Here is a 144,179-nt window from a genome sequence, read left to right on the forward strand (position 1 = left end):
CGTGTCAGTGGCTGAGTTTATATTTTGTTTTGTAAGCCATTGGAAGCCACAGAAGGTTTTTGAGTAGATGAGTGATGTGAGATCAGAACATTAAGGAGATAATTTAAGTAGCATTTAGATTAATTGGAGAGAGTGGGATTGGAGGCTAAGCCACCAATTAGAAAGCTGTTACCATATTCCCAGTGAAAGACTTTGAAATGGGGTCTATACTGGGGTGGCTGCAGTGAGAGGAAGGGAGGGGAGAGATGTATTTAAAAAAATTATATGGAGGAAGAATCCAGAGGATTTGCTGACTGATTGTATGTGTGTGTGAGGGAGCAGGAAAAAGAAACCAAAGATAATTTTTGCTTGGATGCTGGAGAGGACTGTGGTGCATTCAAAAGAAAGAGTTGGGAGAATAGGCAGATTTGGGGAAGGAAGAGGATGATTTTAGTTTTTGATTTGTTGAATTTGATACCATTGGGAGGCAGAGGCAGTCATGAGGGACTATGGCTGGAATATATAGATTTGGGATCTGTTGAGATCACCAAGGGAAAGAGTATAGAGAGCAAAAAGGCTAAGGACAGAACCTTGGAAGAAGGTGAGCCAGTTCAAATTGGCTTAGGACAGCCAGTTGTTAAATTTTTGGAGTATATATTTATACCTCAGAAACTGGCAAATGCTACAAATTGGGTCTTATTGTTTGTCTAGACTTAAGAAAGTGATGGAGAAAATTCAAATTAAACTTAAAAATATGTCTTGCATATGTATTTTTTCAAAGCAAGTTGTTAAATATTTGCCAGCACATACCTGAGGTGATCCATGAATGCGCAGCATCATGTAAGCCAAGGGATAATGATGATGGTAATACCTCATATTTGTATAGCATTTTAATGTTTACAAAGCACTTTACCTTTCAACAGTCCTATGGAAGAGGTAATGGAAGGATTATCCCCATTTTACAAATGAGGAAACCTGAAATAGGAAGGGTTTTACTCAGGATCCCATAAGAGTTTGAGTCTGCTCTTCAAGCCTCGTTTCCTGACCCTTAGTCCAGTGTTTTTCCAAGCAACTAAGTAGTCCAGCTCCTTTATGCCTTCCTTCAGTTCACAGGATGATAGAGAGGCTCCCATATTTAGATCTGACAAGTCATCTACTCCAACTCCCTCTTTTACAGGTTAGAAACCTGAGGCCCACAGACCCATAGATGTTAAGTGAATCACTCAGGGTAGTAAGTAGCAGAGCCAGTGTTTGAAGTTAGGTCATATGATTTTCAAATCTAGCTCCCTTTCACATATCATCTGGGTCTCCTAAATTTTAAGTGCTAATTGCAGCCTTTAATTCATTTCAACAATGAAATGAGCTAGGTACTATACTAGGGATTGGGAATGAAAAAAAATTGAGATGATTTGGGGAGTTCCCTGATCAGCCTGATGAACTTATGAGATGATGAACCTTTATATGGGACTTGAATTTTCTCCCATGGATTGGGAATGAAGTGATTGAACTGTGTGAGTCAGAGCCATCCCTATGTGCAAGCCCTATAAAAAGGATCCTTCACTGGAGAGTTGGTATTTTCCTCCCTTTTTGGAGAGATTAGGAGAAAACCAAGAGCACATTTTGGTCTTAGAGACCCTCCATCTTTAGCCCTTGAGATGACACTCTTTCAACACAAGGGATGGCAGCAGCTGAGGTGATGTTAAGTTCCTAGAGAATTTGGGGAATCAGCCTTCAGGAATGAGAATAGAGGATTCTGGAACAGCACCAGCATGTTGTGGAGAGGATAGTGTACATTGGCCCTGTAACTGGGGGAGCAAGAAAGGATGGAACCATGACATAAGGAAGCAAAAGATCTGAACTTTATGCTCCATAACTCCTGTAAATTACCCATACAGCACAGGTCCTAGGCAAAGGACTTTTATTAGCAACCCTGGCTTTGTCTTCCTTCCCGGGGAGTCTAAGTCCTTAGGATAGTACCATAAAACTGGAAGTCAGTACACATGCAAGGGTGAGATTGGGACTTACCAGTTCGGGGGTTGCCTCTCTAGTAACATCAAGTTCCTCTTTCAAGGAGAATCCAGAACATTGGGTGGTGTTAAGAATCTAAGGGACTATATAGGGTCCAGGGCAGGTGGGGGCAGGGGAAGGCTGGTCTTAACAATGAGAATTATGTTGATTGTGGACTGCTATGAGCCCTATTCATGATATTCTTTATTACCTTGAGTGCTTGTTTAGGACCTGGAGATCCTTTTATACACATCTCTGGAGATCTAGACTTGAACTTTGTTTTTGTTGTACTTGGAGAGTTCTCAAAGGCTCTGGGTGGAGCAAAAAGAGCCAAAGAGAGTGATTTGGGGGAACACCCCCAATATTTTACCCAGTTCTTGGAAACATAGAGTTTAGAGTACCTGGGGCACTGGGCTACAGTTTGTGTAAACAGAAGAATAAAACATTCCCTGCCATTAAGGAGCTTATATTCTGCTGGGACATACAATATATACATAGATATGTAAATGGAAATCAATTTGAGAAAGGAGAGAACACTAGCAACTAAGCAGAACCTTGAAAAAATCTAGGGATTCTTGTAGAGGTCAAGAGAAAGTACAGTCCAGGCATGAGGGATACTATAGAAGTGTTGAGGCAGGAGACAGAATATTATGTTGAGGAACTAGTAAATACATTTAACTAGACTACAGATTATATATAGAGGAATAATATGAAATGTGTTTGGAAAGGTCAGTGGGAACCAGATTATAGAAGACTCTAAAAGTATTTTGTATTTTACTCTAGGCAGTAGGGAGCTACTGAAGGTTTCTGAGCAGAGGAGAAGCTGCTCAAATTGGGTCTTCAGGAACTTATTTTGGTAGTTTGGAGAGGGTGGGTTGGACTGAAGAGAGACTGGAATCAGGGAGGCCAGTTAGGAGGCTATTAAGTCCAAGGGAGCAGCAATGGGGGCCTGAACTAGGCTGGGAGCCCTAGGACTGAACAGGAGAGGGCAGATTACAAGGATATTGTAGAGGAAGAATTGATGACTTTGCAACTGATCAGTATGGATATGAGGGAGAGGAAAGAGTCAAGGAGGACTGCAAGGCTGGAAACTCGGTGACTGAAATAATTGGTATCCTCATAATAGAAACAGGGACATTTGGCAGAGGGGAAAGTAGGTGGGGGCACCGAGTTCCATTTGGACATACTTAGTTTGAGATACCAATGGGAGACTGAGGTAAAGATGTCCAGCGGCTGTTGTTGGCTTTGGCAGTCATTGTCTTTCTTTCTAATGTATGTATGCATGTATGTATATGTATGTATGGATGAATATGTATGTATATGTGTATGTATACATATATAGCACATGCATGCATGTGTATACACATATGCACATGCATGCATATATGGATATGTGTGTGTACATACACACATCCATATCTAGATTTTATTATTTGCTTTTAGCACATTTTTGAGGAAATTGGGGTTGCCTAGGGTCACATAGCTATTAAGTGTCTGAGACCAGATTTGAATTCAGGTCCTCCTAATGCCAGAGCTCCACTGTACTATCTAGCTGCCTCTTGGCAGTCATTTTCATAGAGGTGATGATTGAACCCTTGGAAACTGATGAGATCCACAAGGATTAGACAGTTACATGGAATACAGAATATGGTTACAAAATAGCATCACTTACGGAGTCCTGTTAGAACATGGAGTTGAGTAGAGTGAAATGTCTGCAAAGGTAGGTTGAAACCAGATGATAGAGGGCTTTGAATGCCGAGATAATGAGTGTGTTTTTAATCCTAAAAGTAATGCAGTTGTTAGAAATTTCTTCATGTTGAATCTGTCTGTCTGATCTCCTGAAACTTCCACCTATTGTCTCCAGTTCCACTTTCTTGGGCCAAGCAGAACAAATCTAATCCTCTTTTTCTACAGGACATTACTATAAATACTTGAAAAGAGATCTAACTTATCTTCTCCTTTCTCTCTCTTCCCTGTCCCCCACCCCAACTCCAAGTGTTCTTTTCCTTTCCCCTAAGGAACATCTCTAGTTCTTCAATTAATTCTCCTACATTATTATAATAATAATACTAAAATGATATCTAGCTTTACATAGCACTTTAATGTTTGCAAAGTGCTTTATAAATGATCTCATTTGATCCTCACAACATTTCTGTAAAGTAGGTGCTATTATTTACTGAGAAGGAAACTGAGGCTGAGAGGTTGTGATTTGCCCAGGACCACATAGTTAGGAGGTATCCTGAGACAGGATTTGAACTCAGATCTTCCTAAATAGAAGTTCAGAGCTCTAACCATTATGCCACCTCGCTTTTCTCCTCATCAGCTTGCATGACTTTCTCTGGATGTCCTTTGGTTTGATGATGTCCTTTCTAAAAGGGGACCCTAATTTCAGAAATTTCATAAAAACCTGGAAAGTGTTACATGAGCTGAGTGAAGTGAGCAGGACACTGTACCTAGTAACAGCAGCATTATGTGATGATCACCTATGAGACACTTAGCTCTTCTCAGCAATCCAAGAGAATTCCAAAAGACTTGTGATGGAAAATGCTATCAGCATTCAGAGGAAGGACTAGAGAGTCTGAATACAGATTAACACATGCTATTTTCACTTTTTTTATTTCATGGTTTTTCCTTTTTGTTCTGATTCTTCTTTCATAATGTTACTAATGTGGAAATATGTTTAACATGATTGTACATGTATAAGCTACATAAAATTGCTTGCTGTCATGGAGCGTAGGGAAGGGAGGGAAGGAAACAATTTGGAACTCAAAATCTTACAAAAGTGAATGTAAAAACTATCTTTATATGTAATCAGAAAAAAATAAAATACTATTAAATGCTAAATAAATAAAAGAAGCCCTATAGGAGCAGTTAGGTAGTGCAGTGGATAGAGCACTGTCCCTGGGGTCAGGAGGACCTGAGTTCAAATTTGGCCTCAGACACTTACCAGCTGTGTGACCCTGGGTAAGTCACTTAACCCTGATTGTTTCTAAAGAAACCTGAAAACAAAACAAAATGTGGCCCTATAATTTAACACAACACTTCAAAAGGGTCACCAGGGCCATGGCTAGAACTGGACATAATGATGGGATGGTGCTGGGAGCCTATAAACCTATAGGACTTCCCAGCCTGAGCCCAAGCCCTGGTCCCCAACTAAGCCATTAGCCTCATCACAAATATTCCCTCGATCACAAGAGGTCTCTTCTTTGCATTTGCATGAGGCTGAGAAGATTAAGTTGATCCTGTATAATTTTCTTATTCATCCTATTCTATTTATAATTAATTGGTTTTGTCTTGTAACTGTTTCAGTTATGGCCATTTATCTCTGAACTTGGTTTAGAGATTCAGCTGGCCTGTAATGAATTGAAAGGAGTAGATATTTGTTTGGCATTTCATATTCAATTGTTATTTCTGTTCTGTATTTTATATCTTATTCCACTCTGTAAGTGATGTTATTTTGTAACTGTGTTCTGTATTCCATGTAACAAGCCTAATCCTTTCTGTGTCTAAGTAAAATAGTTCCCAAGTTCAGACACTTAATTTCCCTCTCTGATGCTGGATGTATAAGCTCTAGATCTCTGATAAACACTGCTAATTAAAGAGAATTTCTCATGGGAAACATCTCAGATGCACCTGAAAATCATGCCTGCCAAGCGAAGTCTGTTGCCTCATGTAACTTCAGATTCTGGGAAGCTGAATGATATCCGTGCTGTCCTGAGAACCAGGTTAAAGTGACCTTGTCCCACACTAAGCCCACATCCTTATAAATTTCAGATGACTTTATCTTAAGCCCAGGTGCTTCTAAGACTAGTACTTCTGTCCAGTATCTCTGACTTTAAGATGCACCTGGACCCCATAAATTTATGAAAGTATTCCTGTGAGACAGAGAGAGGTGAGCCTGATTTCCCACATGTATTTGTGCCCTCTCCTTAATGCAATTAATCATAATTTCCTAAATCCATGATGTTATCAGTTCTATACCCAATGATGTGACTTACTTTACTCTGTTTTTTTGTTCTGGGCTTATGAAAGGGTAATACGCCTCCAACTTGGGGTCTTTTGGCTACTCGAGGGGCCAAGAGATTTGCTTTATTGGTTGGTAGCACCCTCACTAACAAAACATAACTGTGCTCAGAGAAAGCCTCTCTTAATTTACACTTTTATTAAATTCCAATTAAAATAAGACATTCCCTGAATCTGGAAAGTCTTTTTTATATCTACGTTTCAAATTACCTTTCTACTGGGTTCCACTTAGGTACTACATCCTTTGTGAAGCCTTCTCTTGACCATAACCATGTTTTCATGTGAGTCCTCTTTGCCCCCTCACTTCATATATTTATAGAACTCATTATTCAATCTTTCCTTTACTCCCTTGTCTTTCTACTTTGTGTGTGTGTATATATGTATGCACACACAATACACATATATGTATGTATATGTACATACACGTATGCATGTACAAACACATGCATGTATATATGTGTGTGGTATACACATATATGTGTATATATCCTATTACAGATACTTTCTCCACATAGAATGTGAAGTAGAATGCAAACTCAGTAGAATGTAAACTCAAGCTTTATTCTTTCTCTCTCTCTCTCTCTCTCTCTCTCTCTCTCTCTCTCTCTCTCTCTCTCTCTCTCATTCAATGATAATTTCCAAGCAGATGGCACATAGACGTATAGATTCAGTTCCAGTCTCTCTCCTGAGTCTCTCATCACCAATGGCCCATTGGACATTTCAGACATCTCAAACTAAAGCAGAGTTCATTCACATCTTTATCCCCAAACTCACCTTTCTATTGAACCTCCCTGTTTCTGTAGAAGATACCACCACACTAGCCACTATACTATCCTTAGCTCCTCACTCTCCCTAGTCCCAATCCGTTGCCAAATCTTGACCTTTCTATTCCCACAATATTTCCTTTATTGCTACTTATATAGCCACCATGTCAGCTTAGGTCCTCATCAGTTTTCATGCATCCTATTGCAAGTCTATGAGCCTCAAGTCTTTCCCCACTCCAATCTATTCTCCACTGAGTGGTCAGAGAGATTTCCTTTGATCATAGATCTTGCCATGTCACTTTTCTTTTCAATAAATCCAGTGACTCCCTATTATCTCTAGGATCAAATGCAAACTCCTGTTAGACTTTTAAAGTTCTTCACAAACTGGCCTCAACCTATCTTTCCACCCTTATTAAATTTTATTTCCCTTCCCACACTCTACAGTCTCTCTGTTCACCACAGCATCCCATCTGTGGCCATCTCCTATGTTTATAATGCACTTTCTTCTCATCTCTACTTTACAGAAGTTCTCACTTCAAGATAATACTGAAGCACCACCTCCTGTATAAAGATTTATCTCCCCCATCTGTGCCCGCCTTTCCTGACTACCTTGCATTTAACTGTCTTGTATTTATTTTGCATACATTTTCTGTATGTATATGTATGTGTGTGTACAGTTATATGTGTGTGTGTGTGCGTGTGCATATATACACTGAAGTCCTTGCTTGAACTGCCAAGTATTCAAACTATGCTTCAGAGAGCGCAACTGATGGGCTGGCCATTGTTGTAAAAATGCAAAATGTACGCTTGCCAAAAAGACTATTTTATGGAGAACTTGCATGGGGCAGGCGATCACATGGTAGCCAGAAGAACTGATACAAGGACACTCTCCAGGTCTCTCTCAAGAACTTTGGCTTTGACTGTGCAACATGGGAGACACTGGCACAGGACTGCTCAGCATGGTGTGCCCACATCAGAAAGGGTGCTGTGCTCTTTGAGCAAAGCAGAATTGAGACAGCACAAAGTAAATACAGGCTGCGCAAATTTGGGATATCCACCCGACATATTCACACAGACTATCTGTGCCCAACCTGTGGTAGAGCATTCCGAGCTCATATTGGTCTGATCAGCCACAGTCGGACACACTGAAATTTCACTTTATCATGGTGATGTCATTTTGGTCCTCTTTGAAGATGAAGGACAACAACCAACCGACCATATGTATATATAAATATATGTGGTGTCATGGGAACACAGGACCTCATTGGGCAGAATTGGGCATTATCATACAAGAAATCAGGATGTAATGGAGCACGAAGTATTAAAAACAACACAGAATTAAAGGAAGTCACAGGTTGCTAGAGGAGACAAAGGCATTAGGGGAGGGAGGCATAGTGGGTGAGAGGAGACATATGGCAGTAAGGGAGGCACAGGGTGTTAAAGGAGGTGCAGAACAGAAGGGAGGCATAGGGTATTTTGGCAAGAACATGGTGTTACAGGAGACAGAGGGTGTTAACTGAATTACAGGGTATTAGGAGATACTTAGGGTTTTTTTTTCTGGGACAAGGGCACTTCACAGGTGACTGGGAACTCACAGGGCCTTAGGGAGGACACGTATCACAGGCTTGTTGTGGAAACAGGAAGTTAGGAGTACACAGGGCATCATGAGGCACAGCCAAATTAGGGAAGTTACAGGACATTAGGGGAAACATTTGTGGATATACAGGGTTTTCTTGGGCTGGCATGAGGCATTTTGAGAAGTACAGGGCATCAGGAGTATAGAACATTTTGAGAGATAGAGTTCAAAGAGACAGATGACATCAGGGAGATCATGGATTGTTAGGAGATGTAAGGAATTAGGGAAGACAAGAATGTTAGAAGAGGCACAGAGTGTGAACAGGGCATGAGGGATGCCTCTGCCGTTGAAGAAAGCATAATGTGTTTGTCAAGACCAAGGGTGGGGATTCCCTTTGATGAAATCCTAACTTGAAAGGGCTACACTTGAGGATCTAGAGGGCCACATGTAGCCTCAAGGCTGCAGGTTCCCCTCCCCTGGCTGAGCCTTAGGTGAAGTACAAAGTGTTAGGGAAATAAGGCTTATTACAGGAGGAATACACAAAGCATGAGAGAAGATAGGAGAAATTATGAACAACATGGACATCTAGCAAAAGCAGGTCATTAGGGACATTAGTATGTAACATTAGGGAAGGTGTAGGGCATTATGGCAAACTTGAATTGCTAGAAGAAGCACAAGGAGGCATGGGAGCTATAGGGTATTAGTGGGGGAAAAATCAGATCCTAGATTTAGGACTAAAGTCATCTAGTCTACCCCCTTCATTTTTCAGTTAAAGAAACTAAAGTGGGCGGTAGTTAAGTGACTTGCCCAACATAGGAATTAAATGACAGGTTGAATTCACCTCTCTGCATCCAGTGCTCTTTCTTCAGTGTCACCCACATGGCACTAGGAAGGGTCTGGAGGGAGGCATAGGGCACTTGTGGAGACACAGGGCATTATGAGAGACAGTGTATTAGAGGAGCCCATTGGGTGTTAGAGGAGACAGAGTGTGAAGGGAAGCAGGAGGCTTTTCAGTAGAATGGAAGTTCCCCAAGAGCAGGGGCTCTAGGTATTTAACAAGTATTTGTTGAATACATGAATTAAGGGAGGCCTAAGGAATTTGAGGAGCCACAAGATGATAGGGAAGGCACCGGGTAACCAGGGAAGCAAAAGAATCAGGAACCATAATTCAATTTAATTCTACAAATATTTATTAAGCATTTATTATGGACAAGGGACTGTGCTAAATATTGAGGATATAAAGGCAAATTCAAAACAATCCCTGCCCTCAGGAAGCTTATATTCTACTGGGGAACACAACCTCTGCACAGATAAATAATTTGAGGAGGAAGAGAACACTGTTACTTAAGGGAAGGATGGCGTTCAGGGAAGGTTTTCTAGAGGAAGTGGGAGCTGAGCTGAATTGGATGGAATTCTTAGAGGCAAAGGTGAAGGTAGGAGGGAGAGGGAGGAGTACATTTCAGGCCTAGAAGAGTGCACAAAGTATGGAGGTGGAAGAAAATGTTTAGTCCTGGGTACAAGTAGACCAGTTTGATTGGAATTGATGGTATGTGATGGGGAAAGATGCCAAATGAACCAGAAAAAATAGGTTAGGAGCTTGATTGTGGGGGTGTTGTCTGAGCAATTCTTATTTTATTTTGAGGGCAATGAGGAACCATGGAAATTTTTTTTTCTTTTTTTAACAGGGAAGGGACATGGTGTTACATGTGCCTTAGGAAGATGATTTTGGCAGCTGTGTGGAGGATGGATTGGAGAGGGGGGAGATTCGAAGTCAGGAATTCAGTTGTATTAGACCAGGTGATGAAGGCCTGAAATGGGGTGGGCCTTTTAAATGGACACGGTTACTTTTTGCACATGGGGATCATGGAAGCAGGAATGATCAAGAATGACTCTGAAGGGGCAAACCTGGGTGATTGAGAGGACAGTACTGCCCTCAGCAGACATCAGGAAATTTGGGTCAGATGGGGACATGCTCAATTTGTGCTGGGGCACCTTGGAGATGCTGGCAAAGCTGAACTAGAATTCTAGACTGGAGGACAGTTTGGGACTAGACATAGCGACTTGGGAGTCACTTGCATAATTGATCACTGAATAGATAATTGAAGATAATTGAACCTGCTACAGCAGATGAGTTCACCAAGAGTTTAAAGGGACTAAAGATGACACAGGCAGAACACTTTTCTCACAGCCTTCTGCAATGACTTTTGCAAGTCTTTTGCCCATTTTACAGATAAAACTATGAAGCCCCATAGAGATTGAATGACTTGTACAAGGTCATGTGGATAATAAGTATCAGAGGCAGGCTTTGAACTCAAGTGTGTCCTGACTCTGGGTCTCACTCTTCCCACGAAACTGTACAAGGCATTATGGAAGACACCCAGCCTTCTGGGTGGGGTGAGGGGTGTCATGGGCAGCACAGGACATTGGTGGAGGCACAAGGTACTTGAGAAAGGCTGTTAGGAGGGCACATGGAAGTTTGGGGAGGCATCGTATCTTAAGGGTGGCATAAGACATCAGGGAGATAGTGTGTTACAAAGGGCAGAGTGTCAGGGGGAGGTAATAGGGTTTTGTAGGAAACACAGGTCAGCAGAAAAGAAAGAAAGGCTTAAGGGGGGCTTAGAATGTTGTGGGAGGTGGAATGCTAAAAAGTCTGCCATGGGAAGCAGAGAGGGCTATAGGACCACAAGGCATTCCAGGAAGCAGTCAATATTACAGGAGGCACAAGATGTTGGGCAGCAACACGTTAGAAAAGCACAATGTATTCTAGGAGGTACAAAGCATCTGTGGGCACATGAGACATCCCAAAGGGCATCAGATAGATGCCACAGGAAGCAAAGTATGGGTGGAAACACAGGTAGTTGTCACAAATAGTGTTCCTTAAGGCCTAGGGGAGCGTTGGGTCACAGACTGTGGAAGGGGCAGATTACAAGGATCATGGGGGACGTGGTAATGCCTTAGTGCCAGTACAGACCATCAGCAAAGCCACAAACAAGACTTTATTTAAACACAACATATTCAGGGGTAAAAAGAGGAGTTATGGGGTACACAGATTGTTCCATGCACATGAATGTGCAAACTTCATGACAAAGGGCCTATGCATACATAAAGCATGCAGTTCAAACCTGGGGTCAAGAGGACCTGGGGCTGGGCCATGAGGTCCAGCCCTTTGTGTCAGGCAGGCTCAGGGCACCCACAGGGTGGCCTCAAATAACTGCCAGGCCGAGCCAATGAGAAGGAAGGAGCCTTTCTAAAAATGGCTGGGCCGGACCCAGCAGCTGGAGCTCAGGCCTGTCACATGCAGGTCTAGAATTAGAATCACCCTCCTCTCTCCAGCAGGCCCATAGCCTATGTGAGAGTGAAGATGGTATTAAGGATGCACAGATCTGTCTCTGTAGGAAGTCCTGAGCCCAACAGAGAGATGGGAAATGTGAATAAAATTCTCAACTCCTACTATTTAACTACAGGTGTAACATGGAAGCCTCTTAACTTTGCTGGGTCTCAGTTTCCTCATCTGTAAGATGGGGGAGTATAAAACGCCACAGCCCAGATAGCTCATAGCCCTCTCAGGGAGTGCTGAATAGTAGAAAGAACCCTGGTCTTAAGAGTCAGGGACTTAGGTCTGGATGCTATTTCTGTAACTGTGTGACTTTAGGCAAATCACTTTCCCTCTCTGGGCCTCAGTTTGCTTATCTGTAGAATGAAACTAATATTCCCACTCCCTCCCTCAAAGGGTTGTAGTGAAGAAAGCACTTTGTAAGCTGCAAAGCACCACAGAAAAGGGAACTCTGACCCCTCACACCCAACCCCCTTGCTGTCTTTGGGTATTTATATCTCTTCCAAGATGATTTTGACTTGAATTTACTATGTGACCTAAGTCAAGGACATCCTATCTCTGGACCCAGGTTTCTTCATCCTCTTATTTCTCAGATCCTCTCTAGTTTCTAAGATTCTCTCTAGAAAAAGAGAACTTTTCTAATGTCTTCATAAACTTAGTGTCAGAACTGGAGAGGATCTTAAAAATAAGGATGAAGAGATGTTCCTGAAAGAGCCTAAAGTTTCCAGACTGGACCGGGGAGTTGACTGATACAGAGAACTCCTCTTCCCCTGAGTTTTAGGAAGCAAAAGGGATAGGAGTTGGTGCTGTGATTTACAGGACTGCTCTCTGTGTGAATGGGGAACTCCAGAGTGAGCGAAGTCCCTTCACCAGTGCAGGTCACCAATCAGTCTGCCGTTTTTATTCTTAGAGTTGCCTAGAGCACACCAAGAGGGCACTCACACACACCCAGGGTCACACAGCCTGGTCTTCCTCATTCCTAGATCAGCTGTCCATCGGCTTTGCCACAATGCATCTAGAGGCTACAGAACAAGACAAGGTTCTCCACAGACATGGAAACAGTCACATAGACACAGAGACAGAAAGGCACATCAACACCCAAAGGAAAAACAAACAGAAGCATGAATTTTAAAGTGGAAGAGGACAGACAACCAGATCCTTGTCTGTGCTTTCCAAAACACCCAGCCGGTCAGGCTAGACAGGCTGAACACACTTTGTTTGTTCTAAAGCTCTTAAACACAAACCAGTAAGGAATTGTGTATAGCTGCTAACTGTGGCCCCGGGGAAATTCACTTTTATTGGGGGTGGGGAGGAGCATCAGCATCAGTGCTCTGGACAGCCTGACCCATGCAGTGCAGTTGTTTGGGGGAAGAAACAGCTCAAGACTGTGGGGTAACCTGGGGCTCCATGGTGATGGCAGAACTAAGGGGTGGTACCACATGCCCTAGCCCCCAAATGCTGGTACCTTCCCCCGACTAGGGAGGCTTTTGCAGTGAAAAAACTTCCATGGGTGAGAAGGATCAGTCTCCAATATTCAGGGCAAGAGGAATCTGCCTGTTTCTACCACTGAGCCCCCCAGATATGGTCCTCAGGTACCCCCATTAAAGCAACAGGCATGCAAGAGACTTAGGCTTTTGGCTTTGAGGAAGAAAAAGTTTGTGGATGACTGGGAATTTTAAAGCTATCAGCCTCCATGGCCAAGGCCATGAGAAGACACTCCCTTGTCCCCACTACCTGTAGGTGTCCCCTGTACCAGAGGAGGATGGTATACTGCTAGGGAAGGGATGTGTCCAATGAGGCCAGGTGGACCAGCTTGCTTTGCCTTAATGAGATTTGACACTTGCTCCAGTGAATAAAGGAAGATGTAAAAATTTTATTTCTTTGAACAGTTTTGGAGGATTGTGTAGTCAGCCTGGTGGATGTCACAGATGGGGAACTCTAAGCATCAGACCACACTCTGACTCTATTTCACCTACCAACCTCTTTCCCAATCCAGCTGAAATCCCCATATGTACTGGATGGTGACTTTCCTGTGGTTGGCCTTTCATCAAATGCTTCCATCCACTAAGGCTTCCACAGCCATTTCTTTTGAGTTAAAAAATGAAGTTTGCTGCTCAGTCTCTCAACAATGCTGAAGAGGAGAAGCAAAAGTCTTGGTTCTAGGTTAGATGGACAGGGGTGTGGGAGACAGACATTCTGTTCTCTCTGATCCCCATCTTCTTGCCACTCCTGCCTCCCCACCCCATCCCACTGACTTTTCATAACAAAGTTAAAGAGGACGTTGGCTACCAGTCTTGGGTGGTATTCAGGTCAGTCAATGATCCAAGAAAGCAAGTGGATGGTAGGAAAAATCAAATCCCCATCAAAATCCACCTCTCATTTAGGACAGTCCTCAACAATTCAATTACTTTCTGAGCCTCAATTTCCTCACCTGCCAAATGGGAATAACACTTGCACTCTGCCCCTCACAAGGCTATTGTGGGAAGTGCTCTGTAAACCTTAATGCACTATAGACATGGGAGTTATATTATTTTTATTCCAAAGGAATGAATATTTACAAAGTGATACATGCCAGGGGGTAAAAGCTAGGATGGTTAACCAGGAAGGTCACAGGCATCTTGTGAAACTGGTAAATCTTTTAACTGCCCCATTGCCATTGCACATGGAAACTCATTAGAAGCTCATTGACATCAAATATCAACACTCAGCATCCCATCAATCATCAAAACCTTTGTCCCCCAGGGGTATTTATGAAAAAGAACTATTGGGAGCAGATGTGGAAGACACTGGGCTTTGGTTTGGGGGGGTGGGTAGGTTTGCTAGTTTAATTGAGTGATAGGTCTAGGATTGGGCCCCACTATCCAAACAAGGTGGATTCTAGAGCATTCGTCTCTAACTATCATTGAAATGGGAAAGAGGCTGCCAGGAGTCGTCCTGTGGATCCAAGGCAAGCTCTGTCCACTGCCTTCTGTCCTAAGTCTGGGGTGTCACTGTTTAGCAAGCTCAGCAGACACCATCCCTGGGTCCCATCAATGTAAGGCACTGAGTTCTAGAGTTTCTAGTCCCCAACCCAGAACTCCCAAGGAATAGGAGTATCTGTCCCTGAAACTCTCCATGTGTCCTCCCACCCCAGCCCCCTGTGGTGTAAATGTCCTCAGTCCCAGGATTACACTGCAGCAGAGGGCATGTATGAAGTCAGCCTCTGTCTCCAGTCTTCCTCATTTGGCTATGGTCTTGGGCCTGATACCTGTAGGGAAGGAAGAATAAATAATTTTGTTAAGAGGGACCCTCCTCTTTTTCCCATCCTCATCATGCCGTTGAGCTGTCCACATTCGACAAGGAGCACAGCGCAGACCTCAGTGGGGAAAGACCCCTTGTTAGTGGGAATGTCAGCCAAGGAGATGGGACACAAGGATGCTGCACCTCCGACTTTGCTTCAGCCTGAACAAATGGCTTCACGATTTTCCAGTAAAAATCTGAGTGTAATTTCATTTAGCCTTAGATCATTTTACTTCCCATTCTTAGGATGATAGGAAGGGATCTTAGAGATCACCCAGTCCTGCCCCCATATTTTACTGAGGAGAAAGAGGCTTGGGAAAGAAAAGAGACAGTATCAGACACAGCCAGTATCAGAGCTGATTCAAATCCAGATCTTTAGTGGAACAGACCATTGTGTTTAGATTTTAGAGGATCTGGTTTCAAATCTTAGCCTTGCTACTTACTGCTTCTGTGACCTTGAGCAATTCATGTCCTCCTGAGGCCTCAATTTCCTCCTAGTGAATCCATTCAGTAAAGCTTAGCAGTGATAGGCTAGCACACATAGAACTAGGCTATTGATGGACATGAAGCTGCATTTGCCTCGGTGCAGGAGAGAAAGAGTCAGCAAAAGCCAGAGCAGTGGTTACCTTAACATGGAAATGTTGGCATTTTAAGATAACCAGCAATCTTTCCTCTTCTGGGGCATCAGAGAGGGAAGAAGATAAGGAAGGAGGGAGATGGGGGGAAGAAGAGTCCAACCAGCTACCAGCAGCACACATTTGCCACCAGCTCCCAGGGGAGAAGCACCACATTAGCGGAGAGTTGTCGACACAGGACTGGGGAGGGCGCCGTCCCACCATCGCCACCCGGGTTAGTCGACAGGAAGAAGCGTCTCTGGCCATTTACCTACCTCACTGGACCACACAATGCCATTTTGTTTTATCATCTCCAGAATCAGAGTCAACCTCAGCTTTTGAATAAAACACACATGAGATACCTTGTCACATAGGGCCAAAACAAAATCAAACAAAACTGAAAAAGGGAATCTGTAGTTCTATCTGAGAAATCAGATTCCCCAAGGACAAGGAAACAAGGGAGACAAAATGGCACTCTACACCAGCGATGTCAAGGGCAAATAGAAGTGGGGCCACTAATCCATACATATGCTGGCCACAAATTGAATTAACTTTAACATGTAATGTCTGTTTTATTGTTTTTGAATTTATTTTATTACACATTTTATTTATTTTTATATGTATATTATATATTATTAATATATTTTATATTATATACATAATTATATATTTTAATATGATATAGAATTATAATATAATCAATATAAATTAATATATAAAATTTATTATTCATATTTATTATTTTATTACATATTTCCCAATTACGTTTTAATCTGGCTTGGGTGATGTTATGGGTACCTCCACTCTACACAGTTCAAAAATAATAATTCAATAAACACGTAATAAGCATGTTAATAAACTGTGTACAGAGTCTAATTCTTGGCCCAGTGGACAGCTCGAGTCCTTTTTTATGCTAGGTCTGGAGAGCCACAAGAACTTATAAGTACATTGGTTGGTGAGTGAGTACTGCTTATACCCCAAGATTGGTAAAGCACCTTATCTGTCATTTGAGCCTTATAATAATCCTGTAGGTGAAGCAGTGAATAAATTGCACTGTCATACCCATTTTATGGATGAGGGAACTGAGGCTGGGAAAGGTTTAGTGACCTCTCCCGGGATTAATAGACTTAGGTTAAGTGCCTGAGATGGGTTCGAATTCAAGGGCTTCCTGTCCCCACATCCATCCCTTCTATCTACTATGTGTCACTACCACACCGAAAAAGGATGATGGGGGTGTGTGTGTGTGTATGTGTATGCATGTGTATGTATATGTGTGTGTATATATGTGTATGTGTGTGCATATGTATGTGTATGTGTGTACATGCGTATATGTGTGTAGGTGTATGTGTGTATGTGTACAGTCTTTTGCCACCTGCAATGAGATAGGAGACAGTCTTAGCCATGAGTCCCTATCCAAAAGATATGGGGAAAGTAAATGAGACTGAGAATTAGTATTAGCCACGGTGTTGTCCTTCATGTATGCAAATGAAATGAATAACAAAATGAAAAGAATACTGCTTTAAGATTTGCCAAGCACTTTACAGAGGTTATCACATTTGATCATCACAACCACCCTGGGAAGTAGATGTTCTAATTAGTCCCATTTTGCAGATGAGAAAACTGAGGCTGAGAAAAGTTACATGAGTTATCCAGGGTCATGCTGCTAGTAAGTGTCTGAAATTGGATCTTACCTCAGGTCTTCCTGAACCCAAGTCTACCTGGGGAGGATGGGCTTTACTGAGCCATCCACACTCTCTTAAGCTTGGTCTCTCTTGTGACCAAAGATGTGTGTTTGTGAGACGGCTGGCTGGGGTCTGGGCTCAATGTAGAGGTAGAGTCAGGGCTTAACTGAGTTCTAACTGGTATCACCAGATACCCCAGGAAGACCAGGTACCATATGCCCATACAAGAAGAAACACCATCATCTGCTTTGACTTAGTGGAGAGGGCCTGGGAATGGATAAAAGAAATTACCTTCATGGCTCCTAGGATGCCGCTTCTTCCTCCGCTTCCCAGATCCCTTCTTGGTCCGCTCCTGGGATCGAGGGAGGGTCCCAGAGCCTGAGGAATCAGTAATAGCCCCTTCAGAGAAAGACCTGTCCAGAGATGTGTCTAGCACTGAGTCTGGTGCTGTATCTTCCTCCTCCTCCTCCTCCTCCACTTCTGGAGGAGCTGGCTCTGCATCCTCTGACCTCTGATGGCCATTCTCAGGTGCCTCGGCTGTTCTACCAGCCTCGTGCTCTGCAGCTTGATCCTCTGCTCTGGTGGCATCAACCTCACTGCCTATGTCCAGGCCCCAAGGGTGAGGGCCACTGGCAAACTTGATGGGCTTCAGAGACTTGGAATCATCAAGGGTAAGTACCATATGAGGGTCATCAGGAAAGCCAGGCATGGGTGTGGAAGCTTTGTTGCCCTCTGGGCTTGGCCAGCCATGGCTGCTGACTTCAGAGTGCCCTTTGAGGATTCCACCAACAGGCCCAGGACCATCTGGGTTGTCCTGGTCCCAAGTCTCTCCAACCACAGCAGCAGCAAGGTCAAGGCCCTGCCCGTGCTTGGAGGTGTTGTCAGCATCCTTTATGACTGCTGAGAATAAACAAGAAGGTTAGGTAAGGTGTAGCCACTCTGGAGGTAGGTATGGTGCTGAATCACCCTTTTACTTAGCTTTATTTTGGAAAGAAAGCTCAACATAGCCATGTCCGCCTCACCACATCAGGTAACTACTTGTACATAAGTCTTCAATCATGTCTTTCCTGTGTCCTGGATGTCTCTTGCCTCTTTTCCCATCACCTCCCAGGGCCCACCTTGAATGTCATTTTCTCTAGGAAACCCATCCTGACAACCTTTCACCCTCACTGAGCAATCTTTTCAGGGATCTCCTATTAGCCAGCCTGAGTCACACAGCCTTGGAGTGAGCTTATTTTATATGTGCCACGTTTGCCACCTAATCTTAGAGCTCCCCTACGTCAGGGAATGTTTGTCTTTGGACAGTAGCAAACGAGACTGCTCAGAGAATGTCATGAAAGAGTAGAACATTAGGAGGTATCTTGGTTCTCAACTCAGGGGTCCCCGCTTCACTTAGTTTCCATGACTTATAAAATCACTGGCAGCAGAATATCCTCTGGGGAATCATCTTCAAATATGTCTATATAGTAATCAGGAGAATCAAGAGGATCATAAATAGATCTTCAAGTGCATCCAGTTGAATCCCCCCATTTTACACCTGAGAAAACTGAGACCCAGAAAGACTGGATAATTTGCTCAAACTCAGAGAAGTAAGTTAGTGGCAGAGCCAGGATCTAAAGCCCAGTCCTCTGACTCCAAACTCATGATACTTTCCACTGTGCCAAGTGAACCACAGCTAATTTTCAGCATTTGCAGGAAACATACAAATCAACAATGTCATGTGCTAGTGATTTGCCCATTCGAATTTGATTGGTGCTGACCCTTGAAGGGCATTTCCCTACAATCTCCTGTCACCAACATTCTCAGGATTGTAGAAAGACATTGGACAGGGCGGGAGTGGGTAGGACCTTTTCTTCTTTTAAAGATTTTATTCTGAACTTAAGAAATAAAACAAGCACTTGTATAACATACTGGAATAGAAAAAAAAGATGACTGCACATGAAACTGCAAATCTATTATGTATTAACTCGCTATTCCTTTCAAATATACAACAAAAAATCATGTAAATTTATGTTTTCTTGCCCTAGAGATGGCTACCATTAGACACAAATATGTGTGTATGCACACACACACATACATACAGTGTATATATATATGTGTGTGTGTATACATATACTACATACGTGTATATATAAGCACATACATCTATGTACACATATATGTATATATACAATGTTCACAAATACATATATGTGTGTATGTGTAATATACATACTTCTATCAGTTCTTTCTCTGAATGTAGACAGCATCTTCCTTCACAAGTCCTTTGTACTTAATATGGGTAGGGCTTTAATAATGATGATGATAAAGATAACAGATGATATTTATGCAGCACTTTAAAGTTTATAAAGTGTTTTACATGTTACCTCACTTGGTCCTCATTTTTTACAGTTGAGAAAACTGAGGCAGGCAGAGGTTAAGTGATGTGCCCAGGGTCACATGGCTAGTTAATATCCAAGGTAGGATTTGTACCCAGGTCTTCCTAACTCCAAGGCCAGCACTTTCTCCACTCTGCCATCTAGCTGTCCATGTTAGTGGAGTAAAAAAACAGAACAGAATGAGGGTCAGGAAAGACCCTGGCTTTAGTGAAGAGCTATCAATGCATGGAAATGAGTTCAAGGTCAAGGCTAAAGTGACGAATATGTCAGTCTGGAGTTGTCTGCTGACAATTAATTATGTCACCTGGGGGTAATTATGGACATAATTTCAGCTACTTCATGTGCAGGCTGCTGACACCTGTGAGCTTGGCAGTGCTGTAAAAGGGAGGTCATTTGGATAGGGTCAAGGACCTGGGTTTGAGACCAAGTGGTGGCACTGGGTTCCATTCCCTTCTTGCTTTTCTGAGTGAACTGTCTGATTCCTTGAAGGTTCAGAATCCTACTGAGGTGAATCCTGTCTGGGCGTACCTCACAGGGAGCTGGGAGATTTTGGGGAGCCCCAATAAGGCTTGTCTACCTGACTGCAGGCTGGAAGAGAGCTAGGATTTTGTTCATCTCAGTTGGAGGGCTGCCTATGATGATACCCTGATCTCAGCTATGGCTTTGGAGTCATTACTTGCTAACTTTCCACTGAGATGTTTTCCTCTTTCCTGGTGAAGTTAGAATGATAGGAAATAAGAGATCAAGGTGGGTTTGGCTTCCTTCTGGCTTACTCTCTCTTTCTCTCTCTCTCTCTCTCTCTCTCTCTCTCTCTCTCTCTCTCTCTCTCTCTCTCTCTCTCTCTCTCCTCCCCTCCCATACCTTCCCTCCTAATGAAAGGGCAACCTCAGGGCTCAGAGAAGAATTTCTCATTAAAAGAGAAGGGAAGCAGAAAAGATGGCAGGACAGAGGTAATAAAAATTCAACCAACCAACCAAGACTTCCTGAGTCCTGCTGTGTGTCCAGTGCTGGGCTCAACCAGAGGAATAAAAAGAGGGACTAGACCAGATCTAAGCCCTACTTTTGGTGAATTTACAGGATGGGGAAGCCTCAGAGATTTCTTAACCTGGGGGAGACAGGGCTTCACAGACATATATAGTCAGAGAGCCTAAAAATCCTAACCACAAAACTGTAGGGTCTTGGAATTATATAGTGTTATAAAGACTTATGTAGACTGTGAAAGCTGGAAAGGAGGTTGGAAACCATCTCCTTCAAGTTCGTCATTTTACAGAGGGAGAAACTGAGGCAATGGGAGGCAAAATGTATTGCTCAAGGTCACACAATGAATTGGTGGCAAAAGACAGGATTAGAACCCAGGTCCTTTGACTCCTAATCCACTGCTCAGCTACTTTCCCCTTCTAGGCCTCCATTTCCCAATCTATAATATAGGAGTACAATTCATATACCTAAAACATACTCTTAAGTCCTATAAAAATTCAGAGAAGGAGGAGATGACTAAGATCTGGTATGAGCAGGGAAGGCTTCATGGAGGAGGTGAGATTTAAGCCCTGAAGGATGGGCAGATTTAGAAGAGGGGGGCCATCAGGAGGGTAAGGGAGTCACATCTTACCAGTCTCTTTTTCCTTGCAGGTTTCAGTAGGGGCCATTTTTAGGCCATTCTCCGAATCCCCTTTGCCCTTGGCGGTCTTCCTCAGCTGGAAACCTTTCCTGATATCAGCCAGGAGGGCATCGATGACACACACTTCCTCCTGTTTCACCATTCCCTTCCGAACTATAGAAATCCCCAAAGTCCCCCAGTCACCCCACATATAGAGCCTGCCTAGAAAGTCTGAAGGGGAGGAGGGAAATATGACCTCTGCTCTCCAGGAGCCCCCAAAGCAAGTAAAGGAATCTAAAAAGGATGTAGAAAGAAAATAAATAATTTCTGGGGACTAAGGTTGTACAGGTCTGAAGGGCTACTGGAATCTCAGGCAGAATTAATGAGGGAGGGCCTTCAATAGCAGGTGACCTTTGTAGGGAGTGGCTTGGGAAACCTTGATTCTTAGTCTTGGTTGGAAAAGCTGAGCTTGGGCTTGAAGAATAGTAGGAGGAGAGGATTTCTCCCCACCCTGTAGCCTACGCTGCTCACTTGGCCCAGTTACCCCATGGCTCAGGTCCCTCTGCTTACTGATCTTTCCATCTTCCCCCCGGGGCCTTTTGGCTTCTTCATCCTCCAGCTGCTTCTTCCTCTTCTGTGCCTTCACAGCCTGCTCCTTCCAGTCCTTGTTCTCCTAATAACAAGAGAGAAGGACTTCTGTCAGTCACTGAGTCTCCAGGCGCCTGGGGCTTTAGGCTTGTCACAGATATTTATAGCATCCTAGAATGTCAGAGATCTTAAAGACCATCTAGCTTAGCACTTTCATTTTCAGAAGAAGAGAATGAGGGCAAGAGAGGGGGAACCACCTGCCTAAGGTCACACAGCAAGTTAGTGAGTCTAGAATATGGGCCTCTTGACTCCCAGCCTTGCTCTTCTCTCAATCACTCTGCTAGGTTTCTCTTCGGTTGTCTTGGTGTCCCATATAAATATGCCTGTATGCTCCTCTGATAGGGTGCACTCCCTGAGGGCAAGAACTGTTTATGCAGAGTTCTCTTGTGTCAGTGTGGCTTAAAAAAATAATAAAATGCTTATTGACTTGAGATGGGGAGAGATCTTATTTGCATAGATTTATCTGTCAGATGGTGACCTCTCCAAGGGCAGGGCAGAGATCACAATGTTTATGTTCTTCTGTTTGTCTGTCTCTCCAAGATGGGAAGGGAACCTGTCTTCATAGGTCTGTCTGTCTGACTTAGTAAGATCCCTGAGGGCAAGGCTGTGGTTATGGTGACCTCTGTGTCTGAGATGAGCTGGCACCATGTCAGTGCAACTCTCTCCAGTGGTGCCCAGCTTGGCACCTCAGTCTTTAGCTAAGGCTCCCTGATGATGCTGTTATAAGTGCCCCAACTTCCTGGGTTCAGAAACGAGGCCCTGTGAGTAGGGTGATGCTATCTGATGCTGAGACAGTCCTTCGGGCAGAGAAAAAAGTTAGGTGCAAGTTGTTAGATTAAATAAAGAAATGGCTATGATCATGCAGGCCATTGATCTCATTATCACAATTACCCCAGGAATCCAGGGCTCCCCTGATGACAGCTTTGGAGTGGAATGGGAAAGATTTTATTGGTATAGACAATTCCAAGTGTGGGAACTTATCTGTAAGTTATAGCCTTGGAGGGTTGTCCGTAGATGCTGAGAGGTGAAGGAAGATTTGCATGATAGTACATGTCAGAGGAAGCATTTAAATCTAGGTCTTTTGGACTCTGGGACCAGCCTTCTATCTGCTTTGCCACCCTCTCAAATAATATTAGATCCCATTTCTATAATAAATGAACAACTATTCACATTTCCACAATGCTCTGTCGTTTATGAAATATTTTTTTCACATCTTTGTGAGGCAGGCTGTGGAAACATTATTTTCCCCATTTTATAGAAGAGTCTCGATGGGAAATGGTTTGCCCAAGGTCTTTAGGAAGTTACAAGTAGCCTGTAGATGTCAGGGATCATAAAAATACTGTGGCATGTCTTGCTTACTTGTTTTTGTATCACAGCACTTACCACAGTACCTGACACACTGATGTCATTATTGAGCTGTGTATGACTCTTCTTGACCCCATTTGGGGTTTTCATGTTAAAGATACTGGGGTGGTTTGTCAGTTTTTTCTCCAACTAATTTACAGATGAGGAAACTGGAACAAACATGGTTAAGTGACTTGCTGTGGTCACATAGCTACGAAGTGTCTGAGGCCAGATTTGAACTCAAGAAGATGAGTCTTCCTGACTTCAGGCCCGGCACTCTATTTGCCATGCCACCTAGCTGTCCCAAAGTCAGTGCACAATCAGTGCTTGTCTATTTATCCATATATCTTTATTGGAAAAAGAGGGGCTCAAAAGTGCCCAGTAAATATTTTTTGTACCCAGCAAGTACTAAATGGATATCTATGCAATTTGAATTGGTATTTATAGCACTGAGTGAAAGCTTTCTCTTATTCACAGGACACTCACCTTCATGGCTCTGATGAAAAGTTCTCGAAAAGTCTTCATGGTGCTGAAGGTGTCCTCCAGGGAGAGCTTGTGGGCGTCCTCACAGAGGTAGTCAGCCAGCTCCACTTTCTTCCTCTCAATGATCTTAAACTCTTCCTCCAGCTCCCTGGAGGCTGAGATGCTATCCTGGGGAGAGTCATTTATTCATAGTCCAGCTGTGTCTGAGGACCCCTCAGATACCCCACGCATGAATCACAGAACCTCTGCTAGGAGATCTGCTCCATCTGACTTTAGGACTATTTTCAGAGCTAGGGAAAGTTTTTTCACACTGAGCTGAAACTGACCTTTCTCTCATTTATGATCACATAGGTGTATCAGAGCTAACCTGAACTGGCTAGAGAGAGAGGTGATTATTAAATTTCCAGAGTGAGCATTTACACCTTGGAAACTGGTGATTCTACAAATCAGGTTCAATTTATTGTCTATAGATTTAATAAAGTGACAGACAAAATGCTAATAGTGCAGATTAAACTTAAAAGTGTGTTTTGTGTGCACTTTTTTCCCCTTTGGAGGGCTAGATGTTAAACATTTACCAGTATACCACTGGGCAGAATCTTCGAGTCAGACAAGATCTCAGAAGGCATCCAATATTCTCTCCTGCCCAACGTATGAATCTTCTTGATGGTATCCCCCAACAATTCAGTTGGAAGCCCACAAACTCCCAAGACTTCCTCCTTAGCTTCTGGATAGCTTTGAATGTAAAGGAAAATCTGCCTAATAGGATCTCTCTGTGACTACTGTCTCTCTATAACTTCTGTCTAGTGCCTGGTTCTTTCCTCTGGGATCAAGAAGAGAAAGGACTCAGATGCCATCACCGATGCTTATCCATGGAGCTGCTGCTATGAACAAATTCACTGTAAGTTCAAAAGAGTCCTTCCCTTGGATAGCAGCTGATGCTAAAGCCCATCCCTACTTGCTAGCCACACAGAACAAAAGTCACCAAGGTCTGGAAAGTCCAGAGAACTGGGGCTGGGAAAGGAGAACTCACTGGCCCTCAGCCCACTGCTAGGAACAACTTACTAATGGTCTGGTTGTTCGTCATCTTCAACCTGCTCAGTTTCAACTTTGAGGACCTTGGTTCTACCAAGGGCAGGCCCAGATCTGCTTTCTTTGTCCCTCCCACACTGTAAATTCCCGTAAGCAGGCCCAGGTCTGCTTCCTCTGCTGTTTGCCCAACAGTGGGGCTGAGGACTGACCTGGGCACACAGGGAGAATGGAAGCATTGGTGGATGGAGTTCAGGAAAGACTTACCAAAGTGCTTAGCACTCAGGGCACTAGACTTTCCCTTTCCTGTTTATGTTATTGTCCTTCTCTCTCTTTCTCTGTCTTTATGTTTATCTGTCTCCCCATCTCCTCCCTTCCCAGTTTCCATCCACCTCCGGTCCTCTCCAAAAGCTGCTCCCCCAATATAAGGCATACCTAAGGTATATGCCTCATTTTGACTGTGCCCAGCACACAAGAGTTTACATCTATCTCCCCCATTCAGCCTGAAGCTTCAGCTGGTGGTCACTTGCCTGGAGGGGCTTTGCATACTGCTCCTGAACTTCAGGAATCCCTGAGGATACCTTCCTCTCCATCTCCAGCAACTGCTTCAGGTTGGTGCTGGCTTCGGAGTGGATGGCATCAATATTGATCCTGAGAGTCAGTGAAGAGGGTGGAGTGAAAGAAGGACCTCATTGTGAGACCAAAGGTCAGAGATCAATTGATGTAAAAACTAGAAAGGCTTATTTCCTGTCTCCTGATATTCACTTTCCTCCCATATTACAGATGAAGAAATTGAGGACCAGAGGGAAAATAATCCTATTTTGAGAATCAAAGATAATAATGTGTGTATGAAAGTAGAAAGTGACAGCCTTAGAGTCACCGAATGTCAGCTAGGAATGATCTTAGGAAGACATTTAGTCTAACCCACTCAGTTTTAGGGGAGAAAACTGAGGCTTCTTCAAAACAAGGGACTTGCTTAATCAAAGCCATACAGTTGGTTATTGGTAGCAGCAGGATTAGAATTCAGGTCTGCTGACTCCCACTATAAGGATCTTTCTAATGGCTGTCTGTTCTCCCGGATGTGAAGGATTCTAATTCTATTAAAGCCATTTCCCAAGGGCTAATAGGGAATTTGTTTATTTACAATCCAAATGTAAGACCAGTAGGTAACTGAAAATGCTTTTCTTCTGGCTGATACCAAGTGGCCCAGGTGTAGCCATGCTCTCCTCCTCATGGGAGCCATAGCCATGGCCAGGGCAGTTTCTTACCCTGCTGCCCGAGAGATGTGCTCTAGGTCACTGGGGAGTTGCAGGAGATCAGGGTGATTTTTCTCCACTTCCTAGAAAAGAACAAGGACATTTCAGAATCAGTGAAGGTAAGGACAGTGTCTTCTCTACAGCAAAAATCTTCCCCAGTACCCAATATAGTGCTCTACATAGAACAGACACTTAATAAGTATTTTTTGAATTGAATTTCAGCCAAAGCATCTTTTCCCTTAATGCCTCCAAGGTCCAGGTCCTTTGAGGCCTCACTAGATTGACCACTAGAGTGAGAGCCACTATATTCCCTGAGCCTGTCTGATCTGGACACGAGCCATTTCTCACAGTTCTTAACCCCTTGCGTGAACTAGATATCCACTCATTTGTAGAAAAATTTTATTTTCAGCAACATTGCCTTGCACCATTTTTCTCACAATAGCCCCAGCTCCCTGCCCCTCCAAGTGACCTCCCCTTAGCTTATTTGTGGAGAGGGTCTACCTGGATATCTCTTAACTGTGGCTAGTCTGTCTACCTGATCTTCCCTGAGCACAGTCAGCTCAGCTTGTTCTGGTTTTGAGCTCCAGGAAGGGCAGAGACTGGTGCCGTGGAATTCAGGGGACACTCTTTATGGAGCATCTAACACAGTCAGCTTGGCCCTTGGCTCATGAATGTTAGGGCTGGAAGGGTCTGATGCTGGGGGACTGCTTAGTTCAACCCCCTTGCTGTACAAAAGGGAAAACAGGCCCCGAGGGGAAGGGAGCCTTTCTCAAGGGCAAAACTGGTTAAGTGCCAAGACACTGACTCACTGGGGACAAGTCTGGGCATCTCCAAAACAGGGATCCTGAAAAAACCAAACATTTTATTGATGCCTTTTGTCTGTGCATCACAGTTTTTTACCAACCCCCACTTGTGACATAAGGGAAAAAGAAAGCGTATGGTGACCATCTCTGTCAATGGCACAGCAGCCTGTCCTGCTCCAGAGGGCCTGTAAGGTCTCCTCCACCTCTAACATTCTACAATGATGGGAAGGGAGTATTCAGAAGCTGGGAACTGAGGACACTCTGGCCGGAAGAAGACAGCAAGGAGAATAGAGAAGCCTGGCAATGGAGACTTTGTGCCCATTTGCTTCAGCTTCTGCAGGAGAACAGTGTGGCCCTATGGATAGAGATCTGTCCTTGAAGTCTGGAGAACTGAAGTCAAGCCCTGCCTCTGACATGTGTACTGGCTATGTGACCTTGGGCAAGTCACTTAACTTCTCAGAATTCTAGGCAATTCTCTAAGACCATAGAAAGTGCCGGTCTACTTTGGCTGAGGAGTTAGTCCCTTCTCAGAAGCTCCCTACACTAATTAAATCACAAGCCTGATTGAAAAAATAAACAAACAACCTTCGTCTTGGGTAATAGTTGTGAATGTGGAGAATTAAGCTTCCACCAGGGAAAGTTTGGCAAAGGTCTCCAGCATCCCTACCTCCAGGATGTGATGTAGCAGGGTCACACGGCTCTGGTTAGCCTTGGTTTCTGTGAGTTTGAGCAGAGTACTGATCTTAAAACCATCAGCATCTCCTGTATGACTCCCCTGGAAGAGATCAGGAAAGCTATTACTAAGGCTGCCACAGGCAGGGAGGAGATAGAACAGTCCTTGTGGTCTGCAGAGGGCTGGTGGACTACTTACATAGTTGAGAAAGTTTCCAATTTTAAGAATCAGTTGGCAGAAAACTGGCAGACGTTGGCTGGTGAGGAGACCTGCAGAGCAAGGGATATTTTTAATGAGTCAGTTCTGTAGACAAATCTGGTTTCCAGGTGCCCAAAAAAGCCATCAAGAGTCTGCTCAGGATCTCTTCTGGGGCCCTGAAGGATGGGTTGAGGGATGGTATAGTGGTCCTCATGGTTCAGGGATGTTCCCAAACAGCTAATATCCTTTACTGGCCTCTTACTGATCTGTCACCAGGAATTCAACTAAACCATTCCAGAACTGGCTGATATTCCTTCATGAAACAGTTCATAGAACCACAGTACATAGAGTTGGGAGGGATTTTGAGATCAATTCATTTTATAGACCTCAGAAACTCAGGGATAGATGGCCTCAGTGACATGATAAGGGTTGTGGTAGGGAGTAGCATGCCTGAAATCAGGAAGATCTGAATTCAGAAACAGCCCTTACTAATTGTGTGACCCTGGGAAAGTCATTTAAGTTCTGTTTCCCTCAATCTGCTCAAGAGTTTACCTCAATTCCCCAGCTGTAAAATGGGGATACACTGGAGAAGGAAATGGCAAACTGCCCCAGTATCTTTGCCAAGAAAACCCCATGGACAAAAGGTCCCTAGGGTCACGGAGAGTTGGAAATGGCTGAACTGAGTTTTCCTTCCTTCTCCCCTTTCTTTCTTTTTTTCTTTCTTTCTCTCTTCCTTTCTTTTGTAAGAACTGAACAGAGGTTTTGTGAATCCAAAACCAGTGCTTTTTTCACTACTGAATCAAAAAAAGAAAGGAAGAAAGAAAAGAAAGCCTAAACTCTATCAGTGAGGGGTTAATGTGCTAGTTCATATCTTCTCCTGGGGTGGGCCTGTGTGTGAAATGCGATATTATGTTCTCTCACTTGCCCTCAAAATACTTATTTTAAACATTGACACTCCCTGTGTTATCTTGGGCAAATCCCTTAATCTCCCTGAGCCTCAGTTCTCTCATCTGTAAAATGAGGAGGTTGGATTAGAAGGTCTTTGAGGTTCCTTTCAGTTTTAAATCTATGGTCCTAAGGGAGAAGGACAACCAGGGAAGAGACTCTAGTTCTAGCTTCTGAGTTTTACTAAGCACGACTATATTGTATTTCTTGATCTATTCCCTTATAGATTTTATTTGTGTCCTCTCTCTGTTTCCATTTTTCAGACTGAAGAAGTGATAGCTTCTGAGCCTGTATCCATAGAGTTTTGGGGTCCACCCCTGAGTCCCACCCTTTGAGGCCCCTGTTGCTCCACTTACTCTCACAGGCCCTACGGATAACCTCAGCTTTGGGTCGGATCATGTCCAGCATGATGACTGTCTCTTCACAGAGCAGCATGCACTCAATCCGCAGCTGGTAGCTAAAATGGGGAATTAGTGGGGAAATAGGTCATAGGTTCCATCTGGAAATACGAGTAATAGAATATGTGGAATAAATAATATATGGAATAAATATGGAGATAGGTACTTGGTTGTAGGTACTTGGTTCCCCATAATGGGCTCAGCAACACTGGGAGTCACAGAATCTCAGAGCTGGAAAAGACCTGGGAGGTCATGTAGTTGGATCTGTACTTGAAAAACTACCACAACTTGCCTAATATGTGGTCACAGAGTTTCCTCTTAAAGCCCTCTAGTGATAGGGGAGCTCGCTATTTTCCAAAACAGATCATTCCACTTTTTGACATTTAAAAATTTTTTCTTTACATTGAACCAAAAATCATCCTTTCTACAACTCTTTCCCTCCTTTCTTCCCTTTCTATTGCATTGAGTTTGGCCATCTGGAGCCAAGAAAAACAATTCCTACCCTTTTTCCAAAAGATAGGCCTTTGAATATTATAAGATAGTGAGACTATCACTCCCAAATCATTTCTTTTCCTGTTTCTCCTTTCCCCATGAAATATACTCACCACCTACCAAGGCTGTATACTGATACTTACTATGTATCAAGTAGATTTCCAGTATTTTTGCATATGCTTTGTACTTCTTTGATAGGAGGAAGATATAAGTGAACTAAAGTATTTTGAAGTACTCACCTATTATTTCCCATAGCCCCTCCAGTATCATCAGAAGACATTCAGATTGGCTAAGAGTGAGGTCAGAATTAGGAGAATGGACCAATGAGCTCAGTCCAGACAATATATAATAAGTGAATGAATTTTATATTTATCTAGGGATGAGACCACTCCAGTCTAAGACCATGAAGGGAACAGATGGTTCCAGGCGAGGGGAGAATGTAGGCTGCTCTAGAAAACTTTATTTAACAATTAGGCTAGAAATCATAATGCCATTTAGTCTCAGGCTAGGGAATTTTCTTGTATATCTACATCTAATGACCTTTCTCTGGTGTTTTATTTCGGAATTTGCATATTATTTTGAACTTTGTGAACAATCTCTGGAAAAGGTGCTTGTGATGTCTAGAATATGTGGAATTGAGGAAGGAGGAAAAGGGAGAAGCAGGGGCTAGAAAGAGGCACCCAAAGGTGGTAGCAGTATATGAAAAGACAAGGTAACTAGAACTTGGATGCTACTAATTTCTGAGCTTATAAGACCAAGCTGCCTCAGGGATCAGGAAGGTCAAGGGGTTGGGCCCTTTGATGAAGGATCAAGGAAGGTTGAAAAAGTAGTGAAAGACTGTGGCTAAGGTCCTCCAGATCAGCTCTCAGAGGAGGAAATAGTACTCTAGGAAGCTGGCCATGGGATCAGCAAGTTCTAAGGCCAACCTAGACCCAAGCTTGTTTGGCTTTGATTAATTTGTTAATGGCTAGGTGTACTGCACATAATCATAGCATCTTAGAATGTCAGAGCTGATAACAAAGAACCTAGGATGTCAGAGTTGGAAGGGCCATTACAGATCATTATGGAGGAAGAAGCAGACTCACAAAGGAAGGGTATCTTAGTCAAAGTTCCAGAGCAAAGAAGCAAAGGAACTAAAATTTAGGTTTTTCTAGCTACCTGCCTGTCTAGGGTGCTATATAATGAATCATGAAGCAGGGGATGATGGGAAAGTCCAGAATCCCTCAGTATCAATGCCTGATGGCTAAACCTATACAAGTCTCAGGACTATAGATCTGCAGTTCTAAGGGACTTTAGAAATAACTCTAAGTTAATATAATAACAATGTTCTTGGAAGGAAAAGTACAAAATATTCTTTAAACAAATCAAATTTTAAACATTATTAGAGAGGTGTTATTTTTAAACCTGTGGCAAATTCTATTCCTTTATCTATCTGCTTTGTAAATGTGGATTTTTACACTGCTTTTTCCTAAATAAGTTCACCATGCATACAAGACCATTATTCAAGTTGTAATTAATGTCTTCTTGACCAGGGTCAGGAACCACATCCCTCTCCTTTCTGGGTTTTCATGTCACTCCTACCTCTCTGGCTGTTCTTTCTGATTCCTCTAAAGGATCATTATCTATGTCCCACTCTGGAACTGTGGGTGCCCTTCAAGGCTCTGTCCTGCACCCCCTTCTCTTCTTCTCTCTAAGGGATCTCTTCTGATTTGTTATTTATTATCTCTATGAAGATGACTCCCACTTCTGTAACTGCCTAGAAGACAAAACCTACCAGTTGGGCTGTGGATGCTTTAAAGGCAATATGTCCCACAGAGGATTCCTTATAATCTTTCCTCCTCAGCCCAGACCACCTTAGTCAGGCAGTCAATCAACCTTGATGTTTTGCCATCCCTCACCTTTCATGCAGAATCAGTGCTTGAACCTTTTTTGTTTTTAACCCCCTGACATTTCTCTCATACATGTGCTCATCCAACTACCACCCTACTTCAGGGCTAGCCTCTCGATTGGGCTTCCTGCCTTGAGTCCCTCCTCTCTCCAATCCAGCCTTCATACAGTTGCCAAAGTGATTCCTAAAGCACAGCTCTGACCACGTCACCTCCTTGCTCAGAAATTCTAGTACCTTCCAGTTACCCCTAGGATCAAATATGGTCAACTCAGTTTAGCATTTAAAGCCCTTCACCATCTGGCTCCAGCCCATTTTTCTAGGCTTATTCCACGTTGCTCTCTTTCCACACACTGTTTGTTTCAGCCAAATGGGAATTCTCTTATTTCCAGATCCTAGCATACAATATCCCATCTTTGCAGAGTCAGTCCTTTATGTTTGGACTGCATGCCCTCCTCACCTCTGACTCTTAGAATCTCTAGTTCTCTCCTAAGCTCCCAGTGAATGCCACCCTCCTGTGGGAGGGCCTTTGCTGATCATATTCACACACATACCCGGACATCTCTCAAGTTATTTGGGAGCCACCACATATATATTTTGTATGTATTTTTAGAATGTAGGGTGCCTGAGGGCAAGGATTCTTTTCTCTGTATCTTTCTCTTCCTGGCACCCCTGACATAGAATGGGTGCTTAATAAATGCTGGTTTGCCCCCATTCTAAATCTTCATCCTGGGGAGTCAGGACCCATGAAGCTTGCTGTTACTATGTTATTAGAGGGACAAGCCTATAGAAGGAAGGGAAATGGCTCAGCACCTTGGAGCACTTACCTGGGAACACTGAGTAGGAGGAGATAGAACTGGTCAGCACTGGCTAACTTGGTTTTCTCCTCTTGGAATGATTTCAGATTTTCAATCTGGTAAGGACAGAAACCACAAAGGGATGAGGGCTCCTCACCCTAGGAAGACCCAGGTCCTGGTAGCACAAACTACTGGCAGCAGCCCCTCGTCTGCCTCCCCACAGCATCCTTGGATTTCAAGCCCTGTGTGCTCCAGGGAGGGTTCCCTGACCCCTCCCCAGCCTTGCTCTGACTCCTATAGCTCTTCTGGCTAAATAGCACACCTCGGTTCTGGATCACATTTTGTCCCCTTTTAATTTAAATATCGTGTGTGTGTGTGTGTGTGTGTGTGTGTGTGTGTGTGTAACTCTTTTCCTCCTTAGATTATAAGCTCCCTGAGGGTAGGACTCCTTCTTTGTCTCCTCTAGACCATGCAGCCTCAGGTCTTGGCTAGGATCTCTTCTTTCTTTTCTGTCCCCATTGTGTGGGCAAGCATAAAACTGGGCACAGAGAGAGTTTAATAATGTTACTGGGTATCTTCTTATTGAAAAGATAAAGTCAAGAATCCTTTCCCCCAGCACAACTTACTTCATGCTTCTCAGGCAGCAGTTTGAGGAGCTGCTTCAACACTTCCACATCAAACCTGGTCCTGTCCCCTCTTCGGATCATGTCTGTGATCTCCTCATTGGGGCTATAGAAAGGGCAGTTAGGTGTGAGCTCAACATTCCACTCAATAAAGCCAGGATTGGCCCCGTATAGGCCTCACTACTAAGTAGGTAGTCAAGGACGGAGAATATCTCAGGCACACAGAGACAGTCATGGCCTCAAATTTGGAGATCTCAGAAGCCATCTGGGGCCAGAGCTGACTAGTTCAACCATGGATTGTCCTCTCCCCTTGAAAGCCTTGCCCCCTTGTCCTATTGCCCCTCAACCCTGACTACCAGATGAATTCCTGCATCATTGCCTCTACTGTTTCTGTTACCATATCATCATATGCTAACGTTCTGGAAAGTAATTTGGAATTGTGTTCCCAAACTTATTAACTTTGCATATCCTTTGATGCCACTATACTCCCAATTAGGCCTATACTCTGAAGAGATCAAAAAAAGTGGGAAAACACTTACAGGTACACAAATTTTTTATAGCATCAGATGTGTGTGTGTGTGTGTGTGTGTGTGTGTGTGTATGTGTGGTAGCAGCAAAGGAATGGAAACTAAGGATATTCCTATCTATTGGGGAATGACTCAATAAATTATGCCATGTATAATTGTGCTATAAGAAATGACAAAAGGAATGGTTTCACAGAAACTTGGGAAGCCTTAATGAATTGATACAGAATGAAGTGAGCTGAACCAGGACAAGTCATAGAATAACAAGACTTGGAAAGTCTTAAGAACACTAATCTCTACAGTAGCCAATCAGATTCCGGAGGATCCATGATGAAACATGCTGCCCATATCTTAAGAGAGAGGTGATAAACTCTGGGGGACAGATTGAGACATATATCTTGTGGACATGGACAAGGTGGGGATTTGTTTTGCTTGACTACATATATTTGTTGCAAGGATTTTGTTTTTCACTTTTCAAAGTGGGGGTTGTGAGGAGGGGGATGGGGAGAGAGAAGGATTTTTGTTCATTAGAAAAAATAAATTAAATTTTAAAAAACATTGTGTGCTAGTAGAGGAAGTTGCAAAACTGTGTCTCTTTCTTCTCAAAAGATATCCTTTCTTTCTGTTTAACTGAGAAAACTGAGGCCATCTACTACGTGCTCTTTCTCCCCTACTTTCCTCCTCAAAACTCATCAATGACACTCTCCCATTTTCTCTTCCTTAGATCTAGTCTTTAAGAAAGGCTCATAGGATCATAGATTTAGAGTTAGATATATCTTAGAGTTGGTTCAATCCAATGCTCGTCATTTTACAGTTGAAGAAATGGAGGCAGATAGAAGTTAAGTGTCTTGCTCAGTATCTGAGGCTGGTTTGAACTCAGCTCTAGTGTTCTATTCACTGAACCACCAGCCCTCCTATTTCCCTCCAGGAGAGGATCCTCCTTTTGAGTCCTTCAAATTCTCATTCATCTTCTCTTGCTCCTCTCTTTCTCCCTCATCTTATTCCTCCTCCCACTATTTTATCTACTTAGGTCTTTTCCCACTGGCTACAAACAAGCCTGTACCTGGAAAGGAGTCTCTTCTATCACAAACCCAAATATTCATCAGGGATTTTATGGGAGGGACTTCTATTCCAGAATTGTATTTTTAATAGGCATCTCTGGAAGACACACAGTTCTTCAAAGGAAAAGGAGATTGAAGGCTAACGGTGGCATTTGTGACATCACTCCCATGGGTCCTTTTTGGTGACAAAATTTGACCTGCCCTTCTGACTCTAACACTTACCATTTGAATTGCTTCAAAAAAATGTTCAAATTGAGACTTTTCTTGGCATCTAGAAATGTAATCTGGGAAAAGAAACAAAGTACAACCCCCAAAGGAGGGATAACATGAGAAGAAGTAGAAAAAGCCCTGGGACAATCATAGGCAAAGTCCCTTCCCTATTCTGAGCCTCAATTTTCTCATTTGTAAAATAGGAATAATAACCTTGCTCTACCTGCAGGGTTATTGAACAGAAAGCACTCTGTAAACACTGTAGTGCTTTCCAAATGGGAGCTGCCCCTCCCCACATAGTACATTTTTTACCAATGCCCCCAGCCAGGCTACCTCTTTGGGCTCCTTCTTGACTGGGGCTGCCTCCTTCTCCTTGGGCTTTGTGGTTGGGAAACAGAAGAGCTGTTCGATGCTGGTATAATCAGGCTCCATATCCTCACTGCTCATACTACTCACTGAGGCCCACATTGAATGACTGTCTGGAAGATAGGAGAGGAAGCAGAGTAGTGTGAGGAGACTGAGTATGAAACATACCTTCCACCCCTTGGTAGAAAGGTGATGGAATAGAGGTGCAGATCCATTCTCGGGCACGGTGAAGTGTGCTAATGTGTTTTGTATGACTATACTTATTTGTTACAAGGAAGCACTTCTACTTGTGGGGGACAAGAAGGGTGGCAGGATGGGTTAATGAGGAAAAAGAAAAAAGTTACATTCACAGAAATTAATTTAACTCTCAATCATCATTAAAAAATATAAGTGGTAGTTCTAGATACTCAATATTCAACCCATAAGTCAATCCATAAACATTTATTAAGCACTTTCTGTGTGACAGGTCCTGTGCTAAGTGCTGGAGATACAAAAAGAGACAAAAGATAGTCCCTGACCTCAAGAAGCTTACAGTCTAATTAATGGAGGAGACCGCTTGCAAACAATTCTACACTAAGCAAGCTATATACAGGACAAATAGAAAATAAAAAGGGAGCAAGCATTGGAAATAGGAGGGATTAAGGAAGGCTTTAAGTTTTGAATAAAATATTTGATGAAATGAAAGAGAAGCAGTCTTCATGATTCACCAATGGGAATACTATGTGGACCATAGAATTTCAGAGATAAAAGTAGCTATCTCATCCAACTCATACATTTAAAAGGACCCCAACAACATACCTAATAAGTGAGCATCCAGATTCTATCTGAAGACCTCTGCTAGTAAAAGGAAACCAATGCTATGCTGAAACCAGCTTGGAGAGCTATGAAATTTCCAATGAGCATTTATGACTTGGAAATTTCCAAGCTCTACAAATCACAGCTTGATTTATTGTTTTGTGGTCTGTTTAGACCAGAGGTTCCCAAAGTGAGTGATACCATCTCCAGGGGGAAGGGGAGTGTGCCAGAATGATGTGGGAGGAGGCAGTAGTAGCCTAAGGTGCAATTGTGTGTGGGGGTCTTGAATAAAACTTATTTTTGGGGCAGCGGAAGTATAAGGAAAGAACATAAAATTTTGAAATCATGTTTGAAACATGAAAAAATGTTGAATCATGCATCGGCAGGAATATGTGCGTGTAATAACTTGTTTACAATAAATACAATAGATATGTGGTTACAAGATGCAATATTGTGTTATCAAAATTTCAATGCAAATTTACAGTATGTTGTTAAATTTAAGATGTGTCATTTTAAAAAAATTTATATTTTTTTGAAATGATGCAAATTTCAAAAAAACTGTTGAAAGGGTTAAAGAAAGTAGATTTCCAGGGGGCACTGAGTAATTTTTTTTTTTTGAAAAAGGGGTGGTAGGCCAATTAAGTTTGGGAACTTCTGGTCTAGACTTAAGAAAGCGATGGAGAAAAAGTTACTAATACAGATTAAATTTCAAAGTGTGTCTTACATACCTCTCAGCCCCTCCTTGGAGAGTTGGTAATTAAACACTTACCAGCACACCCCTGGGAAGGAATGTTACTGTCTCATAAAGCAGCTGGTTTCCAGTGACTTTTCTTTGTTAATTAGTTGCTATTTATCCTGTACCTAGTTTTTTGTATATATTTGTTTGCCCGTTGTCTCCTCCATTAGACTGTATGCTCCTTCATGGCAGGGACTGTTTTTAGTTTCTTTTTGTATTCCTAATGCTTAGCACCATGCCAGACACTTAATAGGTACTTAATTTTTCCTCCCTTCCTCCATTAGCTCTAACAAAGCTCTAGTTCTGTGAGGTCCAAGGCTCCAGGCTGGATCCTTTACAGCAGTGATGTAGAAAGATGGGCCACTAACCAGTATATAAGGATCTCTGCATTCTGACTTAGTTTTAAAAAGCAATATTATCTGTTATATTCTATTTTTATTTATTTTGCTAAGTAGTTTCCAATTATATTTTAATCTGGTTTGGGCTATCCTCAGGGAGTGTTGTTGGCAGCACATTTGACAACTCTGTTTTACAGGGAAATCTATCAGGATGAGTTGGTTGCCCCAGGAAGCTGGCTCTGGAACCAGGTTGGGGGGTTGTAGGATTGGGATCCCTGAGCTCTATAACTCAATAATCTTGGACTCTTAGTTTGTTCTGTTTAATTGGGTCCCGTAAGCGCTGGGAAAAATCTCAGGTAAGTTAAGACAAAAAGAAAGGGATGTAGATGCTCAGACTAGGTACAGATTGTGGACATGCTTATCCTTGAAGCACAAAGAAAGGCCTGCAGAGATCCCTGAAAGTCTGGGTAGGAAAAGTTGAGTTAGCAAAGAGAGTCAGAAAGAAAACCCCAGGTAAGACTAGCGCTAGCTGTCCTTTCAGTCTAGGGTCTCATGTTCTCACATGTGGTCTTAGTCATGGAGTTAAAATTTCTTACCTGACTTACCAGGGAACCTATGACCAAGGGGAAGACCAGCTGACATCTATGCAATGGAGGGGAGATATACATGTTCCAAAGGGAATAGAACGGGGGTGGAGGGATGGAAGAGTAAGTTGTTTTGATCTAGAGGTGGAAGGGCCTAGGGTAGGGACTTCATGCAGGACAGCTAGTGAGAGCAATGCTCTGTCTATGAAGGTAATACAGAATAATGGAGATAATACTGGTTTTAGTCGACAGACTACTCTGATGCTCAATCACTGTGTGGCTATGAACAAGGCATTTTTTCTTCTCTGAGCTTGTTTCCTCTGTAAAGACCTGCACTACCTACCTTACTTTCCAATCAGGGGAGGGTGGTGGCCATGGGGAAGGTATCTGCTTCACCTACAACTCAGGACATTTCTGGTTGCTGGCTTGGGAAGTGTGGTTATGGGTACCTCCTAAAGAGGGTGAGAGGGAAGTGACGCTGATACAGAAAAAGCAAAGGCAGATAGGACTTTGGGGCAAGTTTGGGATGTGAGAAAACAGGGCACATCAAGCCAAATGGTCCAAATGGAAGGCCTGCTAGTCCTAAAAAGCTGCCTTTGCACGCATGTTAGTGATAAAGACAGAGATCTGGCCTAGGGAACTAGAAAAGTTGATCAATTTTAACTTGATAAAATAACTTGAGAAGTTTAGGACTAACCAGTCTGAACCTGGGTAGTTTTTTAAAATTCCCATCTCTAATGACATTCTTCTGGTGTATTATTGCAACATCTCTTTTGTCTTGTCAATAAACTGTAGAAAATACACAACTGTGGTTTGGTAATATGTAATAATGGGGTTTAAAGTGAAAGATGGAGAAACTGTTATTATGGAAGTGATGGGGGAAGGGGAAAAGGTTACTGGGGAATAGAACTAAATATCAATCAAGCAGGCGAAGGGGCCAAGAAAATCAGGGAGTTTGGGGCCTGTCTTGGAATGATGTTCAGAGAAAACTTTAACAAACAAACAAACTAACAATAGGTGGAAGGCAAAGGACCTCTAGATGAGTTCAAAGGAAAAGCAGGTGTCTCAGCAAGTTGATGTGAGCCACTGAGACCAGGAAACCATGGCAACCACGTGGGGAAGTCCTCTCAGTCAATCCAGTCTCAAAGAAAGGTTCAATACCTCTGAAGGAAAAAAACAACAACTAATCTAACCTGCGTGGGATAGGGTCTTAGGAAAAGATAGGCTGGCCTAAGTGGCACAGACCTAGGACATACTGCTCCTACCATAGATGTGATGTAACAGTTTCTACCAATTCTTTGCATGACCTACATTGATCACTAAGTACAGATTCCTAAGAATATCATCCTTCTATATAACCACTGAAGGCAATGATCTGCTCCCAAAATGCCATCATAAAGCCTTCCACTTCCACAAACAAATTCACATGATTCAGTCATCTGTCAATATATTGTTGGCTGAGTTCATGCAGGTGTCACTTATGGGGGCCTTTTGATCCCATTCTTGGATCTTAATAGTGTCACAGGCGCCATCTTGAAATAAACCACTTTCAGTTACATTCAATAAATTCAGGCGTAGGTTACTTATTATCAGCCTTTACTATTGTTTGGTCAAGTGATGCTTGTGGGTCCCAAAAGTATTTCTGAAGGCTTTTGACCTGGTTAGCATGTGCTCTAAGAATGCCTATCAGTCTTATTCCTCCTTTTTGGTGTGAAAATGTTAATCTTTCTATAGCTTCTTCAGAACAATGAGTTTTGAGTTCCATTAATCTTGTATGGGGTTTCTGGTTAATATACTTGCCAAATCCCTTGTGAACAATTTTACTGTGGATTGAGAACAGGATTTGGAGTCAGAAAATCTGGAAAATCTCATCCTTTCCAATTACTAGCTGTATGATGGGGGCCAATCACTTTCTCTTTCTTAAGTTTTTATTTCTTGATCTATGAGGACAATAAAACTTATCCCATGAGGCTTTTGTGAGGCTCTAATGAGATTGTTCACATCTCTGCAAACTTTTCCACCTTTGTACACCTTCAGGTGCTATGGAAATGTCAGCAAATAGTCACCCTAACAACAGTAATCATTTGTGTACAATTAATATTATAAAATTCCTCAGTGGAAGTTGGTAAAGTGATCCTTGGGCCATTGAGAAGCTTTTAATTATGACTTTTATCTGGTCCTCCTGCTTTCCAGTTTTACAGAGAATCAATAATCATCTTCCTCATTGTAACTGTTTTCTTGTTCATTAGATATAGGCTTGTCCATAGTCATACAACTGTAACTGCAGAGTGGGATCTGAACCCAGAATTTCTTGATTTCAAATCCAATATGTAATCCACCAGGCCCCCTTACCATTTCAGACTACTATGAATCACGTAGTTTGGTGACACCCTTTGTGACTATTGTCCAAGAACCAGCCATAGGGCAGAAAGGTCCATCCTCAAGGGTTGGCTTGAGAGGAGGAATTTGTTCAACCACAGTTAACTCATGAATCTACCTGCTAAGGCAAGGGTTCTTAACCTGGGGTCCATGAACCTTTTTTTTTAAAGTATTTTACTAACTATTATAATAATGAGTTTCCTTTGTAATCTTATATATTTATTTTATGTATTTAAAAATATTATTCTGGAAAGGAATGCCAAAGGAATAGAAAACAGAATAGAAAAAGTTAAGAATGCCACGACTAAAGAATGGTGAATTGGAGATCAGTGTTGGTAAAGGAGGACTCATACTAATGAAATGATGGATCCTTCAAGTGTTGAAGGCAGTGTTGTAAACCAAAAGGGCTCTTGGGTAAATTCTTCCTTGGGGTAGAGTGATGTAAACCAGGAATGCAATCTGGGGAAGCAGGTGCAGCCTTACAGAGATGTGACTGGGATGATGGCCTGATCTGCCTCCCAGCAGCTGGTGTGGGGACAACAGTGAAACTGAGACACCAGGGGAAAGAGAAAGAAGGGGTTTTTGATCCCCATCCCCAAATTCTGCAGCTGTGGGGGACCAGCTGAGGACAGATCAAATCACATGGAGGAAAAAGGGGAAAAACTGTAGATGAGATGGATCCTGGGTAGTATTCTTCCGGCTTCTCTGGCTAAGTCGTAGGTGCAGAGGACTCAAGAGTCAGAAGAGACCTAAAATAAGGAAACTGTGGCCCAGAGCTGAGAGAGGATTTGTCCAGGCCTTCTGACTCCAAATCCACTATTCTTTTCAATAGACCACAGTGCATCTTTGCAACAGTTTCTCTCGTGACTTGTTCTTTCATAAACTTCTCCCCAGCTGCCCAGGAAGAAACTGCATTAATGCTAGACATACCTCTTACCACATTGGAAGGGAGCTTCTGCCAGTTCAGCTTTTTCATCCTCAGAGTAGGAGGGTTCACTTTCCTGTGGTTTGGAACTCTTGCAAAACCTAGACCGTGGTTCACCTGGGCAACCACTATTTCTTCAATGCCATTCATTGGAGGGGGAGGAGGGACACAACCCATACCAGTCAGAGGGGGAGGGGGAGGGATGCCACCCAGGCCAGGCAGAGGGGGAGGGGGAGGGATGCCACCCAGGCCAGGAAGAGGGGGAGGGGGAGGGATGCCACCCAGGCCAGGCAGAGGGGGAGGGGGAGGGATGCCACCCAGGCCAGGAAGAGGGGGAGGGGGAGGGATGCCACCCAGGCCAGGAAGAGGGGGAGGAGGAGGAGGAACACTAGGAGAAGGGACATAGGTTTTACTGGACATAGGAGTGGCTGGAGGGGGGGCCCATGAAAAGTTGGGCAGAGGTGGAGGGGGAGGTGGTGAGGGGTGGCTGGCTGGCTCAAGGAGTGGGGCTACAGCTGGGGCTGGAGAGGGTGTCTGTGGCTTGGGAGTGGCAGAGGCTGCCTGCAGATGAATGGCTTTAACAGAGTCTGTATTGCCATTGTCTGATGATGGTGCAGAGGCATCTTCTTTCGGGCTCCCTTTTGGTGATGGTTCCACTATATCTAGGCTAGTTTGGATACACTTGTGGGCTGTCTTGACCAGGCTACAGATCTTGCGGCTCTGTTGAGGCCGCATCTTCATGGATAGGAGTCTCTCCACTATTTCTTCAATGCTGCTTTCTTGGACTGCAGAGAAGGGACAAAGATGGAATAAAGTTAGGGAAGTAAATATGATGAGAAGTAGGAGGTGGGGGGCGGGGATTGGGAGAGAAGGAAAAGAGCAAGAAGTACCTGAAAGGGATGGACAGTCCCCACAAGAACTGGACTGGGGGTGGGGGGAGGAAGCAAGTGGTGACCTTTTCCAAACAGGAGATCAAAGAGGAATAAAGTTCTAAAGTCTACAAAGCCTAGAAGAAAAGACTTGTGTGAACATAGAGGATCATAAATGTAGAGCTGAGAGGGATCATAAGATAATATTTAGTCCAAACTCCCTCATTTAACAGATGGAGAAAACTGAAGTACAGAAGTGAAATGATTTGTCCAAGGTCACACAGTTAGGAAATGGCATAACTTGGATTTGAACCCAGGTCTTTTGACTCCAAATCCAGTACTCTTCCATATTTTAAAACCCTTCCTTCCCTCACCCCCAAATATTATCTTCGAGTATGGAAGGACTGTCATATAGGTAGGATTTGATTTGTTCTACTTGTCCCAGAGATCAGAACTAGGGGGTGAGCTTGAGCTTGGACTAGATAAATTTTTCTAAAAAGACTTAACTGATTAGAGCTATCCAGAGGTATAATGAATAGATAGCCTGGGAGATAGTAAATTCTCCATCACTGGAGGGGTACAAGCAGGAGCTGGGTGGCCCTGTCATGTAGAGGGGCCTCTTGAATTGGGTGAATTGGGTTGGATAGGTAGGACCAGAAATTTCTGAAGTTTCCCCCCCACCCCATCTGAAATTCTGATTCTGTTTAAATGAATTAGAAGGGAAACTAGAAATGGGCAGCGAGGCTGAGTGGAGAAAGTTGTTAGCAGCTCAAAAGTGGAAAAATGGGATTTCATTGAAAAAAAATAGGCCCCTTCCATCTCAGACTGAGGCAAGGCTAAGAATAAAGTCTCTAAGCCCATACAGAGGATGGAAAAAGAAGACATCAGAGTAAACACTAATGGAGAATCAGTATGGCTCAGTAGGAGTATGGGAATTAGTCAGAAGAGATTTGAATGCTGACTTGACCACTTGCTGCCCTTTTGACCTTGGACATGTTCCTTCTCCCTCTCTAGGCCCTCCACTCCTTCTGTAAAATGATGGATCAAGAAAGATTAAAGAAATAGGAAAAGGATCCATATGGTGGCAAAGAACAGAAATAAGGGGTTATCCATCAATTGGGGAAGATCTTAATAAATTATGAGACATGAATGTAATGGAATATTATTGTACCCTTAGAAGGGGAGGGGTAAGAGAGGAAGAGCAATAACCATTTATTAAGTGCCTACTAGGTGCCGGGCATCGTGCTAAAAACTTTTCAAATATCATCTCATGTGATATGACAAAAAGGACTGTTTCAGAGGAACCAGAAAGACACTTGTATGAACTAAAGCAGATAAAGTGAGCCCAAGCAGAACAGTTTATCCAGGAATCACAAAACCATCAACTTTGAAAGATTCAAGAACATTGATCGATGCAGTGACCAAGTGCAGTTCTAGCAGACAGACAGTGTGGGGCTGCCGAACCCCTGAGAGGTGGGCGACCTATTCAAGATGCGGTAAGAGACATATATTTTCAGATGCAGCCAATACAGGAATTTGTTTTGCCTGCCTATATAAAGGTTTTGTTTTGTTTTTTCTTTTTTTTCAAATATGGGAGAAGATAAGTGCTCGCTAATTGAAATAAATGGAACTTTAAAAAAACTAAGGGACGCTCCAGCTCTAAAATCCTATGATCCTGGCTGTGCATCCTGACTGTGCATTCCCAGGGCTTCCCAAGTCTCGGTCAGAGGGAGCTACAGGTCAGAGGGCTAACTTACCCTCTGGCCCATGACTCTCCCCAGCTGGGAACTCCTTGATTTCAGGGGCCTGACTCACTAGAATGGAATGTTCTAAGATGGATACTTGGCTCCAAAGCATTGACCTGTGACCTTGGGTGAGTCCCTTCCCTTCTCTTAAACTCATTTTCCTCTGTAAAGTGAGACAGTTGGACCAGACGATCTCTAAGAACCCATAAAATTTTATGTTCTTATCCCCTGGTTCTGATTTCTGCTCCTACAGTGCCTGTTTATCCTCACATTTTTCTAGGGGCCTTATCTTTAAGGTCCTGGTCTTTTCCAGCTCTAAAATCTTGTTATTTTAAGACAGACTCATCCGCTAAATCCTGGAGGACACAACAAAAGAACATCTTGCCTCACTTAGCAGGAACTGAATCTGGGGGACTGATTCCCCCCAAGTTAAGATCATAAAGTATGTCAGGATCTGCACATGGCAGAAGCATCTAGGACTATTGATGGGAGTTTGAGGGTCCTGTCTCCTTTCTCTTCCAAAGGGCTTATTTAAAGACTGGATTCTAGCTGGCATAACAGGGGACTGGTTTATGACCCTCATAAGCTGAAGTTCTGAGTCTGAGAACTAGGAAATCTAGAATCCTGGCTCTCCGATTTACTAGCTAAGTGACTATGGCAAGTCCTGCCTCTCTGAGTCTCAGTTTCCCTTTGTCTACAATAAAAGAGGTGAACTGGATCAGATTCTTTTCAATTCTTAAAAAAATCTATGGCTCAGATGTATAGGTACCAAGTGACAGAGTGAGATAGATGAGGCAAGGACTTTGTCATTTATTGGCTGTGACCGTGAACAAATTAAATGTTCTCTCAAGGCCTTGGTTTTCTCAGCTTTAAAATGCAAGGCTTGAACCCTAAAGTCTCTTCTGACATGTGGGCAAGCACTCTGCCAGCCCCTTCATTCTAGACCTAGTATATCTGTGGGGAGGATTCAGGATGGCAACGAAGCAGGCTAGCAAGGTAAGGGAGCTCTGTAAATAATCCCTAACCATGCTCCATTCCAAGGGTCAGTCTCATCACACCCCCAATGACCTGAGCTTCCAGAGGGCAGGAACCATGTTTTCCTCACTTAAATAGATCAGATACACACACACACACACACACACACACACACACACACACACACACAGTTTTTGACTCAGTCCAAAATGCCAACTCCACAAGTGCAGTCTGGAGGAGGCGCAGAATATCTGTGAAAAAGAGCTAGAGGTTTTAGTGGACTGCAGTCCCTGTGAATCAACAGGAGACCAAACAGTAGATAGGAACTTAGGCTGTATTAAGTGAGGCAGTGTTTCCTGAACATAGAAATCATCATTCTGTCAACCTCTAGCTCTGGTCAGGGTGCACATGGAGGACTGTGGTCAGCTAGGTGGTGCGGTAAATAGAATGCTGGTTTGGAGTCAGGAAGACCTGAATTCAAATCTGACCTCAGATACTTACTAGCTGTGTGATCCTGAACAAGTTACTTAACCCTGTTTGCCTCAGTTTCCTCTTCTGTAAAATGAGATGGAAAAGGGAATGACAAACCACTCCACTATCTCTTCCAAGAAAACCCCAACTGAAAAGTTGGAAAGGACTAAAGATGACTGAAAATTCTCTCTGTCTCTGTCTGTCTGTCTGTCTGTCCGTCTCCCCCGCCTCCTCCTTCCTCCCTCTGATTCCTATGCCACACCCTCCCATGTCCACAGGAGGGCAGCTCGGAGGATGAGGTGACTGGAGAATATTCCATGAGGGTCAAGTGAAGACACTGAGGATGTTTAACCTGGAGAACATGAGGAATGGGACCATAACCACTGCATCCAAGTACTAGGAGAAGGAGGACTGGACATGTCTCACTTGAAGCAAGAAAGCAGAAGTCACTGGAAGTTGCTAAAAAAAAAAAAGGCAAATACCAGCTCCTTCTAAGTAAACAGTTACCATCAGAGCCACCTTCCCTGCAAAGCAGAATGGATGACCTCAGGAGAATGTGATCACTGGAGGACCACTTTGGGGGGATGCTGAAGATAGCATGCCTCTTCAGGTCTGGGTTGGACTAGATGCCCTCTGAGTAAGCTTGGGGACTCTTGCAAGTTTGGGAATCAGGAGTAGGGGGTGGGGATGGCAGTAGGAAAGGATTAGGGCTGAGATCTCTCTACTCCTTCCTTACACCCAGAATGAGACTAAAATGAATTAGAAGGGAGTTTAGATATCAGTTTATTTCACCCCATTCTCTAAGCCTCTCCTGAGAACTCTCATTTTCCTCTCAGAAACATTACATTGTGTGCCCCAATATCTCCTAGAGACAGGCTAGAACCTCAAGGGGCTACTCAGGGGCTAGTGGAGTGTCATGTATGGGGGTCTAAGAAGGAGCATCAATGGTCGGCTTTATAGGTAGTCACAGCAGACAAAGAACATCAAAACTGGAAGGGTATAATAAGGTATAATGGTCAGGAGAGGATGTGGAATTCAGAAAATATTGGTGCTTGTGTCCCAGTACCGCCACTATCAGCCTTATGATCCTGGGAAAGTCACTCCTGCACTTATCACCAGTTTCCTCAATTATAAAATAGAGACAATATTTGTACTGTGGACACCTCACAGAATTGTTGTGAGGAGAGCCTTTCCTAACCCTTAAACTACATATGTGAGTGATGATTGCTATTATTTTTATTATTTCATCCAACCTTCTCATTTTACCAAGTGAACACCAAGAAGGCAAGGATGTGCCCTGGGTCACAGGGAAAGTTAGTGCCAGAATGGGATTTAAGAGTCCAGGTCTCTTCAAGAATTGCCCTGCATAAGTACAAGTCTATCGATCTACTGTGATGGGGGGGTGGGATGTTCAAAGTGGCCCCTGGCCCGAAGAATTCTCCCCCATTCACATGCAAAGGTGATGAATTCCACCATTAGCACCTTCTTCATAGAATCACAGATGCTGGGAATGACCTTGGAAGTCATTTTTTCTATAGGTTCAGAATTACCCTCTCAACCAGTTTGTTCCCTTGATGGCAGTGTCCGAGTGGGAACATGGCATTGTCAGGCATTTAGTGTACTTGAGATGATCAGATCCCTTCTGAAACAGGGTTTAAAGCAGTAAGAATCTGAGTGCAAAGAGGGTTAGGCAAGGTACAGAGCAGGCTGGGCTGTCTGTGGGTCCTCAGAAAGGGAAAAGGTGCGAGGGAGGCCATGTTGTACGATGTTGTCTGAGACAGAACCTGAGAATGGAGATGGTAACCTGGGATCAATCCTTACCATCACTGGCTAAGAGCACAGCTCTATTCACTAGGATTTCCAGGGCTTCCCACAGCAGCAAGCTGGAGTGGTGGGTGGGTTCCAGGTGCAGGAGACCTTGCAGGACAGAGAGTAGTTGGACTGAGATGGGGGAGCAGCTCACCTGGAAGCCAAGAGAAGGGCCTATGGTTAGAATCATCCCCAGCCCTGTCCTCTTGATTCCTCCTACTCTCTCCCCACAGAGTGAGGCAGAACACCTCTGCTCCAGCCTGGGCCAACTAGGGCCATTCCTTATGCCAGGGGTGGGGAAACTGTGGCCTTGAGACCACATGTGGTCTAGATCCTTAAGTGAGGCCTTTTGACTGAATCCAAATTTTACAGAACAAATTTTAGGCCATGGCCAAAGGCTAATGGTTCAGGGGTCCAGATTATGTGGATTGTGTCTCCCCAATGCAAACCCTGACCAAGGCCATAGAATCCTAGAATCTCAGGAGCTGAAAGAGACCTCAGAGGTCTCTTATCCAACCTCTCCCCTAAGAATGGAAATCTCTTCTGCAATTCTTGACAGGATCACCTGACCTCTGCTTAAACACTGAACATCACAGGCAACTCATTACCTCCCTTATTGTTAGGCATCTATAAATGTTAGAAAAACTTTCCCCTCATATTGGGCTTAAATTTGTCTCCTTTTAATTTCCCTATCTTACTCCTAGGTCTGCCCTCTGAGACCGAGTAAAACAAGTCTACTCTTTATTCCAAACGTCAATTCTTCAGATCTGAAGGCCTTTGTAACCCCAGCACTTAACACAGAACCTGGGACATGGTATATGTTTATTAAATGTTTTTTGACTAATTGTGATTAACAATATGGTTTCTTCATGCATGAAATAAGGTTTTTGGGCTAAAAAATATTTATGGCCCCTCTTAGCCCTAATATCCATCCTATATTCTAAGATTCCTTCAATGAATCTTTCATCTCCCAAAGGCCTTCTTTTCCTTTCTTCTCCTCTTATGTCCTGGTACTTTTCTCTCTTCTTTTGTTGGTTGTTCTCCTATAAAACACACTCCAGTTTGTCCAAGGCCTTCTTAAAATGTTGTGACCAGAACTGGTTACCATTACACAGTGTGCCCATTCCCTGGCTATGGTCTGACCAGAGCAGCAGGCATTGAGGATATTATCTGCCTTATTCTGGACACTAAATTTGCACCAGTTCAGCCTTTTTCCATATTTCACCACCATCTTACTCAAAGGCCATTCCCAAGATTTGAAACTGAAGGGATCTTTTAGATTATTTCATCCTGTCCTCTCTTACCCTCCCTCTACTTCCAGTTTATAAAGGATGTTATTGAAGCTTAGGGAAGCTGACTTGTCCAGTCACATAAATATCAGAGCTGGGATTTGAATACTGGTCCTCTAACTCTGGGGTACCTAGGTGGTGTAGTGGATAGAGTATCAAGCCTGAAGTCAGAAAGACTCATCTTCCTGAGTTCAAATCTGGCCTTAGACATTTCCTAGCTGTGTGACTCTGGGCAAATCACTTAACCCTGTATGCCTCAGTTTCCTCATCTGTAAAGTGAGCTGGGGAAGGAAATGGCAAACCGTTCTAGTATCTCTGTCAAGAAAACCCTAAATGGGATTATGAAGAGTTGCACATGACTGAAAAATGACTGAACCTCTAACTCTATATGGAGTGTTTCTTCCCTTTCCCTTACACTAATTCCCCTTTATCTTTACATGTATCTCATTATCTAGAGCAAAGGCTACTTCCTTCCTTTGGATTTCCCCTGACCTTATTAAACAGAGTGGAGAAGACCTCCTGGTGATTGCTCATGTCAATCCCATCGCAGATTCTGAGCAGCTCCTCATCATCCTCAGACTTGGCCTCCTCAAAGGTCTCACACTGGATCAGGAGGTCCGCATCTTCAATGTCTCTGCAGCAGGATGAGGAGTGGGAAGGAGAACTGAGAAGGGGGTAGGTATATGGTGGTGGGGAGGGGGAAGCAGGAGAGGGCCACCTCTATCCCATCCACCCAGGGACAGGATGTTGGCACTACCACTCTGAGCAATCATTTCTTCCCCAGCAACCAAGAAGGTCCCTGGTATCAGTATCTTCACTTCATACAGGAGTGAGAAAAAGCCCAGGTGTCTCCTGGGCTGGTTCAGGTTGAGAGCATTGCAGGACAGCCTGCCTCCCATTTACTGCTGTCTAGGCATTCAGTAGTCAGTGAGAACAATCAGTTCTCATACATATAGGGGTTCAGGAGATGAGGCATCTCCCAGGGAGATACAGAAGCAAACAAGGCCACATAGGGGCTAAGCCCCAAAGCCCACAAAAATCCAGCTTTGATGTCTTGCTCCTATCAGGGTCGCAGGACGTTTGTGTGATCATTGGTGTATATTCTCCTTATGCCATGAGATTACATATTCCTATCTTTTGAGTCCCCAGGTTGTACGTGCAGAAGGAGCTACTAAATAAATGTTTGTTGAATCATACTGTATCCCTGTCCTATTTCCAAGCAGAGGTTAAACTCTGAGGGATAAATCTGTATCCTTCCAATCTCTTCCCTTTGCCTCTTGACCTTTGCATAGTAGATGCTCAAGAAAGGTCAACTAACTGACTGGTCTCTGGGCTTGTTTTGGGTTGGACTCCTGTGTTTTTCAAACATGATCTTTCAAATGTTAATCAATGTTTTATCAAACAAAGGTCATAAAAGAGTAACGTTATTGCCTTTTTTGACTTGGGTTACTAGACCAGGGAATATTTGAGGCATAGAATATCTGGATCTTGGCAAAGCATTTGCCAAAGTCTCTCATCCTAGGGGACAAAATGAACAGATATCAAGTAGATGGTAATATAGTCATATGGACTTGAACCTGGTTGATCAACAAGAAGCAAAAAGTTATGATCAGTGATCCAACATCAGACTGGAAAGAGGTCAGTGAGGAAGTCAACAGAATCCCTTGGCTCTGTGTTACACTGCTATCACTATCCCAGATCTATGGCATTTTCCAGTTATACAGAACAGGGACAGATTTCTAACATGTTGAAAGATAGCATCAAACCCCAAAGCTAGAATCTAATAAGATTACATTTAACAAGGGAAAGTGTCAATAAATTCTTATGCCTGGATTAAAAAAAATTAGTGCTAAAAACAGGGTGGAGGAGGCCTGGCTAGACAACTATTTGTATGAAAAAAAGATCTGGGAGTTTTAATGGACTGAAAGCTTAGCAGTTTGACACGATATTTATCTGAGTCTGGATGAACAGAAGAACAGTGCATCCAAGGTAAGAGAGGTACCCTGCCTTCATCATATTGTAGCTGCACCATAGAGTTCAGTGAGGATGAAGAGAAATCAAAGAAGGCTTGTAGGTGAATGAAAGTGACCAGGATGGGGAAGAAAATGGTGAGTAGGAGACCCCAACGAAAGACCTCCAGCCTAGAGTAGAGAAGACTTAGAAGGGGGAGGAGAGCTGTCTTCAGGTGTTTGGAGGACGTCTGGTACAAGAGGGATTCAAATTCTTCTGATCAGCTCCAAAGGGCACAACTAAGGATTCCAGACAGAAGCTGCATCAGGAGGCAGGTTTAGTTTGATAGAAGGAAAAATGTCCTATCAGTAAGAACCCTCCAAAAATAGAATGCCTTGGGTTATAAACCCTAAATTTTGAGGAGCAGCTGGATCACAGGATTAGAGATTCAGAGCTGGGAGTGACACTAGAGGCCACCAAGTCCAACTCCTTCAGTTTACAAATGAGGAAACTAAGGCTCATAGACGTTAAATGACTTGTCCAGGGCTGCACAGCTGGTAACTATCTGAGGCAGGATTCAAACTCAGGACTTCTTTGCTACTTCCTTCCCTCTGGTGATCACTCCCAATTTATCCTGTTTGCATCTTGTCTGGTACATACTTATTTGTTTCTTGTTGCCCTCATTAGACTGTGAGCAACATGAGGGCAGGGAGTGATTTCTCCCCTTTTCTTTGTATCCTCAGAGTTTAGCATAGCTCCGGGAACATAACAGGCATTTAAAACATGTTGGTTCAAATGACTCATGATGGAAAATGCTATCCACATCCCGAGTCTAAGGATATGACTCTCTCTCTCTCTCTCTCTCTCTCTCTTTTTGGTTTCTTCTTTCTTGTGGTTTCTCTTGTTGGTTCTAATTCTTTACAACATGACAAATGTGAAAACAGGTTTAATATGAATATATATATGTAAAGCCTGTATCAGATTGCACACCATCTTGGGGTAGGGGAGAGGGGAGGGATAGGGAGAAAATTTGGAACTCAAAATCTTATGGAAGTGAATAGTGAATGTTAAAAATTAATTTAAAAAGATGTTGGTCAACTTCATGACTTCAAAGGCAGGGCTGTAATCACAGTGCCATCCACCTGACTTGGAAAACATGGTTAAATGCTGCTGAATAAATGGCACTTTATATCTGTATATGAGTAAAACTCATTAGAACCTCTTCTGTCCTTCTTAAGAGGAGTACTAACTTTCTCTCCTTTCCCATATGACTGCCTGTAAGCAGGAGTATACTGGAGCCAGTTCCAAATGGCTCAAGAAATCCAACTGTTAAATGATCAGTTTGAGCATTTACACCTTGGAAATTGGCAAAGGCTACAAGTCAGGGTTTGATTTATTGTTTTATTGATTGCCTAGATGTAAGAAAGTGATTAATTGTTATGAATCCAGATTAAGCTTTAACAGCGTCTCACAAATACATTCCTCCTTCCTCCAAGCTGGGTTGTTAAATATTTACCAGCACACCCTTGCTTGAAGAGGACAATAGAAGGATTTCATGAGGTGGCACAGAAATCTCTGTAGCCATTTCCAAGAGATTGACTCCCCTCCAGTGAAGCCAAGTGAGAGGAACCCTATAATTAAGTGATCTAAGACTTGTATGACTAATCCAAACAATAGCTCGATTCAGATGGGGAGTCGGCACTGCCATGATATTGAGACTGAGACTAAGGATATTGGCAGAAGATGGATAGGCATGGATGGGTTGTGAACCTACATGGCTAGCGGGAACACTTTCAAGGACGAAATCACAGATCCATCTGAGTGATATATACTGTTCTACTCCCCATCCTAATGGGTTTAACAGATAAACGTTGAGTTACAGAACAAAGAGGAGTGCACTGGGGATGGCTCCTATCATCTCTTAGAGCCAAATCTTAAATTTTAAGTATGAGTATGTGTACCTTGGGAATGAGCAAATGCTACAAATGAGGCTTTGATTTCTCAAGGCAGCTAGGTGGCACAAAACCCGAGTTTGAATCTGGCCTCAGACACTTACTAGCCATGTAACTTTGAGCAAGTCATTTTTAACTGCTTTTGGTCTGAATTTTCTCAACTGTAAAATGTAGGTAGTAATAGCACTTACTTCCAGGTGCTGCTGTGAAGATTAAATAAAATTTATAAAGTGCTTAGCAAGTGCCAGGAACATATTGAGCAGTATAGAAATGTTAGCTATTATCACTGCTGCTGTTTTGTTGATTGTCTAGACTTTAAAAGGTGATGGAGAAAATATGAATAATGCAGATTAAAATTAAAAGTGTGCTGGAAAGTCAGTTGTTAAACATTTACTGGTAACCCCCTGAATAAGGGATTCTAAGTATAATGAAGAAAATACTTCTTAATAGTATGCATTGCTTTGACAGGACCAGAGGCAATATTAATGCTGTAGAAAGAGCACTGGGTTTTAGAGTCTGAGGCCAGGTGATGAAGTCCATGTTCTGGATGGACTTTCTTCTCTAATTATCAGTTTCCTCATTTATAAAACGAGAGGGTTGGAATTACTCTCCAAGATCCCTTTCTTTATCTTTCAGTTTTAAATCTATGGTCTTGTTATTCATGCCCCCTGATGGAATACAAGGCTGAGAGGGCCAGGATGCCCCCTGCTGGAGAGATAAGGAAGAACTGTCCAAAGACTGTCTTCAGAGTACTCAGCCTGAGAGGGGGCTTTGGAAGGGGGTGGATGGGAAGGGGGTGGATGGGAAGGGGATGGAGCAGGAAGAAAGCCTGGAGGAGATCTGGAGACACACGCTTAAATCTGAAAGTGAATTGGGCTGGGGTTGGGAAGATGGGTGAGGGATGGAGAAAACAGGAACCTTACCTTAGTTTGGTTAAAATATCCAGCAATTGGAGACCTGGAGAAATCAAACCGAAATCAATTATTTATTGCACTTGTTACCTCAGATAGGTCAGTGACTCTCATTGGTTAAGGAGATATTATCTTGCCTTGGCAGAGCAACATCAGTACATGAACACTGCTCTATCTTTATTTAATTGCTGTGAGAGGTGATGGGGAGGAAACTGGGTTTGACAGATGAGGAAAATGATGCCCAAAGAAGGGAAGAAATAGCAGCAAGCTAAGGACAAAGACAAGACCTGAGCCTGTTCTTGTGACCTCTGGCCCCTGGAGTGTGGGTAGGGGTGCCCCCAGTCTTTCCACTGTACCAAGTCACTATTAAAACTGCAAACCGAAAACAACCTCCAATCCACAATTCCTAGGCCACCTTCTCAGGAGTGGCCTTGCCTTAAGGACCACATACTTTGTCCATACCTTTCATTTCCATCCTCCCCTCCACTTCTGATTGGTGAGTGCCTGGGGCATGGTTGGGGAAGACACCAAGAATTCAGGCTAGCTGTCTCTCTTTACTCCTAGACCCATTTTCAAGAGCTGGGGTTCAACATCATGTTTGTACCTTCTTCTCCAATGGGAGAAAGAAGGTTTGCTGCTTCTAAGGAAATTCTAAAGGATTCTAAAGAAACTCCACAGTGGAGTTTCCTTATATGGTTTGAGCCAGGAGGTGGAGCTGATGTTTTGAAAGGGGACAAGGTTTCTCTGGATGGTGAAGTGTGCCTACAGTGGAAGACAAAGGCCTGGTGTTTCAAGTTGGCCTAAGAATATCCATAACACTTGTAAAAGCTTGATTTAGTAATGCAGGGGTTATGTGCCCTAGGAGGAGTAGGTGAAAAGGAGGGTTCTAGGACAGGTGAGGAAGGCAGCAGACTGTCCCCAGGAAAGCAATGAGAGGAGCACTAATTATATAGATACTAGTCTCAGGGAAAGAATTTAAATAACATCAATTGCTAAAAAGCAATGGTCTTCTACTGTTATAGTACTCTATGTAGCTCTACCTGGAATTCATTTAGGTTTTCTGTTACAAATTTAGATGTTACAGTATTTGGTACATATAGGTTTAGTATTGAAATTGCTTCATTGTTTCCAGTACATATGAATAAAGACGCTGCATCCAGAGAAAGAACTAAGTATGGACAGAATAATTTTACATATATGTATAAATTACATATATATACATCAGATTGTATATCCTTCCCCATCCCTCCCCTCCCTGCACTGCAAGATGGTGTGCAATCTGATACATATGTATATATATAATTTGGATATAGATATAAAATTATTCTATACATATATACATACATATCAGATTTATATTATATATATACATATACATACATATATGTACATATATAATTGCATCTAATGGTGGCCATCTCTAGGGTGGGGGGGGAAAGAAGAAAAAAAAGAAATTCACATGATAATTTTGTTGCATATTTGGAAGGAGTAGCAAGTTGTGCGCAGTAGATTTGCAGTTTCGTCATCTTTTTTTGGTTGTATTATGTTATAGGGACGCTTGTTTTATTTCATAATTTTTTTTAAAGCAGTGGTTGTTAGGGTCCAAAGAGTTGACTGCAAGTCCAGACTCAGTCATTTACTAGCCATGTGAGCCTGGGCAAGTCCTTTCCCTTCTCTGGGTCTCCATTTCCTCATCTGTAAAACATCTGCACTCCTTTCTTCCCTCCCTTCCAGGGTTGTTGTGATTCAAGTGCTTTGTAGACTTTGAGGGCTACAGAAATGTAGACCAGTTTTTATCATCAGGTAAATGCCTGATCTCTTGCTGAGGTGAGGCTAAGGCTTCCTTCCTGACCTTGGCTTTCTCCTCAAGAAGGGAGGGGAAGGGGCAGAGCTGGTTACCAATGAACTCATTCCGGAGCTGAGTTCGAGCCCTGAGCTCCTCGGTGCCCAAGATGATGGCGTTGATGACGCTCAACAGGGTGATGGTGTAGGGAACGTTGTCTGTGCTGGAGAGCTCATTCATGATGACGCTGAAACGGTATTGCTGGCTCTTGACCACCTAGGGACACAAGGGACATCAGAGAGGGAGATCAGAGCCCTCAGCTATGTCCCATTCCTCTCCATGCCCAGAGAGCCCTACTGGTTATGGCTTGATGAAGGAACAGTCACTATTCCTTAATGTCTGCCCAGGAAATCTCTATACACATTGTTCGAAAATCATCACTTATGTCCCTCCCATCTGCCCCCTCAGACTAGGGGCTCACTGAGGATAAAGTCATGTCTTTCTCTCATACTAGGACAGGGCTCCTGCCTTGCCTCTTCAGATCAGGTATTTCCATGGGAGAGGCTGTAGCTTCCTCTTTCTCTGGCTCATTTCCCTGCCCTTGTCCTGGGCTCTGTACATAAGGCTGCCTAGTGGTGGTGTGTGTTTGTGAGTAACTGGAGGTCTCTCTTGTTAGCACAAAATTCCAGATAAGAGTTTCCTTGGCCTCTCAGTTGCTATGTATTTACCAGTGTGACTTCCAGGCTCCCTCTAGGATACTAGGGGCCAGCCCTTTGTCTCCATTTTACCTTATAATGGTCCAGTGCATCCAGAATTTGCTTGTGGCCTTCAGGGGAATAGATAGAGAGGGCAGCCAATAGCTCAAACACTTGCTTTTTAACCATCACATTAGATGTGTCCAGAGCTGCAAAGAGAAAGGAGATGAGAATATGAAAGGTATTCTTTCTTCCCCAAATCCCATATTCACTGTCCTTCCAAACAAGGAAATCTTCCTTGACTACCCTAGTCAACAGTGAGATCTGCTTGATTTCAACTTCTATAACATTTACAGCTGAAAGTGCTCAAGAATTTTAGAAGGCCATGGTTGGAAGGACACTTAGAGGTCACATTTAATCAATGGGGAACCATAAGCCAAGAAAAGGGTAGTGACTTGTTTCAGTTCGTCATGCAGGCCACATGAAGCTCCATGTTGTTTTCTAATTTTCTACTGTGTTTTCTCCCCCTAGACCCCAAGTTCTCTGAGGAAGGGCTGAGGTGGGTTGGGGGAGGGGGGGAAGGTCTTCTCTTCCTGTCTCTTTAGAACTCTGAGCTCCCTGAAGGCTGGACTGAATTTATTGCTCTAGCTCCTCTCCCATAATGGGGTCAGCACAAGGCGGTTTTCTCTGCAAGGCTTAGAATGGATCTTCAGGTCTATCTATTCTGTGCTTCTTCTTGAGGAACTAGTTTGCCCTCTCCTAGCTTATTGGTCCAGGGCTTTAAATCCCAATCATCCCAATCAAAACTGTCCTGGTAAAACCTTGGCTCAGCACTGACTGCAGAAGTCATGACTGTGTTCTGGGGACCCTTAGAAGCCTCAGACCTAGCACCTTCACCCTCAACCCATTGGCTCCAAATTCCCCAGCTGTTACTACCCAGCCCACTCTAAAGATTTTTCTGTAAGAATTTTTCTCTTCTGGCTGGCACATGTAAATGTGTCTGTTTTTTTTTTTTTTTAACTCAGCACCAACTGTTATTTTGATAGATGCAGGCTGGATATCCGACTTTGTCTTTCCCCAAACTCATCAGTTTCAGGCACTTCAAATGTATGTGTTTTTTTTTCTTCCTGACCTGCTTTCTGAAGCACTTGGGTAGAAAGAACAAGTCCTGAATAGAAGCTCACTGTGCCAGGCTACACCCACAGGCACTTGGGGTGCTTCCTCTGTCACTTGCCAGATATCTTCCAGCCACTCAGTGGAGGGCATTCCGGGCCTTGACAGAGGCCATCCAGAGTGGGGTCCTCCCAACTGTGCTAGGAACCCAAATTACACCAATACTCCTACATCTCTGATCTGGCTGTGAAAACTGACTCAAGTCCATGGCTGAGAAGTCTCCCTGGGTCTTGGTTTTCCTGTCTGCAAAATCATGGGAGGTGGAATGAATGATTCCTTAGGTCTGGAATTTTACATTAGGCTGGTTTTTATTTTTCTGAGTAATATGCTATGATATATATCCTAAGATTCTTCTTTTCCTCAAAGGCAGCTAAGTGACTTGGGGGATATAGCACTGGGTCTGGAGTCAGAAAGACCTGAGTTCAAGTCCAGCCTCAGACATTTATTAGTTGTGTGACCCTGGACAAGTCCCTGTACCTCTCCATTTTCTAAACTGTAAAATGGGGATAAACCTACCTTTCAGGGTTGTTATGAGGTATGAACAAGATAATAACTGTAAAGCATTTAGCACAGTGCCCGGGGCAAAGAAAGCAATATATAAACATTCGCTATTATTATTATCATCACCAGGCCTGGAATTGGGACACACCTGAGTTCGAATCTGCTCTCAGCCACTTAGTTGTATGTCCCTGGGGAAGTTACTTTACCTCTGCTTGCCTCCGTTTTCTCATCTGAAAATAGGAATGATACTAGCACCTCTCTCCCGGGATTGTTGTGAGGATAAGATGATGTAATATTTGTCATGTATTTTGTAAAACTTAAAGGACTACACATGTTGTTATTATACAACCCAGGACCTGCTCTCCAGACATTTACATTCTTGTCAGGCAAAAGCATAAAATTAGGAGGCGGTTTGTCAACCTTAAAGCAGCAAGATAAATGTTAGTTATTACTGTTCTTTTCAAGATCTGATATGGCTGGACTTGATGTCGAGAAAACACAGGGCAACTGAAAAATAAGGCCAGAAGAATCTTCTAACCTGTGCCTGCTTGGCTCTGCATCCCCTGTGACCATTCATTACTGCTTTGCTCTGTCCCCAAGAGGCTTCTGAACAGGGGACAGAATAATTCCATTCAGAAAGATGCTGATTTTGATAAACTATGGTCTACTGAAGGACTGCCTGACTGTCAAAAGCCTGGTTCTGATCATGTTCCTCCACTGCTCAAAATCTTTCCTTGGCTCCCTATTGCTATGGAGTAAAGCCAAAACTCCTGGGCTTAGCATTTGACACCTTTGTAATACGGTCCCAAACCAAATCTGAATTCCATCTGTGTGGTATTGGGCAAGACACTAACTCTCTCTGGTTTCTTCATCTATAAGATAAATGGGTTATGCTAGTAGGTCACCAAAGCCTATTCCAGTTCTAAAATCCTATGATTCTACTATATCCTATGTGCACCCTCTACCCCAGTTAAATTGGGTGACTTGTCATTCCTTGAACACATTCCATTTTCCCACTCTGGGCCTTGCCTGGTGTCATTCCCTTTGCCTGACATGCTCCTTCCCCACAACCCTTCACTTGACTCCATCTGTCAAAATCCTACCAGTTCTTTCTGGCAAAGCTTGAGTGCTGCTTTATTTAGAAAGCCTTCCCTGATCTCTACCAGCTGGAGTTGATTTCTGCCCTAAGCTCACACAACCCTGGGTCTAACTTTAATGTAGAATGTCTATTATAGATAGATTGGCAGTGTAGGATGGTGGAAGGACCTCTAATTGGAGTCAAGAGATCTAGGTTTTTATCTTGGTCTGCCACTTGCTGAGATTGGGGCAAACACATACTCTCTTTTAGACTATTTCTTCCTCTATAAAATTAGGGGACTGAACTTGATGCTGTCTGTGTTCCCTTCAAGCCCTCACAGTCTGTGCTTCTGTGGTTACTAGGTCTATTTCTTATTCTGCCCCACTAGCTTATCAGCTCTGTGAGAAGAGGGCCTGATTCATCTATCTCCTCCAGATTCATAGATCCTTATAGATGGAATGAAGCATCCATCTAGTCTCACTTGTATCTTACTGAGATTCTCCTTCAGCTCTCAGTTGCATTCCTCTAAAGATGCGAAACTCACCATGTTCCAAGAGGCCATTCCCTCTTGGGCAGCAGCTCTTAGATTTACCTTCTATTTAGAACTGTCCAGAATTTTAGGGACACTGGACAAAAATGGGGTCTGAGCCCAGATACTTAGAGTAGTAGCACAGCCTTAACACTTGGACCTGGGAGGCACTTCAAAGGTCAAGTCCCAATCTTTATTCTACTGAAGTGGAAGGTGAAACACAAATAAGTCATTTATATAGTGTTCTAAGTTTTCTAAAGGGCTTTCTGTACAGTAACCCTTGTGAGGTATGTAGTATTTTAATTTCCACATTATAGGGAAGGAAACTGATAGTTCCCTAGATAGGTCATACATTTTGCCCATGGTCATATATCTAGCTAGTGGCAGAGTGAGAATTTGAACCGAGGACTTCTGACACTAGAGATGTCCATAAAAATGCAGTCCTCTTTTCCCCCTACCGCCACATCCTTCCTTCCCAGGCTTGGCCACATTTGGAGCTGACTGCCGGGTTCCTCCCATGGTCTTGTCCCCTCTCTCCCTTGCTAGCCCTTACCCTCTGAGAGCTTGCACACATAGCCCTGGTTGCTCAGGATGTACTCGATTCCCTGGTGGGCATTCATGATGGCCCGCACACAGCTGATGCACGTGAGCTGCAGAAGGGCATCAGCGATTCTTGCCACACCACGGCCTGACAGCCGGGCCAGGGCCTCCAGTAGCAGGTCGAGGCCACTCTGCTCCAGGAACTGCACCAGCCAGCCATCGTCGCTGCTTTCCAGCCGCTTGCGCAAGCCAGAGTAGTTGACCACGGAAGGCATCTGCAGGAGGCGGATGCATAGCTCGGGCTCAGCATTCTCCAGGTTAGCCTCTGTGGGGTCCCCATCCTGGGGCCCCAGCTTTTCCTTCAGGGCAGCCCATTTCTTCTGCACGCCCTCCTTCCCTGACATCTTGCCAACCTGGGCAAGGGAGGAAAACAAGAGAAAAACCAGATATATTAGCACAGTGCAAATCTCTGGGTCAAAGGTCAAGAGATGGGGAAAAAAGAATCAGTCTAAGGAAGCAACCCTATCCTATCACACAAGACACCTGGATTCTGGTTCCAGTTTCTACCATTAACTTTGCAGTGTCATTGTGGGCAAGTCACTGAATAACGAATTTTCATCACATGATGGTCCTCAGAGATCATCTATTATAAATTCTTGATTTTACAGATAAGAAAATTAAGGTCCAGATATGGAAGGAAGGAAAGAAGGAAAAAAAGCATTTACTTAGCACCTATTGTGTGCCAAGCTCTCCAAATAGTATCTTATTTGAGACTCACAACAACCCTAGGAGTTAGATGCCATTATTATCCTCATTTTCCAGGTGAGCAAAAGTTAAGTGCCCAGGGTCACACAGCTAAGAAATGTCTGAAGTCTTAACTTTAGGTGTTCCTGACTCCAGGCTCAGTACCGCTCACTTAGAACTGGCCTAGATTCAGGAAACCTGAATGTGATATCTGATGTTAAAATTGGATCAATAGAAAGCAGTACCATCTCCTATCCTTGAGCCTTGGCATAGGCCAGGGGTGGGAAACCTGCAGCTTCAAGGCCACATGTTTGTGTTCTGTAAAATTTGGACTCATTCAAAAGGCTGTACCCAAGGACCTAGAAGGTTACAGGGCTTGAAGCCTCAGGGCTTCAAGTTCCCCACCCCTGGCATAGGCTATCCTCTATGCCTGAAGTGGTCATAGGGGTTCTAGCTCTCTTTCTCTCCCAATAAGTTGCTGCGTGACTTTGGGCAAGTCCCTTTCCTTTGCTGGGCCTCTGTTTCTTAAAATGGAGGCACTGGACTAAACCCTCTCTAATGTCATCCAGCTCTCAAAATATTCAGTTCTATGATACGCTAGCCAATAGCGGTCCCAAGGATCAAGCCATGGGAGGGTCTGACTATCCTCCCTTAAAGGTCAGGCTCCCCCAACTGCTTCTATAAACTGTTGATGGCACTGCCATTATACATTAGGAACCAAAGACTTGAAAGGGGAACAAAGCACCCAATGTATGACAGGAAATTTTCACGTATCTCTGAAGTGGGAAAAGGGTTTAACATAAGCTAAGGTGTGGAAATGCACTTGCCTTCCTAGGCAGAAGAACATCAGTCTCTGAGGGAAGGGAACATATACTTTTATTTATGTCCCCAGAATGTAGAACAGTTCTCAGCACATAGTAGATGCATAACAAATGCTTGCTGACTGACTACAGTTTTCACTCAGATAACCTAGACTTAAATACCTACCATCATGATCTTGCTCATTATTTTAACTGCCCATTTCAAGTATACCACTTTTATAACAGTGGGCGCATATACAATGACAATGCCAGCTGATCCAAGGAGATTTCTTTCCAATTCTCTTCCTATGTATGTCTCATTCAATAAACGTGAAGAGCTTACTAGGGACAGGGAAACTGACACAGTCCCTGACCTCAAGGTGGATTCTAAGATCTCTGCAGACAGTGACTGCATCCATAAAATTAAAAGACCTTTGCTCCTTGGAAGGAAAACTATGGCAAATCTGGACTGCATACCAAAAAGCAGAGACATCATCACCTTGCCAACGATGAAGGTCCACATAGTCAAAGCTATGGTTTTTCCAGTAGCAGTGTATGGCTGTGAGAGCTGGACTGTAAGGAAAGTTGAGTGCACAGAATCAATGCTTTCAAGTAATGGTACCTGAGAAGACTTTTGAGAATCCCTTGGATAGCAAGGAGATCAAATCAGTCAATACTTAAAGAAATTACTTCAGATTATTCTTTAGAAGATCAAATACTGAAGCTGAAGCTTAAATACTTTGGCCACATAATGAAAAGACAAGATTCATTGGAAAAATGTTGGGAAAGATTGAAGGCAAAAGGAAAAGGGGATGCAAGAAGAAGAAATAGTCATAGACACAATAAACAAGAAATTGGAGAGATTTTGAGAGATAGTAGAGGAGAAGAGCCTGGTGTGCTGTGGTCCATGGGGTCATGAAGAATCAGATGCAACTGACAATTACCCTCAAGAAGCTCACAATGTAATTGAGGGGATTCAATATGTGTTCAAATAAATTTAGGATGTGACGGGGTCAAAGAAAGAGATCTGGATAAAGTACTCTAGAAAAACAGGAGGGGAAGGTGACTGGGGGGTGGGTTAGGGAAGGTTTCAGGGGGGAGGTAGCTCATGAGAGAGACCTAGAAGGAAGAAAATTGTATTAACAGGTAGACACAAGGACAGAGTGTGTGCCAGGCTTAGGCAATGGCTAGCTTGTGCAAACAGAGATGGCAGAGAAAGGCAGAGATGGAAGAGGGAAGGATGAGGTTAGGAGTAACCTGGAACTGCTGAAAGATAGGTTGGGACTGGAATGTGGAAGACCTTCTAGAATGTTGGGCTAATAAGCTTGTATTATTCCTATATGCCACAAGGCACTGCTGACAGTACCTGCAAATGCTTAGGCATGTACATACAACATTGGGGGCAATCGTATAGCTTTCATGTATGCTGAAGAAACTACTATGATTCACAGATCATTTTCCTATCCTTTTTCCCAACCTTAGAGTTCCTTCACAGTTTGGATTATGGAAATGAATATGGAATATTCATAAGCAAGGGTGGAAGCTCACGGATGGAATATCTGAAAAAGGCAGTACAGCCTTGTGTAAAGAACATGGAATATGGAGTCAGGAGAACTGGATTGGAATGCTAGTTTTGTAATTTAGTACTCGTTTGCCTTTAGGCAAGTCATTTCCTTTTTCTGGGAGTCAGTTTCTTTCCCACAACATAAGGAGGTGAGACTAAATTGTCTCAAGTCTAAACAGATGACCCTGATGGTAGGGTGGTGACTGGTATGACCTGGGTCATTGTTCCTTCTTCGATGTGGAGGATTTTCCCCATTATTAGCTGGCTCTCCTCAGGTTCATATAGACTCTAGCCCAGTGGCCCCTCAGGAGCACCTGGCTTTTATGACTGACGGGCTTGAGTCACTAAAAAAGAATGTCCTGTCTGGCCTGTGGGGTGGGAGTGTGGCTCAGGCCTAAGTCCAGGCGTTCCCATTGAAACTGGTACTGCCCTAGGGTTCTGTGGCTGGAAGCAAGGAGGGGCCAGGGTATTAAAGAGGGAAGATTTCTGTATCACACAACATGATGCTGATCTGAGCACACCTTCACCCAAAATAAGACACCCATTCCAACCAGAGGCTGCTTTTCATCCCTTAAACTTCAAATCCCAAGGCCCTGGGCCACTTGTCCAGTGAGAGTCTTAAGGGGAAGGGTGGAGAATGTGGACAGAGGGAGGAGTTCCCAGCATTCACTGGGGAGGGCCCAAGCACCAAGACAAAATCTGAGACAGGCTCATATGGGTCAAAGTCCAAAGGTGGGGTGGAGGAAAAAAAATCCAACTTCCAATCTCCTTTCCTCTCTTCTCCTTCAATTTTCATTGCCCAGGAAAACAAATATTTTCCTCCTTTCTCACACTTTTAGCAGAGTTTAGAGGGAGGAGGAAAGTTTCCTCTCCCTCCAGGCCTTGGAAATCATCTTTAACATAACAGGGATAGGTAAGATCCTTCAAGTTCCTTCTACTTCTAAAATCTATGGGTCAATGAAAACTTCACCTCCTCCCCCCTCCTCCCCGCCCCCCAGGGCTTCCTAGATTGACCTGGCTACTTGAGCCACTCTACCAAAATCCCTTTCCTCAATCCCCCAGGATTTAGGTGCGTAACCACGAGAAATAAAGTACAGTAACAGTTTAGTTAATCTTTATTTATACTTCCTACCTTTGTGACCAGGCAAAAAAGACTGGCCAGTAACCTGGCCCCGATAAGACAACAGCTGGACAGTTACAGGGACAAGACAAGAGGGAGGTCTCCGGTCTGCTGAGTAGAACCTCCTTGGGTGAGAATCTCACAGGATGAGGAGGGGGGCTGGAGAAGCTATGAATTGCATGGGTGGACTGTTTACCTAAGGGAGATCATGGAGTCCTCAAAGACACCTAAAGGACAATGTCCATGAGGCAGGGGGCAATATAAGGGAAAAGGCTGTTTTCTTTCTTCTCTGACCCCAGGGCTCCTGGGAAGTAGAGTTCTGTCTCATCTCGACAATTGGTTTCTGAGGCGTTCATCGAAGGCAGGGTGTTAAGGATTGTCACTCAAGGCAATTTATATAGTCCATTCATTCTCCTCCCACAAATGCCTTCTATAACAAGTTCTTGAGTCCTCTTATCTCTTCCATCCCCTCTCCTCTCCCCCATGAATGTTCTTTTTTTTTTTGGGAAACTTTTAATTTAATATTCTCCCCCTGCCCCCTCCATCAGCCCCCAAACTATCTGAACATGGGTACCAGGCTGCCTTCTCCATCTGCCCCAGCTTTCTTTGGTCACGAACATTCCTGACTCACAGGAAGTCTCTCCCCATTCCAGGCATCTGTGGGAGTAATTGGAGGACAAGTGTCTACAGGTTCTGATTCTGGCAAAAAGTCACTGTGTGACCTTACTCAAGTCCCTTCCCCTTCCTAGGCCTGAAGTAGCAAAATGAGAGGCTGGACTGAGCATTCTCTCAAGGCCCCTTCCTGCTCTGACATCTCAAGAGACTTTACCCTCATTAGTGTTTATCAGAGCCTTTTCTGAACTCCAACGGCATTCCAGTGCTCTAGCTAGGTATCTTGCCTCTCCAACCATATTCTGAGCCTCCCAAAGGCAGAGTCCAGAATTTTCTTCCAATCTCTCACAGCGGAGCAGCTGGACAAATAAAGTGGGAGAGGAAAGGTAGGACCTAACCCACTGAAACTGGGTATTGGCACAGGCTCAATGCAGGTGTGGAAGAGATACCCAGTGAGTCTTCACATACCGCCTAAGGCTCCTGGCTGGCATCTGATGGGCCCCAGTCATGCAGGCTGGGGAGGGAGGGAGAAGTCCAAGTCTGTTTTTGTTTTTGTGTGTATTTTTTTAAATTTCCTTAGAGCAATTCAGGTCAGAGGATTTTTCCCATGACTTCTATTTAGAATCTGGTGTCCTGTTCCCAGTCCATTCTGATCCCCCTGATTATTTCAGGCAGATCCTGTCTAGTCTGCCTTCAATGCTTAGCGTTTTGCAGCAAGCAAAATGGTGACATCAGCAAAGGTCCTTTTTTGTTGTTTTAACAAAACAAAAGAAACACAAAAAAACAAGATAGTATATTGCATGAAAATAAGCAAAATACAACACAAAAAAGCAATTGTAAGGTTTATTAAAAGACAAGAAAACTGAATGTTTTAAGTTTACAAGGCAGGAGCAAATATTGAGAGCAGAAAAGAACCCCTGGACTTCTATTTAAGATGTGAAAGGTGGTAGAGAAGCTGATCTAGGTCAGTCAAGGAACTGGTCTCCTCTATATAACCTTTTACAATGTCATCTTGATATTTACTGTATTAGAAATTAAAACATTTCAGTATTATTGTAAAACTAGTTTTGACCTTAGGGACCCCTTGGAAATTTCTTGGGGACCTCCAGGAGTCCGTGGATCACACTTGGAGAACCACTGCTCTAGACCACTCTCCCTTCCCTAGAGGAAGCTGGGTGGCTCAGTAGCTAGAATTTTGGGCCTGGGGTCAGGAAGACCTGAGTTCAAATGCAGCCTCAGACACTTACTAGCTGTGGTGACCCTGGGGCAAGCCATTTAACCTTGGTCTAAATCAGCTTCTTCAATTGTAAAGTAAGGATAATAGTAGCACCTGCCTTCTAGGATTCTTGTAAGGATCAAATGAGATATTTGTAAACATTTAGCAGTGTCTGGAACATAAGAGGCACCTCAGAATTGCTTATTCCCTCCTTTCTTTCCCACTGCAGGGAGCTCTTTACCCAGGATCTCTGATGGGATCTATCATTTTACCTTAAGACAACTGTGCTGACTGGGGTGTGGGGTGAGGTGAGAGGAGCAGAATCTCCTCCATTTACTCTCCCACTGAGCCAAGAAGATCAGTAGTTTCCGGGACTTTCAAGGTAGGATAGGAGGTATTTTTAGTTCCTGTATGAGCCCAAAATTTTTGGCTGCCTAGCAACAAGCAAGGAGCAAAAAGCACACTGGAGATTTCCAAGACAGGCTTCCCATTGAAGGCGGTGGTGATGACATTGAGGACAGCAGCAGCAGCAGCCCTGGAGGGAGAGGGACTCCAGGAAGTCCTCCAACATCTGGAGGAAGTAAGTTAGAAAGGAAGGCACCCGAGGCGAGAGTACATCTGGATGAACTGTGCCAAAAAAGAGTCAGGAGACTTAGAGGGTCTTTGAGTAATCCAGAACCAGATCCAACAGAGACATACTACAGGGAGACAGAGTTCAGTTTAATATAAAGAAAAACTACTTAATCATCAGACATGTATAACACTGGAATGGGCTTCCTCAGGAGGGAATGAGCTGTCCACTACTGGAGGCTTCAAGAGGAGACCCATTAACACATGCCAGGGATCATATTATGAATGTAAACCCTGGAAGGGACCCTCAGACACCATCTAATCCCCCCCCAATTTTACAAATGCAGATACCCAGAGAAGGTCCAGAGAAGTTCATTGACTAGCCTAAGGTCACACAGGTTAGCAAGTAGCACAGTTAGGATTTGAACCCAGGTTCTTTGACTCCAAATCCAGCCGTGTAGAGGGAAAGTTTGAATGAGATGACCTCAAAGGACTGGGGAGATGGGAAGAAGGAGGGTGGAGGCAATCCCTTTGAAGGGAAGAAAGAGCACACTAGACAATGAGAAACAAGGCTCATTCTGCAGATGTTCCCTCGCCTCTTTATTACAAAGTTCCTATCAGCTCTCCTGAGTGTCCTCTAAGCATCAGGAAACCAGGCAGGAAGTCACTGCTAGATGAGCAAATGAAGGTCTTCGGAGAATTCTGGGATGAATCTGCACAATATCCCTTCTTTCTTTTGAAAGTTCCCTCAACAATCACTAGCTTCCCAAGGGGAATTTGTACTTTCAGAGTTGGGACATGAGACTGGATTCCAGTCTAGGCTAGGACCCTACTCTTCTCTGGGCCTCAGCTCATCAATCAGTAAAAAAAATGAGGCCCTTCCACTTCTGATGTTCTCTGTGTTATGATTCCAAGTGGGGCCAGGAGAAGGGGTGGGGAGATTTGTGGGGCAGTGACAAAGTATTTATTTCCAGCTCTTATTCCCATGACAAAATCTGCTCAGCTCCAGCCCTTTAGGCATTGACTGGAAAGCCTGAAGCACCCTGACCAGTAACCTTACCATGGGCTGTTCGAACAAACGTCCAATTCACAGCCCATCAGTATGGGAGCATTCTTGGCCTTGTGACAAGGCTTTCAGAGAAACAGCTGCCCTGGCTCAGAGCCTGGCTCTGCCTTCTCCTTAACTGTTTATGCTACTGCCACAAGGCTCCCCGAGTTTGGGTAAACCCTGCTGTCTCCTCTGCATCCTGTGCTCACCGTGCTGCTGCTCCACCCAGGAAATTACTCTCCCCACCTTAACCCCACCCGCAGGAGTCAGCCCAACCCAGACAGTCAAGTGTGCCCAAAACTAAGGGGAAATTGAGGAGGAGAGTTCAACAAACACATTGAGAGGTTTCTGGAAATAGGGGAGAAAACACTCATCTGGGAAACAAGATCTGGCTTCTAATCAGTGGCATAGTGAACAGAACATTGGAGGGATGAGTTCAAATCTCACCTATGCTTAAAATTTTTATTTAATTAACAGAATTCTATTTTTTTTCTTCCTCCCACCCCTCCCCCACTAAAAAAGAAAAAAACAAGATCTTTGTAACAAATATATGTAGTCAAGCAAAACAAATTCCCTCACTGGTTACAGTGATATATAAATATCTCATTCTGCAGAGTCCATTACCTTTCTTGTCAAGAGGTGTATAGTATGGCTCATGATTGGTCCTTTGGAATCATGAATGGTCATTGTAGCTAGGTGGTGAAATGGACAAAATGTAGAAGCTGGAATCTGGGAGACCTGAGTTCAAATCTAGCCCCAGTCACTAGCGTTTAACTCTGGGCAAACTACTTTAATAACTCTGGGCTGCCTCAGTTTCCTTATCTGTAAAATGGGAATAATAACAACACCTATCTCCCATGGTCATTGTGACCATCAAACAAAAATATTTTTAAAGTGTTTTGTAAACCTGAAAGTTCCCTATATAAATGCTGGCTATTATTATGACTGTTAAGACTTTTAGAGTTAATTTGCTTATATGACCTTAGATAAATGACTTTGAAAACTAGAGATAATAATCCTTTCATTGCCTACCTCACAAGAAAAGTGTTTTGTAATGTAGAAACAGGACAGAAAAGGTGGCTAGTATGATGATGATGTATTAGTAGCTTGCTCTCTGAAATAATCCCTGGGGTCCTGTTTCCCTCTACTGACACTTCTGTCTGTCCCAAAGCTCAATAGTATGCTAAGCAAACTGGATAGAGAGGGATTAATACAGACAGAGCTCACACCTTAACTCTCAGGTCGTGGGTAAGAGAAGTGGTAGGCACATTTAGGAAAGCTGTCATTGGTTCCCATAATGATGGCTCACTGGAGCCACTCTTGCCCCTCATCCACACCCCCACACCCCCCAAAGCAAGGATGCAGCTGTGCTTGGTTCCTAGGTCAGGTTGAGCCGACTCTGCCCCATAGGGAGCATGAGCGCTGAGGGCTTAAGTGAGGATACTCATTTATGAAAGAAGAGGAGGAGGAGCCAGGGCTTCTTGGCTTGTGGACTCTAATAATGGTAAGTCTCACATCTGCACAGAGCTTCCCCATCTGTTCTCATTGCAGCCTCACAAGAGCATCAGGAAGGAGGCAAAGCATGAGTTTGCCCTCATTTCATGGGGGAGGAAGGTGAAGTTCATGCAGGGGCAGTGTGGTTCAGGCTTGCTGGAGAGTGGCCCTGATCACCTTGGCCCCCACAGAGATCTCTCCTTCCCCTTAGTCTTAGGGTTGGGAAGGATGCTGAATTTGGAGACAAAGGATTTGAGTCTGAATTTTTGCTCTGCTATTTAAAACCTGTGTGATCAAGGATCACTTCCCTCTCTGGGCCTTATTTTCCTTATCTGTAGAAGAGAAAACTGGGGTAGATACCCTTAAAGGCCCTTCCTAACTTTAGAACTGTGATCCCACAAGTCAGTGATATGCAGGTGATTCAGGACTGAACGCACAGAGAGGCAATGGTGCCTTGATGATCATCCAGTAATGGAGATACAGGAGACCAGGAGAGGATATCCAGGAGAAGGGGGTAGTTAAAAGTGTCAAAAGCCACAAAGAGGTTAAAAAAAAGAGGATGAAGGCTGAGAAAAGGTCATTAGCATTTAAAAGAACGTTGATAAGGATGCCATTGCTAGGTCTACATAACCCCAAAGAGAGCTAAGAAAGAGGAAAAGGACCTATATGTGCAAAAATATCTACAGAAGTTCTGTAAGACTGGGGAATGACTGAACAAATTATGGTATGTGAACGTGTTGTAAAACCATTGTGCTATAAGAAATTGTGAAAGGGATGGTTTCAGAGAAACTAGGGAAGATCAGTATGAATTCATACAAAATGAAATAAGCAGAATCAGAAGAACAATTTGTAAAATAACAATAGGGTAAAGATAAACAACTTTGAAAGTCTTAGGTATTCTGATCAATACAATGACCAACCACAATTCCAGAGGACTCAAGATGAAAGAGGATACTCACTTCCTAACAGCAAGGTGATAGGCTCAGAATGTAAACCGAGACCTATTTTTTTTGGCTATGCTCAGTGTGGTCACTTGTTTTGCTTGATCATGCAGGTTTATAACCGGGGGAATTTTGCTTTTCTCGTTTTGTCACTGAGGGGAAGTGGGGTGAAGAGTGAGATGTCATTTTTAAAAAAATTAATTAAAAAAAAGAGGAGCATGATAACTTTAGTAACAGTAGTTTCTGTGGAGTGGTGGGATTGCAAGTCATAATACAAGATATGGAGAAGTCAGTGGGAGGTAAGAAAGTAGGGGTAATCAGTGCAGTTTAGCTGCTAAAGGGAGGAGAGTTCTAGGAGTATCACTGGAGGAGGTCAGATCAGGGTGGAATTTTTTTTTAAAGGAACTAGTCAATTAATCAGCAGGTATTATTGAGTATCTACTATGTGCCAGGCACTGTGCTAGAGGGATCCAAATATAAAGAATGAAATAACCACTACTCACATGAAGCTTAAATTCTAATAAGAGACACCTGGCATGTTTATAAGGAGTAAGGAAGGAACCAGATAGGGAGAAGTTGAGGATGAGAGAACAGTGTGTGTGTGGGGGAGATTAATGATAAGGAGAAGGTAGGATGGGATGAGACTCAAATCCATCTGTAGAAGGATTGGATTGGCTTTTCCAAGGAGAATGGCCACCTCTTCATCAGAGACTGGGGGTGGGGAGGGAAAAGCGAATGGAGATAAATGTGAAGGAGTCTGAGATGAAGAGAATGGGAGAAAAGGAGGTCCTGTAAAATGGGCTCCATTTTCTCAACTGAGTAAGGGGCAAGATCCTCAGCTGGGAGGATTGAGGGGTAGAGGTGTGGGAGACTTGATGAAGGAAGAGAAAGTTTTGAAAAGCTTTTGTGGAGGGTGATATTGGGAATCAATTAGGGAGAAATAAATGGAATGACTGGCTGCAGTGGGGGCCCAATGGAAGCTGGATAACACAAATGTATAATGAATCCAGTAAATAAGGTTGCGAGATTTCTTCCAGCTCCATTCAGCCACCCATGAGCAGTAGTCAGTGAGCTGGCTGGTGGAAGTGACCCGGGCCTGAAGTTTGGCAAGAGATGAGCAGGGATTTGATAAGGGAGAGAGGGATTTCACAGCAGAGGACAGTGGAGAGTTCAAGTGATCAAATATTGAGCCAAGATTGGAAGTGAAGAAAGGGAAGTGAAGCCATCATAATGACAACAGCCTGAGGAAGTAGTGAGAGGCAGAGATATTAGAGGTCTCCACAGAGTGAAAAATAGGTTTGGGAGGAGATAGGCATATGGAATGTTAGTGGAATGGCAGAGTTCTAAGGAAGTGAAGTACTTGGGGGTAATAAGTTCTAGTATGTGATCATTCATGTGTATGACTAAAGCAAAATGAAGGTGTAGGTTATGGGATTTAACGAAGCAAAGGAGCTAGAAAGTAAAGAATGTTGAAGGAGAATCATTATGAAGGTTGACAGTCTCTGAGCATAAGTATTAGGGGAGAGAAAGATGGTCAGCCAAGATTTAGGTAAGTGGGAGGATATTTTGGCTTGGAGACAGAGACTGGGTGTAGGTGTGAGTGTGAGAGAGAGAGAGTGTGTGTGTGTGTGTGTGTGTGTGTGTGAGAGAGAGAGAGAGAGAGAGAGAGAGAGAGAGAGAGAGAGAGAGAGAGAGAGAGAGAAGAGAGAGAGAGAGAGAGAGAGAGAGAGAGAGAGAGAGAGAGAGAGAGAGAGAGAATGTGTGCATTTGAGATGGAAGAGGGAGTAGGGAAGAGAAAAGAGAGAAAATAAGTAGAATTGTTTGCTTAACAATCTTTGGTGGTGGTGGCTGTTGACCAAAGATGAAAGTCACCCTGGCCTAGCTCCAAGATGGCTTCTCCAATAGTAACACCCATCCATAGAGTCTTAGTTGGCCTCTTGGTGCAGCTGACATTTCTGTGGCTTTACAAAAACCATCTTGGGTCCAGGATTGACAGCCAATGCACCTGACCCATTCTGTTTGAAATTCTATGAGGGAGCTCCCAAGACACAGTATCAATATTATTTCCAACTTATTAGCTACAAAACTCCTCTCTTTTCAGTTCTACACATGGATTTTCCTTCCTCCCTAATCTTTCCAGTTAGTTACTCATTTATTAAATGCTTACTATGTGCCAGGTCATGGGCCAAGTGCTAGAGATACCAAGAATGGCATAAAACAACTTCTGCCCTTGAAGAGCTGATATTTTAATAAAAGTACTATGACAGCAGAAGTCAATCAAAAATATTTAAGTGCCTACTACATATAGGCACTATACAAGGCACTGGAACTACAATACAATGAATAAAACAGTGCCCACATTATAATGCAAGATTACATATGTGTACACACACACACACACACACACACACACACAGTATTCTATCCCTTTTGCACTCATACAGTATTGAACCTTTCTTTAATTTTTTACAAGACTTCTTATCTTTCCCTCACACTCCCTCTTCTACTGAACAAATAAAAAAAAAAAAACCTTTCAGGGAGCAGAGCCAAGATGGCAGAGTAGAAGGATGGACCTGCAGCCCATAAAATCCCTGTAAAGAATGACTCTAAACAAATTCTAGAGCAGCAGAAGCCACAAAACAACAGAATAAAATAGATTTCCAGTCCAAGACAGTGTGGAGGCCAACAGGAAAGGTCTCTCGCACCAGGCTTGGAGCAGAGTGCAGCCTGGCATTGGCCTTGCCATGTGGCAGGGAGAGGACCAGAGCAGGCTTCAGGGCACCACCAGTAGCAACAGTTCCCAGATTATTCAACCCACAAATGCCAAAGACAGCTTCAAAAGTCAGTGAGAAAGCTCTTTCACTTAGGTGAGAAGGGAACACAGTCTAGCACCCGCCAGCAGCAGCCACTGCAGTGGCAGCTTCCATTTCTGGAGTCCTCGGCTTAAAGACCCTGGGGGAATTGAGTCGCTGATCTGCGTCTCATCCCTGAGTGGCGGTCCTGGGATGAGGAGGAGCACTGGCTGGTGAAGCTGGCAGAGGCTCTAAAGAGGGAATTCTACTGGAAGATCCTGGCAGAAGAGTGCTTGTTGTTGCTCCCAGACCAGAGCACAAACCAAGAGAGCAGTAAACTCCTCTCCCTTGATTGTGCCACTTTGAAGGAATTGAGAACTTACAGGTCCCCAGAGTATACCTTCCTCTTGACAAAGGACTCAAAAGTCAAGTAACTAGCTGGGAAAATGCCCCCCCAAAAGGGAAAAAAATAAGACTATAGAAGGGTACTTTCTTGGTGAACAGGTATTTTCTTCCATCCTTTCAGATGAGGAAGAACAATGCATACCATCAGAGGAAGACATAAAAGTCAAGGCTTCTGCATCCAAAACCTCCAAAATAAATATGCTATAGTCTCAGGCCATGAAAGAGTTCAAAAAGGATTTTGAAAATCAAGTAAGAGAGGTGAAGGAAAAATTGGGAAGAGAAAGGAGAGTGATGTGAGAAAATTATGAAGAGCAAGTGAACAGCTTGCTGAAGGAGACCCACAAAAATGCTGAAGAAAATAGCACCTTTAAATATAGGTTAACTCAATTGGTAAAAGAAGTTCAAAAAGCCAATGAGGAGAAGAATGTTTTAAAAAGCAAAACTAGCCAAATGGAAAAGGAGGTTCAAAAGCACACACATGTAGACAGAGCATACAGTGAGTTGAATAGGAAGGGATGATATATAAAAAAATAAAATAAAATTAAGGGGTGAAACAGAAATATATTGGGAAGGGAAAGGGAGAAATGAAATGTGGCAAATTATCTCTCATAAAAGAGGCAAGAAAAAGTTTTTTTCAGTGGAGGGGAAAAGGAGGAATGTGAGAGAGAAAAAGTGAAGCTTATTCTCATTACATTTGGCTTAAGGAGGGAATAACATGCACACTCAATTTGGTATGAAAATCTGTCTTACACTACAGAAAGTAGGGGAGAAGAGGATAAGTGGGGTGTGGGGGGATGATAGAAGGGAGGGCAAATGGGAGGAATGAGTAATTAGAAGTAAACACTTTTGGGGAGGGACAAGTTCAAAAGAGAGAATAGAATAAATGGGGAGCATGATAGGATGGAGGGAAATATAGTTAGTCTTACACAACATGATTATTATGGAAATCTTTTGCAAAACTACTCATATATAGCCTATATTGAATTGCTTGCCTTCTCAGTGGGGATGGGTGGGGAGGGAGGAAGAGAGAGAAGTTAGAACTCAAAGTTTAAGGAATGAATGTTGAGAATTATTTTTGCATGCAACTGGGAAATAAGAAATACAGGTAAGGGCTATAGAAATCTATCTTGCCCTACAAGAAAAGAGAGAAGATGGGGATAAGGGAAGGGAGGGGTATGATAGAAGGGAGGGCAGAGTGGGTGAATGGGTAATCAGAATGCATGGTGTTTTGGGATGGGGGGAGGGGAGAGATGGGGAGAAAATTTGGAACTCAAAATTTTGTGAAAATGAATATTGAAAACTAAAAATAAATAAATAAACATTAAAAAAAAGACAGGAGAAAAAACCTTTTGTAACAAATCAGCATATTCTGACAAAATAAATTCCCACACTGATAATGCCCAAAACTATATTGAACTTTTCTTCAAAGTCAGTTTCAAATGTAATCTGGACATAGTCACTTAATGTAAGATTTTATGCTCAGATCAACAGGTCAAGAATAATCATCCCTACTTTATAGATGAGGCCAAGATCAGGCCACCTCATAAAAGACAATGTCCATGTGGTAATGAACAACCAGACAGCACTTAGTCACTATTGACTGAAGAAAGGAATAAGGGTGAGAGGTTAAATGGTGTCTCCTACAGTATGTAGCAAAGCCCAGGACACCTCTGCTTTTCCCTTGGCTGGAAACCTAGAGGTTGTGATTAGAAAGGGGACTGGGGACTGTGATAGCCCTTGAGTCACTGGGACCAGAACATCTTGTGGAAACCAAGGACTTTTGGGTTGTAAGTCAGGAAATATGAATTCCAGACCACTATGAGCCCTTGAATATGTCATTTCTTTCTCTGGGCCTCAGTGTCCCAACCTGTAAAATGGAGATCAAACCTTTAGTCCTGTCTAAAACATTGGGATGTCATGGGGAGATGAGTTTGGTGTGGTGGAGTTAAAAGATTTGTCTTGTCTCTGCTTTTAATTACAGTGTGACTCAGGTCAAGTTATTTTCCCTCTATGTGTCTCAGTGTTCTCATCTATAAAATGAAAGGGCTGGGTCAGATATCTCTAAAGTCTTGTTTAGCTCCCCAAACCCACCATTTTGTGAGAATTTTGAAAGTGCCTATCACCAGAAAATGGAAGCCCAGTGGGTCTATCTTTCTTCAAGGATTCCCAAGGCACTTTGTCCCCATCTCTTCTCTGCCTTTTTCACTCCTTATTCTGCACTACAGTTACTGATATACATGGTTGCCCCATTCCATTAGAATGAGGGTCAGGACTCTTATTTATACCTTTAGAGCCTTCCACACAGTATACCCTTAAATAGTGATGAGTTGAATTTATTTGTTGAACTGAAGAGGCATTCATGGATAATCCAGAAGCATTCTTACTATTTGTTACCTGGCCGACTGGGAGGGTGGATTGCTCTGCCCACATTCCAACACAGTCATTACCTCCCTCCTCCCCAAAAGACCAAGAAAAAACAAGAAGGCACAAATAGCCTTTCTCACCTCAAAAATATTCATGACCCTTGTGAGAGTACAGTCTGTCCTCACTCCCACACTTTCTTTGCCCACATCAATGCAAAAGGCAGATTATGGACAAGACCAGCTTCTTAGATTGGCATTCCAGGGTCTCTATCCAGTCTGGTACCTGGTCTCCCCATTTTATCTCTCTGTTATTTATTTTTTTATCTTATTTCCTTTCTCCTTGCTCTTGAACATATGAGAGCCTTCTGTGAAAGTGGAAATTTCTGCCAGGACTTTTCTGGGCCCTCTCTTTCGTACTCATAAGCTCACTCTGTCTTGCATAGCACTTATCCACATACATATCTTTCTCCACTATGAGACTGTGAGTCGCCTGAGGACAGGACAATGTATTCCCAAAGTCTGTGAGTGAGATAACACATAGAAGGTGCCTGTTAAGTACTTGTCTTTGAATTGAATTAGCTGGTATCTCCTGAAGGACAGAGCCTGGGATGAGAGCAGGAAACTTGAGTTCTTGGCCCCAGTAATACCACTGTATGCTCTTGAACTATGGCTATTCATTCCCTTGTTCTGGGCCTCAGTTTTTTCACTAGCAAAGGACTGGTCTACATGGTGTAACATTTTATATGGAAATTTCCATGCAATTGTTTTCTTTAAAGTTGTGCTGAAGCCGCTTTCTCTTCCCCAATTCTCTGGTGTCCCCTTTACTTTCCCCCTCCCTCCAATGTAAGATTTTATGTAATGTAATGTGTTCCATGTGCAGTTCCAAGTACATTTTAGCACCACTGTTTGCCGATGTCAGGGAAGTTGACATGTGTCTCTCTCTCCAGAATCCCCGGGAGGCAGCACATGCATGAGGAATAGGTTTGTCAGACTCTGCCTGTCTGGGCGTTCTCTCTCCATACACCCTTGGGCAGCTGGGGACATGTATATACATACATCCAGGGGAGCATCTTAGGCGACTTGAGTTGTTTGTTCAGCGTTCCCTGAGTTGTTTTTCCCACAGCCTCTTTTCCTTCTGTCCTTGCTTCTCAGGACCTGGGTGGCTGTGGGTCTACTCACCTGATATCAATATCTATCATTTTCTCCTCCCACCCCGAACTCCTTGGAAGAACTGGCAGCTCCTGACCCTCCCAGACCCACTGCTTCTCCCCTAGTATCAAGAGTCTTAAGGGAGCTTTGTGGTCACATGATGCTGTGCCTAGTCTAGAGCTCTGGCTAATACTGCTATTTACTTGCAACCCCGAAAATGGGTCACTTCTTGTATACACTTTGCATTTGTATCTGGCTTCACTTGGAAGGAAAGAAAAAAGAAAATAAGCATTTATTAAGTGCCTATTGTGTGAAGACACTGTGCTAAAAGTTTTACAAAGAAATGGGTCACTTCCCATACACACTTTGCATTCATTCTCCTGGGCTTCACTTGGTTAACTGCTTCTGTTCTGGCTGCCTCCCCTCCCAACATCATTGGCCCAGCAACACAGATTTGGGCTATGTGCATTCACTGCTCACATCTCAGGCCAGAAGACAAATCTGCACAATGTGGGGTGTCAGAAGACATGGATTTGAGTGACCTGGACAACCTGATTTTGAGTGACCTAGAACAAGTACCATCCTCTTTCTTCATCTGTAAAATAAGGGAGTTGGACTCCTAGCTCTTTAAGGTCCTCCCAGCTCTGGCATTTTAATTTTTACAGTACTGGTACCACCCACCAACAGGGTAAATTTTCTGAGTACCTTCCGTATGTGATGTGATGTGAGAAAGGCAGAGGAAGAGCAGACCTTGACCCTCTCCTTAGGGACCTCATACCCAGAATGGGAATGGAGGAGGAGCAGATCCAGGACATGCCTTGGGAGCGCTCACCGTTCAGGGTAGAAGGCTATTACACACAATGGCATGATTAGAGAATTACACTACACAATATATGATTGGTCCAGATAGTGCCCTGGGTAGAACTCTAGGTTCCCTCTTCCTAGACTCTGTGACTGTTGATGAAGCCTAAGAGAACATTAGCTTCTTTGGTTGCCACATCCTACTGTTAATTCATTTGAGTCTGAAGGCCATTAAACCCTGATCATTTTTCCACCAGTACCTTCCCCAGCTGTTTCCACATGTTTAAACCTGTCTTTCCCATCTTGTACTCAAAAAGTTGATTTTTTTGACAGCTCCTCTTCCCTAGTGTAGGAGTACATTTATCTTTACCCATATTTGGGCCATCATGTCAACCTGCCAATATATTTGGAGGTCTTGATTTTATCATGCGACATAATAGATAGATTACCTATCTTTATGACCTACAAACCTCATATACTTGGTTCTATATGCCTTTATCTGAGTCTCTGATTAAAAAACCCAATATGAGTTAAGGTTATATCCTTGGAGCACTCTACTAGAGATGTCTCTGTAAAGTAATATCAGTCCATTGCAGACAGTCATTAGGTTTGATTAGTGGTTGTCAAATGCTGTAGATTTTATCTACCCAGTAGCTCCATCACCTTTAGCCAGAGTATTATAATAGCAAAGTTTTCCCTGTCTCTGCCTAATTTATCTTGCACAGAGTCAACTCCCTGATCCTCAGCTGAGACCAAACCACTTGACTCCCCTGCTTAAATACTTTTCCTGGCTCCCCATTACTTTTGGGAGATGATCCAAACTCCTCAGGGTGGGTTCAAAGTCCCAGCCTACTTTTATCTTCTATGGTTCCACAGAAATGTCTTTTGCTAAGTTGTCAGTCTCTCCTCTCTCACTAGTGGTGCCCAACCTTTACTTGTGCTATTTCTCCTCCTCCCCCTACCTTGAGGACTTAAGGCAGAGCATAACAGATAAGTATTCAATTAACTGCAGCTGCACAGATGCTGTGTGGGGAAACAACTATAAGCCAATTTATTAATTAGGGTAATGTTTACATTTCTATTAGCATTCCTAATTATCTGTTACCTCTCAGATCTTTTTGATTAGTAGGTTCTTTCAGTAAGTGTGAATTTCTCGGGTAGGTGTGAAGTTTCTCTGGCTCTTCACCGTCAGTATTTTTACATAATTGAAGTTATATTCAAGGCACAATTAGGCTACTAAATCCATTCTAGGTAGCAGATGGGTGGGTGGAACCTGACTAATGGACCTGAAGGTGTTCCACCCTTAGTCCCCACAGTAGGGGAGGAGTGAGGAGTAGTTAAAAGAGATAGGGACCTGAATGAAGTCAGAAGACCTCATAGACTTTCCAAAGTTGGAAATTACCTCAGAGGAAATTTAGTCCAACCAAGACATGAACAGGGATCTTCTGCATAACATCCCTGAGGAGTGGTCATCCATACCCCACCTGAAGATCTCCAGTGATGGGAAATTCACATCTTTTGAATGGAGCCAGTTAGCTGATAAACATTTATTAAATTCCTACTATGTGCTAGATTCTATGCGAAGGTCTAAGGATACAAGGAAAGGCAAAAGACAATCCCTGCTCTCAAGGAGACAGGTCTAACGGGGGAAACAACATAAAACTACTAAGTACAACAAGATACAGACAGAATAACTTAGAGATACTCAACAAGGGGAAGATATTAAGGATGGTTAGGAAAGGCTTCTTATAAAAGCTATGACTTGAAGGAAGCCAAGAGGCAGAGAGGAGGAGAAAGTTCAAGTTTTGGGGAACAGAAAGTGAAAAAGCCCAGAGTTGAGAGATGAAGCTGAGGGCTGCTGGATTCCAGAGAATGTGGTGGGAGATATAAAGTGTAAGAAGACTGGAAAGGTAAGGGTTGAGGGCAGGTTATGGAGGACTTTGAATGCCAAAAAAGTTTTTATATTTGATCTTGGAGGTACTGAGGAACCACCGGAGGTTATTAAATATGTGAGTATGTGACATATTTAGACTTGTACTTTGGGAAGATAAATTTGACAGCTGAATAGGGGATGGACTGGACTGAGGAGACTTGACACAAGGAGACACACCAGCAGGCTATTTCAACAGTCCAAGTGTGAGGAGCTGAAGGCCTATACCACGGTGGTGGTATTGCAGAGGAGAGAAGAGGGCATATTTGAGTGATGTTATGAAGGCAAAATTGGTAGGTCTTGACCACAAAATATAAGAAAGTGTGAGGAGTTAAAGATGATACCTAGGTTCAAATCTGGTTGACTGGGAGGATTGTAGTGCCCCTGACAGTAATGGAAAAGTTGGGAAGAGACAAGTGTTTGGGGGGAAAAGATAATGATTTCAGGTTTGGAAATGTTGAGTTTAAAATGTCAATGGGTCATTGAGTTCAAGATGCAGTTGGAGACACAACACTGGAGATCAGCAGAGAGGTAAGAGTTGGAACAGATTTGAGAAGCATTAGCAAACAATAATTGAACCCATAAGAGCCAATGAAATCACCAAACTAGTACAGAGGAGAGAAGAGGGCCCAAGACATAGCCTTGGGGGTCCCAACCCCACAATTAGCAGGCATAACTTGGATAGAGATCCAGCGAAGGAGCCTGAGAATTAACTAGGTAGAAGGTGTTAACAAAGGATCCCCAGCCCAGATTACAAAGGGTTTATTATCAAAGAACTTGCAAGGGAGCGAAAAGCTTGCAAGGGAGCAAAGATGGAGAGAGAGCTCTCAGCTGTTCAAAGGAGGTACAGAGAAGGGTGAGATATTAATAGTCTGTAGATACAAAAAGCCAGGGAGCAGGATGTTTAGAAAAGTCCCAAGCAAGGTCTCAAGTCTGCATCTGCTGCTCAAGGTTGCCCTGGTCAAAGCTTGCTCTGTGGTTTCTGGTAGCTAACAGTATCTCCAAATTCAGCTACAGTTTCCTCATAGAGGATCACTGGTAGGTCAAGCAGCCCTGGGCTTCAGAAGTCTTTCTGACTGACTAGTTGTGCTCCTCTACTATCCTGCTCCCCTGTAATGAAGGGAAGCTCTATAGTCATTACAAGACCCACAGTTCACAAACAAGAAAGAAAGAGACAAGGATATCAAGGAGAAGAGGGTGATTGACAGTGCTAAAGACTACAAAGACTGAGAGAAGAACATTAAATTTGGCTTTAAGAGATCACTGGCAACTTTAGAATGAGCACTTTTGGTTTTCCATTGAATGATGTATAGAGAATTAAGAAGAAAGAAAGGAAGTGGTAGGCAGCGTTTTTCAGGAGTTTATCCACAAAAGGGAGGAGTGATATGGGATGATGCCTAACAGGGAATGGGCATAAGGAAGTTAGTAGCGGGGGATGGGGAATGGGATTTGAATGACAGTTTGAGGTTCAGAATACTGGAGAGTATGATGAAGTGGGAGTTTGTCAATCACTGATGAATGAATTCAGGTGGGTTATTAATACTCCCAGGAGTTTAGCCTCAGAATGGAGTTCTTTCAAGATGTAGGCAACTAAGGCAATGAAGCAGCTGGAAATAATGTTTCTTTCCTATTCCTGCAGGCAGGTGTGGCTAGAAGGTAGAACAAGCAGGAAGGAATGTTTCCATTCCCTGAAGGCAGGAAAGGTCACCTGGAAGTGAGAATAGGTCAGCCTAGAAGACTCCAGTGGGAAGGCATAGCTCTCATCCCATGCTGACAGCAAAAGGTGAACCCAGGAGACTGGCATGCGATGGAATGGTGTCTCCCTGATCCCCTATGAAGATGGCTTAGGAGATCAGGCATGCTCCTGTCCTCCAGCAATAGGCCCATTCTACTTCTGGACGGATATGACTATGTCAAAATCTACCTTTTTGCAACTCTAGCCCCCTCCTCCATTGCGCCTAGTTTCATCCTCTAGGGCCAAGCAGAACAAAGTTAATTCCTAACATCTCTTCTGTGTGAAGATGGTTATCACAGCTTCCCTCATTCTTGAGGCCAGTCCTCCCTAGTTCTTTCAATGGGTACTTGGTTGGTGTGGTGGCCAGACTCTTTACCGTCTTGGTCGCCTTTTTCCAGGTATACTTCTGTCTACCAATGTCCTTAGAACCGTGGGAGCATTCCTGATCTCCTAAGTTGGTTTCTTCCTGCTCATGCAGGATCAGAGAGACACCATTTCATTTTACACCAAATCTCCTGGGCTCACCTCTTCTTGCCAGAAGGGAATCTGAGATATGCTGACCCACTGGAGTCTTTTAGACTAGCCTGTTCTCACTTTCAAGGCACCTTTCCCTGCTTTGGCAGCTGAAACAGAATATGCTACTCCAGATGTGGTCTGGCCAGGGTAGGATATGGTAGGACTATTGTTTCCTGAGTCTGACTCTCAGGTTTTTTATCTGTAAAATGAAGGTAAGATTTGTGCTCTCTCTTCCCAAGCACTATTTTGAGGAAAGCACTTGATCAGTCTTCAAAGACTGTAGGAAATGAGCTCTTAATCATTCACATTGTAGCTGGGAAAGGGTTTCCTCTGTAGTCTTCCTATAAAGCTGTATTCTTGTGTAGAGAGGATTATGGCTTCCTGAAGGCCAGAATAGCAAAGAGCAAGTTATTGGGAAGCTAAAAAGACTGAGAATAGGCCCAGGGATGGGATGCAGTATGAGAACTAGCATGGTAGAATGCAGGGATTCTTTACCATTTTGGGGTCTTAGATCCCTGTGGAAGTCTGGTGAATAATACTAATCATAATAACTACCATTTATACAGTTCTTGGGGCAGCTAGGTGGCATAGTGGATGAAGTGCTGAGCATAGAGTAAGGAAGACTCATTATCCTGAGTTCAAATCTGTTCACAGACACACTTATTAGCTGTTTCGCTCTGAGTAAATCACTGAACCCTGTTTGTCTCAGTTTCTACATCTGTAAAATGAACTGGAGAAGACAAATGGCAAGTCATTCTAGTATTTTTTGCAAAGAAAATTCCAAAACTTACTACTCCTCCTCTGATGCCCTAGACTCATCTGTGAGAGTAAGAGTTGGAATAAGGATCCTCAGTGCTAATATAGACTACAAAGCCACAGTGTCAGGGGGGAAAACGTAAGTGACCCCTGAGGAGCTGTTTCAGCAACCTTATACAGGTTTTACTTATATAGGCAAAGTGGGTACAAGCAGTTCCCTGAAAGGGGAGAAAAGTTCTAGCAACATAAGGCCCAAGTTCCTAATCTCTGGTCTATTATATGCCTTCAAAGTTCAGTCCTTTTTAACCCTCAAAGTTCAGGGCTGTTGAAGGGAATGTGGTCTTGACACTGGGCCATAACAAAGAAGCTGTCTATTCCTTCCCACCTCCACAAAGTGAAAATGAAAATACTAACATTGCTTTGACCATTTGATGGCAAGTCTCTTGGGTTCTGCATCTGACACTTAATAGCTATGTGACCCTGGGCAAGTCACATAACCTCTGTCTGCTTCAATTTCCTCAACTAAAATGAAGACAATAATGGCACCGATCTCACAAGGTTGTGGTGAGAAACAAATGAGTGCTTGGCACATGGTAGGGGCTTAATGCTTGTTTCCTTTCTCAAAACCCAACACTAGAGAGAATGTCATAGAAAGGCTCATTGGGTTTAAAACAGAGTTGTGCCACTCACTACTATTCTCAGTTTCTTCCTTTGTAAAATGGGGAGAATAATTCTTGCACCCCCTTTTTCTACATAAAGCTGATGAGGAGCAATTGGGATAAGCTTTTGTGAATTATAACTAGAGGTGACAGCAGGTGGGTTAAGATCTGAATAAAGAAATCAAGAATTCTGGTTCATATTTTTATCCCTTACGCACCAGATTCTTCATCAGGTAATTCCCAGTTTGACCTACTACAGCCTCTTCAAATAATAGCAACTCATTTGAACCCCTGCCTAACATCTTCCTCCCTTTCTTCCTTTCCATCTTTATTTCCAGACAGTGAATGTTTTAAGATGCTCTTATGGCCATAAAAATCAGATTAATGTGAAGATTTCCTTTTTTTTTTAATCTAGAAAGCATTTTAAGTACCCAGTAATCATTCTTCCAAAGAGATAGAGGAATTTGAGCTACTCTTGGTCTGGTAGGCAAAACTTTTCCTCTTATGCTTCTGTCACAGACATCTGCTGATGCTGGCCTCTGACTTCCTGCCATCTCTGCAACGGGAATGCCAGGTTTCTGTCTGCCAGCCCAGTGTAGTTATAGAGAAACATAGGAGCCATCATGGAAGAGGAATGTGGCTGGATCCCTGGTCCTAACTGTTGCTGAGGGACTGAAAAGAGGCATTCTTCTCAACCTTAAATGATATACCAGAAGAGAAAGGTTGATCATAAAAATTGCAGAGGCACAGAGCTGAATGTCTGTATTCAAAATATATGGGGAGAATATCTTACTCTACTATTTGAATTTTATCTGAGGTGATCATAAGAAAAAAAGACAATTCAAATTACATAAAATTAAATTTTGCAGGAACAAAATCAAAGCATGTATAATGAAATGAGAAACAGATGACTAAGGAAAAAGTCTGCATTAAGCATCTCTGATAAAAGTCTGATATCAAAGTCATATAGGAATTTGACACAAATTTATAAGACCAAGAACCATTCCCTAATAGATAAGTGGTCAAGGGATATGAACCAGTAGTTTCAGAAGAAAAGCAAATGGCCAACAATCATATGAAAGATTATTCCAAAACACTAATAAAAAGTAAAGTATGCAAATTAAAATAACTCTGAGGTTTCACAATGCAGCATATTGTCAATGGTGACAAATAGTCAACGTTGGAAGGGCTGTGGGTAAGTCAGGCACATTCCTACATTGTTGGTGGAACTGTGAATTGGTCCTCCCATTGCAGAAATTAAATTGGAATTATGTGAGAAAGGTTGGTAAGTGGTTCAAATATTTTGACCTGAGCACTCCTACTTATACAATTACATAAAGAAAGGTTATAGATAGACAGATAGATGGATGGGTATAGATAAATATATATGCATATAATACATACAAACACATACACACATATATGTATATACACACATATGTAATATTCATACCAGCACTTTTTGTAACATTGTCCCCATCATTTAGAGAATGGATAAACAAATTATGGCGTATATATGTAACGGAACATTACTGTATCATAAGTGATGACTAATGAAAATCCACAGAAATCCAGAAAGATTTGTGTGAATTGATACAGAGTAAAGAAAACAGATAGAACCAACAATTAGGAGACATCTTGGGGCAGAAGAAAACATGCTGGATTTAAAGGCAAAGAACCTGAGTTAAAATCCCAGTTCTGTCACTTAATATGTACGTGATCTTGGACAAGTACCTAATCTCTCTGGCCTTTGATGTTCTAATCTGTAAAAGAAAAAGATCAAACTAAGTTATTTTCTAAAGTCTCTTTCAGTTCAAAATATAAATATCCACAATAATTCTAATAATACAAACTATAACAATTTAAACTAACCATCCGGGTCCTTGAGAGTTGATAAAGAAATTCACCCTCCTCTCCATCCAGAGGTGAAACTAAGGATGTTTAATTTCACATAACAAGCTTGGCTTTGATTCAGTGTTTTTGTTAGAAGGCAGAGTTCAAAGGGGAAGGGAGAGAATAGGTGGAAATCACTTTTTAAAAAAATACACAATAAAACTTAAAATGCAGTAACGATTATTGTAAAAATAAGTTACACAAAACAACAAGAAAATCGATCTTTTCAAATATTAAAAAGCACCTTGTAAACTTAGGAAAAAACCCTATTTATCCTTGAATTGTGTTCTCTGGATTGCTATAATGGCAGGTTATATATATACAGGACTTTGTGTCCAGTCAGTATTCTTGCCACTCCATCCCAACTGCTTCTCCTAACTTTGCATAGCTCTCCCTTGCTCTTAGTCACATTCTACCTTGTATTCTACTTATCTGTATACACGTCATAACTCTTTGGTAGACTTTAAGCTCTGAGAGGGATGAAACTGTATCATTTTTCATCCTTGGGTCCTCAGTAGAAAGTCCTATAATGAAACAATGGGCCAAGTACTGTGCTGCGGATACAAATTACAAAGAATGAAACAATCTCTACTCAAGAGGAAGTTCTAATGGAGAAGACAGTAAGCACAAATAATCAAGATATACAGCATAAATACAAAGGTAACAAATACAATTATGTACAATATATATTTTATACAAAATGTAAATATATGCAATATATACCTTCTACAAACAGGAGATAATTTGGGAGAAAGGGTACGAGAAGTTGAGGAAATGCTTCAAGCTGAAGGTAGTTCTTGATTTGAACCGTAAAGGAAGAGGGGACTCATGAGGCAAAAAAAAGGGAGGAACAAGTACATTCCAGCCATGGAATGATGAAAGATGAGAGATAAGATGACTGGCTGGATCGCCAAGAATAGTAGGGAGACGGAAGTTCAATGAGACTGGCAGGGTAGGAGAAAGCCAGGTTGTGAAGGGCTTTAAAAGCCAAACGAAGGAATTTATATTTTATGCTAGAGCAGGGTGGGGAACCTGCAATCTTGAGGCCACACGTGACCCTCTAGGACCGTTCAAAGGGCTGACCTTGAGGACCTCAAGGTCACACTTGGCCTCAAGGCTGAAGGTTCCCCATCCCTGTAAGCTATAGGGAATGGTGTTGTTTGAAAAGGGGGGTAACACAGTTAAATCCATAGGACAGGATTATTTAGGCATCTGTGTATAAAATGGTCCAGAATTGAGAGTCTTCAGGCAAGGAGGCCAGTTAGGAGGTTATTGCAACTATCTAGGCCAGAGGTGATGAGAGCCTGATCTAAGGTGGTAGTTGTGTGGGTGGAGAGACAGGGCCTGAGGATGCAAGAGATATTTTGAAGGGAAAAATGACAAGATCTGACAAGTGAATTGGCTTGCTGTATTGCAGGGAATATCACGAGTGGAGTCCTGTAAAAAGCCTGTCTGTGTCTAGCAGCAAGCAGCAGGCATTCAACTAACACTTGCCAATTAGCTGGCATTTTTGTAAATAACTCAGATGTCAGAAACAGAATAAGATGACTGCATTCATAGGGGCTGCTCAGGGGTGGGAAGTGAGGTATAAAAGGTGATGAGGCACAATGGCTGGCCTTGGATCCCAAAGGAAAGAAGTCAAAAGACAGCTACTCCCTGTTCTAGTCAACAGCAGTAAATTTACTCAGGATAATGGTAAACACATGAAGTAGGGAAGGATTAAAACTAGGGAAGAACCATTAAAAAAAGAACTAGGGGTCGATGGATTGTAGATTTAGAAATGGAAGGAACCTTCGAGGTCAACCATTCCAATTTCATTTCATAGATGAGGCAACTTGGTGGCAGAGCTATTACTTGGATTTCAATTTCATGAACAAACTAAAGCAATTTATATTAAAAACAACAGCAACCTAAGTTATTATGGATTAAAGATGGTACTGATTCACATGCCCCATTTTTTAACATTGAAAAAATATTAAGTTCATGTAACTAAAGTAATGCTGATCTCCAATTTCTCTTCAGTTATGGAGGTTAGGGTGAGAAAAATCACTTAAGTACATAGGTTCATTTTTAGACAAAAGTACCAAACTGAAGATCATGCAAGATGCTACCTACTATGATAACAACATACATGTTACTTTGCAAACTTCAAGGTAGGGAAAGCTCTTTTAAGGGCATTATTTAATTTGGCCTACACTTGAACAATCCTGTGGAGGGAGGTGCTATTTGTCTTCTTATTTACAGCAGAGGAAACTGAGGCTGAGAGTGACTTGCTCATCGTGAAACAGCTAAGAAATGACCAAGGCTGGAACTGAATAAACAGTCTCATGTTATTTAACACAAGTTGGGATGGAAGATCTCCTAACAAGTTTAACCAGAGTGTCTTGTTTGGGAATCAATTATTAAAGTGGATACAGAGATAATGAAATCTCAACCTGTGTGTTATGGAGATTTCTGCTGGCCCCCTTCCCACCCAAATCTTTTTCCCAGTAACCCTAACTCCACTAGCCTTCTAATCAATCAACAAATATTTATTAAGTGCCTATTATGTGCCTTTATGTAAGGTGGATTTTAGTGTGTGTAAGGTGATTTTTGTTATTCCTTTTCAGGAAATAGTTCCCAGGATCATGGATACTATTTCCCAGGATCCATGGCCATAACAATCATCTAGTTCCCAGGCTCTCGCCTTGTAAACATATCCACCATGCTTTTACAATGTTATATAATGATAAATGATGTAAACATTTGAGTTCAGCTGGTAAATACTCACAGTGACTGTGCAGTGAAATACAACAACGAGTTGATGTCAACTTGTGAGGTTGGCAAATTTGCCTTTTTTGTCTGTTACCCTGTAAATCAATTAGGTACTGGTCAGTAAGTGGGGGATAGGAAAGCGCAAGAGGAATGTGCATGTGTGTTTGCCTCAACTGGCTCCCACTGAAGCTTAGGGGAGAATATAACTGTTGTGCTGTGCATACCTTGGTCAGCCCCCATCAAGGTTTGGGGCAAATCCGTGTGTTTGTCTCCACTGGCCCCCATTGAGAGTTAGGGGATGCTAGGATTTGGGCTCCTATTCTGGCCCACCTCTGCAAGAAGAGTAATTAGGGAATGCCATGGGAGTTGGTGTTCCCATTATCAGCAATCCCTTTGGAAGACCAGAATAGACTAAGTTACTTATTTAATCCTTTATCATGTCTCCATTCTTGTCTTCTTGTCTGCCTGAATCAAGAGTGAAGCTGTTACTGCTAGAACACCTGCTAGCAGCTCTCCTGTGCTACCTGTGTGACAGTGTCAGTAACAAATGAGGTAATATTTGTAAAGTATCCAGCACAATATTTGCAAATAGTAGGCACATGATAAGTCCTTTCCTTTCTCTCCTTCCCTTTCTTCCTCTCTTTCCCCTTCTCTCCCTCTTTTCTTCCTTCCTTCCTTCCTTCCTTCCTTCCTTCCTTCCTTCCTTCCTTCCTTCCTTCCTTCCTTCCTTCCTTCCTTCCTTCCTTCCTTCCCTTTCCCATGCTCCCCCTCCCAAACTCCACTAACAATTGCAGAAATATTTGGAGCATCTTCCTCATATCTAATCTGATCATGGAAGATCTTGGAACATATGTCTGGGGCTGGATGTTGAACATTAGGAAATATTAATAATTCTTATTTTTCTTCATCGGTTAAGTTTGACTCAGTCAGGAATGGCCTAGATGACTTAGGTAAGTCTTCTAGCTGGCTTATGACTCATACTGCCCACCATAGATTTCAGCCCCTGTCGGTAGACCCTAAGGTACACCACCCATGCCTACAGTTAGACAGCCCTTCTTTCCCTAGGGCAGACTGATTATCAGACTGTTGGAGCTGGAAGGGACCTTAAAATGCCTCCATTTCCTCCCAAGTAAAATGAGGATGATGACAACTCTCTCCCAACTCCCTTACAGGGCCATTATAAGAAAAGCTTTCTATGACCTTGAGAATTATAGAAATGTAAATTATCTCTAATATCACTTCCTTGTGGGACAGAGGGACAGGGATTTACCCAATGTCACCCAGGAGTAAATAGCAGAACTGAAATGCAAATCCACTGTGTAGTCCTCTGACTACTAAACCAGTGATGTGGACAAGGCCTCTGAGTCCCTGCCAGCTTCCCACAGAGAGTGAGAGTTTAGCAGAGAAGAAAAGGGATTTGCCCAAGGTCACACAGATGGTAGATATTGCAAAGGGCCACAATTTTACAGATCACCAAGTACTATCATTTTCACATTTATTTGCTCCAGGTTGAACCAGACTCCTGCAAGGAGTCTCCAAAAAGTACAAGACAGCACCAGCCCTTTCATTAAATGACTTAATATAATGAATAAGCAAACATACCCTTAGTGTGTGTCTTGGATACATATATATGTGTGTGTGTGTGTGTGTGTGTGTGTGTGTGTGAGAGAGATGATTTTTCAAGTGTACAAGTCATTGATAAAAATTCATTTCAAAGCATTACAAATTCATGGTAGCTTTTTATCATGCTTTTTCAACCAATAATTAATAATTGCTAGTAATTATTATATGAGCTAATATTTATATAGTTCCTCCCAACAACCCTGGGAGGTGGATGCTATTATTCCCCATTTTAAAGATGAGGAAACTGAGGCAAACTGAAGACCAGGCCCGAAGGAAACTGAGGTTAACAGAAGGTAAGTGACTTGCCCAGGGTGACACAGTTAATGTCTGAGACTAGATTTGAATTCAGGACCTCTCTCTAGGTGTAGTGCTCTATCCACTGAGTTACTTCTTGTTCAGTTGTTCAGATGTATCCAACTTTTCATGATCTCGTATGGGGTTTTCTTCATGAAGATACTAGAGGGTTTGCCATTTAAGACAAACAGAGGTTAAGTAACTTATTTAGGGTCACAGCTAGGAACATCGGAGGTCAAATTTGAACTCAGGTCTTCCTGACTCCAGGCACAGTGCTCTATCCACTGAGCCCTTAGTTGCCTCTGGCCACCTGTCTCCTCTAATCAACAGATACTAATACTGCGACTACTACCCAGTCATGGTACACGACTTTCTTTTTTAATGTTAAAGAAGATGTCCTCATAGTGGAGAAAGTCTAGAGTCAATGCTCCATCTATGCAAATTCCCTCATTCAAAACCAGTACGAAGTTGGTAGAAGATTAGAACTCAGTTGTTTGAGTTCCTTCCAGCTGTTCCAAGATGCTAAGAATTCTGGGCTTAAATCTAATTCTAATCCATTATCTAAGCACTGGAGGGCTCAATCTGTGGTTTATCCCCTTCCATCCAGTAAACAAATGGCTAGACAGTAGAAAGTGGGTTAGCAGGGCAGGAAAAGGTGCTAAAATTTCAACTGGGCAGTACTGGGATCATTGCTGACTCTCTGGTGAAGAAATAAATAACTAAATAAAATCTGTTGCTTTGGGGGAAGTTAAATTCAAAGCTTAATTCAAGTTCCGATTCCTCCAGAAAGCCTTACATTAATAATCTAGCCCACAGTGATCTCAAATCTAAACCACAAAGCTTAGAAATTGTTTGGGAGCCAGGGAGGGGAGGGAGCAAGGAGAAGTGAGAAAGAAGAGATATTTTTGTTTGTCAAAAAGTAAGCAAATGAAAAGAAATTGTGTGTAGAATCAGAGCAGAAGAGACCTGCAATACCATCTAGTCCCCTTTTTCCTCCAGAAACAGAAATCTCAGTTCTTTCAAGGCATCCCATTTCTTTACTTAACACACTTGTTATGAAGACAGGACTTAGAGGGAACAGAAATCGTTGGCATTGCCCTGCTCCCCCCCACTGCTGCTTGGTTTGCCCTACGTGCGGCCAAGTAGCCCTCTCCTACACAAGGGCACTCCATACACTTGAGACAGTTGTTATGTCCCCTTGGACCCTTCTACTCTTCAGCCTAACACCACCACTCCCTTCAGTCATCTTCTTGTATTGCGTGGTTGTCAGCCCTCATCTCACCCCAGGTGCCCTCCTTCTCTAGAAGCCTCCAGATTGCCCATGTTCCATCTGCATGCATGATCTAGCCCAGATATACATACCACATTTCAGATGTGTTCCCCAAGTGGGACTGTTGCCTTCCCTGCTTTAGAGATGAGATTTCTATACTTCTGGTTTCATCACTTATCCAAAGAGCACACACTTACTGAGTACCAATCATGTTGCCAGGTTGTTTTGTTGGGTAGTGGGGCTCCTAAGGTAAATAAGACCTGGTCTTTGCTCTTAGGAAGCTCATGGTTTGGTTGACAAAACATGACAGACTGAACAAAACAAGTAAGGTAGCATTTGCTCAGGCCTCATTTTTTAACTGAGGAATCTGAGCCATAGAGGGAAAGCAATTTGCTCAGGGCTACAATGGTAGTAAGTGGTAGAGCAGGAATCTGAAAACCAGGTCTTCTGAAGAGATTTTACAAGCCATCTAGCTGAACTAACAGATTAGGAACCAAGGTGAAAGGAGGTTAAGTGATTTGCCCAGGGTCACACGTTTGGGAATCACTTGAAGCATTTAGGTCTTCCTGACTCCAAGTCCAAGTTTTTATCCACTGTACCACATATCAGCCCCCCAAACTCAGCAAGTGACTCTGCTGACCAATATGCCAATTTACATAATATATCAAAAACTATTAGTAGTTACTTTCCCCAAGTCATTTGTACATTTTTTAAAAATAGGGGCATTTAATGTCTTCACCTAAAGGAACAAATAGTAGGACTAGTAAAACATATATAAGTAGCAAAACAATGTAATATGAAGAGTTCTCTGCTATGTGAGGACTTTGTGATTTCAGGCAAATCGCTTGTTCGGTGTTTCCTTATCTAAAATGTTTCCTTATCTAAAAAATGAGACCTTTTAAGGGGGTCTTTGAGGTCAAAATGATTTTCATAAGAACACTAAAATTGTTATTTGCCTATTAAAATACTTCTCCCTTTTCCAACTACATGACTGTGAGTCTGGATTTTTTTCATGTACTTCAACCAGAACAACCTCCTCCAACAGATTGAATGCATCAGCAAATAAGAGAATCCAGCTGTCTTCTATTAAGTCAGACATTAAAGAAATTTGCAAAGATATGTGAAACAATGTCATTCTCCTCATTAAATTTTGTTCTGGAAAATATATTTTTCATTAAAAATGTTATTTATGCTAACATGGAATGAGTTTATTATTTTAAATGAATTAATAAAATATTTTTAAAGTTTATTGGTTTTAATTTCTAATTCAACAAAATTTGATAAGACCCACATAAACAAAAGTGCAATAATTTTGAAGAGAGTAAAGAGGTTCTGATACTTGAGAACTACTGTACTAGAGGAGCTCTAAAAGTTGAACACTTCTGAACTTATACTTTTCTATTTTTTTGTGTTGTACCTGGTTGCTCTCAGTTTCCAGTAAAATGGATTTCTGGGACTCCACTCGCTCCTACCTGTATCACCATCCATCTTGTCTCCTTTCTTGGATCCTCTCTCAGATCATGCTCTCTAACCATACGTATCCCTCAAGGCTTTCTCTAGGGCCCTCTTCTCTTCTTCTATGTACTGCTCCCCCTTTGTGCTATTTCACCTTTGTAACATCTCTCAATTACATCTTCTCTCCTCCAATTCTGCCACCCCCGCAGGTCCTTATAGCCTCACGTCTGGACCATTGCAACAGCGTACTGGTGGGTCTGTCTACTTCAATCTCTCCCTATTCTAATCCATTCTCTATTCAGGCACTCAAGTGATTTTTCTAAAATGCAGGTCCAACCATCACCCAATAAAATGCTTGGTTTGACATCAAAAGCCCTTCACGAACTATCTCTGCCCTACGTTTCCAGTTTTCTTATGCCTTATTCTCTGATATATACCCTCAAATCCAGTGACATTAGCTTTCTGGCTCTTTCACAAATAAGACACTCCATCTGTCAGTTCCAGGCATTTTCTCTGGCTGCCCCCATGCCGAGAACACTTTCCCTTTTTCACTCCAACTACTGACCACCCTGGCTTCCTTCAAGTCCTTACAGAAAGTCTTCTCCAACCCTTCCTAATTCCAGTGCCTTCTCTGTTAATTAACTCGCATTTATCCTGTAGATAGCTTGCTTTCTATGTATTCATTTGCCTGTTGTCTCACCTGTCAGATAGCATGCTCCTTGAGGGCAGGAACTAACTTTTGCTTCTTTTTGCATCCTCTTTGCTTAACACAGTATCTGGTGCCTAGTAGGTGCTTGTTAAATGTTTATCGATTGATTGATAACAATACTGATGAGAAGACCTACCACAAAGGACTGTTGGAAGGTTCAAATGAGATAATGTACCTACTGAAGCATTTTGCAAACTGTAAAATACTATATATGTGTGTTTTTCATTATCATCTTCATTAGTATTACCACAACCATCATGAGCCATATTGTCCCCAACTTTTCCCAACTCAGGGCTGGTTGTGAAAGAAGGGAAAGTGTTTTGAGTAAGGAGGGCAGTTTCCTTTCCCAGAGGGTATCAAAAGGGATGACTCTCCCTTTGCAGATTCCAGTCTATCAAGAGTTATAACGAGCAGCCCGAAGTTCTGAAGTGTTTGCACAGGCAGCCAGTGAAGTTCCCTAGTTGCTGTGACATTGCCTTAGCAGCCTTCAAGAATTAGCTAACTCTTCCAACCCACTAAAACATAATTGCACTTTGATCAGAGGAGAAAAGAAGCTATTTAAGGTATTAGCTTAAAAGGTCTTATGTATGAGCACAGGCAATTAAGGCTGACATCTACATCAGCATCCTACACAAAGCCTGGGAAACACTTCATGTCACTTGTTAACTCCAGGTTACTCCTCAAGACCTTTTTGTGCTGTATTAGCCTCCGCCTGCCACTTCCTGGAACACTCCCAGATTCACTGGGAGAGTGGCGATTTCTCATCTGCTTCTTCATGACCTCCCCAGATCACCTTTTCTTCCTCTTATATCACATGTAAAAGGCACCCTTCTCCCTGGAGGAAGCTTGTAGAGAAAAGGCTGGACTTGGGAGTCAGCAGGCCTGGCTCATGTCCCACCTCAATCATTTATCAGCTAGAGACATCTCCCCACCTCTCAGAGCCTCAGTTCTCCCATCTGTAACATGAGGGTAATGATACCAGAAGTGCCTGCCCCATAAGGTTATGAAGAAAGCACTTTGCAAAACTTCAGGGTTACAGAAATCAGCATTATTATTCATGTACACGCAATAATACCGACTTCAGACTTCAGCCTTGTCTTAGCGGGTGAATCTGTGTTATTCTCTGTAATACTGAGGTTCCATCGCCACATCTCTAAAATGTGGGAGAATAACCTTTGTCATAACAATAATTAATTTACAGAATAACCTCTCTTATAGGAATGTTACATAGGAAGGGCTTTGTAAACCTTAAAAAAACAAACTCAGCAACTAACAATTATTATTATTGCTTATTAGATTGTGAGTTGAACAGCACCCAGGACAGGATCTCTGGCAACTAGGAGCTCACGGAGGCTTCTGGCCAATAAAGACAAGAATGAACAGAACACAGTCCTCTCCAACAGAACCAAAGGAAGACATCCTGGCATAGAGAGTACTGGACTTAGGAGTCAGGAAGAGCTGAGTTCAAATTCCCTCAAATTACACTAAGTAGCTATGTAACCCTGGAAAAGTCACTCAGTGAGTATCTTTTTCCTTCACTGCTGGGTGGCAAAGTGGGTGATGATGATGATAACTACCATTTATATGATGCTTATTATGTGCCAAAATGGAGGACCTGACCTGAAGTCAGGAAGATCTGAGCTCAAATTTGGCCTCAAGACCCTTAGTAGCTGTGTGACCTCGGGTAAGTTACTTAACCTCTGCCTCAGTTTCTTCAATTATAAAATGGATATAACAACACCTACTTCCCAGGGTTGTTCTGAGAATCAGATAAGATAATACCTGTAAAGAACTTCGTGAAGCGCCTGGCACATGATAAGAGTGATAAATGGTAGCTATTATTATAGGAGTGGCCTTTTTCTCACTGCGCTGTTCTGAGGCTCAAGTGAGGTAACAGGTATGTAAAGTGCTTTGCAAACTTGAAAGCAAAAGTCAACTATTATTATTCCATTCTGACCTATAATACGCACCTCACTGCTGGGATACAGCAGCTTATATGGCTATCTCCAGTATTTACCAGTGGATTAATCACAGCTTATGTTTAGTTCCAGGCAGATGCTCTGATGATAGTCACTGCCCAGAGTTCTCAGGCAAACCTGTGGGTGCCTCTAGGATGTGGGATGTCTGTATCAGGTGTTTTCCTCTGACATTGGGCAGGTACAAGGCTCCTGAGCAACATCATGTACCTTCAGGATGCAATCTGCTGAGGTCAAACATATGGAGTTGTGTATTGTTTACCGGATTTAGTTTCTTTGCTCTTCTCTGCTGGGTATTTATTTTTGCCTTATGCTGGGAATGGTGAAATCAAGGGGTCATGAACTCCCCCTTCTCTTTCTGAAGACTAGCCTGAGGTCAGGAGCCCTGTCTTTTCCTTCCTATTTCCCCAACAGTAATCTGCCAAACAACTGTGATTAACAACTCAGGAAAGGGTTTCAGCAATAGTTAACTATTCTAGGCCATGATTCAGCTACAAGAGGAAAATCCATGACCTGTGCTCATGCACAGCCACAGACAGACTTCTTTCCCCCTTTTAAGCTCAGAGAGCCTGTTGTTTGTGAGAACTTCTCATAAAATTCGATGACTCTCCATTCAAGCTGGCAGTGGGGCCTCAGAATTGCCTTTCTCAGATCCTGCTCCCCACATTCATGCCAAGAAGAACACCAAGACTTCAAATCTGAGGTCCCCATGGGGCCTTTCTTTGCCCTTCTGCCAAGTGAACTGCTGCGTCTCTGGTGGGTGGGTGGAACAGAGGCCCGAGATTCCAGTCCTAGGAACAGAGGCTCCTCTTCCAGAACACCAGTTTTTCAACAAGCTGACTCTCTACCCACAGCCTGGAACTCTGCAAAGTTCCTGCTGGTGGAAGGCCCTCCCTCCCTCCTTCCTTCCTTCATCCAAAGCTCCAGGCTGCTGAAGGGCTCGAACTACAACAGAGGGGAAAATGATTGTAAACAGAGTTATAATTCTGTTGAAATAGTGCTTAGTCCCAGACCACCAACACGGCCCGGCGTCGGAGGTCTTTAGCTCTCCCTCGACTGTCACGTCACAATAGCACCCCTCTGGAAAACAACATCCTCTACCAGCATTTCCTAAAAACCTCAAAGGGATGGGGAATACTTAACAGAAAGCTCCTCGACTGACAGAGGGTAGACCAGCTCCCCTCTCTAGGTGATGGTAACCATAATTGGACTGTCCTCTTCATCACCATTTTGTGCCCTCTGGAAACTATTTTTACCCCTATACCTTCAGATTTTTCTAACTAGGACTTGCCTGCCTCCTGCCCGCCCCACCCCAACCCTTCTATCCAGCTTCCACCCTCTCTCCACTTCGCACTACTCACTGCCCCACCTTCCTTCCTTTTCTCCTCTCCCCCCGCCCCATCCAGCTGCCAATCTCTTTCCTACCCACTTCAATCTTGCAGTCTCCTAGCCTCAGGGTCTGATGACCTCAGAGTCGCCACAGGAACGATTTTAACCCTACAAAATAACCAACCCAACCAAAGCGAGAGAACCCCCATGGATAGACCTAGACCCACCCAATTTCCTCCAAACGGCGGAATTTAGAAGCAAAAGTTGACGTTTCCTCCCCCATTTTTTCACTCAGATTCTTTCTGAGAACGAATAGAGATGAGGCAAAACTGAAAGCTGGGGGCAAAAGGGGTTGTAGAACTTAATCCAGAGCAAAATTCCCCTCTTCTCCGTGCCAATGGGGCAAAGTCTGCCTTGGAGAAGGCGGCAGTTGGTCATTCAGTGGAAGAAATAACTGAAGAGGACACAGCCACAACTGCCCCCGGCGCCTGGAGTGGGAGTGTCGTTGGGGGAGGAAGGATGGGGAGGAAAGGGGAGGCTCCCGGGGACCTGGGTCCTTCTCCCCGCCTCCAGTCCTTTTTGGCCCCGAAACCGCATTTGGCAGGCAACAGTGGCGGGATCGGGCCACTGGCCCCCTCCAGCAGAGAAGCAGAGACACTGGGGAGGAGGACCGCTGCCTCCCCCATCCCATCTTACCTCGCACGCTACGCAGCCCAAGCTGCCCAGAGGGCTAGGGGTCAGCTCTGCGCGGGCACCCCTCCGGCCACAGTCTGCTCCCCCCAGCCTTAATTTCCCGCACTTACCAGGAGGGAAGGAGTGGCAATGCTGGAGATTTCCTCCGTAGGTCTGTCTTGTCTATCTGATTCAAAGCAGCGTCTCGTCTGCCTGTCTGTCTGTGTCAATGCTTCTGCCAGACAGAATGCCGACTCCTGGCGCCTAGCTCCTTGGCACTCCACTCCAGGCGGGGCTCTAGAGCAGAAAAGTGGAAGCGCTGGGGAAGGTGCGGAGGCGGCGCCCAGCCCAGCCCATCCAGACCAACCCTACCAGCCCCGCCCCGAGAGGCCCACGTGGAAGCAGCCCAGCCTGGTACGGCCAACGCCCCGGGGCTTCTGGAGAGCCCTGGCAGGGAAAGGGAGTGGGCAGGGAGGGGGCTGCTGAGACCGCTGCAGGGTAAAGGGGAGCTAGGAAATCTGGGTTCCAGTTCTTGTTCTTCTAGCCCAGATTCTAATCCCCATCGTTCACTCTCTGTGTGACGGTGAATGAGACTTTTCTCTGAGTCTCAGTTTCCCCATCTGTCAAAGGACGATGTTCAGAGAGCTGATGAGATAACGGATGTGAAAAAGAACAGCCTCGATGATTGGAAAGAACTCTGGTTCAGGACACCTGGGTTAAAATTCGGTTTACAAACATTAAGTACGAAATATCAACAGAGGACTTGTTTTTTGGACTGGACCTGCAATTTCATTGGTATAAGAAAACCCCATTAGTAATACAAATCAGCACTGGCTCTAAAACAGTTTTAAGAACTGCCAGGGGTAAAGACTAAGTGACTTAGTCACACAGCCACTATGTATCCAAGGCAGCACTTGAACCCAGGTCTTACTGAGAACAGCTCCCTATCCCTTACAACACCTTACCACCTTGTATGAGGAAGGACTTCTGTTCTTCAGATGGGAGTTGGAAGGTAGGTGGGAGGGGGTTGCAAGTATACAGATAAATGTATGATAGAAATATACAGATAATAAGCAGATAAGTGTAATGCACAAATATTTCCTGACTTTTTACTGATAACACCCCTATACTCAATCAGTTACCAAGTCCCCTCCTTTCTATTGCAACTATTGCCCTGGCATAACTCCCATTCAGAACTACTGCCACCATCATTTTTCAGGCTGATTGAACTATGGCCACAGCCTTCTAATTTCATGTCTTGACTGGTCTCTCCAAACCATACCCTCTGCCATCACCCAAGTGATTTTCCTAAAGAGCTGACCTGACCATTTCACCCCTTTACTCAATAAATTCCCATGATTTCTTAATTTCTCTAGGATCATTTGGCATTGAAAACTGAATGTGGCCACTTTATACTTTTCCAGGTTTCTTCCGAAATACTCCCCTCCTCTTGCTACAGTGTCCAGTCAAACCGGCCTACCTGCTCTTTCTCACACTTGACACTTGCTCTCTGTGCCCTTAGAGATAAGTAGGTGGTTCAGTGGATAGAGAGGTCTGGGCCTGGAGTCATGAAGACCTAAGTTCAAATCCAGCCTCAGACACTTAGTAGCCGTGTGACCCTAGACAAGTCACTTAAACATGTGCCTGTTTCCTCCATTGTAAAATGGGGATAATAAGAGCACTTACCTCCCAGGGTTGTGGTGAGAATCAAATGAGATAATATTTATAAATATTATCTGGCCCTGTGCCTGGTCCATAGGAACCACCTAATAAGTGTTTATTTCCTTCCCTCATTTGTACTGGCTTTCCCCCAAGCTTGGCATGCTTTAACATCTGCTCCTTGGAATTCCTGCTTTCTTCAAGATGGTCTTAAGAGTCGTCATTCAACACAAGGGTTTCCCTGATTCCCAAAGTCATTGATGTCTTCCCTTTATAAAGTAACTTTATATCTACTTTGCACATATCTTGTATATACATTCATAGGGTCTCCCCCATTAGAATGTAAGTTTCTTGAGGGCAGAGACAATTTTGTTTTTGTCTTCTTATTCCTGAGTGCTTAGTATTGTGTCTGGCACTTGGGTGCATCAATAGGTGTATTTGGATTGATTAATGAATCACTAGTAAATTGCTTCACCTGCTTCCTAGGTAAGAGGCAGTGTCTCAGGGAGATGTCAGCCAAAACTGAAGGTCAGAATTAACTTGAATTTGTTGAAATTACGCACCTGTGGGGAAAAACCTTCAGATGTCAAGTAGACATTCCCAATCCTAGAAAGAATGAGAGGTTTGAATACCCTGAAAAAATATGAAGAAGCCTAAGACAATGAACTTGGCACTGGGGGTGGGACTATGTTCATATCTTGGTCCCCAAGTCACTAAACCACATAAAATTAGAAGAGGGGTATGGGAGGTGAAAATAATTGAATTGAAAATAATCACCCCAAGGTAGGTGGAATGACTTAGTGTGGTTATTCTGTCATTTCAGTTGTATCTAACTCTTCCTGACCCTATTTGGAGTTTTCTTGACAAAGATACTGGAGTGGTTTGCCATGTCCTTCTCCAGCCTATTGTACAGATGAGGAAACTGAAGTAGACGAAGGTTAAGTGACCTGTGCAGAGTCACACAGCTAGTGTCTAAGGCTGTATTTGAACTCATGTGTTCTTTATCTAAATCCAGAACTCTATCCACTGGGCCACCTAGCTGCCATCAATGTCACATCAAGAAAAAGTAATTTTAAAAGTGTATTTTTCTGAGACAGTTTGAGTCCATTATAATTTTGCTTGGCCTCAAATCCATTATTATCATTTCTAAATAGAACTAAGAATAGCTTCCAAATTAAACAGAGAGCTGAACCAACACATTTTATTAACCATTTGCTATACGTAGATGATGTTAAGTTATATGGCTCTACTGAAAAGCAAAGTAAACAACTCCTTCCTGGAATCATTCTCAGATGACGTTAGAATGGCATTTTGATTCAATAAGTGTACAGTTTCTAATGTATGCCAAGGAAAGGCAGAAACTAAAGACACTAAGCTTGAATTTAGAGATCAGATTCAACCAATAGATGAAGGTAATACCTAGAAAAAACTTGATCTCCGGGAAACACATACCAAGCATAGTGATATCAAGGACAAGGCTGTGGCGAAATATGTTGAGACTTGCTGACATCTTGAAATCAAAGCTGAGTGGGAAGGACATGTTTAAAGTGGTTAACTGTGCAATATCACTCAATCTAAACCTCTGGGACAAAGACCTTGGAGGGACTTAGAAAGTATTTTAAGAAAAAGCCTGTAAAATATTAATGGAAATCAGGGCTTGTAGCACTAAGGCAGTTAGAGGAGGATGAACATTTCCTTATCATTAGATTGTAAGCTCTTTGGGGGCAGGGGCTTTCTTATTTGTATCTTTAGTGCTTAGTTCAGTTCCTGGCACATAGTAAATGCCTAATAAATGTTTATTGTATCATATTATCACAAAGGAACAACTGGGTAGTTCAGCTGAATTCAAGCAGACCAGAGTTCAAATTCACCTTCAGACACTTACTCACTGTGTGATCCTGAGCAAGTCACTTCACTCTGTTTGCCGCAGTTTCCTTATCTGTAAAATGAGATGGAGAAGGAAATGGCAAACTACTCCAGTACCTTTGCCAGAAAACCCTGAATAGGGTCACAAAGAGTCAGACACCGATTGAAGATTGAACAACATAATAAATATAGATAAATACACAAAGTAGTGAAATGCAAAATACTTTGGGAAAGAGGAGACAGCTTCAAGGAGGGGGTGGTGCTTCAGCTCAGACTTGGAGGTGGTGAGGGATTTGATGTGGTAGAGATGAGGGGGCAATGTATACTAGGCATGGGTGGGGAGGGAGTGGGCAGTGTTGTTGACCGTCTTAAACAAGGATTGGAAATGGAGTGTTGTATGGTGAACTGAGAGAAAGGAGACCCAATGATGCTAGAATAAGGCTGGGGTCAGATTGTGAAGAGCTTTAAAAACTAAAGTAGGGAAATAACATGGTCAGAACACCCCTGAAGAATCACTTGGATGAGATAGAGGGAGATGAAGCAGGCAGGATGCCGGATGTGAGATATGAGATAAGATGCAGGATGTGACCAGCCATAGACTATGCATTGATGACCCTACAGTGGATTCATCTGTGTGCTTTCACAAAGCACTCCAAATTATGTCACATTCCCCCTTTCCTGTTGTGGGACAAAGACACCTCTAGACTACCTGATATTCCAGGTATTCCAAAGTCGTTTTTGCCCCTCCTCGTCTTCACTTATTCCCTTCCCTGTACCCCATCAAACTATATTTAGACCAGACAACTAACCTGACATTGCTTTGCCTGCCATGGGAGTAGGCCCATGGGCTGTCTTACCCCAATAAATACCTTTTTTTAACTTGGAGACTTTCCAAGTGAATTCTTTTAGAATACTGGGACTCACAAGTCTATTCTTCATCAACTTCAGCAGGCAGCAATGTGTAGAATGGAATAGAATGGGGAGAGACTTGAGGCAAGAAAACCAATTTGGAGGTGGTTGCAGTAATTTCGAAGACAGTAGATAAGAGCCTATGGTCAAGTTGTAGCTGTGTGAGAGGAGAGAAGGGATGCGATGTTGATAAGTGTTGTGGAAGTAGACATGGGAAGTTTTGACTTTTGAGTGGATTGTGAAAGACAGAGTGATAGAGAGGAAGTAGAGGATGATGTCATAGCTATGAAGCCAGGAAATTGGAAGGATGATGATGCCTAAATGAATTAGAACAAGAAAGTGACCTGACCCTTGATCATTTCTATCTAAACCCCATCAAAAATTGAGTAGAATAAGATGATGACAATAATAACAATCCTGATATTTACATAGCCCTTTAAAATTCATAACAAAAATTTTATCTTCATTATCTTATCTGTTCCATGATAGCCTTAGGAAGACCGTATTGGATGGAGCTAGCTAGATAAGACCATGGACTGAGAAGTTCTGTGAAGGTTTAGTCTCCAAGGAGCTTGGTCTCCCAGCCTAGACAGCTCCAAATCTCAGTGAGAAGATTCAGCCCTCCTCTTAGGAAGCCCCTCATGCAAACAGGAAGATAAAGATTTGGAACCCTCCAGACCTCCTACTCTGAGAGGTCAATGTTTTGCAGGGTATGTAGTTTTTCCTGTTCTTAAACAACCAGGAGTCAGTCAGCAAGCATTTATTAAGCACTTACTGTATGCCAAATACTATGTAAGTGTTAGGGATAAATTTAAAAAAATTGCAAAAACAATCCCTGCTCTCAAGGAGCTCACAGGAATAAAGGGGCACTACTTGCAAATGACTATGTATAAAAAAGATAAATGAAAAGTAGATTGGAGGTAATCTCTAAGACAGGGCACTAGCATTAAGGGGAGCCAGGAAAGGCTTCTTGTATAATATAGGATTTTAGCTGAGTGTTGATGGAAACCAAAGAAGCCAGGAGGCAGAGTAGGAATTCTAGGCATTGGGGACAACCAGTGAAAATGCACTCAGGAAATGGTATGAGGAGCACCAAGGAGGTCAGTGTTGCTGGATTATAGAGTACTTAGAGGTACAGATTGGAGATGACTTTTGGAGAATTTAGAGGAGAAATGTAAGATAACAGCTAGAAGGGGCAGATAGATCAAATGAACGTATTTTCAGGTAGGAGGAAACATGGAAGGAAAACATTTTTCATTCTCTAGATTTTACCACAGTAACTGAACTGCAGCCTTCTCCACTGGGACCCTTCAGGCCACACCAAGCACTTAGTAAATACCTCTTAACTAGACTAGACTTGACTTGGGTGTGTTTATAGGTTTCAAGGAAGGGAGATGGAAGATCAGTGAGAAGGGAAGGATGACAGAGGGGGTAATCTACTAGAGAAAATGGGATGGAATGGGATCCCTTGCAGAGGAGTTTACTTTAGCTAAGAGGAGGGCCATCTGTTTATGTGAGATGATATGAAGGAGGAGATTGTGGGGGAAGGTATCTGAATGATTTGAGATGAGGAGGGAGAAGTGAATGGCCTTGATTTTTCAGTGAAAGCAATGTTATTAAGCTGAGAGAGTCTGGGAGGAGGAGCCCTGGGAAACTGGAGGAGAGACAAAAAGGTCTAGAAAAAGGTACCTGGTGAAGGGTGATAGTGAAACGGTTAGAGAGGTGGAAAAGGATTATTCTGCCATAAGGAGGGCCCTATTGAGAGGATTTAATGTAAATTTGTTGTGTATCTAGTCAGCATTGTTTCAGGGGTCTTCTTCCTTCAATACCACATTTTGGAGCAAAGGCTTCCAGTCAAGGGGCAGAAGTTTATTATAACGCTAATAAAGCAGGCAGAGCTCTTTAGGGAACTTGCAACCTAATGGGGATGAATCTAAAGCATATACTTAAAAGTGCAGTGAATGGTGTGCCAAGTATGCTAATTAGGTGGTCTGTGTTAGGACTAGGAAACAGTTTTTGAGGGGTTGTCAATGTTCTGTTTGTACAAGATAGTTTTGGGAGTTGGCATGTATAGCTTGCCCTCTGGATTGTATACCGAGAAAATTAGTATAAGATAGTAGTATTCATACAAGGGACATTCTACAGAGATCACCTTGTCCTTATTTGCCCCAAAGGGGCCCACTCATGAGTTATTGCCAGAGATAGGGTCTTTGGGCTGGGGAGAGATAAAGTCTGAGGGCTGAGGTCCAAGCAAGCACTCCAATGCTCCTTGGTGTGACTTGACACAGCTTATAAGGTTAAAATAGGAAGATAATAAAGATGGTGGATGTAATCCAAGACTGGGGCTTGGCAAGCCAAGAGTGGATAAGAAAAGGTGGCAAAGGACCTGAGAGTAGAAGATAATGTAAAGTTAACTAGTTTACCAAGGAGTCAATCTGGGGAAAGGAGGAGAATGTAGCCAGGGCAAGAGGACAAAGATTGCTCTAGTAATCCATGCAAATGCATATACCTCCCCCCACCTCCAAAACCCCCAAACCTACCTCCCAAATGTAAAAAGCTCCTAATTTTGCATAACTGGGCAGAGGAGGGGACTGGGGAGCCATTAGGTCATTAGGAGTTTTGCACATCCCCCAGAGGCAGCACTGGAGATGATGGTGTAGGAGCCCAAGCCAAGGCCTTTGTCTCTTGGCCCAGGAGAGTTTTGGTCCCGTTTGTCTAGGGGACCCTGGAAAATCTTGCTTTGAAGGCTCCCTAGATTCCCCTTATTTGATCTGGCCTGCTCTTGAGGTCCACATTCATACTCCCCACCCCTGATCCTATCAAAATCATATTCTCCAGGCCACCGACCACTCCCATCAAGAACCTCCCTCTGACCTCCCCTATCAAGACCATCCCGGAGCCCCAGACTACTTGGCAACACTTGGATTTTTTGACCTCAGTCTTTCTGTATATAAGATCCTTCTTGTCCCCATGAAGGTGCTCAGACTCAATCTACCTCAGATTGCATCTGGCCTGCTTATTGATACAAGTGTTATAAATGCTTAGGCTCCTTAAGAGTCAACCCAGTATGGCAAATTTTTAAAAAACTTTGTTTTTCTTTGGTTTAAAGAAGACTTGAGTTGAATTCATTTGGCAGGATCCAGCGTATTGGTATTTTGGGGTCCCCAGTACCCCAAACCTCAACAGAGAGACCCTTTTCCTCAGGATCACTGATAAATCAAAGTAGGTGGAAACTGCCTGGGATGTCATCATCTTCACCAACCTCATCAAAACCCTCTATTTCTCTGCCACTTAGTACTTAGGAAGCACTTTCCTCAAAACTCTGTGAAGTTGATTTTTGTTTGGAAAATCTTTCATTGTGAAAACTTCCTCTACTAATACCAATTAGGAGCTTATTTTACTGATAAGTAAACAGAGGCAAAAAGAATTAAGTGACTTACCCAGGGTCTCCCAGCTAGTAAATGTCTGAGACTGGATTTCAGTTCAGGAAGATGAGTCTTCCTGACTCTAAGACCTAAGTGCTATCCACTGTACCACCTAACTTCCCTTACCTCCATTCACTGCACAGCTATTGTAGTCTTGAATCTACCTCTTGTGAATTAGATAGGACAAGACTTATTGTCTCCTTTTTACAGAAGAGAAAATAGAAGCCCTTGAGAAGTGAAATGATTTGTCCACCAAATGCCAAGTGTGGTGGTACTGAGACTCAATCCTAGATTCTTTGCCTCAGAGATTAGTGTCATTTCCTTTCCATCAAAATCCCTCCAGAAAAGGTGCAAGTCATGTGGTAACGAATTATCATTAGATTACAAACATCTTAAGGGCAGAGATCCTCCTTATTTTGCTATTAATGTTGCCAGCACTTTGTCAGATACATAGTAGGTGCTCCCAGATTAGATTCCTGCTTGTCAAGAGATGAGCCCACCTCTCTATACTTTTCCCCTTAACCAAAGCGCTCACAAGTGACTCTGAACTTAACTCTGTCCCCTGAATGAGACTTTCTTCCTTTGCCCTCTATTAAGGAAGTAATTAAAGAGAGACCTGGGTAGGCCACAGTCTAGAGTTTTCTTCTAAGAATGTGCCCTTTCTAATCACTCTATTTATACTTTCTTATCCAAAGACTTAGTTACTTTAAAAAAAAAAATCAAACTACAAATAAACTGAAAAGTCATTGTGTGATTTTATTAGTGTGGGGAAATCCCCATGTGGAAATTCCCACTGATTCAGTAACTTCTGGTCTTAGAGGGTAACCCAGGGGCACTGACAAGTTAAGTGACTTGGCCTGGGCCACAGGGTTAGTGTGTGTTCAGAAGCCAGACTTGAAACTTGGGTCTTCCTGACCCTAAGTCCAGAACTTTCTTCACAGACATTGAGACCCAGGGAACACTTTTTAAAAGGAGAGTCTACAAGGGACTCCTGGCTACTCACTGGAAGCTTCACTTTGATCCCACGAGTATTGTCCTTTTTTATTTTCTGTCAATCTTTGCCTGGTTTCCTCTTTAGTGTCTTTAGTAAGTTCATCTTAGGTCTTTATAATGGATGCCCCCTAGATCTTCCTAAACTTTATAAACTGTGTCAAGTCACACCAAGGAGCATCTATATGCTGATGGAGTGCTTGGAGCCCAGCTCTCAGACTATATCTCTCCCCAGTCCTCAGACTATATCTCTCCCAAGCCCAAAGACCCTATCTCTGGCAATTACTCATGAGTGGGCCCCTTTGAGGCAAATATGAACAAGGTGACCTCTGTAGAATTTCCCTTGTATGAACAGGACTATCATATACTAATCAGTATACAATGCAGAGGGCAAGCTATAGATGTCGACTACCAGAATTATCTTGTACAAACAGAACATTGACAACCCCTCAAAAACTGTTTCCTAGTCCTGACACAGACCACCTAATTAGCATACTTGGCACACCATTCACTGTACTTTTAAGTATAAGCTTTAGATTCATCCCCATTAGGTTGCAAGTTCCCTAAGGAGCTCTGCTTGCTTATTAGCGTTATAATAAACGTTTGCCACTCTACTGGAAGACTGCCTGAGTCTTCAAATTCTTTCCAGATGACTCCACCCTGTATCTTGATAGTTTGGGGGCCCCTGCACCCCTAAAACTGCATCAGTTCTAGGCACAGTGCCAAGTGCTGAGGATACATAGGAATGCAAACTCACTCTCAGGCCTCAAAAAGCTCTCAGTTGAATGGGGCTGACAAAATGCAAAGAAGTGGAAACAAACAATGGAAGATAAACTGGGAGTAGTCTCCAAGGAGAACTGGGAAAAGCTTCTTGTAGAAGATGGAACTCCAGCTGAGACTTGAAGCCAGGAAAGAAGCCAGGAAGAGATGAGGAATGAGAGCATTCTAGGCGTGGGGGACAGCCAGCCAGCGAAAATAATCAGTCAGGAGATGAAATATCCTGTTCATGGAACAATAGGACGCCAGTGTCACTGGATCCCAGAGTACTGTAGAGTATGTTGCCAAACTCAGCTGACTGGAGCTGACCTTGTCACCATTCCCAGAATTGCCTGAGGGTCACCAGATATTATCACTCCCAATCTTGATTTTGTAAATTCCCTAAACTCTCCCCATCTAGGATTTCCAAGCTTTGTCTTTGTGATGGGGTACAGACTCTGGGAACCTCCTTGAACTCTCTTTGAATCTTCCCATTTGATCTGGCAGTCTCTGGAGGACCATAAGCTTTTCATTATCACTATGTCCAAATCTCTGTTATACTTCCCACCCTAGAGCCTAAAGAAATTCTCGAGGCTACTGGCCATTCCCATCAAGATTCTTCCCAGATTTGATCTTTATTCACTCCAGGGTACAGGACAGTCCCAATAAGGCCTCTAGACACCCCAGGCTACTGACCACTCCCATTAAGACCATTCCTGGAACCCCTGGAACTACTAGATTACCCCCAGATCCCCCCCATAGTTTTTCTGTATGTAAGTTCCATCTTGCCTCCAGGAAGACACTCAGATTCAACCCAGCACAGACTCTGTCTAGCTGAGATTCTGTCTGGCCCGCTCAAGCATTGCAAATGCTTAGACTCCTTTAGAGTCAATCCCATATGACAAATCTTTAATAAACTGTTTTATTTTGGCTGAAAGAAGGCTTGAGTTGAATTCATTCGAGCAGGACCCTGTGTGTTGGTATTTTGGGGTCTCCAGCACCCTGAACCTCAACATTCGGACTCTCAGTAGTTATGCAAAACAATTTACCTTGTGACATCATAGAATATCCATACCCCCCTATACCTGCACCCTCTTCCTAGGCCCAAATACTTTATAAGAACCCTGTGTCCAGCTACCTCTTCAGGCTCCCCAGCAGTTGCCTCTGAGAGGAACTCCAGTTGTAATTCCTTGCCCTGACTAAAGATAATAATTTTTGCTCTGTTAATTCAAGTTGACAACATTAAGAGGAGTGAATAGAAAGAAAACTGGAAGGGTAAGAATTGTAACCCTGGGCAAGTACCTTTTAGGCTTTCTGAAACTGTGTCTTCATTTGCATGATGAGGGTGATAATACGTGCATTTTCTATATCACAGATTGTCTGGATGAAAATATGTGTGAGTGTTAAAATGCCATAGGAGTGAGAGCTATTACAATGATGGTTCCAATTCCTTCTTATTCTTGGGACGCCCTTCACCTTTTTCTCCCATCCACCTGTTTATCCAACTAATTATTGAGGAATGCATGACCCTTGCCCTTTTTCCCAAATGAATTTGAGTGCCTACTTCTTGAGGTGGGAGAAGGTGAGATTCAAAGTCTAGTCAAGGAAAAGCCCATTATCTCAAGTACCACTTAAAGTCACTTTAGGAAACTGTTGAAATTCAAGTAGGAAGGTCAATGAAATACCAAAACTGACAGGGGCCCCTCTGCCCTTCCACCCTGAACTGAACCATGGGAATAATGACATGACTAGATATGACCAAAACTCTGAAGTACTCTCCCTGGTTATTTCATCCCACTAACCACAGCAGATTTTTCTCTATAAGAATCCCTAGTCTCACCTGACTAGTGAGCATGTGGCATCCCCCTTAATGGGGTATCTCCCTTTATTGGATGTCCCCCTTAAGTGGGCATTTCCCTTAAGGAGGGGCATCTCTCATTAGCAGGAGGCATCTCCCTGAAGTGGCCATCTCCCCTGAGGGGGCTGCTCCCTATCTCTGGGGATGGGGGGACTGTTTCTCTTAAGGAGCTGCTGTCTCTATTAAGGAACTCCCCTCCCTCCCCTTAAGCTGACATCTCCCTTAAGTGGGGAGGAGCCTGCTTGGGGTGTTGTGTTATCCACAATAAATGCCTTTATTTGATTTGGAGACAGCCTGATCCAATTCTTTCAAGATGACCTTGCACTTCAACATTTTGGGGTGCGTCTGAACCTCAACAACATTTAAAACTCAAGTCAGATGCCATCTCCTCCAGTTAGCTTCCCCAGATCTCACTTAACCATTTGTTTGCATCTCATTACTTTAATGATCCTGCATTTTGTTTGCAACTTTTCCCTTGCTAATAATTATGTTTATACATTATATAAAATGTTTTAAAGTCCTCAAAGCACCTTCTCATAACAACCTTGTAAGTTGGGTAACTGCAAGCATCTTCATCTTCAATTCACAGATAAGAAAACTGAGGCTCAAAGAGGCTGTGAAAGCCAGTAATAGATACAGGATTTGAGCTCAGATCTCCTGATGGTAAATCTGGAGCTCTGTCCATTGTGCTGCTCTGAGTCCCATGGGCACACATCCTCTGTTACCTAAAATTTGTACCTTCTCCCACAGCACTGAGCACAGTAACAGTGCCTGATACTCAGCTGGTGCTTAATGAGTATTGGTTGAGTTTGTGAATAAAATAGGTGCTTCTTGGGATTTCTGGAGGACCCTGCAGCAGGGTTTGTTTGAAGACTGATGAAGTGTGGATGGTCTGAGGAGCTCAAGGCCTCACAGTTAAAGACTGGGTTCCTGGGGGAGCCAATCTGGGTCGGTCACTGCAAAGGCTGTTTCAGTGCTGCTCAGTAGGGGAGTCACTTTTCACTGGGCTGAAGGAAAGCGTGAGGGGGAGGGGTGACAGGAAGTGGTGACTGAAGGATGAACCCTCCTGAAGGGCACCTTTCTTGTTTCGAAAAGCAGATAAAACTCTCTTACCACAGAGCTTCTCTTGGTAGTTGCAACCACAAATATTGCCCTGCTCAAAAGCCTCTAGCAACTTCCTATTTTCCCATAGGATGAAGCAGGAATTCCTTAACCTGGCATTCAAGGCTCTCCACACTGACCCCAACATGTCTTTTCAGTCTTCTCACACTATGCCTTAGAACTTAACATTTACTGTTTTGCTTTTTCTCATGATCACACCTGCATTGGTGATGAGACCAGATGGGGCCAAGTGGAAAGCAAAGGACCTGGCTTCGGGTCCTAGCTCTGTAAGTTGATTCTCCTCTCTGGGCCTCAGTTTCCTCTTCTGTAAAATGAGGATGTTAGAACAAATGATGCCTAAGGTCTGGACCTGCCCTAAATACTATCCCCAGTTTCTCGGTACTATGCGTACTCTCTCTGTCTCTCTCTCTGTCTCTGTCTCTCTCCTCTCTCTTTTCTATATTTATTTTCTTTCTTTCCTTTCTTTCTTTCTTTTCTTTCTCTCTTTCTTTCTCTCTCTCCTCCTCTCTTTTTTCAATACTCCAAGAATGATTTATGTTTTTTATACGATAGGAACTTCTCAATAATGACAGCCCACCTCCCAATAACACCCTCCCTTATAACAACACCAACGTCAACATCAATAACAGAAGCAACATAGGACCATGTCTGTCTGAAAAGACCACATCTACATGTGCATGGACGTACTTCTTTAGATTTTTTTAATGTTATCTTTTTTAGATCCCCTTCATTTTAAACCATAAATTTCCCCTCTCCTTCCCTCCCCAGTTACCTCCTAATTATAGCAATGTTAATTATTCCCCATTATTTCCTATATATACCTTGTCTGTACATATTTGTTTGCTTGTTATCCCCTCCTAGAGGGCACCTCTGTTTGTATCTTCAGAGCAGTCTGGCACTTAATAAATGCTTATAATTACTTGATTACTTCATCTCCCCACAACTTTATTTCATGAAGCAATGAAGAATTGTATCACTCTCTCAGGAATTTTTTTGGGGGGGTAGTGGTGGTGGTGAAGATGGGGGTGGTCAGGACTTGGAAGGAAGCTGATGGGTAGTTTGGCTGAGAAAACCTCTCTTCTGGTTCTACAGGTGAAGGCCAGGCCTGCTGTTCTCCCTAAGCCCTACCTGTTTCAGTCATAAATAGTGGGAGATTGAGCACCTGTGGTGGACCTGCAGGTCATGAGGCCTCATCTCCAGTCATGGTTCCTAGTCAGTACCTCTGGGACCAACCACAAGTGGAGCCAACAAATTGAGTCAACAAGTAGCTGCCATCTCTCTCACCTTCCCACTGGAATGCTTTGAGTCAACATTCCAGGGAGGCTGCAGAGCAACTGAGGAGGATGAATGAGAACTCTCTGGGCATTCATTCTGTCCCAACTGTGAAGAAAGATCAGCATTCTACTCACACAATCAGAGGAGACAGAAGGAACATTGCAAGTTGCCTCATATTATTGATGATAATGATGAGGGTACTTGTATAATTCAGGGATTCATGACTTAATTAGTGCAGGTGGAGGTGGCTCCTTGCAGAGGACAATCTTTCCCACTTAATAGTATTTTATTTTTTCCAATTACATCTAAAGATAGTTTTCAACATTCACTTTTATAAGACTTTGAGTTCCAAATTTTCTCCTTTCTCTCCCCCCTCCTTAAGAAAATGAGCAATCTGATATAGGCTATACATGTACAATCATATTAAATGTATTTCTACATTAGTCATGTTGTGAAAGAAAAGTCAGAAGAAAAGGAAAAAAACCCCCAAAATAAAAACCCAACAATAACAAAAAGAGAAAATATTATGTTTCAATCTGCATTTAGATTCCATATTCTTTCTCTGGATACGGATAGCATTTTCCATCATGAGTCTTTTGGAATTGCCTTAGATTGTTGTATCACTGAGAAGAACTAAGTCCATCGTAGTTGCTGTTAACTGTGTACAATGTCTCCTGGTTCTTGCTGATTCACTTGGCATCAGTTCATGTTAAGTCTTTCCAGGTTTTTCTGAAGTCCACCTGCTGATCAATTCTTATAGTACAGTTATACAATTACATTCATATACCACAACTTGTTCAGCAATTCCCCAATTGATGGGCACCTGGAGGGGAAGATTATAATCCCTCCATGCCTTAGCAGACAGTGTAGGGGTGCTGAGGCTCACTGGCCCTGCTGTGAATGACACACAGTTACTGAGTATCCACTCGAAGATCATGCTCTGTTGCTATCACTTTGGTCCCTTCCATATCACAATGAACTTTGGAGGGAGGGGAGTGAAAATAGAAGAATGATGATAAAATGATGATGCTTAAAATGTGTACAGCCCATTATAGTTTTCAGACTGTCTTTGTGTGTATGTATTATCTCACTGGATTTCCCCACAACAGCCCTTTGAGGTTGATAGTGTGGTTATTCTGATCCCTCTTTTACAGATGGGTGCACTGGGGTTCATAAAGGTGATGTAATTTACCTAAGATCACATGCTGAAGAAGCAGGTAGAGATAGGATAGTAGCTTAGGTCTTTTAACTCCAAATCTGATGCCTTTTTTTCATTGCGCCACAGCTATACAACCTTATCGAATAGATGAATTCCCTGTACAAATATATATTTTTTAAATCAAAGTACATTCAGCAAACATTTTTAAAGCCAAGTTTTTATTGATATCATTTGATTCTAGAACATCACCATCATATTCTCTAGCATTCTTCTCCCCCAGAGGGGCATTTTGTAAAACAAATAATATTTTTTAAAGACAAGAAAAAGAATAAGAAAAAAATGACTAATATATCAGAATGAAGTCTGAAAATATATACAATGTGCCACACTTAATGAGCTTCCCACCTCTGTGAAAGGATTGGGTAGGAATATCTTTTTGTTATTTGGCTCCAGTCATGTTTGTTCAGCATTCACTTTTTATATTTTTTGTGTGGTTGTTCTTTTTGTTTACAGTTGCTGTTATTGTGTATATTGTTTTCTTGCCTCTGAATCAGTTCATGTTGAACTTTTCGTGCTTGTCTATATTTTTTATAGTCATTTTAAAATATCACAATACTATTTGATTATATTTATGTACCATAAGTTGTTCAGTCATTTCCTCATTTGATGGGCATCCACTTTGTTTCCAACTTATTGCTATCACAAAAAGTACTGCTACAAATATTTTGGTATATATGAAGACTTTATTCTTATCAATGGCCTCCTGGACTTATAAGCCTAGTTATGGAATTTCCAGTTCAAAGAGTATTAATTTAGTCACTTTATTTGCATAATTCCAAATTGTTTTCCAAAATGATTTTTACTGAGTCACAACTCTACCAACAATGCACTAGTGCTTTTTGTCTTATAACACACCCCACATTTTGGCATCTTTGCTATTTGCAAGGTATGAAGCAAAACCTTAGGCTTCAACAAATATTTTTAATCTTTGGAGTTATGTTCAAATCTTCCTTTCCCCTTATTTTCCATAAGTAAATCATTTACTAAAATTTGTCAGTTCTAACTCCACTATAACTCAACATCCATTCTATCTCTCCACTCCTAGCCATCACCATTCATGCAGTTATCACCTCTCACTTAGCTTCTTTATTCATCTCCCTATAAATGAAGCCCCTCCTTGTCTGACTCCTACTTATGTTTCCAAACTTAATTCACATTTAATTATCTTCACACATTCCAGGTTCTAGCCAAACTGAACAGGGAAACTTGCTGTTCCCTGAATTCAACATTCTGGCTTCAGGCATCAATGCTCCTGCTGCCAGGCTGGCCTCTTCCTCCTCCTCCTCCCTCTACCTTAAGAATGCCAGCCCTTCTACTCCCTCTTCGTAGAATCTTCTTTGAGGTTCAACTCAGGTGCTATATTTGTGGGTAACCTTTTCTGATGTCCTTGGTTGTTAGTGGTTTCTCCCTCTTCAAATCATTTTGAACATACTTATCTGCTTAAACATGTTAATGTAGTTTTCCAGTGGGAAGTCAGCTCTTTGAGGGCAAAAACTAATTCTTCTATATCTCCAGTGCCTGGTACCTTACACATAGTAGATACCTAATAGATCCTCAATGAATGAATGAATGTTTTTATCAACACCAGTGTATTTTAGTCTAGAGGTGTAGATGGTACCTGTAGGTGATCTGACATAGCCATAGAAAGTCAGAGCAGAGAGATGAGAAGGTCAGTAATGGTGGCCTTGGTTGCTTTCTTCTGAGAAGTGTGATGTAGGAAAAACACTGGATTGGGGGTTAGAAGAGTCAGATTTGAATCCCAGCCAGGGAACTTACCACCTATGTGGTCTTGGAAAAATCATTTAACCTCTCTGACTCTGTCTCCTCATCTGTGAGAGATTAAACAGCTGTGACACTATGATACTTGGATGAAATTCCTTCAGAGGTCATTAAGACAAGAAAAATAGTAACTTTAATTTCAGCTATCCTGTTCCTTGAAGTAGAAGAGTTTGGTTTGGTTTGAGTTTGATTCCTATTTCTCTTTTTTTTAAATTTTATTCTCAGTATGATTGTCCTCCATGCACACCACTTCCACTCCTATTTGACACTTCCTCTCCCTAGATCTGGTGACTCAAGAAAGCCCTTTAGCTCCTCAGGACCATATGGAAACAGAAGTGATCTGTTTGCTAACACAACAGTTTATTGGGCACTGAGCCAGCATTGTACCTCCTCTTTCAGTCTGCCAGTCTTCCCGAGTTCCCCACTCCCAGCCCAAAGAACCCTGCAGAACATGGATAGCAGATCATGTTTGACCAGCACAAAGTGTCTTTAGGAACAGGAAACCTCAGCCTTTTCCTCTTCTGGAGAAAGCACCAAGAGATCTGCTAGGTCAGCTTAGGCCAGGCCTGTTCAAGTCACATTGTTCTGGATGGAGCTGGGGGTGGAATTGGAGCGTGTAGATTGGACAGCTAGCTGTTTCAGGTCTCTGAGCAGGAATGTTTCCCTGGGCCTTTATAATCAAAAGCAAACAAGCTTCCTGAGGGGAAGGACCAGGTCCTTACTTAGCACTTTTGTGGGATCATAGCCTTATAATCAGAAAGGGTAGCAGGCAGAACATTCTCTCTGGCATCTGAGGATCAGGATTCTTATGCCACCTCCCTGGGCTTTAGGAGCCTCAGTTCTGGGGGGTTAGACTAGATAGTTTCTGAGATTCTTTCTGTCTCTGAAACTGTGATACTGTGTAGAGGGATCTTTGGGTTTATTTTTCCCAATTCCATAATTTTACAGTTGGGGAAACTGGAAAGCATGGAGAGAAGGGATCTGAGTTTTGCTTCCCTCTAAAGTGTTTATCATGTAATGCAGCTATCTGTGTTTGTGCCATTAGATTGTAAACCTATGAGGGTAAGGACCACATCCAATCTAAATTTTGTATATTCCCTCATACCTAATCCATGCTCTCGGGTGAATGATTGCTGTGTGAATGAATGAATTCAGTTAAAGAAATATTCATCAAGTACTTACTATGTCTAAGGGCCATGTGCACATCACTAGGGGGTACAAAAATGGGGAAAAAATGGCAAAATTCTTCTTAAAGAAGCCTGTTATTTAATAATCAACCATGATGCACACAAATCAGATGCCATGAGTAATTTGAAAAGAGAGGATCTCTTTTAATTGGAAAGATCATGGGTGATTTCATGGAAGTCAAGACTTCAGCTAGTAGAGATGATGGAGTGAATTACAGGCTGGGGCACAGCCTCTGTGAGTGTAGGACAGGAGGCAGAAGAAGGCAGGAAGAGTTTGGCAAATAGTGAGTTGTCCAGGTTGGTTTCTCCTAATGGCTTCCATACCAATTTGATATGAAAAAACGATATTATTCATCCATTCTCAGCATTCATTGAGTTATTTCCTTAGGTACAATGGATTTATTTTTTATTTTTTGAGGGGGAAGGCAAGACAAAAGGGGGTTAAATAACTTGCCCAAGATCATACAGATAATAAGTGTCAAGTGTCTGAGGTCGGATTTAAACTCAGGTCCTCCTGACTCCAGGGACTATTCACTGCACCACCTAACTGCCCCAGGGACAATGGATTTTAACTTTGGTATACACTTTTGATAAAAAATATTACTTATTTTTAACAGTCATTTTAACATTTTTTTTTGAGTTCTTAATTCTCTCTCATTCTTCTCCTACCCACTGTGAAGGCAAGAAATGTGATATCAATTACACATGTAATAGTGAGTGGAAGAGCCATTTGAGGCCATCCTCGCAAAGCCTGAGAGAATAAATAGGCAATGGGAGGGAGATAACTGAATCCTAGTGACCCTTACCTCTAACTTGTTATTTTTCACCAGATGGATGTCCTTATTGAACAATGAAAACTTTATCTCCTTCCTCCTCCCTCCCTCCCACTTCCCTTTCTGCTCCTGGGGAAGATCTGACTCCAGATTCAGAAGGTTAGGCTTCATATGTCAGTCTGACTCTGGTAACCATCAGTGGTCAAGTCCTAGTATATGCAACAGCTCACTTAAAATTTGTCATTTGCCACAAAGGAGAGACTTGGTCCTTATTCTTCCTATGATATAATAGAAATCATGCAAAACACATTTCCAATATTAGCCATGTTGAAAAAAGACCCAAGAAAAATAAAATGAAAATAATTGTGCTTTAATCTGTACTCAGAGCTCGTCAGTTCTCTTTCTGGAAGTGGATAGCATTTTTCATGAGTCTTTTGGAATTGTCTTGGATCATCTTATTGATCAGTATAGCTAAGTCATTAGCAGTTCAATACTGCTGTTGCTGCGTACAATGTTCTCTTAGTTCTACTCAATTCACTTTACTCCAGTTCATATAAGTCTTCCCAGGTTTTTCTGAAATCAACCTGCCCATCATTTCTTATAGAAAGCACAATAATATTCTATCACAATCATATGCTGCAACTTGGTCAACTGTTCCCCAGTTGATGGACATGCTACACACTCAGTGGGGTGAAACAGAAACCTGGTGAGGGATGGAGGTCAGGGATTATTGTATTCATTTTACATATGGGAAACTTGAAGACCAGTATGACAAGGTAACAAGATCATTTAGTGAGTCAAGGATAGAACAAGAATTTAGGTCTCCTAACCTCTTTCCAGAAGTCCATATTCCCCCTTGTTCTTCGTATGAGTTTATCCTAAGCCATTCATTCTCTTGGGGTCAGTTGTGAATCATGATCTGTAACCGCTAGGTTATTTTTTTCTTTATTTTGAAAAAAATACAACCCTCACTAATACCTTTCATTTTTATATGATCTTCATTTTCCTGTATATCTTTCCTCCTCCCCCACCCAGGAAGTCTTTCTTATAACAAAGAATTAAAAAGAAGGAAAAAAGCATTAAACTCAACAAAATTCAGAAGCTTATGTAGCATTTCACAGCCATTCTGCAAAGACTAGGAGGTGCATTCTTTTCTTTGGGATCAAAGAAGAAATCCTCCAGATTATTTCAAATGTAAAACTGTTCATCCTGTTTCCAGGGGAAACTCTGAGTCACAGGAATAGCAATTGTCTATCTGGGGAAACCAGTTTCTAGTTGTGGGTTAAGACTACAACATTCATCAGGCTAATGATTACTGGTCATCTGACATGACGAGGCAGAAGAACCTAGGGATCAGTAGGATGCAGATGGAGATTGACCCTCTAAGCTTCCAATTATATTTTCACTGCCAGTTTTCCTACTTCCCAGACTCACATAGGCAAAGAAGTTCTGGCATTTGTGGAAAAGAGAACAGATCTTGTAATCAGGAGACCTGAACTAGACTCCTTGCCTGGGCATTTCATAGTTATAAGATTCTGGTGAAGTCTCAATGTCTCTGAACCTCAGTTCTATCATCTGTTAAATGGGCATGATTAAAAATCCTCTACCTATCTTTGCCATCTGGTATGGTGAGGGTAAACTAGAGCTATAGAAATGTGACTCGTCTCTCTTTCCTGAGGGGCACATTCCAGATTAAGGAGGAGGAAGAGGGTAGAATTCACCTTGTATATTCAACAATGCAACAACAATTGATAAGAGGGTAAACAAACTAGAATACATGTAGAAGAATGAGTACTGGGATGGTAAAGGGACTCAAAACCACATCATCATTATCAAAATAATAATTGTTGTTATTATTATTAATTAGCTAACGAGATGATCTTGCACCCAACTCAGGGCATCCCTCCAAAATCTGCCGGTTCCTCCCCTGAGAGTTCAGTCCCAGTAGGTAAAAATGAGCATTGTGTTTACCAAGCCTGGAATGTGGAAACAAGTTTGTTTATAAAAATGTGTATAGAGAATAGATAAAGGACTTTTATCCTGGAAAGAAGTGTGGGCAGGGAACAGAACATTGAATTTGTAATGAGAGGTTCTGGGTTCAAATTCTATCTCTGCCCTGGATAGTGTGAGTGGAAGAGCCATTTGAGGTCATCTTCCCAGAGTCTGAAACGACAGGCCACGGGAGGGAGAAAACTGAATCCTAGAGACCATGTTCCTCTAACTTGTTATTTTTCACCAGATGGATGTTCTTATTGAACAATGAAAACTTTATCTCCTTCCTATCTCCACCCCCCTCTTCCCCCCCCACCTCCCACAATTCCCTTTCTGCTCCTGGGGAGGGCCTGACTAGAGATTCAGAAGGTCTGACTCTGGTAACCAGCAGTGGTCAAGTCCTTGTATATGCAACAGCCCACTTAAAATTTGGCATTTGCCACAAAGGTCTTTGGTCCTTGTCCTTCCTATGATATAATGGAAATCAGTCTGTTAGTGTATCAAAAACAAATTTGTAAAATGTTCCTGTGTGCCAAGCACTGTGCTTTAGCTCTATTGTGGGGGGAGATGGAAGAGGCAAACTCCGGCTCTGCCCTCAAGGACCTCACAGACTGGGAGGAGGTGGTAGACATATTCATTACCATGGAAAAGTTAAGAGTGCTACACAGGACTGAATGTTATCTTATACCTGGAAGCCTGTAGGAGGTCAGAAACTGGAGAGATCAGTGAGAGCTTCGTGAAAAAGAGAGGTCTTGAGGGGGACAATGTCACTGCTGTCCATGATCAGAAGTTCTTAGTTAAATATATTCCCCACCCCACTCTTCTTTCTCCCCACACCCATGGTGAAGATTTGCCATGAGCTGTACACATTCTCTTAACTGGTTCCCCAGTTCCCCTGGCTAGAAGAGTCAAACACTCAACAATAAATCTATTATTATCAAGCAAGCACAAGCCAAGAACTGTTATACATTGAGAATGTAAAGACAAGAAAGTGAGACCATCCCTGGCCTCCAAGAGTGTTCATTTTACTAGAAGACATGCTCACAGATAAATACATTTAGAATATAAACTACACACATGCACACACACACATACACACACATATATACACACATAGAGTGATGAACATATAGGACATTAACAAATTGGGGAGAGCACATCAGGAAAGAGCCCTTTGAAAGAAGTAGCACTTGAAATGATCCTTGAAGATGATCCTATCTGGCAGATTCTAGAAATGAGAAGGGAAAGAATTCAAGGCACAAAGTACAGAAGCTAGAGATGGACTGTCATACAAAGGTAACAAAAATTAGGTCAGTTTGTCTGGAACAAATGTGGGGGTTAATGTGTAATTAGACTGGAAAGATAAACTAGACCTAGGTTGTGAAGGGTTTTAAGTGTTGAACAGAGGAGTTTGCATTTTAACTCAAAGGCAACAGGGAGCCATTCAAACTTCTTGAAAAGAGGAGTTGCAAGGTCAGACTTGTACTTTCAATATCAACTTTAGAGTTGTATGATGGATGGGTTGTGGAGAAGAAAGAATGCACCATAACCAGTGAGGAGGCTCTTACAGTCATCCATGTGAAAGGTGATGAAGGTCTGGAGCAGACTGTTGTATGAATAGAGAGAATGGGGATGTATGGAATAAATGCTGGAAAGGTGGAATTGACAAGGCTTGGCAACTAATTGTCAGGGTCTTGACTCCTTGGGAGTAAGCTGTAGATGCCCCCAAAACAAAAACAAAAATAGAGCATCTTCTCTCCCCATTCCATTGCAAAAAAAAGGAGGCAACTGCTGGAATGTTTGCTTGCTAGTACAAAACCTATATAACTTACAATATTTAAAAATAGAGAAGGGAAATTAAAATCACCATTATCTTTCCCATTACAGGAAGCTTTAAAAATATGACCTTCATTCTTTCATGGAAAGCCTGACTCATAAAGCAATAATATCTGCAGGGGCAAGATGTCAGAGAGAAGGCACATGCCCTTTAAAATACCTACTGAGAGTCTATGACCTTGTTTACATTAGGTTAAGATGTTTTCAAGGGGAAAGAGGTCTAAATTTGGAGCTATAAGACCAGAGTTTGCATCTGATCTCTTGTCACTTACTGTGAGTCTGAACCTCAGTTTCCTTATTAGTAAAAGGGAGTGGTTAATTTCTCAGAGGACCTCGGTTCAAATATTGTCTCTCTCACTTCTGCCTGTGTGACCTTGGACAAACAACTTAAATTCACAGTTTCCTTTTCTGTAAAGTGAGGGTGTTGAGCAAGATGACCCCAAGTATCCTTCCAGCTTTGAATATATGGTCCTAAGACCTCTAATGTCCATGCAGACTCTAAAATTCTATGTACTTCTTACTGTAGTATTGACTTGTCTGAATCACCACTGCTTTTCTTTTTTAAATTTTATTTCTAGTTTGGGCTTTATTTTTTAAAAATAGTATTTTATTTTTCACAATTGCATATAAGATCAATTTTTAACAATTTTTTGACATTTAAACATTGTGAGTTCCAAATTCTCTCCCTCTTTCCCTTTTCTCCCCCTTCTCTGAAATGGTAAGCAGTTTGATATAGGTTATACATGAATAACCATTATTTAGAAAATATTATTTTTAATCATACCATCATTTAATCATAATATATTATTTTGAATATATTATACTCACATATTACATTTAATATTTATCTTATGCTACAACATATCATATAATATATAATTATTTTAAAGAAGTATTATTATCTTAAATAATAGGAGCTTACAGTCCTTCATTTGAGTCTTGTGTCCCATCAAAGCTAGAAGTCTCCACAGGTCAGGGCTTGACTGCTCCTCCTGTCTTTTCCAGACTGTGAGTTCCCTGAAAGCAAGACATAATTCCTGCCCTCTGGAAGCTCAGCAAGTATCTCTTTCTGGATAGTTTGGTAGGCAAAGTAAAGGAATCAACTCCAGGGGGAACATCAGTCTGGGATGAGGGATTCCAGGCTTGGGGAAAGTCAAGTCAAGAAACATTTATTGTAGTCCTGTCAGGAACTATGCTAAGCCTTGGGGATACAAGGAAGGACAAAAGACAGTCCCGTTGCTCAAGGAGCTCACAGTCTAATGGGAGAGACAACAGGAAAACAACTATGAACAAACAAAACACAGAAAGGTAAATTAGAGATGACCTCAAAATGAAGTCACTAGTATTAAGGGTAATTGGGAGAGATTTCTTATAGAAGGTGAGATTTTAGCTGAGACTTGAAGGAAGCCAGGAGAGCTAGAGATAAAGAGAGAGATCATTCCGGGAATGTGGTTCATCCTGAGATAATGCCCAGAGTTGGAAGACAGAGTCTCTGGTTGGGGGAACAGCAAGTAGGTTGTTGTCACTGGATCCCAGAGTATGTGGGAGTAGAGTAGGGTGGAAGAATATTGGAACAGTAGGAGAGGGCAGATTGTGAAGGGCTTTATATGCCAAAGGATTTTGTGTTTTATCCTGGAGGTGATAGGGAGCCCTTGGAGTTTTGAATAGGAGGGAGGGTGATATGATCAGACCTGTGCTTTAGAAGGATCACTTGGGTAGCTGGGTGGAAGGTGGACTGGAGTGGAGAATTATTGTTGTTTGTCCTTCAGTCTCTTGAAGAGAACCATGACATTAGTAAGATGATGTCATCACTTGCAAGTGAATTGGATTTAAATGAGTGAGGGCTGTGCAAAGTCACCAGCCTTACTCTCTCCTCCAGAGTCATCTGGGTCCAGTGGTTAGATATTGGTCAGGATGACTAGAGATGTCCCCCAGAGTGAGGAGCAACTTGAGGCAGGGAGACCAACCAGGAGGCTATTATGATAGACCAGGTGCGAGGTTATGAGGACCTGCACCAAGGTGGTGACAGTGTCAGAAGAGAGGAGCTAATGTATAGGGGAGATGCTGTGAAGATAGAATTAGCAGGATGAGGCAACTGATTTGATATGGGGAGAGGGGCTGAGAGAAAAAAGTTGAGGATGATGCTTTGTAGTGTGTCCTGACTAGAAAAACCCTGGTGACCCTCCCACTATCACTTCAGTTCTGATGAGTCAACTGAGAATGATGCTCCTGATGGGTGCCTGTACTTGAGTCCAATTCCAAGATCACATTTCTCCCTAATTTCAAAACACTGTCCCTGACAGCTTTCTCCCCAGCTCAAGGACACCATGCATAGCAATAACTCATGAGTGGGCCCCAGTAAAACAAAATATCTTTCCCCATCACAAGAACAAGCTGACTTCTGAAGAAATCCTTTTGTGAAAACAGGGCTATCTTGTAGCCACAGAATTATCATGTATTGATTCCCAAAGTTATCATATTCAATCCAGGGGTCAAGCCATAGACTCAAAGCTGTCTTGCTACAGATGTAACAGACCAAAAATACACCCCTGAGGAACCCCTTTCCCTGATTTCCAGTAGTGAATGAGGTCTGTGACCAAGGTTGTAAGTTATCACCTAATTAGCATATCAGTCAGATTAACCACTACTTTTCCTATATAAACTTTAGTATTATTCCCATTAAGATGCAAGTTCCTCAAGGAATGCAAATTTCCTAATGAGCTCTGCCCATCATATTGTCATAACAATAAACCTTTGCCAGCTTGACTTGAAAAATGCTTGAATCCATGAATTCATTCCAGGTGACCCTCTCCTATATTCTGGTCTTTGAGGGGTCCCAGAACCTTGTAAACCACATCTCTCCCAGGATGAACCATGCAAATGACTTCAACTGAGTGAAAAGACAAACAGGCAGTTCTATATGATCTTCATGGGAGCCCTTGATGATAATGGGCAAGTTAAGAAGAGGAAAGGTTTTGGGGGAGAAAACTCAGTCCTTAATTGAGTGTGGACAGGGCCTAGTGGACAATTCTTAGGAAAGTCCAGTTCCCTTGGCAAGTAGTAATGGCTCTCACATCTATGGTGTTTTATGGTTTATAAAATGATTTGCATCACTATAGCCCTAGGAAGGGGGAAAGGGAAGCCCAGACCTGGGAAGAGACTTGCCTGGGGCCACCCAGTTAAGTGTCTGACCTAAATTGTCCATTAGATCATTTATCACAGCCCCTTGCTTTTTTCACTCAGTTGTATTCATTTGCATAGTTCATCTTGGAAGCATTGCTCCCTATTGACTCATCAGAACTGAAGTGGTGGGGTAGGGGAGGGAGGGTCTTCAAGGTTTTTCTAGACAAGACTGTTTTCACAAGTCGGTGAAGTAGAATCATTCAGTTTGACTGTGAGAAGACTCCTTCTTAGACTTTCTAGGACCTCTTGGGACTGGTTTTTCATCAGGGAGGTAGGTGACAAAGAATAACAAAGGGCAAACCTGAAGAAACTCTGCACGTGTTCAGTTCTTGGTCCACTGAAATGCATGAGAATAGCTTGGCCTTTGTACTGGGGACCAGTCAGAACTTTTCCCAGCTTCCTTCCTTCCCCCACACCTCCAAACACACATACAAGTTGTTAATCTGAGTTAATCAGAAGGCAGCCGATATAGCAAAAATTATGATTTTTGTCAGGTCAAGGAGTTGCTACTGGGGTTCCACTCATCATCAAGAGTCCAAAGAAGGGGCTGAATGTGTGGTTCTTATAAAGTCTTTGTGCAGAGGGAGAGAGATTGCAGGTGCTAGAGGGTTGGGACATTCTATGGTTTCATAAGGTGAGTTATTTTGCTAAGTTCATGGAGAAAACTTGAGAGAGTTTAGGACATTTATAAAATAGTCAGAGTCTGGGAGTGATAATGTCTGGTCAGCCTCAGGCAATTCATGTGTCTTGGAATGGGGACAATGTCAGCTTCTGTCACCTGCATTTGACTAAGTAGAAAGACAGGACTTAGAAAACTCATTAGTCTGAAGGCTTCTGTCTCCCTGCTCCTCTCCCCACTAGAGTTAGGGAGGGTAAGAAGGAGGAGAATGAGAGAGACAGATAAAAATCTAGTCTAACTCATTTTTTAGAAGAGGAAATTGATGGGAAAAGAATTCCTTACCCAAGGCTACTAAAATGCTAAATATCAAAGCCAAGATTTGAACTCAGAATATCTGACTCTAAATTTACTGCTCTTTTCATTACATGGGCTGTTCTAAGGAGAGAGTAAGAGAGAGATGGTTGTGGTTTCTTTGAGAGTCAGGGGCAGGCCTGGCTAATGACCACCAGCATCCCTCAGTGATGGCACTAATGCTATGGTTTCCCAGATTAGATAGGTCTGGGCTGATGGGGAACATGGTGGGGAGTTGGGGTTGAGGTAGGGATGAGGTGGGTGGGAATAGCAGAGGGTACCTATGTTTTGTAGTACCCCTCAGACACATTCTTCCTAATCATATGGTTCTCTCTCTCTGTCCTCTGGTGGAACTGTGTTATAGAGCTTCCTGCTGGCCTGGTGGGGGGACAGAGGTCACTACTACCCTTCCCTATGGCCAAATAGCCAAGGTGACTCACACTCTGCTCTTCTTGTATGCACCACGCTGCTGGATTTAGGAATATCATTGATACCCACCCAATTCCTCCTTCATCTCCATAAATCTGATTGCTGCCCTGCCCCCCACCCCCCCACTGAACTTGCTTTCTTGGAGGTTACTAATAATTTTCTGAAAGTCACCAATTTCACTGACCTCTTTTCAGCCTTCATACACCTTGATTTTTCTATATATTTTTTCTCCTCTGTCTATAGTTTTTGACACCATTGACCATTCCCTCCTGGATATTCTCTGTGATGATTTCAGCAACATATTTTGTAATCTCTCCCTCATGTTTGAGCATCCCTTTTCTTTCTTCATTGCTGGATTGTCCTGCTTTTGCCCTGTAAAAGTGGTTGTTTTCCCCAGGACTCTGTTTTCTCTTCTCTGTTTTTGTTGTCATTCAGTCGCATCTGACTTTTTGTGACCCTATTTAGGGTTTTCTTGGCAGAGATACTGTGGGAAACAAGGAAGTTCTGTTTCAACAGGGTTGTGACCTGGCATGGTAAGGTAGAGGTCAGAAACTTGTGCACAGGCTTGATGAGTTGTTTGAGAGAAAGGCTATCAGAGAAGAGAACATGAAGTCACATGGCCAGGGGACAGTAGGGGGGGAGATGCAAAATTCGGAACACTGTAAGAAGCTTCCATTATTATGAACATATTGTAGTCTTTTTGTAGTCTTCCTGGAAACTATCCATTTATTCAAGAGAATGACTACAGAAGGCCCTCCCTCCTATGAACTCTATTTTAATAAATTTTCCTTAATACTTTTTGAGTGTCAAGTGAGTCTCTAACAATTTGGTGCCCAATGTGAGGCTCGACTTGCTGACTTGAGGGAGTGAGAAAACACAGCACTTCTGCAAAAAAAATTTTATTTTATAGCCCCTGTAAATCTACTCCAGTTCAAGCACATGACATTGAACCACAGCCAAGGAGTTCTGAGGAATTGGAGTCTCTAAAATTGTTGGCTGACTGGTGAGACAGCATATTGGGCACAGATCAGGTCACCCCAGGAACTTACGCTCCAGGTCAGTCTTTTACTGACAGAGTGAAGTTTGGCGTGGCAAACTCTTTGTTGGTCATATCTCTGTCTAGGAGTTTCCTGGTTGGCCCTAAGCTAAGGAGAGAACTTGGATAGTGTCCTGAGAATAAAAGCAATGGTGGGGAAAGTGATGGGCACTATAATGCTTTGTTGGATGTCTGTGTGTGTGTTTGTGAAGTGTTTCATAGCAATATTGATGAAGAGTTGAAAATCTTTTTTTTTTTTAAGGGAAGAGGGCCTATCTGCATTCTAAACTCTGGCCAAGTTTTTGAATATTGAAGAAAAGATACAGGAAGAGAAAATCTTTTTCCCTCAGATAGGGGTGGGGCAGGTCATTCCCTACCTCACCAAAGGAGAGTCTCTCTTGTATTAGCAAGTAAAAAAAAGAGTCTCAGGCAGTCTTCAGTGAAAAGCTGAGTTTTGATTTGATGAGATCTCAAAGGTAAAATCTGTACTTTATGTTTAAATTAAGTCAACATATCTGATACCAGAAAATGTGTTTAAAATTGCAAATTCACTTTAGGATTTCAGTGATTTCTTTTAGAAGCATTGATTCTCTCCAGATTCTGAAAGATGAAGACAAGGAGGGTGAATATTTAGGCAGTCAATTATTTAATCTTCAAGTTATGAAGGCTTCTGTCTGGGGAGAGTGGCAATGCCCTGCCAGCCTCCTTAGGTCTCTGCCTGAATCAAAAGCCTCATCTTCGAATATTGGCATATTTTGGGCTAACCTGAGGAGAACAGATGTAGTTTCAAATTCTTTGTAGAACTTTATATTCTTTCCTAGTACATAGCCTGAAATTCCCAAGGGAGAAGGATATGGGTGGAACAGCAGAGTGTTCTTTACCAGGGGAAGTTGCCCCCAATCTGATTCAAAAGCTGGAATGAGACTGGGAGAGCTCCTTGTCTGGTGAGCCTTGGAGGTGGGGAGGGGAGACAGAAGAGGGCATTTCAGTTCTCTAAGGAAAAGCTATTCCGAGCTGAAGATGGCTGCCACATGTTTCTTAGAGGGATTATAGAAAGTTATAAATAAAGTTTTCTTTTAAGTAGCAAGAGTATTTGGCTGAAAAAAAAAAGGCTAAAATGTTTATCATTAGTGATTGTAAATCCAGATTTGATGTGATCCAAGTCAAAAATCTGCCCTGAAGGAATAAAGAGGAGCATCTGAGAATGCTCTTTCTCTCAGGATTCAGCAGAAAAAGGTATTATTATTTAGCATTCATGATTGTAAAGTGCTTGACACAAGGATGGGTATATATTAGATTCAACAGCAATATAATAGCTACACAATTTTTAAATTTGAATTTTGTTATATATAGATTGGGGTTTTAAAAGGATGAGATAGAAATTTGATAATTTGAAACTTATATTTGGTTATAAATAAGCAGTGATAATGCTGGTGTTAATCATATAATGGTAGATTTAATTTCTTTGCTTTATTTAAACTGGAATGAGATTCCAGCGAAGAGAATTATGGTTAAAACATAAAGGAGCCCCTCCCCTGCTCATCTGGTGCCAGAGGCAGAGTGAGGCCCCCACTTGGCGATGGGAGGTGGATCCGGCTGCCTCCTCTCCTTGCTGTGTCTGCTCGGCTCAGCTGTCACCTGCTGAGGGGACCCAGCTGGGTGCTACAGCCTGTAGGAGCAGTGGAGCCCGGCCCTCCGGGAGCAGCTGGACCCCGCCAGCAGAATGCACCCACAACCCAACCAGGAGGCTGTGGTGGCAGAGTGGGAGACGAGAAAATGAGCTGCACAATGGAAAAAGCTCTTGCAGATGCTAAAGCAGTTGTTGAACGACTAAGAGACCACAACAATGCAGCACAATCTCTGATTGAACCAACTACAGCTCTCAACAAGCTAGTAGGAGCAACGAAACAGTATCAAGAAGAAATTCAGGAACTTACTGAGGTTACAAGATACCAGCTACGATCTACATTAGTTATGGGAATTCAGCAAGAAAACAGACAAATCAGAGAACTGCAGCAAGAAAATAAAGAATTACACATCTCTTGAAGAACACCAGTCTGCTTTAGAACTCATAATAAGCAAGTACCGAGAGCAGATGTTTAGGTTGCTAATGGCCAGCAAAAAGGATGACCCGGGTATTACAATGAAGCTAAAGGAGCAGCATTCCAAGGAATTACAAGTACATACATGTGGACCAGATTACTGAAATGGCGGCAGTAATGAGGAAAGCTATTGAAACTGATGAGCAGCAGGGTTGCAAGGAGCAGGAACAAATTTTTCAACTTGAACAAGAAAACAAAGGCTTGAGAGATCTTTCAAATAACTCTAAAATCATTCCTGAACCTCAAGAAAGACGATGCATCAGAGAGTACATCTTTGTCAGTATTGACAAATCACCAGCAAACGTTTTGAACCTGAGGAAGAGCTAAAGAATGTGGAAAATCATTGAGCTTCTACTGCACAGCTCCTAATAAGGAACCAGGGTTTACTTAAAAAGTTGTTAATGATAAGCACCAGAAAAATCGCAATCTTAAACCAACCCTTCATTTCATTCTTTTTATATTACATATAGTACACTGGTGAATGACATTTTAAAAAGATATGAGCAAAAGATCAGTATTTGGTTGTCATTGACTTTATTATTCCTATTAAAATTTTTAATGGGAAAGTGGAAAGTTTAAGTCATTGTTATGAAGTAAACAGAAGTTCTCATATATAGAAACTGCTGATCGTACTAGGCCCTTGAGACGCTGTTATTTTTCTTAACATTTTTATCCAAATATCTAATAAATATAAAGCTCTACATAGAATTTATGTAGTTATGCTATTTTTTAATATCCACATTTTTTTAGCTTGGGCTTATAAAAAAAAGAAATATGTCCATTCCTAAATTTGATCTCTATTTGATATAAAATGGCTAGCAAATGGCATTGTGTTTCACGTGTATTGGGCTTGCCTTTACATTTCTTAAGAAATACCTTTCAAAGATATCAAGGTTATGAAAAAAAAACTTTTAAAAGATTGATAATGTTTTGATTTTATAGGCCATAAATTGGATATGTGTTTGTTCTTCAAGCCTACGTCCTAAGAGGTGCTTTTGTTTTAACTAGCAACATACCATAGTTGATCCTGACATTTTGAGTAATAATTGTCCGTAACTTACTGAAGGTGAAGAAATGTAGAAACTATCTTTTCAGTAATAAAAAAGAAAGCTATACTACTTTCTGAGAAAGAAAGCCATATAGAAGACAAGATTATTCAGTATGTTGAAGTACTACCTTGTGGGGGGGGGGGGGGGAAGGTAAGGTTTGGATTCCTGAATACACATTAATTTGGTCAGGTTTCTTTTCTGGTTGATTTTAGGAATATTAATCTATCCATTACCCAGCTGTCCCAGCCAGGAATAAACAGATTTGAAGGGGGCAAAAAACCCCAACAAACTAATGTATTTATTTTAGCCTTGTTAATAGCAAACAACTTTCACCCGGTTTGTAAAAAGAAACCTTTATTCCTTATAAAGGCTTGTTTTTCTTGTTAGATTCCAACAGGAGCAAAGAAACTATGATTGTAGGTCTCTCTGAACCTGCCCTGGAACTCTTCTGTTCCTAGTAACTTTCAGATTTTTTATGGCCATCACACTGAAACAGATACTTGGGAATAGTTCATTTTCTTGGATTTTATATAAACTGCAAGTTATTTACTACCACTGTTTGAATTTTCAAAACTGAAAACCAAGAAGTAACTGAAGTTTGGGCCATTATTTAAATAGACAATAAAGTAGAAACTAAGCTTTTTCAAATTAGCACAGATTGGAAATTCCATTTAGATCATCTGTTGAAGAAATATTACTCAGTGAATCTATTAGTGTGCAAAGTCTCACATATTGCTAAGAGTAAAAGCAACAACTATTTACTCAAACTTACCTTCCCAAACACTGGGTGTTTCTTTTTTTGTTTAAAATAAAATCAAGCCTAATTCCAGAGACCTTAGTGAAGATTTTCTATGAAAAAACATTTTTTCCTTAAAATTGTTTGGTGACTCTCTTCTATCTTATTTTGATTAAGAAGCAGTACTTGACTTGGTGGCAGATTTCCCCAAATGATTTTGATTTTATCCCTTTTAACTTAAGAAAATAAAACAAGCTGCACTGTTAAGATTTAGTATGTGGCAATCTTGAGGCAGCTATTATTAAAAAAAATGATTGATGAGTATTTTTGTAAATAAAGTTGTGATTTAATTTATCTCCTCTTGCCCATCATAGATACATTATATTTTTTGAGATTTAATTTTAGGGTTTTGCAGTTTCATTTTGTGTAATAAGTTTCATCACATATACATTATTTTTGTAATCCAGAAACTTGAGATGTGTATTTGGAATGTACTGTATAATTTTATCAGTAAAGATAATTGATAAAATTAGAAAAAAAATAAAGGAAAGCTGGATAATCTGAGTAATGGGATTCAGAGATTTGTAAAGATAAAGGTTTGATTGAAAATATGAATGGCAGATAAGGTTTGCTGGATGGGTCTGTTTCAGATGGTTTCAGTAAGTGGTGAGGGTGTGAGGAAGTATTTTAAGAAGACAGAAAAATCATGTAACTTGATTTGATAATTAATGGCTCAACCAGATTTGAGGTGATTCTATCTGAAAGGATACCAAGTCAATATTTATTTGCAATTTAAGATTTTTGGGGGCTACAATTTGCCATTATTTTAAGCTCTGATTACAGGAATAAGTTGTCTAGGTTATCATAAAGCCAATTGATGGATATTTGGGGAGAGTTTTGAAGACCTTGAGGTAGGATTTTCCTAACTCTATTTTCCAATAACTTTGCTATTTCCTTTTTGAAAAAGGAAAATACCCCACTTGATTACCCCTAAGCCCTGCTTTCAACACCTAATGATCACATGATTGGCTGTCAGATACTATCTCATTCCTCAAATCAAGCAGAGCTAAGGAAGTCTTTCCTTCTGTTAAGATATATGACATTGTCCCTATTTTTCTTTTATAGCAAATTTCTATGATCAGATAGTTGTATTAAGTGATTATCATGTGATAGTGCATGCCCCTGTGGTGGTAAGGAGATGAATTTCTGTGCAAGATGATGTGGAAATGCATTCACCTGAATGGATAATGTGTTGTTTTAAGTTTTAAATATGTAATGAGATATATTTTTGAAAAAAATGATTTATCGAAATGTTATATTAGGAGAAGCATTGTTAAAAAAAAAGAAAATCATGAATTGGTTATGAATTCTGTGTAAGAGTTTCTGTGTTGTAGAATTCCTATTGAGAAAATGAGAATTCTCGAAATGTGTGTGTGTGTGTGTGTGTGTGTGTGTGTGATTTTCAAGCCTGTTCTATCTAAGGAAATATTAAGTATGTTAAAAAGTTTATTTCTGCTATTAAGAAGAAAGTTAACTAAAATTGTTTTTGCTATAAATCAAGCATTTACAAAAGTATGTTTGTGAAAGGGAACAGTAATTATGCAAAGGCCTTGGTTTTAGATCTTTTCTTGTAATTTTTGTCAATTAAGTTCAAGAGAGTTTTGAGGCAAATTGTAAACTATTTTTAAGAGAGGAAAATTTTTGTTGTATTATTACATGTTTTGTAAAATCTTTTGTATGTTTTTTAGAAGGCCTACCAAATTTATATTTGTAAGCTAATTTGTTATTTAAGGTTTTATTAGGGTTGGAAGACAAGGGACAAGATAAAGGAGACCAGGTATTTTATGGCTCCAGGAAGCTCTGTGATATATTTAAGGCAGTCTCATGGCAGTCTCCTCAATCACCTTCAAAGTCCAGTCATTATTACAAAAGAACTTCTTAAGATCTAATCTGAACTCAGAGCTGTTCAGAGAAAAGATGTTAGCTCTTTCCTATTGTTGAAGGAAAGAAGTGGCTCCACTCCCACCGTGGGCTTCTAAGGTTGGAAAAGCCTGAAAACAGCACTCAAGTGGTGTGACACCTCACTTTGTTAAAGCTATAGTCTCTATGTAAAGTGCAAACTTTTTGTATATGGAGTTCCTAAATAAGGAACTTGTTTGGGTGATAAATAATCTCTAGTGATTGGTTTTTAGGACAAATATTAAGATTTAAGATGTAAGTCCTCATAAAATTTTTGATTAGTGAAACCTGTCATCTCATGCAAAGGCCTCTGGAACCATTGCTAATTATGTTCAGAGAGGAATGTGACTGTTACTGGAAGAAGTTTGCCTCAGGGAAAAGTCCTGTCCTCAGCCTGGGATGGGATCTTTCTGGCTCAGTTTCCCATTGTGCTCATCTGAAAAAGAATGTTTTCCTCCTTGAGTATTTCTGAGTCTGGCTATAAAGGCGAGATGATATCTAAATAGGTCCTTGCTTTTCATCTTCATGGCATGTTTCTATAATCGAAGCAGATAGTTTAAGATGTAAGCGCAATGCAAGTAGAGGAATCTTGCTGTTTTCAATTAATTGGGTAAATCGGTACTCGGTATAGCCTTGTGAAAGATAAAATCCCTGAAATAGAACATTCTTTCTGAATGTTTGGGAGTAATTAGATAAAGAAAAGGAAACCAAAGTATAAATGTGATGTTGAATGATTGTTCCATAGAATAAGATTGGGATTTAAAGTTAATTGTGATGGTATGGAAATGTTGAGGTTAGGGGTGCTTGGGACCCAAAAGTAGTGACATGTTGGGTCCTGCTCAAATGAATTCAACCCAAGTCTTCTTTCAGCCAAAGAAAATCAAAGTTTATTTGTCAACATTGGGTAGACTTTTAGAGGATCTGAGCTTTTGTAATACTAAAACAAGATGTATCTTATCTACAGAGGGACTGCTGAAGGAGTTCGAGTGACCCCAGGTGGTCTGGGGATTCCAGGGATGGTCTTGATGGGAGTGGCCAGTAGTCTGGAGAATTGGATTGATAGGGCATAGTGACAGGCAAAAGCTTATGGGCCTCAGGAGAGCCAGTTCAAGTAGGGGAAATCCAAGGAGCTTTCAAGGTGAGGTTTTCCAGGGCCCTGTTAGACAAATGGGCCTAAAACTCTTTTGAGGTAAGGGACAAAGGTCCTGACTTGGAATAAGGTCTTTAAATGTTACAAAGACTAATTGTGTAAATACAACTGACTGAATCAAATTACTGAGACTATATCAGAGACATCTTCAGTTTGGGAAGAAAAATTTTGAGTGCAGTTTATTAGAGGCAAGCAACCTCTGGTAATATTTTGCATTGATGGAAAAGTTAAATGATTCTGTTTTGATTTGGATTCATTTCATGAACATAAGTTGAAGTTAGTGTTCAAACTTATCATATGTGTAACTCATTCTTTTAGACTGAGCATGGTTAGAAAGGGACAGAGAGGGTTGGGAAGCACATGTAAATCTGTTAGAGCAACTTATGATGATTGTTATTTAATCAGGAACTAGAACACGCATAGAAAGGCGTGCAAGCTACTTGAGACTTGCCTCAAAAGATGTTCCTCAGTCAAGGAGAAGTTATAGCCATATATGAAACTGATTATTGGAGCTTGCTATTTTAAGATTTTCTAGGACTATTAACTGCCTGTTCTGAGTCTAACTCCAGGTGTGGATAGCATGAAAGACTGTCTGAGCCACTGATCCATGATGCCAGTGAGCCTGTGAGATGCTAGTATGAACAGCAAAAAGGTGATCTTAAGGGAAGGTTGGGAGAATGGCTGTTCAACCTGAGTTGAGGGCAGGATTCTCCTGACTCACTTTCCCCAATGAACACCTGACAGACTTTAAGCCTGGTTAAATGCCAGTTGACATGGAATTGACATGAAGTTAGGGAGATGTTATTTCCCTGAAATGTCCCTACTCTTAGTGGCAATTTCCTATAATCAAAAGTTTTATAAGCATAATACCAGATCTATTAAATAATAGATTGTGGGTAGGGGAGCATCTGAGATTAAGTCCAAAAATTAAGCTATTAGTCTTAGGATTTTAGACCAACAACAATAAATTAGGGTCCTTTAGTTCTTAGTAATAGTATGGAGACAATCATGTCAAGGGCTTGTAAAGTTAACATACATAGTTAATAGTATTTTTGTCTCATTTGGATAATGTTAAAAGAAGAATGATTTGTGGTCTGTCTTGTAAATGCTTTAAAAGAAATATCACATGGCCAGAAGTTGGAATTGTTTTATGACAATGATATGTACTGTGTTAAAAATAATTACTTACTGTATTTATGTATGTACTGGAGCCTGTTATTAATTCCTTAGTAAAATCTCATCCTCTCAATGGGGGAAATGAATAGTGAATTAATGTAAAATATAAAAGCTGGGTTCTAATGTGAATTTCTTAAACATGACAATTGGCCAAAGTTCCTATTTGGATTTTGTAGATGTGATAAGAGTATGAAGCTTAGGAATGGTAACCTAAAATTGTATTAAGGTCAGTTTTGCAGGAGAGTGGACATCTGGATTTCTCCAAGAAGATAAAGGGAAGAAGATGCTGAGATGCTGTGCTGAAGACAGCTTGGATGAGCATCCAGAGCAGAAAACTGCATCAGATGATGTTCCTCCCCAGACTATTGTTTGAGATGGAACTTCTAAAATGACAATTCATTGATTTGCCTTTTTCTTCTGAGTCTCTGTATCTCTGTACTTAGGAAAGAGGACTACCCCCTTGTAACTTGTCAATGCATTGGTCAACTTTATTCCCTTCCCATATTCATATAAAACGGAGATAGATGAAGGGAAGAATTCACAGGGGAAAGAAAGTGAGGAGGTATTGATTGGATTTAGGTGTGGAAACAGAAATTTTAATAAAGAGAGAAAAGTAAGGGGGGGGGGGTGTGGTTTGTGAGAAACAAGGAGGTTCTGTTTCCACAGGATTGCGACCTAGCTTGGTAAGGTAGAGGTCAGAAACTTGTGCACAGGCTTGATGAGCTGTTTGAGGGAAAGCCTATCAGAGAGGAGAACATGAAATCACATGTCCAGGGGGCAGTGGGGTGGGAGGTCCAAAATTTGGAACACTATAAGAAACTTCCATTATTCTCAATATATTGTAGTCTTTCTGTAGCCTTATTGGAGACAACCCATTCATTCAAGGGAATGAATGTGGAAGGCCCTCCCTCCTCTGAATGCTGAAAATTTTAATCAATTTTCCTTGATACCTTTTTATGTGTCAAATGTGTCTTTAACAATTACTGAAGTGGTTTGCATTTTCTTCTCCAGCTCATTTTATAGATGCGGAAACTGAAGCAAACAGAGTTTTAAGCGATTTGCCTAGTCAGTGTCTGAGGTCAGATTTGAACTCAAGATGATGAGACTTCATTACTGAAGAGCTGTGCTGGGCCACCACTGTGCCACCTAGCTGCCTCTCTTTATGTACTCTCTTCTTTGTCAAGTATCCCTCTTTGTGATGGGGTACAGTTTCTTGGAGCCCCCTTGAAGTCTTCTTTGAGTCTTCCCACTTGATCTGGCATTTGCCTGAGGCCATAAGACTTTCATTATAGCTTTGTCCAATTGCCTCTGGCTGCTTGCCACCCTCGATCTTATCAAAACATCTATGCTCAAATCTGTTACCCTTTAGCTACCCTAACCTTTCATCCTCAGTTATCTCCAGGTAGCCTTCCCACCCTTAAATCTCATTCTCTTGGTTCTGGAAGTCTGACCTCTAGTTACTCCTATCCTATCAAGATCCTCCTTAGACTCCTCATCAAAACCCCTCCTCCCAGACTACTAGACCACCCACAGTTTTACTGTATATAAGACCCATCCAGTCTCCACAAAAGAGCGCAGATTCAATGTAGCTCAGATTCTATATGGCCTGCTTGTCAATACAAGTGTCATAAATGCTTAGATTCTGTAAGAGTCTACCCACTATGGCAAATCTTTATTAACTTTGTTTTTTTCTCTTTGGCCAAAGGAAGGTTCAAGTTGAATTCATTTGTTCAGGACCCAGCATGTTGGTATTTTGGGGTCCCAAGCACCTCTAAACCTCAGCATTTGCAGATGATTCCCAAATCTACATCTCTACCCACCTAGCTCACCCAACTTTACTCTTGAATTTTCAACTGCCTTACATATTCAAAACTGAACCTATCACATTCCTCCCTCAACATGCCTTATCCCCCAATTTCTCTGTGCCATAAAAATAGTTGGGCCCTTTGAAATTTCAGCTCTGAAATTCCTTTCTGCTTTCCCTAGATTCTGAGAGGTCGGTTTGGATTAGTTCTGTTAGTGACAACTGAACCTTCTTTAATACAACTCTCCTTATTAGTAGACCATGCAAAAGTCAACAGTAGCAAATATATTTAATTCCTACACAAAAGCTATGTAAATACAAAAGGAAACGAAGAGTCGTTTTCTATTCTCAGATAAAAGTGAGTGCGACCTTTTACAGGTTCTGAGGGAATTATTACTTAATTATCCCTTAATCTCCACTAATTCTCCTTCTTCCCCACCTCCCTTCCCACACACACTGTGGGAGAGGAACTCAGCTATTTCAAAACTCATGACCCCAGGGGTGAGAGTTTAGGGTTTAGGGCCATCTATCTCCCAGAGTTCTCTGGATGTCTGTCTGTGCATCCTGTAGAAGTGCTGAAATCTGGGAGAGGCTAGAATCAGGCAAGTCTCTCATTTTAGCTCCACTGTCATCAAGATTCTGCTTGTCTGCTTAGGTTCAGAGATGCCATGAACATACTCTACATGGCTCCATATTCCTACAGCACTAGATATTTCAGTCTTTGATTGCATTTCCGGTTCCCTCTTGTTGCCCTAATTTAAGAAAATCCATGCTCTTCAAAACGTTCCCTACCAATCTGGGTCCTTGCCTGTTGACATGAGTCAACAGTTACTCAACAAACATTTATGGTGAAACACTTAACTATTTGTTAGGTACTATGCTGAATACTGGAGTTACAAATAAAGGCAAAAAAAAAATCCAAACCCCAAACAAAACCCTGTCCCTGTTTTCAAGGAGCACATAGTCTAATGGAAGGAACAACACATTTTACACCCAAAGTATGTACAAAGTAGATGGAATGTTATCTGAAATGAGAAGGAATTTGTGGTGATGAGGTTTGGGGTTACTGGGAACCTTGAAATGTCAGGGTACAGGGCGAGTCTGCCTGGAATGAATTCATGCAGTCAAACCTTCTTTAAGTCAAGATGGCAAGGTTTATTGTAATGCCAATAGGAGTGGGTGAGATTCCTAGTGAATCTGTGCCTTGATGGGGATGAGTGATACTTACATACAAAAAAAATACAGTGAGAAAATCTGGTTGGGATTAAGGAGTGGGAAATAGCCTCTGGTAGCCTAGGTGCAATAGTGAAAGGAATTAAGTGGTCTGGAGTATGTTGGACAGTCATAGTGAAAGGACTATTGAGTATCTATGTGGTCTGGGATGGGCCAGATGGCTCTAGTGAGACACCATGTGTAGGAAAATTCAGATTGCTTTCAAAGACATGGTCTTTTCCTTTTTAGGGGTTCAGGTTCTATCACCCCATCATTGGGGCTGGAAAAGATGTCCTGAAGAAAATTGAGATTTGAGCTGAGTCTTGAAGGGAGTCAGGGAAACTAAAAAGAAAAAGGTTAGGAGAGAGCATTCCAGGCATGGGGGACAGCCAGTGCAAAGGCCTGGAGAAGGGGGACAGAGTAGAACTGTAAGGAAAGAAATATAATTGACTCATAGAACTTGTATGACCTTAGGCTTTTTTCACTTTTCTGAACTTCAGTGTTCTCATCTCTTGAAATGGTGCTAGATCATCTTTAAGAACCTTTCTCGCTCTAAAATATGTTTCTATGATCCCTAGGCCTGAAGGCTGAATGTGAGAGTTCCTCTGTCCATGGCTTTCTGTAGAAGTTTTTCAGGGCAGCACTTTCCTTTTCTTATTGGAGTGAAGTTTTTCTTCCTTCCTTCCTTCCTTCCTCCCTTCCTTCCTTCCTTCCTTCCTTCCTTCCTTCCTTCCTTCCTTCCCTCCTTCCTTTCTTTCTTCCTTCCTCTTTTTCTTTGTATCTTTCTTTCTTTCTTTTCTTCCTTCATTCCTTCCTTCCTTCTTTCTTTGTTTCTTTGTTTCTTCCTTCTTTCCTTCCTTCCCTCCTTCCTTCCTTCCTTCCTTCCTTCCTTCCTTCCTTCCTTCCTTCCTTCCTTCCTTCCTTCCTTCCTTCCTTCCTTCTCTCTCTCTCTCTCTTTCTTCCTTCCTTCCTTTCTTTCTTTCTTTCTTTCTTTCTTTCTTTCTTTCTTTCTTTCTTTCTTTCTTTCTTTCTTTCTTTCTTTCTTCCTTCCTTCTTTTCCTTCCTTCCTTCCTTCCTTCCTTCCTTCCTTCCTTCCTTCCTTCCTTCCTTCTTTCTTTCTTGTATTTTTCCAAATTACATGTAAAGATAATTTTTAACATTCATTTACAAAGTTTTTTGAGTTCCAAATGATCTTCCTACCTCCTTCATTACCTCCTTCCTAAGACAGTAAGCAATTGGATATGTTATGTATGTGCAATTCCGTAAAACATATTTCCATTTTAGTCATGTTGTGAAAGAAGAAACAGGCCAAAAGAAAAAAAATCATGAAAAAAAGCCAAAAAAAGCAAAAATAGTATGCTTTGATCTGCATTCAGACTCCATGAGTCTTTCTCTGGATGTGGATAGCATTTTCCATCATGAATTTTTGGGAATTCTCTTGGATCATTGTATTGCTGAGAAGAGCTAAGTCTATCATAGTAGATGATTGCACAATAATGTCATTGCTATGTACAAGAGCTCCTGGTTCTGCTCACTTCACTCAGCATCAGTTCATGTAAGTCATTCCAGGTTTTTCTGAAATTCCATAATTTCTCAGTACAATAGAATTCCATTACATTCATATACCACAACCTGTTCAGTCATTCCTCAATTGATGGCATCCCCTCAATTTCCAGTTCTTTGCCTGAGTGAAGGCTTTCTGAAGTCCTGGCATACACTCCTTTCTCTCATCTCCAATTTTCAGTATATTTCTTTCCTTCTTAGGTTCAGTTCTGGTTATACTTACTCCCTAAAACCTTCTAGTAATCTTCTTCAAAGCAGGGGACTTTTGTCTTTCTGTACCAACACAGAGCATAGCCTATAGAATGGGCTTCATAAATGCTTGTGGAGTAGAGTTGCATTATTTCATCCCTCCAAGTGTATGTGTTCTTTTCCCTCCTGTAATTTCCCCAGAGATGCTTTGTTTGTCTATACTTTGACTTCATCTTATTCTATCTTGTGTCTTTCCTCCCTCCCCCTTCAATTGACTATAAGAACCTTGAGAGCAAGGATTGTACTCTTTGGACCTGGCACAAGATTTTTTTGCACATAGTAGATGCTCAGTAAATACTCACTGAAGATGACCAAACTGAATTGAATTGAATTAAGGGAAATTCCTCAGAGTTCAGAGACCTCCTCTTGGGGTACCAATGTCTGCACATGGACTGAGTTGCAAGGATTGGACCGTGAGGCAGGATGCTGACTCATTCTCTGGAAAACTGGAGAACTAAAATTTCCACCACCATCTGGCTTGAGGCTGAAAGTAGTGGGTGGAGGTAGTAAAGGAGGAGAAAGAAGAGGAGGAATAATGGAGGAAGAGAAGGTTTTGAGAAAGGAGGAGGAATGGGAGAAGAGGTTGGGAAGGGGTAGAAAGGAAGGAAGTAAGGAGGAAAAGGAAAAGAGAAAGGACAAAGGAGAAAGGGGAGGAGAAGAGAGAATAGGAAGGTGAAGGAATGGGGAGAAGAGGAAAAAGGGAGAAGGAATAGAAAGGGTTCTATAGAAAGAGGGGAGGGGAAAAGAGAAGGAAGAGATAGTGGAAGGAAGACGAAGAAGAGGGAGGAGAGGAGAAAGTCCAGTTTATAAACAATTCTTTCTCCCATGTTCTGCTGACTCCTTGTCCAGAACAGTGTATATTTGCCAACCTGACCCAAATTTTCCTTCTGATAGAAAGGATGGCTTTTTACAGGGCTTTCTGTTCTCTTTTCCTGTAGAGGCCAGTCTTCTGAAAAGTGGCATGTCACTTCAATTATTAAATTAAATTAAATCCTATTGGAACAGTAACTTTCCTGTCCTCCCCTCCCTGCAACCCCCCTCCCCTCATACCAGAAAGCCAGGCATATTACATTTCACTCCTCCCAAGTTTCTCTAGTGCCCTTAAGGGGTTTTTGGGGTGTCTATCACTGGCTCTAAGCCCACTGATGGTGTTCTCTCAATTTTAGGGGTACCTGCATCTCAATTCTACTTAAGCACTTGGATTAGCTTTTACAAAGGGATTTTTACTTCAAAGTTATGCAAGAATAAACATAATCAACATTCCCCCCAGTGCTTTGGGGGTATAATTTTCTACACCATCTCAGTCTCTGGAGACAGAAGGGAGATTCTGTATAGAACTTAGCTCAGATCCTTTCTACTATAGTTCCACCAAGTTTCTAGTCCAAGCCCCCTTGGGCTTGGGTCCCAGTACTTGGGCTTCGCTGCTGGCACTGATCACTATATATCCAGCCTAGAATTCTGCCTCCAAGGTTGCTATGGATAAATTCCAGGTCCAGGGATTCCATTGCCTGTATCTAGATCTGAAAAAGGACAACAGAAAGTGATGAAAACAAAACCTCCCAAACCAGTTTCTCAGACCATGAAGCCTATGAGAGGAGGAGGGTGGAGGAGAAGGTGACTTTTACCCCCCTTATCATTTTAGTTACTTATCATTTCAGTTCATGGCACCCATGTTTTGCTAAACAGGAACTTTATCCTTTCTGAACTCACGGAAAAAGGCAAGTTTCCCAGTCTGACAGGTTTTAAAAACTTAGCCTGTTTTGGCTATGCCGTCAATTAAAAACAAGGTGGTTACTTCCTCTCATGTGGTAGGGAAATTCAGTTAAATTCAGTAAACATTTATTAAGCATCTACTATGTTCTAGGAACTGTATTAAGCCACTAGGGATACAAACAATGAAAGAAAGACAGTCCCTGACCTCAAAGAGCTTACAATCTGATCAGGAAAGACATTACACAAAAGGAAGTAGGAAAGTGGGGAAGTACCCAGGGGTATCCCTAGCTCAGGGACATGTTTCCAGGAGTCAAAACCAAGCAGAAATGCTGATGGAAAGTGTTTAAAGTGAACTGGAAAGTTCAGGTCCCAGCCCTCTATAAAGGAAGCTTTTAGGAGGAGTTTAGTACTCCACTCTCCAGTACTCTATAGGGGAGAGAAGGCTTAGGGAACTGAGAAGGTGTTCAGTATCCAAAGCTGAGTCACTATGCACAATAATAAAATTTCAGTTCATCAGCTTATCCTAGGTGGACCAAGATGTTCTCTGGAGTCCAGACCAAGCAGAGCTGCTGATGCAAAATTGAGAATTAGCTGAACAGATAATATTTTCTGCTAGAAGCTGGTCCTTCCACCTTAGGTGACTGAAGCATACTTCAAAACCTTCTTATGCTGTTTAAAATATGCTGATTTTGTGTAGTGCTTTATGATGGGGTTCAGACTCTGGGAACCTCCCTGAACTCAAATCTGTTTCTCTTAACCTAGCCTGACTATATTGTCTGTTACCTCTGGATTGCCCCACCCACTTCCCACTCAAGCCCTCCATTGTCTGATACTTTCCAATTGCCTCCAGCTGTTTCCCAACCTTGATTACATCACTAGTTACCCCTGTCTCATCAAGATCCTCCTTAGACCCTCTTCCCAGACTACTAGACGACTCCCAGATCTTTCGAATGGTCTTTCTGTATATAAGTTCCATCTCACCTCCAGGAAGGTGCTCAAATTCAATCCAGCTCAGACTCTGTCTAGCTGAGATTCTATCTGGCCTGCTTGTCAATACAAGCATCACAAATGGCCAGCGAGGCTCCTTAAGAGCCAACCCAATTTTTTGTTTTACTTTGGCTAGAAGAAGTCTTGAGTCAAATTTATTTGGCAGAACCTGATGTGTCGGTATTTTGGGGTCCCAAGCACCCCAAACCTTATACGGTTTCCAGACCTCAACACTTTATATTATTCTAAGGTTTCCCTCTAAATTCTGTCTTTTAATTCAGGAGGTATACTTGGATCATTTCCTCCTTTCTTTTTCTCTGTCCCCTATAATAATTATAATAAGTTTGTATGAGTAAATTGCTGTCAATGGGACTTTTCATAAAGCAGGGCCCTCATACTACTCAATTAATAAATCAACAAGCTTTTATTAAGTATTTACTCTGTGGCAGATACTATAAAAGAAAGACAAAAACAGTCCCTGCCCTCAGTGAGCTTATATTCTAATGGGGGAGGGAGAGACATGTAAATAAATAGATATAAAAGATGTAGAAAGGGAAGATGAAAGATATTAGAAGGAAAGGCTGGGGAAAGGAAGAAGAGAAGTGGGGATGGACTAGGAAAGGCTTCTTGCTGAAGGTAACTTTTAAATTAAGTCTCGAAGGAAGCCAAAGATATAAAGAAATGAAGAAATGAAGGTGAAGAGGGAGAACCTTTAAGTCACAAGGGACAGCCAACACAGGTCTCATTATAGACTGTGCTGCTATTATCCTTAAGCTAGAAATTATTAGCTAACTTGTGAAAACCTACTAAGTAAGGTGTCAAGAATCTTCCATGGAAGAATCTTTGATTGTGTTCCATGGTGAATGGTATGAAGTTAGTGAAAACTTCTCAGGGCTTAACAAAAGGCTTTTTTTGGGAATACAAAATTTAAACCCCGCCTTGGGTTGCCACATCAACATAATGCCTGCCAAATAATGTTAACATTATTTTAGCTTCCTGTTGGTTATTCCACTGCTTCCTTGTCCCCTATTCACAGAGTAGACTGTCAGGTTTAGATTGTGAGCTTGCCTTCCAGCCAATAGGAGTAAAAGACCAGCATGGGAGTGGGACCTGCGTTAGGGCTATATAATCTCTATTTTTGCCTACTGAAATTGCCTCTCTCTCCTGACTACCTGTCAGAGAGGAGATGCCCTTTCTCGTGAGATCATAATAAAATCTTGCTGCTTTGCTTCTACCTTGAGAAGTCTCTAATTTTTATTTGAGTAGGTGGTCTCTGACCCACACAATGGTATGAAGCACCCAGATCAGGAAGTCATTGATTCTTGAAGTACTACTAACAATACTAATGAAAGTCAAATGTAGTAGAAAGAGAGCTGATCTTGGTGTCCTAAAGACCTCTCCCCTCACCTCTGATGAATAATGCATATTTGATCCTGGATAAATTCCTTAGCTTTCAGTGCTCCTGGCTACTAAGTATAAAAACTTCAGAGTAGGCTCCCATTTGCTGTAGGAGAGGATATTTCCTCACAGGGAGTTCTTTGTATCAATGAAATCACAGGTTCCCCCTCTCTTTCTCTCCTCACTCCTTCTCCCCCCCCCAAAGCCGGCACACTCTGTGTGACAATTGTTGCTCACAATTTCCAAAGATCTTTCCCATATGTTCTCTCATTGGAATCTTAACAGCTCTAGGTGAGGTAGGAGGTGGAAGCTTGGACTGGACCTGAGATTTACTCTGCAACTTAGAGAGTCTTAGAGAGTTGACCCTGGCACTGAGAGATGAGGTGACTTGTCCATTGTCAAATATCCAGAATGTGTGAGAGGTGGAAGGTGGACCTAGGTGATGTTGTCCTCTCAGAAGTCAGCTTTCTCCACTATGGCATGCTGCTTCTTAGGGATTATTATGCCCATTTTAGAGATGGGGATAATAAAGTCTAGAGAAGCATAGTGATTTACCTAAGATTGCACAGCGAGTTAGCAGTAGAGCCAAGACTAGACCATATAGCTTTATGATTCTGACTCTGTCTATTAAACAAGACCAGGATGGTGAGAATCTTGTGGACATTGTACCCCTTTGTGAGTAATTCAGCAAAGTGTAGATGGCTAGGGGTGAGATCTTCAACAGATGATTATGGAGTGTAGGATTCTTTTTCCTTCCCCCTCCCCTGAGCACCAGACATCTTCCAAGGATACTGAATTAGGATGTTCTATAAGAGTGCTCAGGGACATTTTTACATTCAGTCCAGCACTTCCCCATACATTAGCAGAAAATGTAGCTGATATTGTTTCCTGTATTTTTCTCTCCCCATCATTCTTCTTTTCTCTTCTTTTATAGCAGCTTCTCATTAATTCACTCAATTTGCATTCCAGAATCCTCTGGGGATGTCCAGCCTTAGCATTGTCTGGTGCATGGTAAATACTTAATCCATGCTTCTTGATCTATTCATTGATTGTGGGACCCCTGCCTTGCCCTAAACTGTAGGAGAAAAACACAAAAGGAGCCAGCGGATGCCAATATCTGGGATGTCATAATCTGGGGATGATAGAAGAGAAGACAATTTAGAAAATGTCCACAGGAAACTAGTGGTTTAATACAGATAATTGCAACTCCAGACTATGTTCCAGCCATTGTCCCCTGTTGTCCCCAGAGCTCTGGACCCATAAGGAAATATTTTTGTTACTACCTGGGCAATACAATGGGGCTGATGGACCCTTGTAAGACGCACTGATCAAATATCTTCTTGGGAGGTGGAAAGCATATGAACCACTGGATAGAAGTGACAATGAGATGGATGTTTGTCCTTTATTCATGACATTAGGAAAGTGATGTCTTGACTTGCAAGTGAATTGAATGTAAGTGAGACAGGGCAGCGCAGTCACCAATCTCACTCTCCCCTCCAGACTCATTAGATGTTCAGTGTCAAGACGTAGGTCAAGATGACTGATGATGGCCTAGGATAGGAAGATAAATTTTAGCTCAAGGAATAAAAAATACTTTTCAACAATTAGAATTGTTCCAAAGTGTAATAGCTACTTCTTCTAGGAGGGAGTTGTCCCTTATTAGAAGTCTTCAAACAGAATAGAGAAGTGCTGTTGGGAGTGTTGTAGGAGGGAGTGACTGTTTATATATAAACTGGGTTAGATGATTATAAGGTCCTCTGCAATTCTACATGCTATGATTCCATGATCTTTTGGCCTTTAGCGTCCAGCTCAGAGAGTGTGATTTTGAGTACACATCTAACCTGGCAACCCAAACCAAAGGGCAGGTGCATGTGTTTGAACTTACTGCAATATCCCAGTTTCTGAATGTGGATAGTCTTTGTACTTATATACTTCCTACATCCTCCATACCTTCATAGGTGGTTTCACAAGCTGCTTTGTCAGAAAAAATTAATCCTGTTGTGGCTTATCAACTTCCCTGCAGTTGACTCCTCCAAGTAAAAATAAGTTCCTTGAGAGTAGAAATGATTTTTTATTTTTTCTTTGTATTCTTGGAGCCTAGCACATAGACTATGTTCTTAACAAAAGCTTGCAAAATTGAAATAAGAAGATTGGTCCTGGGATGACAAAAGTTTTTTCCTTGCCTCATACTTGTAACTTTTCAGTTGGATAGGGACCCAGTAGAACTTGCTCTCATTACTTTTGAGAATCCTCCATGCCACAAGGATTCTCCAGAGAAAGATCTTATATTTCTCCTGGTGACTGAATTCCATGACCTAGAATGTGGGTAAGCAAATCAGAAAGTGGTTCAAATGTAGTTGTTTTCAGATGGGGAGCCTCTCCTTTTCTCCTCCTGGTAGATTTCCTGATGGGCTACTAGTTCCAAATTTCTGTACTCTACTCACCAGCTCAACTCTGTCCCTTCTCTCCCAAGGTTTCTTCCTTTCCCCTCTTCCAAAAGTTGAAATAAAGAATGTGAGCTGTTAAAAAAATGTCCTATACCCTAACAGATCAAAGAAAGAGGAAAAGGTCCTTTATGCATAAAAATATTTGTAGCTGTTCTTTTTGTTGGTGGCAAAAATGAAACAAACAAACA

At 42.3% G+C, this 144,179-nt stretch overlaps 1 protein-coding gene and 2 pseudogenes across 4 annotated transcripts; 1 reads left to right on the top strand and 2 right to left on the bottom strand.

Moving 5' to 3' along the window:
* Positions 1–13,536: 13,536 nt before the first annotated feature.
* Positions 13,537–96,546, bottom strand: INF2 (inverted formin 2). 4 transcript variants are annotated; one of them, XM_072630061.1, is made up of 23 exons: positions 96,314–96,546; positions 59,006–59,405; positions 55,265–55,380; positions 54,593–54,752; positions 52,706–52,739; positions 48,373–48,514; positions 46,604–46,745; positions 40,728–41,507; positions 34,933–35,078; positions 34,612–34,673; positions 32,808–32,910; positions 32,212–32,297; positions 28,966–29,066; positions 27,665–27,735; positions 27,461–27,568; positions 26,003–26,073; positions 25,265–25,385; positions 23,712–23,876; positions 21,804–21,906; positions 21,246–21,407; positions 17,550–18,158; positions 15,852–15,911; positions 13,537–14,930 (listed from the first exon to the last, which is right to left on the bottom strand). In XM_072630061.1, exons 2-22 carry the CDS (start codon positions 59,394–59,396, stop codon positions 15,853–15,855), a joined length of 3,732 nt encoding a protein of 1,243 aa, XP_072486162.1. In that variant the 5' UTR covers positions 59,397–59,405; positions 96,314–96,546; the 3' UTR covers positions 13,537–14,930; position 15,852. The 4 variants fall into 4 exon arrangements, with proteins under 4 accessions (XP_072486162.1, XP_072486163.1, XP_072486164.1 ...); XM_072630062.1 differs by lacking the exon at positions 96,314–96,546 and adding an exon at positions 86,871–86,892; XM_072630063.1 differs by having other exon boundaries at positions 14,200–14,930; positions 17,550–18,155.
* On the bottom strand, positions 50,982–51,102 carry LOC140521904 (U6atac minor spliceosomal RNA; annotated as a pseudogene).
* A 29,355-nt stretch (positions 96,547–125,901) lies between the features above and the next one.
* Positions 125,902–127,056, top strand: LOC140525765 (FGFR1 oncogene partner 2 homolog pseudogene; annotated as a pseudogene).
* The last annotated feature ends 17,123 nt before the right edge of the window (positions 127,057–144,179 follow it).

Source organism: Notamacropus eugenii, chromosome 1 (genome assembly GCF_028372415.1).
Source record: "Notamacropus eugenii isolate mMacEug1 chromosome 1, mMacEug1.pri_v2, whole genome shotgun sequence".
NCBI lineage: Eukaryota > Metazoa > Chordata > Mammalia > Diprotodontia > Macropodidae > Notamacropus > Notamacropus eugenii.

Coding starts and splice junctions, on each gene's coding strand:
- INF2 (XM_072630061.1), bottom strand. CDS start 59,396: ATGTCAGGGAAGGAGGGCGTGCAGAAGAAATGGGCTGCCCTGAAGGAA. Junction 27,569..27,664: donor TTGGAAACTTTCTCAACTAT/GTAAGTAGTCCA, acceptor GATCTCTTCCAG/GGGAGTCATACAGGAGATGC. Junction 15,912..17,549: donor GCATCCTAGGAGCCATGAAG/GTAATTTCTTTT, acceptor TTTATTCAAAAG/CTGAGGTTGACTCTGATTCT.